Source organism: Quercus robur, chromosome 9, assembly GCF_932294415.1.
Source record: "Quercus robur chromosome 9, dhQueRobu3.1, whole genome shotgun sequence".
NCBI classification, from domain to species: Eukaryota; Viridiplantae; Streptophyta; class Magnoliopsida; order Fagales; family Fagaceae; genus Quercus; species Quercus robur.
The window spans coordinates 25,008,852-25,153,030 of NC_065542.1; the positions used below are offsets into that span (position 1 = coordinate 25,008,852).

The following is a 144,179-nucleotide window of genomic DNA, read 5'->3' on the forward strand; positions in this document are numbered from 1 at the left end:
AATTATAATGGGTAAACCCCAACCCACCAAATTACCCAATTATCAAAATTAACAAGGGCAAAGAGAACTCCAAACAAATAAAAATTCAGAAAATTGCTAATTATTTCTACTTTCAGATAAACACTTCCATTGGCACCCAAACAGAGGAAAACAAACACATAACTCTCAAAAGTGTCAAACTTCACACTTCTTTTTCCCCTCATTTTCTCAGCAACCAAACACAGCATAACAAAAAAAAAAAAAAGGAAAACAAAGAAAAAGGAGCAGCTTTGAGTTTCCACTGACCTTAGTGAGAGCATTGGAATCAGAGTTCAAAGGCTCTCGCTTAGTCCACCGCTCCCTGAGTTGAGCGATGGTGTCTCCGACGAGAGCGAACACGCTCTTAACCTCGTCAGAGAGGTTGTTATCTAGGTTGAACGCATAGGTTAGGTCGCGCTTGCTTTGAGGCAAGCGAGGTTCGCCAGGAGAAAGCGTGTAGTGAGAGACAATGTGGAAGCACGTGGAGGAGGTGTTCAATTTTCCCGAGTTCATGGTCGAGGTACCGTTGACGATGTCAGCGACGCTGCACTTGGGTCTTACGATTTGCTGTACGGTGAAATCGTTGAGCTCGCTGGTGACGTTGAGGTTGAAGTTTTTCTAGTAAGTCTCAAGAGCTGACTGGAGTGCTTCGTCGAAGTCGTCGGTGAAGTTCAACGTGTTGTTGATGTAATGTTAGCATACATTACACCCCTACATCGGAGGATTTGGTATTGGGAAGGTGGGTATCACTGATCTGTCTGCCATTGCCATTAAAACAGGACAAAGAGATAGAGATTAATTGAAATAAAGAAGAAATTAAGAAATCGAGAGAAAGGGGAGACCTTTGGGCTGAACTGATTGGTGTTGGGAAGGTGGGTACGCTTGATGACGATGCGAGCGATGAATTCTTTGACAGTATTTTAGAGAGTGCTTGATGTGGGTATGGGTTTACAAAGGAGTTTTAGATTTTATCTTGAGGTTGAAGATAAAAAGATGTATCGAGATTTTTTGAGACACTTACTCTATTTTGCTGGGAATTTTTCTGGATTTTCAAAGAGAGTATTTGAGTGCTGTTGTTTGGTTGCCAAGAAAGTGAGGGAAAAGGAAATGACAAATTTTCTTTGTGGTTTCCAAGAAAAGGCAAGAAAGGACAGGAAAATGAATGGATTTTAAAATTGAGAAATTAAATTTTTTTTTTTTTTTATGGGAAGGGCTGGGTTGAATTTGGGTGTGTTGTTTTTGGGTTAAATGAGGTTCAATGGGTTTTTAGTTAAAATCAATAATCACTGGGTCTAATTGGATTGATGCCCATTTAACCCAACTAATAATTAGGTGGGTTTGGGTTCAATTAAAGTGGGCGGGTTTGGGTGGGCAAATGGGTTTAGGCTTACTTTGACACCCCTAGTTTTTTTATTTGATTGTCATTGTAGTTGGGTATTAGTTGTTGTTGGGTGTGGGTTAAAGAGTTTGACTATTTATTTTATAGATAGTTAACATTACTTAGTTAAGATCCCAATATTGTGAATTATAGAACTTTGTTTTGTTAGTGTTAATTTTTGGAGTATTTATTTGCATGGTTTTTGTTATCAAAATTTTATTCATCATTTCTAGGCTCTTATTGTTATTATGATCTTACAAGTTTCTTGACTTTATTCATCATTGTTTTGGGTACGAAATGGGTAGTGAATGAATTGTAATGAATGGGTATGAAATGGGTATGTAATAATGCCCTTTGAATGGGTATGAAATGGGTATGTAATGAAATGGGTGACTTATGGATATAAAATGAATTGAAATGAAATGGGTATGTAATTCATGCCCTTTGAATGTGTAATGAAATGGGTTTGTAAATGTTATGGGTATGTAATTAGATAAAATGTTGTATACTTTTACATTTTGGCTTTTTTTTTTTTTTTTTTTTGTATTGGGTATGAAATGGGTAGTCTTAGCATGACGGAAAAAGGATTTGGGCATGAAATGTGTAACGAATGTGTAATGAAATTCATACCCTTTGAATGAATTGGAATTTGTACTTTGTGTAATTTGACTAGATAAAATGTTTTTTAACTAACATAGTAACTTGACTCTAACAGGTTCACAATGCCTGAAATTGATATAATCCTATACCACGGTGGTCCGCTTAAGAATGTCAATGCGAACAAGGGATTGCCATTTGAAGGGCCGGGTATAAAGACCTATTATACCCAAATTGATCGTAGGTTGAAGACCCTTGATGAATTGAAGATAATAGTTATGGAAGAATTGTGTGCGAATCCTGTTGTACACAACATACAAATTACTTATCGTATGCCACATGAAGTCCTGCAGCACCGGATTAACTACAAGTATATGGCGATAGAAATAGACAAACATGTAAAGATCATGTTTGACAAGTTCGAGAGAATACCTGCAGTAAATGGTATTGAGTTATACATACAGTTGGAGCCGCGTGCAGAAGTTGGTATCAAGGAAATCCAGCAAACAACCACAAGTTTACAGGTTACAGTTCCGGATGCTCAATATGAGTATTCTACACATGTAGAGGATGATGATGTTCATGCCGATGATGATGATGATGATGACGATGAGAGCGATGATGACGACTATGTTGAAGAGACTACTGCCATTAATGGTGAAGATTTTGTCGATAGAGATGAGTTTGAAGAGAGGACTGAACAAGGGGACTTTGGGGACTTTGAAAGGGACATTGATGACAATGAGACATTGGACGGTAGTGAACCCGATGTAGACAATGTTATTAGTGTCCAACACATATCGGACATAATCCCTGCCTACGCACCTTATGCCTTATCATTTTCTGCAAATACTTGGGAAAATATGGTTGATCCTTCACATATTGAGATACCATTTGTGTCTACTTGGAGAGAGGGGATGAATTTGTGCAAAGGGTTGACTTTTGCCAATAAAGTGGAGGTGAAGTGCGTATTAACAATTTGTGCCCTCAAGGAAAACAAATATTTTATGATCAGTAGGTCAACGACGAAAAAACTTTGTGCGAAATGTGTGGATGAGTCATGTAAGTGGTATGTCTGCGCAGTCATGAAGCCCAATCTCCACGGACTATGGATGGTTACTGTGTATGTGGGCCCTCACACGTGTATACCGATTGGGGTGCGAAATGATGGTAGAATGATGAATTATAATTTTATAGCATCAGACATCCTTAAGAAGTTATGTGAGGATCACACTACCCCAATTATGCATCTATTATACTACAATACTTTTGCAAAAATATACACCAGCACTATTGTTGTGCATTTCTTCTCAAAAAAGAACAAAGATCCTAGGCTATATAATAATATGTGACAAATTAGAAAGCGCATAATATGTGACAAATTAGAAAGCGCATAATAAAGAATGATTACACTCATACCAAGCCAGATCAACCATAGGCTGTATGATGTATCCCATGACCAGCTTGCATGACTTAGCTGGTTCTTTTTCCTCATTCATTTTATTGGGGTCAAGCAAAATGAATCAATTTTTTTGGCTAAGAGATAAATAATGCAGCCACCTACAACAACTTAACTCAATTCATTTTATTTTTATTTCTTTTTGCTTGAAAGGAAAGATTTAAGCACAAGACTAGTACTACACAAGCAAAGATTAAGAACCTCATTTGACCTTATCAACAACATCCTTTGTTCTTCTTTCACTACCTCACCTAAACTGAACCAATACCAACAGTTGCTTCATGTATCAGAAAGTCACTTTTTATTTTATTTTATAATAATTGTTATTTTTTATGTGTGTGAGAATCAGAATTACCCCACCATATCCATATCTCAAAGCTGACATGCCCATTGCCCACCCCTATCGTCAATTGTTATAAAAACCATGCCCAATTTTGTCCTTTTAAAGTCACCTTTTTTTTTTTTTATGTGACCCTTTTTTTTTATTATAAGGAAAAACTTGTCACCCTTTTTAACTCTCTGTCCCCCCCTACATTATCAATCTCCATCCAAATCCATTTCCACAGTACTCTCTCTCTCTCTCTCTCTCTCTCTCTCTCTCTCTCTCTCTCTCTCTCTTTGTGTGTCCAATGCGTGTGTGAGTGAGCATTAAAAGAATGAAAACAGAAACACAAAAACTTTGAAATGAAACATTGAAAGAGCAATTATGCGTCCTCCCTCCACATAGGTTTTTACATCTCCTTGAATCAACATAAGCCATGCTTTATTGGGAAATTTCACATACTAACTATGGTGAATATCCTCTTATTTCACCTTTTTCTTATTCCTATATGGTCATCCAACAACACACATAGCAAGGAATACCCATTAAGCTTTTTATCACTAAAGAAAATTAAAATTTGAATTTTTATTAAAAGCCCATAAACACAATCTTGATTCTTGAATGAGAAACAAAATAAAGAAAACTCCTTTATCCATTTATTCTCAATCCCACCAAAAAAAAAAAAAAAAAAAAAAAAAACGAAATTCTGATTTCAATGACATCTATGTCTACAAATATAAAGCAATTTTAAACAAAACCCAAATGGGCATGTATCAAAAGCAACTGAAAACCCAAGTAAATCCACAACCCAGAAACAAAAACAACAGCAGTAACAAGTCCTTCAATCAAAATAAGTTCTAACATTTAGATTTCTAACAATGTGTAACCCACCATGCAAAAAGCCCAAATCTATAACATAAATTCAGCAAAAGAGGAACAGAGAATTGTTACCTAGCAAGCGAGATGAAGAACGAAGACCATAAATAAAGCAGAAGAGAGCCCGTGGAGACTGAGAGAAAAGGGTAGCTGATTTGGGTATGAGAGTGAGTGATTTTGAAAGTTTAGAGTGAGTGAGTGAGTGAGTTTGAGAGCGCGGAGTGTCTAAGAGTCTAAGAGTGAGAGTGTGTAGTGTCTGAGAGTGCAAATAGGTTTTAAGTGGTCAAAAACGTGTTTCTGAAACTCGGTTTTAGAAGGAAGTTTAAAAAAAAAACGTTAAACATAAATCAAGTTTTTAAAACTCGATTTTGTAAAGCGAGTTTTATAAACTCGATATCCACGTGGAAAACTCTATCCATGTCATTATATGAAAAACCCCAAAAACAAGTTTTAAAAACTCAAGTTTTAGTTTAATCTCGAGTTTTAGAAACTTGAGATGCTAGTTTCACATTTTCTTTCAAAACCGAGCAACTAACGAAATTGTTAGTGATGATGCCGAAAAATAGCCAGTAAGCCACAAGGTCTTTACGTGCTCCTGACAAGAACCTGCACAATGCAAAAGCTGAAGACCTTAAGAGGAGTACCGGTATGGTACCGACCAAATACCCTCTGATGGTCAAGTTAGAGAAATCTCTTGTTTACAACTCTAAAGTGCTAAAGCGGGGTCAATTATGCGTACCTTCGTTTGTGAGGGTTTTGGGGTTTTTATAGTAGTGTAGGACCAAAATTCATGCCTTGATCCAGAAGTTCTTTCCTTATAGGAGAGAACCTCTTTAATCCATGTATCTTCCGGAATCCTTTCCTTATAGGAGTCTTCTTGATTAGAGGTAAGCGTGGGGCGCAAGATATTTCCTTATACACGCATGCGTGGAGACCAAGCAAGGCCACATCAGGGTCGTCAGCTTCGCCTACTACCTCGTCAGGGTCGTCAGCTTCGCCTACTCCCTCGTCAGGGTCGTCAAAGATTCATATATCCCCTTCAGCTTATTCTCTTCAGCTTACTGTCTTCAGCTTACTATCTTCAGCTTACTGTGTCCAAGATGCTGCCATCAGGTATGGGGTGGAGTTGTAGACTTTACAACAAGGTTGTCTCTCATGAGTGAAGTTGACAACCTTGTTATGTCCGTCGCCTTTTGTTTCGTCATGGGTTAATTACAAAATTACCCCTATCAGTTAGCATAGTAAAGTTATTTGGAAAGAGTGTTCCCTATTAAGATATAAAATTTTTTGTCAAAAAAAGATTTAAAATTCCTTTCCAATATATATATATATATATATATATATATATTACCTATATATTAAAAAGCGCGAATGCACTTGGTGAATGATGCTTTTTTGTTGAGCTACTTGTCTGCTATTTGTTTATTATTTCAGCACCTTTGTTTTTTTTTTTTTTTTTTTTTTTTTTTGGATTGAGTTTGTCCAGCACCTTCTTGTTTATTGTTTCTGGGTAAGCACCTTTTTCCTCTTTCTTTGTTGTTGTTTCTTTATTGTTTCTTGTTTGTTTGTTTATATCTATTACCTATTTTATTTGAGCTTATCTCTTTGTTAGCCTTTATGTCAGCCAGCACCTTCTTGTTTATTGTTTCTGGGTAAGCACATTTTTCCTCTTTCTTTACTGTTATTTCTTTATTGTTTCTTGTTTGTTGTTTATATCTATTACCTATTTTAGTTGAGCTTATCTCTTTGTTAGCCTTTATGTCAGCCACCTACTCTATTGATGGAAATTATTTTTTTGCTTGTAACTTTAGTTGTTAGAGCATCCACATTAGTGGATACAAAGTCTTACAAAATACAAAAAATCCTTCATTTTACACATTTTGACCAAAAAAACACCTACATCAGTGGGTGTAAAAATGTGCATAAATGCACAATTACTACAGTAACCGTGCATATAGGCACGGTTACTGTAGCACTTGCATTTATTATTTTATTAATTTTTTCTCTCTCTTGTCTCTGGTTGCTCTCCATTTTTCTCATTTTTTCTCTCTCTTGTCTCCGCTTCTTCTTCCTTCTCTCTTCTCCTTCTGGCTCCAACCCTCATCGTCCTCATCACCGGCCTCACCGACTTCGGCCTCACCATCCTCATCACTAGTGCCGCCGGCTTCGTTGGAACCCACGTCTCCATGGCCCTGAAGCGACGAGGCGACGAGATTTTGAATGGGTCTGTTCGCCGACTTGAATGGGTCTAGGGCCAATTGGCGTGGGTGATGACTTTGGGTCTTGAATGGGTCTGTTCGCCAACTTGAATGGCTTTAGGGCCGATCGAGGTGGGTGATGACTTTGGGTGATAAAGAATGAAACTTTGAAAAAGAGAGAGGCAATGAGGGCGAGATAGGTGATTGAATGGGTTTCGAATTAGGTCTGAGAGAGAGAGAGATGTGATGAGGGAGAAAATAATAAAAAAATTATTAAAAAATGAATATTTTATTAAATAAATGTGTAAAATAGATAAACTGACTTGAGTTTATTGTAAAAATTGATGTATAAAATAGAAAAAATAACTTTTTTTTGTACAAAATAGATGAAAAGTTTACCTCCATTGATATGGATGCTCTTAGCTACGTAAGAAGTGGGGGGCTTTTTAAAGCCGAATGCACTTGGTGAATAGTGCTTTTTTGTCGAGCTTCTTGTCTGCTATTTGTTTATTGTTTCAGCATTTTTTTTTTTTTTTTTGACCGAGTTTGTCCAGCACCTTCTTGTTTATTGTTTCTGGGTAAGCACCTTTTTCCTCTTTCTTTATTGTTGTTTCTTTATTGTTTCTTGTTTGTTGTTTATATCTATTACCTATTTTATTTGAGCTTATCTCTTTGTTAGCCTTTATGTCAGCCACCTACTCTATTGATGGAAATTACTTTTTTGCTTGTAACTTTAGTTGTTAGTAGGGGTGGCAATTCGTGTTCGTGTTTCGAGTTCATATCGTATCAATTCATGGGTATTCGACTATATAGGTGTGGGGGCTGCAGCCCAAAATAATGAGTTGGGCCTTAGGCCCGTCCGAGGAGGTAACGTGGCTCAGCGATCCACGTTTTAAGCCTTATCACGGGAGACAAAGAAAAAAGGTCCGAGAAGGAATTCCTCCTCGGACACTGAAAATCCGGAGCAAAGGTACGTCCAAGCCACTGAAGCCCATCCCCTAAATACGTGAAAAGGGTGGAAACACAAAATATCTCAGCAAAAGCTGCCACCACCACATTGAATGCACTACAACTACCTTCCTAGCCGCATTAATGTGGAGAAGACCCCTGAACAGTGTTGCCTTAGCCACCGCAACTCACAAAGGACTGAAAGAGGTGTCTGATGGGATGGGTGCTCAAGTGCAGGTTTGGATGATCAACAAGTGTAAAGCCCAGATGGTAAAGAATGGTCTATATAATGTATAGAAACCCCCAAAAGGAGAGGAGAAAAAAAAAAAAGGCAAGAATACTGTGGCATGCAAAGAAATCCTAATGTACTGGTCTGTATACATAAATATAACTTTGAATCTCCTCGGACTAGAAGATTTTTCAACGTAATGGTTTTGTTCTTGCTCATGTGTACCTTTGTCTCATGCAAGTCTCTGTCTAACTTATCTAATCTTAGTTCTTAAGCCCATACTCTACTAAATTCATTGTGTTGGGCTTTTTGGATCAAAACTTCACACGATTGGGGTTTGGGCTCCAAAAATTGTCCTCCCACAATTGAAAACTAGTGGTACTCTATCACCATTGGTCATCCCTTATATGGCATGAAGAGGAAGGCTTATCCTTTTATTGTGGGGACAATTTTTGCCTAGACCAAGTGTTGCACTTGTAGTCATTTTTGGCTTGGAGAGTCCCACATTGGAAGGAAAGCCTTCCTCTTCATGCCATATAAGGGATGACCAATGGTGATAGAGTACCACTATATGGCATGAAGAGGAAGGCTTATCCTTTTATTGTGGGGACAATTTTTGCCTAGACCAAGTGTTGCACTTGTAGTCATTTTTGGCTTGGAGAGTCCCACATTGGAAGGAAAGCCTTCCTCTTCATGCCATATAAGGGATGACCAATGGTGATAGAGTACCACTAGTTTGGTTACCAAACTAGTGGTACTCTATCACCATTGGTCATCCCTAACCAAACTAGTGGTACTTTATCACCATTGGTCATCCCTTATATAGCATGAAGAGGAAGGCTTTCCTTCCAATGTGGGACTCTCCAAGCCAAAAATGACTACAAGTGCAACACTTGGTCTAGGCAAAAATTGTCCCCACAATAGGTTAATACTAACCCAACATATTTATTAAATGGATCAAGATTCCTCAACCCTAACATGACCCATTTATTAAACGAGTCAGTCATGTCGACCTGTTTATTAGATTTTATCAAAATGAAAAAAAAAAAATTATGAAAAAAACAAACAAATAAATATTTTTAATATAAAATTCAAAACTAATGAGTAACTACATCACAAATAATCATTCAAAACTAAAGCATATCCCAATATCACAAATAATCAATCACAATATGTCAAAGAAAATAAATCACAACAACTACTAAGTTTATATACCTAGAGTTTGAAAAGTATATTGGTAAAATGTTATTTAATTAAACGGGTCAAACAGGTTCTATTTGTTCAACACTAACTTAACTTGTTTATTAAACAGGTCAGCCGTGTCAACCTGAATATGACACGAATCCGTTAAGTCTCAACCCATAGCCTACTAATTTTGTGTAGTGTCGTGTTAGGTTTGCGGGTCACGTCAAATTTTGTCACCCCTAGTTGTTAGCTACGTAAGAAGTGGGGGGGCTTTTTGGTCTTTTTATCCTCAACTCTGTGGGTAGGGTAAAATCGTAGGGGGGTATTTCTGTCTTTTCGCCTATTAACCCTAGATGCTTCTTCAATCTTCCTGTGTGTGCCTTGTCATTTTGTTCAGCTGCTAAATTTCTTCACAGCCGCAAATAGAGAATACGGTGAGATACAGAGATGAAAGAAAAAAAAAAATCAGCTGTGAGCCAATCGAGAGAGAAAAAGGAGTAAAAGAGGCAAGTGTAACTCTGTTGCAAAAACTAAAGCTATGTCTTGCATAACTCTGTTGCACACACAAAATGTGTTCACTTTCCATGGTATGCCCAAAGATTAAAACCAAAAAAGAAAAAAATGCATACATTTTGCTAGTGTAACTATATATAGAAATATTTTTGCTAGTGTAACTAATTAAACATATATACATACTAAAAATTTAATTTCTACACTGAGATAATAAGTTATGACCATACGATGTGTGATTCTCTTGGTAATACCTACGCATATGCGAGGAAATGAAATAGCTCTCTTTATTGAAACAATTTTGGTTACACCCAATTCTCTTCTCAAAATCACTGTAGGCGTATGTATGTTAGAAAAATGCTTGATGCACTAAAAGTTTAACAGAAGTCCTCATGAACTATCACTTCAGTTTGGGAAGCAGGTAAAAAAAAAAGAAACTGCAGTATAGGTTAATAGCCCATTTGGTAATGTTGTTCTAATAACGTTATTTGTATTTTTTAAAAATACGTGTAGATGAAAAAGTATGTGAAAATATGTATAATATTGTTTAAAAACTGAAAACTGTTGTTTAAGTGCATGTACCAAACAACCCCTAAATTGCTCATGACATATGGGTCAATCCTGAACAGAAACAAAGCTTCATTTGTAGCATAAATTCGTAGTATCCAGTAAAGCTTGTGTTCATTTGGGATAGTACACTGAGGAAGGAGGGACGAAAACAACACTCAAACAAAAAACAAATGAATACAGGACACCTGCAATGGTATGCCAATATAACAAACTCAAACATTGTAAATTCATATTATGGCTTTGTGGTAACATATTAATAAAATTACGAGATAATTAGTTTCTCTGTGTAAAGTGCCATGACTTTTGAGCTTCAAGTTTTGCATAAAGAACAAAAATTCAGGCAAAACTCATGGGGGCACCTCCATTGCTCAAAAAATAGAAACTTCAGCTCAAAATATCTTCAAGACCACAGTCAAATTTTTTTTTTAATAGGTAACAATATTTTATTGATAAAAGCTATGTAGTGAACAAAAAGAAGAGTAAAGACTTACAAATATCATGTATTATGTAAAAGTGTAGCAGCTCTTTATATTCAGCAATGGAACAGTAATTGGAAAAATCCCATGCAAGAGATCAATCAAATATATATATCAAAGAAGCAATGTTGTCAATTGACTCACCAAACCCTCCGTATCCTCAAAACTCAAAAGTAAGACAGTTTTGTTCCCTCCGCTATGTCCACATCAAACATAAAAAAGACTAAATGCCAAATACATGAAGAATGTCTGCCAACCTAATTCTTCTGACCAAGAAAAATATTAATAACCTTTTTCAATAACACCCATCAAATACCCAAAATTCAAAAACAAAACTCCACAAATCATAGCAAGAGTGCAGTCCGACAGCACCTGAGCACCATCCTACTAACATTTAACCTCTCTTAATTAGATCGTCATATGTAAGGACCTTCCTAGTGAAACACACGGCACATGTACCATTGCCAAAAAAAAAAAAAAGAGGGGGGGGGGCACCAAAGTCACAACTCCCTTTCAATTTAACTCATTCTATCACAACCCTCTCCTCCAAGGACATTTGAGTAAAGAAGATTTAGAAAGTAGTTCACCGATTCCAACTCCCAATTATTAAAGTATTTATGAAATCTGACTTTCCAGCTCCATCTCTTCGTCTGTATGTCTAACCAACAAAAAATAAACTGATGCGTCTCTAGCTATGGAGCATGCATACAAGTGTAGATACAACACCATCAAGGGATGATCCGCACACCAAGATTCATGCCAAAACTGGACTTGGCGACCATCCTCATCATCAAAGAGCACATAATGTATAATTGAGCTAGCCGTTCTGATGGCAAAACTACCGGGATTTTGAAACTAGACATCTGACCCCAAAACAAGTATATAAATAAACCTGTGGATGCAACTTTTGTGACATGTCAATCACAAGATTCACAACCAACCCCAAAATAAGTATACAAATAAACCTGTGGGTGCAACTTTTGTGATGTGTCTATCACAAGATTCAAAACCAATCCTCAAATAAACAAGATAAATGCACTTGATGCGTCCAAATCAACCAAAACTTGATGTTACAACATCTAAAATTAATTTAACAGTTTTACAGAGATGAAAACTCATCACAGCACTTTATAAAGCAATAAGTAGACAAAGTGATCATCCAACCCAGATTGGAGAAAAATTCCTCCAACCCATTATTTGGTGATTCAAATGACAATCTGTGTGCTTTTAATAACATGATATATTTAGATGACCATATGAGTCATATAATTAAAATCAATGTCTGTCACTGAGTTGCCACATATTGTGTTGGAGGAGATTCCTCCAAATTGGTTTGGAAGAAACTTATACATGGCTAAATTAACTTCAGATATTCGTGTAGATATAGACTTGGGAGGAAAATCAAGCGACATGTCAAATCTTTATTTTGCTAAATATTGAATACATGAAAATCTTATCAATACAGCATGATTCAGTCCAAGAAAAAACAAAATGCTAAACAAACATGAACCTTGCCATGTCATGATTATACCCTGGAGTTTCAACAATGCAGATTGTAGCGGTTCAGAATAATCACCACCAAACTCCTAGTGGTGGTGCTCCTGAACATAGCGTAGACCACAATACTTGCAGATAGCTGGCTCATTCAGGTCAAGGCATATGAACTCAATTGGATGCCCAAGTGCAGGATTGCTGTCTGCAACCAGAAACAAGTAAATCCCTAGTAAACTCACATCCAATGTGAAGTGTTGAACTGACTTGATCATGGAATTGAGAGTCCACAAATATTTAGTGGGGATTATGAAAAAGAAAGAAGTAAAATATTCAGAGAACAAAATAACCTCCTTCACAAGCAACAATCCTGCCTTCAACCTTGATGGGCGGAACTTCATTGATCAATTCCATTGGGGACTTCTTACTTGTATCCTACAAATAAAAGCAAAATATGATATACTTTTTTTTATCCAAAAAAAAAAAACAGTACTCATATACTCCTACACAGAGGATGTTTTTAAGACCTTCCTGCAAATTTCCCATTTGATAACAACTTTGAGAGAATGAAACCACAAAATCCTTGTTCATCTAAGCAACAATAAAGCAAAATCTTCAAGGAGGTTCCTTGTAGTGCCAAACGTTCTAGTTCATGTGGAGATTTTGAAGGATATCTGCTTAAGAAGATTTCTAGGACTACCATGGTAGGAAGGTAAGCAGGGTGTTTGCAAATACAGATATTACAATAGAGAGTCTAGTTGTACAAAGGTTTTGTAAATAGACTATTGTAACTGCTTTTCCCAAAGTGAATTTTCTATGGGACTAGGTCCCGGAAATGGAATGGTTTTGCCATTGGAGAGGCTCTTTTTTTATTTTCACTTCATTACCAAATCTCAAAGTTATTTTCTTTATTGCTTTATTATTACTGTGATAGATATTGCATCTATGTTTTAACTGTTTTACCTTGTGGAGTAAATAATTAATTGTGTGATCAATTAATAAATCCATTACTTCCACTTTGTATATCACATAGGGATTTAAATAGAATTTTTTTTTTCAAAAATAAATAAAACAAAAAATCATTTTATCAAATAAATAAATCAAGAAAGTTCCATTATGTTTAGAAACTAAAATACCGATCATTGAAAAATACACAGCCAAAACAGTCACTAATTAAAGTACCTATTACCCCAATTGGTACAAATACATTCCTCACCAAGAACAGCTCAATTAGAAAAGAAAACAGTTATACACTTTTTTCCCTGAGTGGAAACTTTTTTCTCTGTATGTAAGACTCTTAGGCCCTGGGCCTTGGCACTTACTCAGTCGAACATTTTATCTTATTTAGAGTGATATTTCTCTCCCTCCTTTAACTTTGTTTCTGGTAGGATTCGTTGGGATTTTCTTTGGGTTTGGGGTTACAATTCTCTTTGTCGTTCTAATGGATTCTATTCTCTCCGAATGGAATCGTTTCACTCTGTCAGATAAAGAAACTTCTCATGTCCATCTTCTAGGGAATCGGAGTAATCAAGAGTATGTTTTGGCAGCAAATTTTTTAACCAAACGTGCTTTGAATGTTGGGGCAATTGGTCGGACTTTTAAGCCACTCTAGAAATCTCGGAATGAATTCAAGATTCGGGATATTGGTAACCACATGGTTCTTTTTGTTTTCCAAACAGATACTGATGCTGAGAGAGTGTTGATGAATGAACCTTGGAGTTTTGATAAACACTTGGTTTTATTGAAACGATTGGAAAATAATTCTTCTACCCAGAATATTAATTTCTCTCATACTTTGTTCTGGATTCAATTACTTGGCTTGCCAGTGACTAAACTGAATGTTGAAATTGCAGAGGAAATTGGAAAGACGGTGGGTACAGTAGTTTCAACCCAGTTTAAGAATGATATGATGGGGGGTGACTTTATGCGTATCAGAGTTAGAGTTGATGTTTCAAAACCACTCTGTCGGGGTCGCAAAGTTATTTTCGATGATGGTAAGGAAGGATAGGTGGCATTCAAGTATGAGAAGCTTCCTAATTTTTGTTATTGGTGTGGCCTTGTCAGTCACGATGAAAAGGATTGTGAGCATTGGTTATCTAGCAAAGGAACCTTACCTATTGAATCACAGGAATTTGGGGCTTGGCTTCGAGCTTCGATTTTCAATCCTGGTAAGAAGAGTGTGGTTATTGTGGAAGGTTCTGGGGAAGAGATACATGGTGTTTCTCCACAGACATTGGTGGCCGGGGCAGTTACTGTCAGTTCTATGGATTTTGAACAAGGAACTGTTACTCCACTAAATCAGGAATTTCACAAATTTTCAAATGAGGATGTAACAACTGCCACTCAAACTGCTACTCTATTCTCTGCTGAAAAATCTCCTGATTTGGTGGGGATTAACCACTCCCTAAAAATTAGCAAGGATATTCCTTCAGATACTCAATTCCTAACACTAGAAAATTCACTTTCATCACCAAAATCTTTTGAAGCTGAAATTCTACAGATAGATGCTGAATTGAAGAAGTTTGACAAGGGGAATTCTTTCCAAACAGGTGTGGCTTATCCAAACTCTTTATTTCCCTCATCTTCAAGGACTTTATCTGTTAAGTTAGATAAGGATTGTCTAGATACCAATAGTGTGGACATGGCTAAGGGAACTAATGCTAGTACAACCTCTATTCCCGAGACTTTCTCATCTTCAAAGACCTTATCTGACAATTTGGATAGGAATGTATTAGATATCAATGCTGTAGAGAAGGCTAAGGCATCCAATGTGAATACAACTCCTATTCCCGTGACTTCCTCATCTTCAAAGACTTTAACTAACAATTTGAATAGGAATGTATTAGATAGAAATGCTCTGGAGATGGCTAAGGCATCCAATGTGAATACAACTCCTATTCCCGTGACTTCCCCATCTTCAAAGACTTTATCTGACAATTTGAATAGGAGTGTATTGGATAGCAATGCTCTGGAGATGGCTAAGGCATCCACTGTGACTACAACTCCTATTCCTGGAACACATAACTCCAATGAAGATGATATGCCTCTTAAGTCAGGGTCCTGGAAACGATTGGGCAAAAAGAAAAAACCAAGGAGTCTAGTTGTGCATAACAAGTCCTATGGGAAGAGAGCAGTGTCTGATAGTGAGGGAAATCAACTGAATTTACCTAGCAAACGTTTACAGGTTTTGAAAGTTGATGAAGCAATACCTTTCAAATTAACGGAGGCTGCTATGCAACCCCACCAAGAGCAATGAGTCTCTTAGTTTGGAACTATCGTAGGCTTGGGAACCTATGTACAGGGAAGGAGCTCGGTGAATTAGTATGGGCTAAAGATTCCTCTGTCATGTTTATAGCCGAAACATGGGCAAATGAAGCAAGGCTAAAACAAATTAAGAAGGATATTTGCTTTGACGGTTTGTTTTTTGTTCCAAGAGTGAATAGAGGAGGAGGTTTAGCTATGTTATGGTAAAACTCTATCAATCTATCAGTTGAATCATTTTCTAAGAATCATATTGACTCAACCATTGATAAGGGTTCAAATGAAGCTTGGAGATTTACGGGATTTTATGAAGAACCAGATGCACAAAAGAGGTAGGAGTCTTGGGATTTACTTTGTTTGCTGAATAGGCGTTTTGATTTACCTTGGCTCTGTGCTGGAGACTTTAATGAGATTGTTAGTAGTTCGGAAAAGTTGGGAGGAAGTTCAAGGAGTCCAGTTCAAATGCAGCTTTTTAGGGAAGCAATTGATGAGTGTGGCTTTATAGATTTGGGATTTACAGGCTCTCAATATACTTGGTAGAGGCACTTTTCCAATGGTCATTCGATTTGGGAAAGGTTGGATAGATGTTTGGCGAATAATGAATGGTTGATTAAATTTGCAGGCTCTAAAGTACATCACTTGCATTGTAGTACCTCAGATCATATTCCAATGTGGATTGTCCCTGATGGTATAGAATTTGCTAGACCATCCAAACCTTTCCGATTTGAAGAGATGTGGCTATCAGATAAAGGTTGTGACGAAACTATTGAAGCTGTTTGGACTAACATTAATCATGTGGATCCTAGAATCCGAGTTGTCAGCAAGGTTGAGAAGTGTGGACAAGCTCTAACTTCATGGAGCAGAAAGTGTTTTGGTAGTGTGAGGAGGGACTTGGAACAAGCAAGAAAAAAATTGATTCAAGCCGAGAAGGATTCTATGATTTCAGGGGTTAATAATCAAGTTCTGGAATTGAGGAGTAAAGTTAATGAGTTGCTTGATAAAGAAAACAGAATGTGGTTTCAAAGATCAAGATCTTTATGGGCTGTTCATGGAGATAGAAATTCAAAATATTTTCACAGTAAAGCTACTCAGAGGTTTAGAAGGAATAAAATTGGGGGTATTAAAATTCTGCTGGGCAATGGGTTACCAATCCTAATGATGTTGCTGACTGCCTTGTCAACTATTACAAGTCCCTTTTTACAACTTCTGGTGCTTGTCAACCCGAAGAGGCCATCAATACAATTCCAAACCTGATTACACCAGAGATGAATGAAATGCTTTCTGTAGATTTCATGCTGTGGGAAGTCCAAGCTGCTTTAAAACAAATGGCTCCTCTCAAAGCCCCTGGTCCCGATGGCATGCCTCCACTCTTCTATCAGAATTACAAGAATCTTGTAGGTACGGATATTTCAAAATCTATTTTGTCTTTCCTCAATTCAGCTTCTCTTCCCCAACATCTCAATCATACTTTCATTACTCTTGTTCCTAAGGTTAATAATCCGGAATCAGTTTCTGATTTTCGACCTATTAGTCTATGCAATGTTTTGTATAAACTATTTTCTAAGGTTTTGGCGAATAGACTCAAGAAAATTCTACCTAAGATTATCACACAATATCAGAGTGCCTTTACCAAGAATCGAAACAAATCTGACAATATTTTGGTAGCTTTTGAAACTCTTCATAGTATGCACAATCACAAATCAGCTAAGGAAGGTTTCATGGCTCTCAAACTTGACATGAGCAAAGCATATGATAGAGTTGAGTGGTCTTTTTTGGAGGCTGTAATGAGGAAGCTGGGTTTTAATGATCAATGGATTTCTTTGTTGATGCTCTATGTTAAATCAGTTTCATATTCCATCCTTGTTAATGGTGAACCGTAAGGAGTTATTCATCCTACAAGAGGTATACGTCAGGGCGATCCTCTTTCACCTTTCCTTTTTCTTTTGTGCACTGCAGCACATTAGGGTGATATACATGGTTTTTCTTTGAGTAAGCGCAGCCCGAAATTGATGCATCTTTTATTTGCAGACGATAGTTTTTTGTTTTGCAGATCAACTTCGGAGGAATGTCAAAAAATTATGGATATCCTTGGAGTATATGAGAGGTGTTCGGGTCAACAAATAAACAAGACGACTATCTTTTTTAGTAAATCAACTTCAGAAGCTAACAGAATTCAAATCAAATATGCTTTGGGGATTGTGGAAATAAAGCAATATGAAAAATATTTGGATTTTCCATCCTTTGTGGGAAGGAAAAAGAAGCAGAGTTTTGAGTTCATTAAAGAAAAGGTTTGAAAGAAATTGCAAGGGTGGGAGAAGAAACTTTTATCTCAAGCCAGCAGGGAGGTTTTGATTAAAGCTGTGCTACAAGCTATCCCTACTTATTCTATGAATTGTTTCAAATTGCCGTTGGGATTATGTAATGATCTTGAAAGTTTGATTAGAAGAATTTGGTGGGGTCAAAGGGGTGGACGAAGGAAAATTCATTGGTTGAAGTGGAGTGAGTTTTGTAAGCCAAAAAAGGAGGGAGGCATGGGTTTTAAAGACTTGGCTTTGTTTAACGATGCTCTTCTTGCTAAACAAGCTTGGCGCCTTCTTCACAATAAAGATTCACTATTCTACAAGGTGTTTAAGTCTAAATTTTTTCCTAATTGTTCAGTTTTAGATGCTAAAGATAATCCTAGTGGATCATATGCTTGGAGGAGTATCTTAAGAGATAGAGATGTGCTCAAAAAAGGCGTTCGTTGGAGGGTTGGAACAGGGGAAAATATTAAGTTATGGGCTGATCCGTGGCTGCCTTCACTTGAAAATTCAAAGCTTCAATCTCCTTTGTCTGCATATCTTACTGAAGCTCATGTTGCTGACCTTATTAATCCTATGACCAAACAATGGGATCTTTCACTCCTTGATAATTTGTTTCTTCCCCATGAGGTAAGTTCTATCAAATCTATTCCTTTGTGTAAGAATCAGGTTGCTGACAAAATTTTCTGGCCTTTAAATCAATCGGGAGTGTATACTGTTAAATCTGGTTATCAATTCTTAGTGGAAGAGCAGAAGTCTACTAATGCTGAAGGTCTGCAACTTGGTCAGGCAGTTGTGCTACCTATCGGTCAAGCTGAATGGCAGAAAATATGGAGTTTGTCAATACCAAATAAGCTGCGTAACTTTGTTTGGAGAGCTTGCAAGAATTCCATTCCCATGAAGACAAATCTGGTGAGAAGGAAGGTACTCAATGAAGATGGTTGTGATCATTGTCATCTGTCATGTGAAGATACATTGCATGCTCTTTGGAATTGTCCCTGCCTTTCTCCTATTTGGGATTCTGACTCTATGTGGACTTTTCGACATAATTCAGAGTTTAACAGTTTTGGAGAGTTGATCAAGTTTATCATCGAAGAAGGAAAGAATTTAGAACTGTTTGCAGTCATTGTGTGGACAATTTGGTCTAGGAGGAATTTACTTCGCACTTCAGATAAGCCATTCCCCATCTCTCAAGTCTTCCCTAATGCAATTGCAGCTCATGCAGATTTTATACACACTCTCCCTGCTGCTCTACCAACTCTAAATTCTCACAAATCATCTAGAGTGATGTGGTCTCCTCCTCCTCCTCCTCACCCGAAGGTTAAAGTTAGCTTTGATGGTGCTGTGTTTAAGGAGAGTAATTCAGCTGGAATAGAAGTTGTTATCCGGGATGATCTTGGACAGGTTATGGCTTCTATGTCTGAATCTGTTCATTTACCTTCCTCAGTGGATGAAATTGAAGCTTTAGCTGCTGTGAGAGCTATATATTTTGCTCAAGAAGTTGGTTTTTCTTCCATTATCCTTGAGGGAGACTCTGAGAGAGTACTAAAGTCCCTAAGGAGTGAAGAACCTTCTTTTGGTCATTTGATTGAGGATGCTAAGGTTTTAACAGAATCCTTTGTTGATTTTACTGTTTCTCATGTTAAGAGACAAGGAAATTCTGTTGCTCATAAACTTGCTAGACATGCTAGACATGTTAGTGATTTAGAGGTGTGGATGGAGGATGTTCCTTCTCATCTTAATGTTGTAATTGTTGCCGATTTGGCACCCCTTGTTTAATAATATTACAGCTGTCTGTTTCTCAAAAAAATAAACAGCATCCCAACATTGAAATTTCTTTGGTAAAATACAAAAGATCAATTACACACAAAACAAGTTATCTCTATACATTCTTACACATTACTTGTATAAATGATAAATGCTCAACCGCCACCAAATTTTTGGGGTCGGTTATTGATCCTAAGCATTTAGTTAGGGTCAACCACGTGTATTCTTTTCCACCATTCTAATCTACCCAAAATTATACTCTGTTTTTTACTACTTCTACTAATGTTATTTTCTGTGTTCCTACACCTTTATTTCATTCCCTCAACTCGAATCAACTCACTCTCGCCCGTGCATTAATCGCTCTCCTCATAACATGAACAAACCATCTCTAGTGACTCTCATTTTTTTCATCAAAAAAGAACCACCCCCATCTTTAAACCACACAAATACTTGGAGAAAAAAAAAAAAAAAAAATCTTACTGACTAAAATAACTTCCTTTCAATTTTTATAAATAAAAAATAATAATAATAAAATTCCTTTAAAAAAATATATAAAATAAAATTACCTCTGAAAAAACAAGCTCGTGAAATTAAAAATGGACATAATACAGAAAATTTTGAGTGATGAAGAATATAAAGGATAAAGAAAATAGATCTGAAGTAAAAATAGTTATAATTTGGGTACAGAAATTCTAAAAGTTTCTAGGCATTGGTAATGGGGAAATTATGCAGTACCTGCATCCATTTGGCGGTGTGTTCGCTGATTTGGCTGCCGATGAGGCTGAATCTCCTGACCGTTGATGGTGAATTTGACGATCGGATTAGTGTTTTGAACAGACTCGACGCCATTGCTCCTCCACGCACAGAGAGACTGAGAGAGAGAAAGGAACTGCAGAACAAGAAAATGTAGCTGAGAGTTGGGTGGGCTTGGATTCAGGCCAAGGCCCATTAAATATTATAAACAGGCCCAATTAAAAATTTTATATACACCCTGATATTTGGGTTTAATTTCAAACTAATCCTTTGTGTTATCAATTTCTTCTTCTTCTTTTTTCATTTTTTTTTTTTTTTTTTTTTTGAGAGAGGATTTGTATTATCAATTTCAATTAGCTCTGAGATTTAAAAATTGACCAAATTAAACATTAGAATTTTATAATTCAGAAGTTTTATTTACTCTCATTTATAAGAAGAATTGGGATTCAAATCTCCCGTTCCCCATTGTTACCATTAAACCGTCATACACACACACATATATATGTAAGTACCAATTGAGACAATAGAGTAAAAATTTTAATAGGTATAATTTTGAAATTATTTGGAGATATAACAATTTTTTTAAAATGGTATTAGCAAATATGGGTCCATTTGGTAAGAGATTTTTAATAATGTTGTTTAAGTTTTGTAGAAATACTTGTAGGAAAAAATGTATGTGAAAATACGTGTTGTGATGTTTAAACACACCATTACCAAATGTATGAGTTAGGGAAACACGTCCCCACCATTTTGAATTTTTGCTATTCGGATTTTTGCAAAACAATGATGTTAAATATATCATATTAATTTTCCTAAAAGAATCCCAAAAGTTTCACAATACGATGAAAACTATTAATAAATATTAGAAAATTTGGACGAAGAAACTGAGTTTAATAATCTTAGAACACACTATTACTTCACAAAAATCCCTGAAAGGAGAAAAACTTATCCTCTGCAGGAAAACGTGTTTAAGTTTTGTACAATCATTTACAGTGTATACTTTTCAGCACCAAATCTAAATTATTTTCCCAACTCTGCATTTGACTAATGTATTTACCTCAGCCATTTATGTTCTGGCTGCTGTAATTTAATGAACATGTTATGATCATAAGTAAAATGTCTCTCAATCACAAAAAGCTTTCAGATCAGCAGCTACTATGTGAATCTGCTTTCACTCATGCAACCGCACCACCCAGCGTCAATAAAGATATCTAATGTTGCCAAAATCTTCACTGGTACGCTTAGCACGCTCTTGCTTGTCAATTGTCACGCATTGGGCACAAGATTCGACATAAAGGATCCGTTTGGATTGAACTTATTGTTACTGAAACTGATAACTGAAAATACTGTAACAAAATAATTTTTAAATGTGTGAATAATACCGTAGAACCCATTTTTTATATTTTTTAGTGCGTAAACAGTGCTGTGAACAGTTATGAACAGTGTATAAACAGTAATATTTTCACTGTACAGTGAACCCATGTGATGTTAGTGTTCACGTGCAGGGAAAGATAAAAAAAAATCTAAAAACGCAAACGCCCACTCCAAACGACATCCCGGAGAATATTAAACAAGATCATATCTAGATATATGTCGTCATACAGCCAAAATTTCAAGACCTTGTACATAGATGAGCTCTTTGCCACCCTAGCATGAAAAGATTAGCAACACAACAGTCTTCAAGCAATGGTCATGCCACTGCTGCCAAACAACAGATTAAATTGTCATGTATTTGGCATCTCTCTCAAATTTGGGTCTAGAAATGCCAGAGCTCTTTGCAATTTGATCAAAGGGAGCTTAGCAACATGATGGTCTGAACCAAATGTCGTCTCAGCATTGTTTATAACAACTAAACGGAACTTGTTAAGCAGTAGTATTTTTCCAGTGTCAGGAATTCAGTCTATGCGGCATTTGGTCATGGTGTAGATAAACCTGTCACAGAATTAGTTCATAAATATTTTAGGGGATTTTGAGCTTCAACCCAACTCCAAGGTTTTCAAGGAATGGCATTCCAAACTGTGTAGAATTCAAAACACCACCTTCAATGTCCTTTCCTGAAAACTTTTGCTCAGCTGTACTCATGATAAACCTTTCTGCTTCTGCATACACAATACTTTCTTTGAACCAGGGGATGGCCTTCTTCCACATGGAAGTAGTCCATGTGATCTCTCAGAATGATCCAACAACATGCTAGATCAGGACTTAAACTGGTGGAGAATAGTTCCTTGTATATCCTTTCAGCTTCATGCCACCAGTTTAGGGTCCATACAACAACTAATCTCTATGCCACTTAATAATCCAAGGAGGATTAGCAAGACAAGTCCAAATCCACTGTCACTTAACTGCTGGTATGCAAACATGCCACATTTTGTCACCATATCACATGCTGAACATTTAAGTAATGAGGATCTGATATTGAACTTCTTATTCATTATAAGCAATCGATACCAACACGATAATCATCATGTGATGATGGACACCCAGCAAGATTCGCAAGTTCTACTAATTGCCCATAACATTTCATGGTCAAAGATGACTTCAAGCCACCAATTTCAAGTTTTTATATGACAGACGAGCTCCATGGCACATGATCCATTGAGGATTAGCATTACACAGTCCTACACCATCATCACAAACTGCTAACAAGCAACTGTGTTATGTGTGTTCACCACGGTCACTAAATTATATAATACAGCATCTTCCTCAAAATTTGTTCACCACTGATGTACAACTGTGACATTTATTCGTAACAAATCCCATTCCATTAACAAACACTTGGAATCCTTCTCTATCCCTTTGTTCATCTCCTTAATAATAATGATTTATTAGCATTTGTTAGGAAGTTTTGAGCTTCAATCCAACTTCAAGGTCCTTAAGGAATGGGATGCCCAAACTGTTCATGGAATCTAACAAACCTTCAGCTTTGAGTTCCATTCCTGCAGACTTGTACAAAAGTACAGCTGCACTCATAATAAACCTGTCTGACTCCACAGACTCAGAAATTCGTTCAAAAAAGTTGATACCTTCTTCTACATGTCCGTAGTCCATGTAACCTCTCAGCATAGCACGATTGCATGCAAGGTCAGGATATAAACCAGTAGTGAGCAGCTTCTTATAAACCCTTTCAGCATCCCCCATCTGACCTGCTTTTGCAAAAGCAGAGAGTAAGAGGTTAAAATGTGCACAAGAAGTGGGGATGCCTCTTTTCTGCATAGAATCAATGGTTTCATCGGCTTCTGAGTATTTCAAACTCTCAGTGTAAGCCCGAACAAGGGAAAGGTAGGTAAAGGAGTCAGGCAAGCAACCATCTCTCTGCATGGCTTGAAAAAGTTCATTTACTTCATGATAAAGTCCTGCAGTAGCATATACATTTATCATGATATTGTAGCTGACCTGCATTTCCCCAGCAAAGAAAATGAATAAGTACTTTAGTTTATATGTTCTAGTTTTATAAGTAAAAAAGATAAACATATTATTACAAAAGTGAGTTGAAGTCATGGCATTGAGGAACATTATGACATAAGTCACCCTGTCAAGTTATTTATTACCAATATGTCTCTTCTTTGTTTTCTTCTCTAAGTACCTTGGACATACTATTTAGTTATCTTTTAATCATAATCTCATATGTTTGGGCAATATAACATGTGCATACCATTCCAGGTTTTATCCCTTCTTCCAGCATCTTGGTGAATAACTGGGAAGCTTCATGCCTCTTACCTACAAAATAGAATAAATTTGTGAGGAGAATATCACAACCTTTCATTCTACTGGATATAGAAAAAGGAGAAGAAATAAATTTTATTTAAAATTAAAAAATCAAAATCAAAATAAAAAACAGCAACAACAACAACAACCAAAGGTAAATCTGCCATCCATGAACTATCAGTATAAAATTTCAATTCAAGCCATATTCAGCACTTCTTCCAGCAGTCAGAATTTTAAATGATCATATTTATCTACATTTTGAGTATCTGTGTATCTCACAAACTATGAAAAGCACAAAAGACAAATAAGCATTTTCCTATTGATGTCAACTAAGCCAAGATAACTATTGCGATTCAAGATCAATGGTGTCTTTTGGCACATTTCACTAAGAATGAGCTAGATACTTCTCCACAAAATGAAGGTAGAAGTAGAACCATACCAGCCTTCCCATAATAGCTTATCAGATTCATGTATGCCTTCTCATCCAGATACAAACCCAAGCTGCGAGCTGTGTTGAACATCTCCACAGCCCTATCCAACTTTCGACCCCGTCCATACACACTGCACACATAATTAACCAGTATGAACCACAACATGTCACCAGTAAGATGTATTTATAACTTCTTGAGTTACCCTTCCAAATGAACCCACCCTACACACACACACACACACACACACACACGCAATAGACTCTTACCTGATCATGGTGTTGTATGTCTGAATTGATGGAGAAATCCCCGAGGAAAGCATGCGATCATAGATGCTGGATGCAAAATGCAATTTGCCTGCAAAATGAAGTTTAATGATCATTCCATGTTTTCTCTGCATATGTAGCTTAAAAAAATTGAGATGGTTTATATCAACCTGCTCCTAGCATGGCCTTGATAAAGGTATTGTATGCCACAGTATCTAGCTCTGAGCTGCCTTCAAGACTTTCACAGATAATATTCTCTGCCTCTCGATGTTTCCCTGCAGATGGGCTACTGTTATTAGTAATTGAAATTGGCACAAGAATAACTGCAAACCAACCAAGCATCAAATGCTACCCATCATACTTCCTAAATTATTTATTGTCAGTGTACGTCTTTTGGTAGGATGCTTGGAATGTGATTCCAAATAAAATGGGCTGTTTGAAAAACAGAAAAGTATGATTTCCTATTCAGACACTCACTTCCAATAATTCCAGGAGAGCATTTGTTCCTGAAGAGTTGTAGATATAATTAAAGTTCTGAGGAGTTTTTTTTACCTGAAGACTTGGCCCTTCAAGTCAACAAAATGCAATTGCAAAGAGCCAGATATAAGCTTAGCTTTGCAGGAAGTCTATTTTTTGTATCTTCATAGTTTCTATATAACAGCTCACCACTTGTTTGGTAAGACCAGGTTTGTTTGAGATAAACTTTCCAGAATATCAAAATAAAAGTTATTTATTATTTTGAACGGAAATGCATAACACAAAGTAGTTTGTGAGCGTGCATCATTCATTAAACTTATAAGAGCTTTGCACGTTATTGGGGGCTCTTATTATTTGATTACCCAAAGTATAAAGAGAGAGGAACAAACTGTGTTAGTCTGCTACATTTTCCACTCATACCAATATTCGTCAAAGCATTCACAACTATGCTGATGCCAACAGCATTCACATCATGCCCTTTCTCAGCTACTTGTTTGTAAAGCGAGTATGCCTCCTCTGGTCTGCCACACTTGGCATATGCATCAATCATTGAGTTATATATTGACTTTTCACATGTAGAAGAATCTGCAACTGCTGAAAAGACTTCCTGGGCTTTTTTCAGCTTGCGTTGCTTTGCAAATAAACTAATCAAAGAAGCAACTGTAGCACCCTGAAGTCTGCAGCCTAGCTTGATCAACAGACCAGTAAGAGTTTCTGCTTTAAGTGCATCACCTGCAAAGAAATCAATCTCAACCTCGCTTCACTTTTGCCATAAATATAGATTAAAAGCATAAAACTTTTACTCATAGGAACTCATATAAAACAATTACAAATTATTATTAAAACAAAACATTAGTAAGTTTTTACCTTCTCTAATGAACTTGTTAATGACCTGACCTGCAATTGACAAGCCACCAGCAGTTTGAAGCAGCAATTTTAGTATTTCTTCTGTTTTCATGAGATTTTCATCTGCCAAATACAAATTGAGCATGAGCTCAACAGCCATAGTGTCAGGATGATCAAATGCCAAAACTTTTTTATCAAGTTGGTCATCTTCGATCTGGTTATGCATAGCCCTAAAACATGTTAAGATGAATCGATTATCCTTGAATGATTGATCAGTACCCATCTCTTCTAATAGCTGCTCAGTGTCTCTTAGCATTCCTTCTTTGCAATATACTCTCAAAACTGTCTTGTAAAGCTCCTCATCAAAATCTACTTTATCTTTCCTTATCTGAGCAATAAAATCCCTGGCCTTTTCCATCAAGCCCAGTCTAATATACAAATTGAGCAAATCATTACAGGAACCAGAATCAGGAAGTCCAGTCTTGGATAGAGCCTCAAATGTGACTTCTGCAGAGTTCAAATCTTCTTTCATAACATAACATTGCAATAAGACAATATAAGCAAACCTTGAGAACCAAATGTTTCTAGACTTCATTAGCTCAATAATTTTTACAGCTTTCTCAACATTCCCTGAATTGAGATGGACTTGTGCCATTGCCAAATAAGTTTTCTCGTCACTAAGTAGGCCCAGCTGCTCAGTCTCTTCAAATGTTTTTTGAGCATCCTCATAAAGACCAAGTTTTCCATATATTCTTATGAGCAAACCATAGATTACTTCATCGGCTGCAATTTTTTTTCTTTCCATTTCCGAAAAGAGAGAAAGGGCTTTAGAGTAATCTTCATTTTTGTAATACAAAGCTAGAAGCGAAGCACAGGTATAGTTACTTGGAACTATTTTCTGGGATCTCATGTCCTCATACAATCTTAGAGCTTCCCCTCGATTACCATTTTTGTTACTTAAATTAATAAGTAGGCTATACGTAACCTCCTCCGGAACAAATCCAAAATTTTTCATCTCAGAAAAAGTCCCAAAAGCTTCCTCAAGAAGACCTTCTTTAACGAGTGAGCTGATGACAACTGTATAAGTGAAATGATTGGGTGCAACCCCTTTATCAACCATCTGCCTCCAAATTTCTATGACCTTTCCATGGAGTGATTTCTTTTGCAAGGATGACATCATAAAATTGAAAACTGCAGCAGTGAGTATAATTCCCCTTTCTTGTACAGCAGAAAAAAATGACAACATAGCCTTATGACGTCCCCATTTGGCATATGTACAGATCATGGTACCACAAGCAACTTCATCTGGTTCACATCCTGCTTCGAGCATCTCCAAGAAGGTCTCCTCAGACATCTTAATCTTTCCAACTTGCCCATATATGCGCAGGACAATTGTGTAGACAATAACACTAGGGCGATAGCTTAACTGTGCGAGCGCAAATCTATCAATACACTAAATTAATCTTCATGCTTTGGAAGTAAACAGCATTATGAAACATCAAGTTTCAGACATTCATTGACAGTAAACCACTAATTAAGGTTATCACAGCTATTGCTAGAAAACCAATCCAAATCTAACTTAAGGATTCGCAAATAAAACCACAAAATAACAGAAATAAAACCTAGATATGAATTTAATACAAAGAAGATGAGCACAAAGCCATACCAAATTTGCTCCCTACTAAATTCAATTCTAGAAAATTCAGAAAGAAATCCAGGTAGAGCACAAAGTTGATAAAAGAAAAAAAAAATCAAAAGATAAATTGTAAATTTAGAATGTGCTATGATTGATGCTGCATCAAACTAAAAATAAAAAATAAAAACTCCAATAGTTGTTCAATATCAATTTTAACAACCCTGATGTGAGGATTACCAAATCACTATAAAAGAAATACTACCATCCATTTAATTAATCTGTGTCAAAAACCACCACCACCACCCACCCCACCCAAAAAAAAATGAATAAATAGACCTCAAATTTCCAAAGAAAAAGAAGAAGAAGAACTAACTACAATTTCAAAGACCCAATTACAAAAGAACAAAATTTAGGTACAGTTTGCAATACATAGATTACCCAATTCAATTCAAACACCTGTCTGCATTGACCAATAAAGCACAAAGTCACAAACAGTATTATCTTTCCCAATCCAGTTATATATTTGAATTGAATTGGGAACTAATGTACTACACCTAAGAAACTAAACTAAATTTTGTCCATAACAATAAACCCCTGATAAACCCACCTCCAGAAAATGAATTAAAAATAAAAACAACAAAACCCAGATGTTGCTAGGAAAAAGTTTGGCATTAAACATGTTTAGAGCTATCTTGCTCCAACCCATTATGCGAAAATTAAAGAGACCATCCATGTGTAGATTTAGTACAATGAAATTCACCAGATTCAATATCCAAAAAATCACAAAAACCCAGATGAAAAATACCAAATTCAACCACAACAACTCAAACTTTCCCAAAAATAATTCCAAAAAAGGCCAAGCAAGTAGCAAACCTGAAGTTTCATCCAAGCAAAGAAGTCCCTAGCTTGCCTCCAACCTTTCTGCTCCTTCAAAACCACACACATCTCTCTAAAACTCAGCTTCCCCACAAACGAAGCCATCTCCTCTCTCATATCATACCCACCTTCACCTCTCACAGCCAAAGCCCTCACCTGCTTTATCGCCGCCACCACGTGCCGACCGTACAGGTGGCCATTCCGATCATCCTGAAGATACTTCACCATTTGCTCCGGCGTCCTCTTAATCCACTTGGGTGTCTGCGCTCGCGAGCCCTGGTTCTTGCGCAGCTGGCTAAGGTACTGAGCCTTGGCCTTGATTATGCGCCTTGCGTTGTCGTCGGAGAGTGGGTTTTTGGAGTTTTTGGACCTGGGTTTTGGCTTGGTTGGGTCGTTGCCATCGCTGAGAGACCATGGGTCTGGCGTCACTGAAGAAGAAGAAGAAGAAGAGGAGTGGATTGTGGTTTTGGGTTTTGTTGATGAAGGTGATTTGTGAGAAGGGAAGAGTGGGATTGGGAGTGGGATGTTGGTGAGGAAGGTGGACTTGAAGTTGAGGTTTAGGGAGTCCATTTTGCTTTACAGTTTACACTGTTTTTCAGTGTTTTTGAGTAGCAACAAGATGTATCTATGGAGAGGATAATGTACTGTTAACACTATTTGTCTGGCTCTGGAGTCTGCTTCAACCTGTCTCACAATTTGAAATTTCTTCCTTCAAGATTTTTAAACTTTTTTTTATATTTATCCACAGAGAGATAACTTCACTTTATTTTTGTGACTGTGGTCAGGTTTTAATTTTTATATATATAGGAAATTTGATTCTTTTTTTTTATGAATAATGTGATATGTTTAAATAATATGTATTGATAGTTTTATATATTGTTAAGTAATTGAGTTGGAAAAAAAAAATTTTGAGAAAGGAAAAAATAGTTGTTTGAAATCAAATTTTCTTCTTTTTTTAATTCAAAGAACTAAAATATGAATAGTAAAAAAATTATCCAAAAAAAAAGATATTAATTTATATTTTATAATAATAAATTTAAACTCTTTTTTTAATTTAAAAAAAACTAATATTTTTTTCAATAGTTTTTTTTTTTTTTGTTCTTTTGTTTTTGATAATTTAATAGCTACATTGAAAAATGAGGAATTGAACTATAGATGTCTTCAATTGGAAATATTAAAATATGCTAATTAGTTGAGTTATAAGATCTTTGCTAATGATAATTAGTGTTTTCTCCTGTGCCTAGGCACCTTTACTCTTTTCTTTTTTAAAGACAAGCATGGCTACTTAGTGTGCGTTTAGATTAGGATGGAAAATTAAAATATTTTACTATTCAGTTTATTTTTGTTACTATTCATGGTCCCACTACACTTTTAGGTACTATTCATGGGCCACACTGTACTAGTTCAACTAACTTTTATCTTTATCTACAGTACTTTCAGTAATAAGTTTTCAGTTTCAGTAAAATAAGTGGTATCCAAACACACCCTTAAGATAAAAAATGTTAATACATTTTCAAGAGTCTTTATTTGATAACTAGTTCAAATTTCTCAAGTTTAAGCCTTTATGTGACCATAAATATTATGTCCACATGATGCTTGTGTTAATGATTGTAAAGTTGTGATTTACAACTATGTTTTATGTTGGTTTTATTCTATGACAAAAAGTATTGTAATTGCAATAAATTATTTCATTGTATTTAGTATTAAGTTTGTGAAAAATCAAGCATGCAATGAAGATCAGTGCAATTTCGAGATTAGCTCGTGAGAAGCTCGCGAGTAAAGGTACTCACGAAAAGGTCACGCGAGAAGCACATGCTGGAAGCTGAAGAGTCAAGTATCCAGCTGCATTTCGCGAGTACTTCGCAAGAAATGTCATCTCGCAAGGTACCCACGAAACTCTCTACCTAGAGAATTTTAAGTGTGACTTTTTTACCTTTCACCCATACTATATATACCATCATTACCCACAAAGTGAAAAGGAGATTATGCAAAAGAAAACCCTAGAAAGGTTTCTATAACACACCTACCCTTGTTAGAGAGAGCTACTCATCCTTGAGTGAGAATTGCTTAGTAGCCTCTTCTTCTTTCTCTCTCCCATTGTTATACCTTGAAAGGAGATTTGTACACAAACACAACTCACACATATTCAGAGTGTAAAGAGTGTTTTGGAACTTAGGAAGCTTTAGGGATTTGTCAAAAGAAGCCAGTGAGACTTGACGGATGCAATTAGGCGATATTGCGAGATTCGGATAACTAGTAAAGACAAGACTCCAAGAAGTCCGTTGGTAGCAAGAGCTTGGAGGGCTCAAGTATATTGGGTAAATTAGACTTGGAGGGTTTTTTTGATATTCGTGTACTCCAACTTATTTACTAGTGGATTAATTTCGACTTGGAAGGTCGTAGAGAAATTTTTCACCAAGTTCTTCGATTTCATCTTTGATAACACGTCTTGGTGTTATCTTATATTTGCATCTCTCTTCTCTTACTCCTTGTGCTTTACATTTATTATTTAATATTCATGTTTATTCATTAGAGTAGTTCCGGTTTATTATGCTTCATTTACTCTTGTTCCACACTTAAATAAGTTAAAGTAAAAGCAATTAAGCCGTGTTGATGCCTACTTTGGCAAAAAAGGCCCAATAACAAGAAGAAGTCCAATAATATAGAAGGGGTGAAGGAAGAAGAATTAGCAAAGTAAGAAAAAACCATTAAGCATGAATGGCAGGAATAATAGTCCACACGCCTATAAAATAGTAAAAAAATGCCCCAAAGAAAGCAAATGAGCCCAAGGGAGCCTAGAAAAGGAAGTAGTAAGCCCATAAAAATCATAAGAAGTAGAAAGCAAGCAAAGATAGGCCAGAGGAGCCCAAAGAAAGGAATTAGTAAATGGAGTTGGTGCAAAAGTCAACAGACCCCAAAAGTAAGGGATATGGAAATTAGGCCAGAGAAACCCGAAATATTTAGCAAAAGCCCATGGGAATGTAAGAATGAAATGGGCCAAGGATGCCCAAAGGAATAAAATGGGCTAGGGAGACCCAAGATGATATGAGAATTAACCTAGCAGAAATATTGGGTTAAGCAATACATGGCAAAACCAAAGGAGGCCCTGTAAGCATGATTAAGCAATACATGGCAGAAACAATACAATGGCGCAACAGAAGTATCAATCGACCCACGAACCAGAAGTGAAAGGAGACAGGGGTTGTATTGAAGAAGGAAGAGCCCATACCCAAGCAAAACCCAACCCAGGGGAAGAAAAAAGACGCAAAAAATGAAGACCCAGTAGCTCATCCACGCCACAAAGGGTTAAAAATAAGCAGCAAAATGCGCAGCAAGACCAGGCAAATTTGCAGGCAACCGTAAACGCATGAACTACAGACAAGCCATGGACTTACATGAGAGTGGAGCAGCACAAGGCTCAAGCACCACCCACTTATACCTAGCCAATACATGCGCAGTAGGCCATGGGTTAGAGGTAAGAGAGGGTATGGTCTGGCGGTGGGGAGAAGAGCAAAGTCTATTATGGGATTCCCGCTCAAGCTTTTTTGGGGGAAATGTCCTACTAGGATGACATATCACCCAAAAGAGGGAAGATGAACTGGAATCACTTGGTGCATGCTATAGGAGTTAGTAAGAGAGAACACCCAACCCTTATCCAGAGGGGAATGTCACGGAGAGTAAGAAAATAAAACAAAACTCTTTAGTCTAGGAATGGAACGTGGCGTAGCCAGCACAGGGTAGTGGTAATGGTTGAGCGGCCAACAGATCAATGGGTGGCCTTGTAAGGACACCCACACCAGGTCAAAAGTAGTTAAGGGGCAAAACGGTAAATCTCATCACGGCAGACAGTATAAAATGCCTTAGTTGTGCACAGTAAACAACAAGGAGGAGAACAAGGAAAAAACAATAGGAAACATAGAAATAAGAGAGAAATAGAAAGTAGAGAAAACAAAGAGGATAAGCAAAAAGAAAGAAAAGAGTAGGAAGTGAAGAGAGAAAAACAAAAGAAAGTGTGATAGGGCATGCACCGATTGGCTACTCCCTTCTCTTCCTCTTAATAGCCTACTCTCTAGCAAGTTAAAGGATTTGAGATTAAGCCACTTAGGTCCATTCTTTCAAAGTAGGTAATTTCTATGATAGGATTTCCCTATGAGATTGCCCACATTGGAGATTGGTTCCCTTCTTGGACTTAAATTTGTTAAGAAGCCAAGTTCAGCAAACTAATCTCCTTCCCCTCTTTTATCATGATTGTTTAAGCATTAACATTATTCTTTTCATTGTTGCTAACTTATTTCTGCCATACTCATATTATCGCGTTTTCCTGTTGCAAAGTTGTTTAAATATTATCTTTGGTCAGCAGTAAGCACTTTAGTTAGAATGCCTCTTTTTATTATCATGCTATATTATGTCTTTCCTACCATAACGTTTCTATGATAGCATCCCCTGCAGTGGACACGTGATCAAGATCTTAGTAAAGGGGTCCTAGCTTGCACACAAGCTAGCTTAAGGTGGGTTTCAATTGAGCCAGTCCCAACTCACCTAACCCAGAACTATTGGGCCACAGTACGGCAGGAACAGCCTAGCCCAAAATACAAAAAGGCCCACCACAAGCCGTAATTTAAAATTGGGGGTCTAAACAAACATTAGTATTGTAAGGACTCGATTTGTAACGATCCCAAATTGGTATCGGGTTCGAACGTTAAAGGCCCAAATAATAAATTTGTAGAACGTGGATGTCAAAGAATTAGGTTAACTCCAAAAGAAAAACGATTAAACTTAATGTTTATAGATGAATTAACACTAATTAACACTAATATAACGATCAATTTCTCCTTGAAACAAGTTCAGTTCTTTATTTCATAAGGTTTTCTTCTAAGTACTCCTCATTTAGAAGTTCTGATCCCCTTTTCTCAATGCATTCTTCCATGTTATATACTGCCCTCTTAGTGTCATCTTCACCACACACGTGTAGGTTGAGTTCGGGGGATCCCTTCCTGTCCCATCCAACACCTCCTGGAACCTCCAACCAGCAGCTGTAAGGCTGCCTCATCACTGTTTAGGCATCACTTCCACATTAATGCAGTCAGAGAGTTGGTTGAGAGGCAATTGATGCGAAGGCAGCTGTTGTTAAAGATATTTGTTTGCCTTTTCTTTCTTACCCTTGGTCCCATGTCCCACCTTTAGTGGTAATGTAGCTCTGAAGTGTGTTTACAACAATGTGGCGTTCAGGTCGTCCTCGGACTCATACTGCTTAGAAGGATTTTGTCCTCGGACAAATACTGAACTCACCTCACGTGATATCTACTCTCTTTTTTATTTGGTTACCCTTATAACCTGATATGAGCCTCCTCGGACAGTTTTACGTCCTCGGATGGGCCACAGGCCCAGTTAACACGATTTTAATATTTTATTGATTAATCGACCCCCACAAGTATTTTCACATTAATTGAGCTTTCAATGATAAACATACATAAATCAAAGAATATATTTTAATAATATAATTAGAATAGACATTAGACAATAATATATATATATATATATATATAGAGAGAGAGAGAGAGAGAGAGAGAGAGAGAGAGAGAGAGAGAGAGATGAGTTTAAGTGATAGTGTGGAGGACTAGTGGTATTGATATCCTTTGCATTGTCCCATATATGTGGTTCAAACTTTGAACACCCCAACTCTCTTTCCCCCATTATTTACTTATAAAAAAAAAATTTAAAACAAAAATGAATTTTAGTTATGTGATGAAAACATATCATGTAAAATCATTTTTGTTCATCAAAACATAATAATTATATAAAATTTTAAATTAATAAATTTTAAGTTAAATCCTTGATAATAATGGACATATTTTTATGTTGACTAATTAATATATATATTTTAAAAATTTTGGGTAAATTACATAATCTTATACATAATTTGGGATGGTTTCAAATTAAATCACAAATTCAGTTTTAATTAAAAATTTTAAAATTTTAAAATTCAATTTGAGACCACTATTAAATCATAGGAAAAATATAAGTTACCCAAAAATATTTAACTAATAAATGAAAGGAGTTAAAAATTTTTTAGAAATGTTACGTCCACAACATTTTCACAACAAATCATAAATGATTAGTTGTTATTAGTTTTAATTTGAATCTACTATTGAAATTACTTTTCTACTCTATCAATAACAACTTGTAACAACTTTTGCCATATAAAATTTAGGAGAAATTGCACTTTACCCACCTGTGGTTTGGCCCATTTTAACAATGCTTACCCGTGGTTTAAAAGTTGTCACTTAACCCACCTGAGGTGGCCTCCGTTAGACCCCCGTTACCCACCTCTGCCCTTTCCGTTAGAAAATCCTCTTTACTATATAAGCCAAAATTAAAACCTTAATAGAACCCTAAAAAAAAAAAAGGAACTAGCTCTCTCCCTCTCTCTACCTTAGAACCCCAAACTCATTTCCTCCATATCAACTTGATCTTCAGCCATGGACTTGGAATCTAATTATGAAATTGCCCCCACTGCTGATTTCATCTACTCCCGCAACTTCACCAGAGACACTTTACAGGTAACGCTGAATAAACACCCAAAAAAAAAAAATGAAACTTCCTAAAACCATAGAAATTACCTCTCATTTTTTAATCCTCTGTTTGGTTACCGAGAAATCCAAAAGGAAAATATAATTTTCTTTTGTGTTAATGGAATTGGAAACAATTTACTGAAAAAAAGGAAAAAAAAAAAAAAAAACAGAAGCTTTTAGAGAGATTGCAGAAATTTGGTGTCTTTATTCTCTGATTGGTTGCTGAGAAACTGAAGGAAAGGAAAATAGAAAGTTAGTGTGTGTCAGTGAGAATTTAAGTTTGATTAGTTTGCTAGTTTCGGTCGCTTTCTTCAGAGTTTCTGGGGAGATTTTGGAAATTTTATTTCCTTATTCTTTGTTTGTTTCCTGAGAAAATGAAGGAAAAGGAATAAAAGGTTACTGTGTCAGTGAAATTTAAATGTGATTAGTTTACTTGCTTCAGTTGATTTCGAAGAGATTATTGAAATTCTATTTCTTCATTCTCTGTTTGTTTGTTGAGAAACTGAAGAAAAGGAAAAGAAAAAAATTGATGTAACTGAAAGAGTGAATTTTGAATGCGATTAATTTACTAGTTTCAGTGAATTTCTTTAATTTTTCATTCAGAAATTACATTCAAATTATAGGCCGGACTTTACCTTGTTTTTGAGATCTTCTTCCATGGAGATGGTTTCGAAAGTCGAAGGATGCGTGAAAGGAACAGATCTCCACCGTCCGTTGCCTTGCTGGGGTTTTTTTTTGCAGATCTTTTTTTTTTTTTTTTTTTTACTTGCAAATCTGGGTTTTTTTTTTTAGAGAACCCAGCAAAAGAGAAGGGGTTAGAGTTTTAGAGAGAGAAAGCCTAGGGTTAAGATAAAATCCAGCAATATGTGGGTGTATGTTCACATGGATTTCTAGGTTTTGATTGTGAAGAAGAAGAAGAATGAGAGAAAAGAGGAGAGAGACATAAAATATAATGAAAAAGACACATTTACCTCTATTTTTAACGGTGAAAAGGTAGAGGTGGGTAACTGGGGTCTAATGGAGGTTACCTCAAGTGGGTTAAGTGACAACTTTTAAACCACGAGTAGACATTGTTAAATTGGGCTAAACCACATGTGGGTAAAGTGCAATTTCTTCTAAAATTTATTATAAAAATGTTGTGAAAATGTTATAAATATATCATTTCTCAAAAAGTTTAGGCATATAAAGGGCTTGGACATAAAGGACTTGGACAAAAAATGAGAGGCCCATAATATGTTTGAAGTACAATCCTATGCCAGTTTTGGCCCAAGAAATTCAAGCCCATCTTATAGAGTATTACCATTCACTGACCTCGAAAAGAGTCGGTAAAGAACATTGAGTCAACATTCAATGTAGTCATTATGGATCGTGGTTTTCCTGGTTGCCGATTGCAGTGCTTTTTTCTTTATGAAAATCCCATCGAGGTTGAAGTTTTTAGGTTAAAGTATTCAGTACCCGTTGGAAGCTGGGACCATTATCATTATGTCAATTTCTTCAGAATTCAATGGTCTTTCACAAAAATAAAGATCTTAATAATTGAAATTCCAGTTTACAAGACAACATTTGCATAGGAATCATCATGTCATATTATTTTTAGCACCTTCATGCAAATTTGGTCTGTTCACTTATTAGTAGTAATTGATAGTCGGTGAAAGATCATGGACCCCACCTCTTTTATACATGTGCTAAAAGGTGGTGAAGTTCTTGATGTCCTATGCAAAATAATTGAAAGGTAAAAACACTGTGATAGTCATGTCTCACTTTCAATATATGGTCAAGTACCAAGCTTTTGGAATCATAGTCCTTTCTTTTTTTCTCTGATCTTTACGTGATGCCGAAGCTTCCTTGAAATTAAAGGGGGTCTCTTCCTCATCTGAATTTTACTATCTTTCATGCATTTGGACCAAATATAGATGTACCTCAACTGCAAAATGGGCATTGTAACAAATTACATAATGAATGGTCCATTAGCCAGGCCTTTTGTGCTTCTCTCTCATGTTTTTAGGTTGGGTTTTTGTGCTTTTCTTTTGAATAACAAAAAAAGAAAGAATCTTAGGCTTTTTTTACCGGTTAGGCTAATTTTCCAAACATATTAATGATGTGGCTGATTTTGAAACATTTATGTTATGAGATTGCTTTTGAAGCTTGAACCTCTGGAAATTGAGTTTCAATATGAAGAGCTCAAGTTCCACTTGAAACTTAAAAAGAAAAATAGCATCTCATAATTTTGTTCAAGAACTTGAGCTCTAAAAGTGGTTACACAATAAAAATGTTTTAAAATCAGATACATCAGTTATATGTTTTGGAAATTTTAACCTAACAGGCAAAATAAAACCAGAATTTTAAGATGAAAACACGTAGTCAGAGATGGTCAGACCAAACATAAAGGTAAATATAATATGTAATTTATTCTTGTCCGGAAAAACCATTTTATCTTTATAATTACTATTTGGGAAAAGCTTTCAAAAAGAAAAAGGAAAAAAAAGCAGGTATATGGGCATCTATCTCCTTCTCTATTTTTTAATATTATCTAATTTACTATTACTTTCAAGTTTCAACTCATGAAAGCTTTTTATTTTTGTCCTCTCTCTCTCTTTGGGCTGATGATGACACTCATTTGTGAACCTGGCCACGGGTTTTCATACAGTTTGGCAGAAGTGAGACTGGTAGAGTCACATCTATATTTCTCCTCTGTCAAAATTGTTCATTTGTGGTGTAATTTCAAGGGAGGAAAAAAAAATGCAATAGATTTACAAACCACTTTTGACTCTTAAAGATGTTTGGTAGGGCTTAGCTTTATGCATTAAGATATCATATTTGCAAATGCAATTTTATATATATAGTTTGGTTCAAACAACAATGACAACAAAAAACAAGGTCACACTCTTCCAAGCATCCCAAATATAAATAGAGAGAAGAATTATTACAACTAATAAAACCACTAACATCACAAGAACATTTAGCAACAATATGTGCCACAGAGTGTAGATCCTTAATTCCTTAAGTTCAACCATAATGCGTAATGAACCTAATTGTGGTCTAGAAGTTTGGAATATGAAATTATTGATTGGGATAGGAAAGTGTATTGAAAATAAAGGATTTGATTTAGTTAGAGAGCAAGGCAATCAATAATCATCCTCCAAAATAAGAAGAAAGGGGGATTGGGAAGAGAGCCTATTAAGAGAGAAATTACTAAAATTAGCATCAATGTTCCACTAATGAGAATTGCTACATAGCTCTTGTATTTATACTACTGATCTTAAAAAGTAGTAACTATCAATGACATCTCAAGTTTGTCTTTAAACCAACTTACTAATTGTAGTACAACTTGTACAATCTAAACAAACCATACTTGGGCTTGTCTGGCTCCTTGTTCTTGATCTTAACTATGCATTCACATGCTTTGAGTCTTTGATGTCTTCACACGTGTTTAACTTAGCCGGATTATTCTACCAAAAAAAAAAAAAAAAAACTTAGCCGGATTGGGCTGGATATTGTATTCTATTCGGTCTTGGTGCATTACACAATGTCATGAACTCATGCAAAAACATGATAAGATAAGATATTTTCATAAATAATCTGTCCTGTCATATACACCACAAAGAAAGAGGATAATATATATATAAATATATATATATATATATACATATATTTATATAGTTGGCTAAAAAAAAAGAGAAGAAGTGAAAATTTCACAGTTTAATAAAACTTGAGTGATGAGTTAGTGTTTTAGGGCTTATTTGTTAGTGTTGTTTAAACTTTAAACAACATAACACATATTTCCAAAACACTTGTTCACTCACACGTATTTTCACAACATTTAAATAATGTTATTAGAACAACATTACCAAATGGACCTTTAATACCTTCTAAAAAAAAAAAATGGACCTTTAATAGAAATCGAATCAAAATTCTCATTAATTTAGTGTTTGGTGACATTGGGCTTAAGAGAGAGATGGAGAGAGAGAGGTTAAGAACCCAAGCATAGTTTCTTCTACTTTCACTAACCTAGCTATGCTTTACTGTGAAAGTTGAGATTTAGGCGTAAAACCTACAATTAAAAAAAAAAAAAATGCATCAAATGTATTCTTATAAACTTATATGCCTTCATCTAATATTCTTTTTCCTTTTCTTAAAATTTCTAGACTTTTTGGAAACCATTATCCATTTTTGTAAGCACTTTGATTGCAAAGCTTGACAATCTATTCAATGAATTTACTTTGTTTGAGGTATTAGATTCAGACTCTCATGAGCTGTGTTGACAATTTACCTCTTTTGAACAAAAGTTATTGGAATTTCCTCATGTTGGGAGAAGATCTTTAAAAAATAATGCTACTATTACAAAAACAACATCACTACATTTTCCCCTTCTCCCATTGTAATTATTAAATTATAAAAAATAAAAAACATACCATATTACTTAAGAAATTAAATCAATTAAAAAATAATAATATTTTAATATTATTCCACAAAAAAATTATTAATTTTCTGTAATTAAAATTAATTTACAAACCACCTATACATTAGTAAAATAAATATTTTTGAAATTCATATAAATACAATATATTTTTTAGGACGAGTTAATGCAAGTGATTATTTAGAATTATCAAAGTATAGTGACATAGAACCTTTTTTTTTCTAATAAAATCTTTTTTGAGAGAACTTATTCAAACAATTTGGCGGCACCCATTAACCCAATGTTGACTTTAGACTTGGTGACCATATAATCCCAACCAAGCCAAATTTCACCTTTTTTTTCAATTATTATATTTATGCCTTACTTGGTTACAAGCACACTTTACTAAATTCATGAGGTTTGAACCAAAATTATATAGTATCACTTAAAAAAAAATGCTATTATTTTTAGATTATCACTTAAATTAATAATTTTTTCAATTAATACGCTCAATGGTTTTGAGCCCTTTGACCATTTTTTGAGGGATTATTTTTTTTTAAAAAAATTAGTAATTTTTTATTTGTTATAGAGAAAAACTCACACACACACAATTGAAGGAATAATAAACTGACTTATCTTAAATTGTACTGCAAAGTATTTGTATCATCAAATTAAAAACCAAACCCTGATATTTTCCCTCTTTCCCGTGCGCTTGAACCCTGGTATTGTTCTTAACCTCTTCTTCCCACAGTTAGCTTCTTCCTTTGACCTCCATTCTTTATAGATCGCCATTTTAACAACCCCATATACCTACCACACCTTTTTTCGCTAAATCCTCAAGACCCAAAACCCACTTCACAAACCCCACTCTTTTTGCCCACACCCAAAAAAAAAAAAACACACACACACAACCTCTCTTTCTTTCACTTCTGCTCATCGCTCATACTTGTTCAATAATCAATACCCACTTCATTTCAAGGTCAGTTCTCTTCTGGGTCTCTCTCCAAAACCCACTCACACTTCACAATTTCACCATATTTTGATTTTTTTTTCCTTTTATTTTTTTAATTTATTATTTTTGCTTCAATATAGGGGTATAGTTATACTACAAAGTAACAAACACCCACATCTTTTTAAGGTCAGTTCTCATCTGGGTTTTCCTCCAAACCAATAAATTTTGAAAATTTACTGCTTAATTATTGTCTTCTTTTTTTTTGGTGGGTATAGTAGGAACTGTAACTGGAGGGAACAGCCATGGGGACAAGGAGTCAGCAATTGAGTCGAGAGGAGGAGGAGGAGGATCCACCAGGTCGAGGTGCCACCACAATTTCGGGCCAATCAGTGTCGACAAGCCGGAGTGTAGGGTCGCCGTCGAGCCGGAGCGAGCAGACCATGGCAACACCCGCCAGTGACAGCACTTTTCTTAGACTAAACCATCTTGACATCCAAGGGGACGATGCCGGATCGCAAGGCGCTGTTGCGTGAGTCCATTGTTATTATTAGTTATTTTGAGCTTGTGTGTTGGGTGAGGGTCTAAGGTTTTTATGTGAAATGTTGTTTGGGATTGAAACTTAGGTTGTTGTTTGAATATTTTACTTGTTTAACGTTGTTATTCAGAGGGTCCACGAAATAGTTATAAAGGTAATTACAGTTATTGTAGATTTATGTTGTAGAAAGATAGACTTATGTCTGACTTTTGAAATTCTTACAGTAATTCCTATATTGGTGTTTATAATTCTCATGTGAATGCACAATGTTGGATGTGAACTATTTCATGCTATAGTTCTAATAGATGATTAGTTGCTTGTTGTTCAGTGAAAACTAATATTACTTATGAAAAAGGATAAAGAAACTTTAGCTTTAATTTCTTTGAATACTTTCTTACTATGTATCCATTTTTGAACAGTAGCAAGAAGAAAAAGAGAGGGCAACGGGCTGTTGGAGGTGATAAGAGTGGAAGAGGACTCCGCCAATTCAGCATGAAAGGTGTTAGATTCATCTTCATCTCTCTATGTACTTTTTCATTGCTTTTTTCTTCGCTGATTAATTGGTAAAATCCTTGCAAGTTGTGAATTGTAGTTAAGCAAAGATTGCTTTGCATGTACCAAATGTTGAGAGGCTGAATTCCATCAGATGTTTGGGATTTTAGAGGGAAAAAGTGGAGTGGGTAGGATATTTTCTTAGGTGGAGGAAAAGATGTGGACTTCTTCTCCTCCTCTTGTCTGGGTGTTTTTATGTTTTGTTTTTAGACAATGAAAATGAAGGAAACTGTACTTTTCTTTTAAAATTGCACCCTTTCTTTTAAATTTTCCTATTATTTTGCTGTGGGTATTTTAGCGATTCTGGAAAAATAATGCTGACACTTTTTTCTTTTTTAGTAAATTTGCCTGATTCTGTGCAAAGAGCAATATAGTTAAAAGGGTTCCTAAGGTGAAATACAGTTTCCCTTTTTGAATAACATATCAAATAGCACTTCCTTCTCCTATAAGAGTAGATGGAGGATGAGGTCAAGGTTGAAAACCCACTAGGTGTATTTATAATTTATGGATAAAAAATCGGTTAGCTTTTGTTAACCTCCATTGAGGCTTCACAAATGACATTCTCCCAAGAGGTTTGTATAAATGTTACAAACAAGTTCATGCACTTTCACATTGTGGCTTTCCTAACAGAATATTTCATCTTAAAATTTTTTTCATTCCAAACTATGGACGCAATGGCACTCAACTCTTGAGGTTTGTAGATGACTGACACTCCCTCCCTTAGAGAAGTAACAGTGTGAGAGGACATGTACTTATTTGTTGCATTTATACAAAACCTCAAGTAGGAGATTTTCAATGTGTGCTTGGTTTAGCTTTTCTCTGTTAGCTTATTTGGTTATGTACAACTTTTTCAAACTTCATTTTTTCCAAGTACAAGTGTACAACTATATTTTTGCCAACTTTTAGCAAATAAGAAAACAAATATGCTTTCAACAAAAAAGTTAATCCAAACGCACACTCATTTCTTCCAGAGAGAGAGGACATGATTGATCCTTTCCCCATATCCTCTCCTTTCCCTCCAAAACTACCAATTTAACAAGCTGTGAAGTCTATCAAGTAGAAAGTATCCTTGTATTGCTTGCTCTTCTCAGCAGGCCATTTTTGCAGCTGAGTTAATGGATTTTTTATTTTATTTGTTTCCTTCTTGATGAAAAAAATAGAGTTGATGAAGACAAAATTTTGACTGATCTTATGTATAAATTTTGTTGGAATTTTTTAGTGTGCGAGAAAGTGGAAAGCAAGGGGAGAACTACTTACAATGAGGTTAGGTGATTTGTTGAAGTCATTCGTTAATTTTGTTTGTTGCATTTGGTGAAATTATAATGTTCAATTTTTTGAGTGCTTGTCTCTGTGTTATTAAATGACCTTCATATGTGATCAAGATGTTATGTTAATGCTTTTATTTATAGTTCTATTATTTGAGTGTGTTTATTGATATCTATGTACTAAGGATGGAGTTATTTGGGCGTTGCCAATATCCTCCTTGTTAAAGTACGACATAGATGGAAAGATTGAAGTGGATGTAAATCATAGGATGAGAGCAAGGTGGATGAAGTATAGAAGCACAATCTCATTTTATAAGATTGCTATAAGACCAACAGTGCTGTATGGTACTGAATGTTGGGCTATTTAAAAGTTGTTAAGAAGTAACATATTGATAAAATGAGTGTAATTGAAATGAGAATGTTAAGATGGATAAGTGGAAAAAAAATGAAAAATAGGATTAGAAATGAGAAAATTTGCTTAAAGATGTGAGTGACCCCTATTGATGAAAAGATGAGGGAGAGTTGCTTGAGATGGTTTGGTCATGTTTAGTAGAGAGCGATTAATGCACCTATGAGAAGAAAGAGTGTTAATTCAAGATGAGGGAATAAGAAAATGGTAGAATAAGACCAAAAATTACATTATAAGACCAATCCTGTTCTATGGTTCTGAATGTTGGGCTAAAATTTTTGGTTGTTAAGAAGCAAGATTTTTATAAAATGAATATAGCTCAAATGAGAGTGTAGGATGGGTAGGTGGGAATAAAAGGGAAGATACGATTGAAACGAGGAAATTCGGGTGACCATTATTGATAAAAAGATGAGGGAGAGTCACTTGAGATGGTCTGGTCATGTTTAAAGGAGAGCTATAAATGTACAAATGAGAAGGAGTGAGTTGAAATCAAGTGGAGGAAATGAAAAAAAAGGTAGAGGAAGACCAAATATCACATTAATATAAATGGTAAAAAGGGACATGCCAAGGACGGTTGTTTCTCTTCTTTTTGCATGGGAGAATTTTCTAGGGTTACACTATTCTTCGGTCTGGAATATGGCGCCAGCCTTTTTGATTTGGATGATTTGGAAGGACCCACATTTTTGAGGATGATGAGAAATTTGCTGATTTTTTGAAGTCTTTGCTAGTTGGGACTTTGTTTGGGTGGTCTCGTATTTGGGGTTTTACACAATGTATTTCCGTTTTTGATTTCATGCTATCTGTTTTTGTTTCTGTTTGATTTGTTTGTATTTGTTCCTTGTACTTTGTTGATCATCGTGAACATGTTGTACTTTTTTTAATGAAAATATCTATTACCTATCAATAAAAAAAAATAAATAAAAAAGGGAAATAATAGAGTATACAATATTAGAAAAGAATACTTATGGCCAACCTTGATTAGTCTATTGAGGATCTATAGCTGATGCCGATCCTGAAATTTTGGGACTAAGGCTTTGTTTTTATTGAAGTATGGTAGAAAAATTAGTGAATGTTTATTTTGGGTCAACAGAATTCATCAGGATTTCATGGACATGTCTACTTGTAATAGATCATATATTTGCATATTTGAGTGATTGAAACATTTTCTCATTGTACCCTTCAATTCTTTATTAAAATTTTCTTGTCAGCTATAAGTATAAAGCATATGGACTTTTGGCCCAATATAATTACTCTTCCAGTGGGTTATCATGACTTTGTCTTCCCATTAATCACACACACATGTAATGAACTTTTCTGTTGTTGGAATTCTTTGTTTTCAATGTTACTTCATTTGTATCTTCCTTCATCTCCTTTCCTTGAGGAGTAGCATATTTTGACTTTCATTTTTCTTCCATTTTAACTTCTGTTGCATCAATTGAACCTCACAATGCATAGAAATTTTGATTGTACCTGTATAACAATTTTGAGTGAATAACGTGGTTCTATTAAGCTGACAAACCTTTGCTAGAGCATATAATTATATATTTTATCAATGTAACTTTTGTTATATGTAGCCAAGAGCCTTATAGCTCAACTGACACTTTTTGGTGCTTTCAATGAAAACGCCTAGGTTCAATTCTCCTCTCCTCCATTAAAACTAACGAATTATTTTTTTTTAAAAGTAAATTTTGTTAAATTAATGATTTGAGATATAGCTAGTTGTGTTCTCTATCTCATGCACGCTAATACTTCTCTGCCTTCAAGTTGTCTCTACTTTGTTTTAGTTGATGAAATAATTCTTTTGATGCATTTCAGAATTTTTACACTTAAAACATTGAACTATTTATTGGAAATGCATTAGTTATGTATATAAATTTAAGTTCTACTGCACAATCAGGAGCTGAGGATTTGGATTTTTCTACCTTCTGTTACTTCAATGGATTATGATTGACACTTAAACTTTCTGCCAGAAGGATTGCAGTTAGATAATGAGTTTACAGACATTCAAATTTTGGAATGCCCTGCTTAATGAAGTTGGATTAGCTTCCCTCTCTGTCCTTCACAAAACATTTTCTTCATTTGGTCTTCAAAAGGACAGTGGCAGTGTTTTAAGAAGCATTCTAGTGGAGTAATCAGTGGTTTTCTGCAAGTCTTCACTTACATTCATATAGATCCATCAATTTGATTAGAACTGGGAACATGTGAATTTACAAATCAATTGTTTGGATGAGTTATTAATCTCCAAATTTCTTTGACTTGGGATTGAGCATATTAATGTGTAATGTGGCATGTTTATTTTATCTCTCTGCAAGCTGTATTCAGCAGCCATGCAAAATTGTGGATGATCATAGTTTATGATCTTTGGGAATCTTCCTCAAATATTCATTAAGAGCATTTATTCTAATTTTTTGAAGCTCCGCATCTAGAAATCCATTTCTCCGGACAACATTTAGACAATTTTCATTATTACTCCCTGGTCTTTGCAATGGCTGTTGTTTCCATTTTCCATGTATTGACCAATGATCTTGTAATCCATATATAATTCTGAGAATTTAAAGTAATATCCAGGTAGCGGATGAACTTGTTGCAGAGTTTGCTGATCCAAGCAATAGTGTAACGTCTCCAGATCAGGTTTGCTATTTTTTAACCTTGGAGATAGATATGTTATGCATCTGTGCAATTATATCTGCAATCTCATGGGTAGCGTGGAACTTACTGATATAACTCCCCCCCCCCTCCCTTGAACTTCTATTTGACAGCAACAATATGATGAGAAAAACATCCGGCGGAGGGTGTATGATGCCCTGAATGTTCTCATGGCGATGGATATTATATCTAAGGATAAAAAGGAGATACAATGGAAAGGTCTGCCTCGAACTAGCCTGAACGATATTGAAGAACTAAAGGTTGGAATGCAACTTTTGTTTTTTATGTCTTGCAGTTATTGGATGGATTTTTCTGTAATCAGAATCCTAGATTTAATTAGAGCTTAAACAACTCCTTAAATTTAATGAATGCAGACAGAGCGCCTCGGACTCAGAAATAGAATTGAAAAGAAAGCTGCGTATTTGCAAGAACTGGAGGAACAAGTATGGCTTTCTATTTGTTACCTATATATGATTACTTTGGCTTGAATTCGTTCTTTGCTATGCTTAGGTTGAGAATTTTTTTTTCAATGATCTGCCTTAAAATGAGAAGAATAATAAAGAAACTCAGAACCTGATACTAGGTACTCTGTCATGTCTGTTCACTCTAACTTCCTATCTCCTTTCGTCAAGTTCGTAGGTCTCCAGAACCTGATACAACGAAATGAGCAATTGTACAGCTCTGGAAATGCTCCCAGCGGAGGTGTGGCTTTACCTTTCATTCTGGTTCAGGTAGATTTCTTCTCGCTATTTCCCTTTCTATCAAAGCTTCATCCATTCTGTGAATAAATTAGAAAGGTGCTATGACCCAAGAATGGCTTCCCAAAATTTGTAGAATAAATCCTACTTAAGGTTTAAGTGTAATTTGGCCAATCCTACCTAAGGTTAGGTGTAATTTGGTCAATAAGATCTTGCTCAAAGGCACTTCCTCCCCCCATAAGAATGGGGTGTGGGTGATGTCGTGAGCATTAGGTGTATGTGTGACTTCCCAATCAGAAAAAAAAGGTTTAGGTGTAATTTGGTTGGTGCCTGCCCTGTGGCAGTCAGTGTTTCCTTGGAGTCATAAATGTTTTGTTTGATGCTTTCTGGTTTCAACTCTCTGTATTTTTTTGTGTCTTAATAATTTTCTCATTGGTGCTTCAAGAGATTTAAATTATGGGGTTATGATATAAACTTTTCACTCTTTCTTTGTGGTAATTTGTTAATTGCAAAATAAATCGATGAAAGAACATGCTGTTGTTATCATGAGGGAAGCTCAATGATTAGCAAAATTCCCTCTTATACATTTTTAAAGGGTTGTTGAACCAATCATCTTGTCTTTCTCTAGAAATATATAGTACAGATACATGTAACTTGCGGAAGTGCAAGAACAAAGACATTGTAAGGAAGATTGTTGTCTGCATTACCACTTCTAGTCATTTTTAGAAACAAGGATTTATCCTATTGAAAAGTGATATCGGAAGCAGCTTCCTCAACTCAACCGCTGATAGTTTGATTCCTTAAAAATTTTCTGCATATTGTTCTCTTCATATCTACCGCATAAGACAAAGGGCCCGAATTTTAGATGGGACTGCCGTCATGTTTACCAAAGTGCCTTCCCCAACAAGTTAGCATTTCCACTGCCGTTTGGGCATGGCCCACATTATTCCAAAAAGAGTAAGGGCAAGAGAATGAAGTTCCTTAGCTTTAAGGATCCCCAAAAAAATAGCAAGAGAGAGAAAGAAAGAAAGAGAAAAAAGAGGGAGAGATGGTCACCACTAGCTTTACACATGCAACACCAGTCTATTATAAACTTCTTTTGCTAGATTGCGTTATCAACCATTAATATCTCAAAAAAAGGTCGTTTCTAGTGCACAAGGATCCCATTTTTGCAGGGTCTAGGAGTGGTCATGGTAGGCAACCTTACCCCCAATTTTTTTAGAGAGGTTGATTCCCGGACTCCAACCCGCAACCTATTGCTTTTGGCAGAAGGCACTCACCATTGACCAAAACTAGCCACCATCTGTGGTACGTGTACCTGCCACATGTTTTTTCATGCATGAGAAACTGCAATCCAATCCCCCTTAGTGCTAAACATGTGGCTGGACTAATTGCATGTGGACACTGACTCTAGTGATATCATAGAAAAAGTTAAACCCTTAGTATGCCCAAGGGTTTGCTTATCATGTGTCATCAGCTTGATGTATAGGGGATGTTTAAGGATTGGTTGGTTTTGAAACGTCATTATATTTAACATGGAAAAAGCACATAGGGGATGTTTAAGGATTGGTTTTGAAATATCATTATCTTTAACATGGAAAAAGCACGAAAGTTTGTGTTGTCCATCACCCCCAATGGTCCTTAATGGCATATGAGGAGAATCTGGAGAAAGGGTTCTTAGATTGTCTAACTAGCCTGTTCACTTGTGGTACAATTGGTGAGGAATGACCAAGGATTAATGTTGAGTGATATACCTGTTGTCTATTCACAGCTAATTTAATATAATTTGATCACAATAATATGAAGTCTCCTTATTCATATATTTGATGCAGAATTTTGTTGATATTTTTTTGGGGGTAATTTATTGCTGGGTCATGATTTTTTATTTTTTTGTGGAAGGGGTGGGTGGGGGTAAGTTGCATACAAATCTCTTAGTTTCTTTCATAGTCCTCACCAATGAACTCTAGCTCAAATGATAGGTGGAGGGTTAGGTCGTGGGCTTAAGACCCATAAGGTGAAACACCAATAAAAGAAAAGTTTCGTTCATAGTCCTCTCTAAGAACTTATTTAAACATTTTCCTTCTCTCTACTTGATACACAGGTTTGATCCCCAATAGGAGTTCCCCTGAATTACTTGATACACGGTTTTGGCGACTGAGGTTGTGTATTTGTGGATTACTCCCCAGGGGTGGGTCCAAAGTGTCCCGCCTTGGTGAGGCTCCATGTCATTAAAAAAAAAAAAAAATTACAATAGAAGTTTATAACATATGAACGTCATTGGACCAATTAAATCATATATTTGGTTCCTATTAACTTGACCAAACTTAGAATGTCATAAAACATGGAAACAACAAACAAAGACTTAGTCCCAAAATTTTGGGGTCGGATATGGATCCTCAACATATTAGTTAGGGTTGACCATATGTATTTTTTGCCTCCATTCTACCCTATCTAAAGTCATGTTCTTTGTTACTCCCTTAATTGACATGTCCCTTTTTATTACTTTTAACTAGTATGGTTTTTATTCTTCCTATCTTTTTTTGTTCCCTCAACTTGGATAAACTCGCTCATTTTTACTGGTGCATTAGTCACTCTCCTTTGCATATATCACCAAACCATCTTAAGTAACTTTCCTTCATCTTTTCATCAATAGGGGCTAATCCTATCTTTTGTCGAATTTCCTCATTTTGAATCCTACCTTTCCGTGTATTTTCATTTATCCATTTTAGCATTCTCATTTCAGCTACTCATTTTATGAATATGTTGCTTCTTAACATCCTAACCTTGTACTTGGGCCACTCAATCCTATTCAATTATTTAGTTCAACTGTACATTGCTCATCGTAACATGTATAAAGGGAAAAATGTGTATAAATTTAATTTCTGTAACATAATTATATTTTGGTCAATTGATTCAAATTGATTTCATTTGGAGCTAATGACATTAAATTAATAGGACTGAGTTTGGGTTTTGGCTTAATCAAGTTTTGGGTATGTATGGCTAATCTGAAATAAATGGAATGTTCACCCCAAGATATGTCTAGTGCTCAAGTCTAGTTGAAATTGTCTAATTGATGATCACACTATAAATTTAGTTCTAACTTTGAATAGTTTGCATAGTCATATACTGTCCTAAAAAATAAAATTTTGGATATTTACGTTACAACTTTAGCAATATCAAGCGAGATTGTGATAGTAGGATCACGGATCACCTGTATACGATTCTCACCTTCATTTTTTTTTTTTCTATATGGGATTCCAGCCTGTTAACATAGAATATTGACCAGCTTTTGCCTTTGTAATATAGTTCTTTTTTGAAGAGGTTGAAAATGATGTTTCATCAGTGTAAAGAGTTAGCCCTCCTAGCATGAAGGGAGTGAGGGTCTGTGGAGATAATCCTTTGTTTATAAAAATAGCCAAAGGTTAATTAATAAGAAAGTTTGAGATGATACAGATTGAAGGTGCTGGGTGTTGCTAATGTTATTAGGACTGTGTGGATCATCAAGAAAGCTGGTCCCCCCTCACCCCCCACACCCCCCCCCCCCCCCCCCCCCCCCCCCGCGCTCCTCAGGTCCCATCCAGCTTTTGTGCATTACATCAATCTAGATTTGAAGGCATCCTACATTGTACATTGCTCCTATCAAACCTGCATTGTTTTTGAGCCAAATGATTTTTTTTCCCCTTGAATTCCAATCTATTTACATGCTGTGAGATACTGGAAAGTTGTCACCTCTTTTATTTGATTTGTTCCCCCTTCCATTCCTTATGCATGCCATGAATTAGACAAGCAAAGTGATGGCAGTTTTCTATGTCCATTTAGATTTGAAATGAAAGGTGGAAAAGTCAGTTAAAAAAGATTGGTGTGAGCAGAGATGTTCAAATTGATCTGTTATTTTAACCCAGGCTATCTTTTTGTAATACAAGTACTCACAAATGTTTACTGGTTTGTATTTGCCATTTTTAATCTTTTTGTTATTTGTATGTTCTAAATTTGTTCACATTACCTTTGCGATGTGCCTTTTCATTTTGAAAATTTTAAATGTTTTTAGATATTCCAGTTGCTTTCACATGCCTCATCTCTTTTTTCCTGACATTTGAAACTGTAGACACGGCCGCATGCAACTGTTGAGGTGGAAATATCAGAAGATATGCAGCTGGTGCATTTTGACTTCAACAGGTAAACAAGCTTTTGAGCATGCTATATTTCTCAAACTTCAGCTCCCGATAATCGACTGATCTTCTTCAAACATCTATACACCATTTTGTAGAGGGGATGTTGAATGCTAAGACAATCCCCACTAGCGTGGTATTGATATAGTCAGAAATACTATGTCGTCCCCTGCTTTAGTGACTCCTAAAATTGCTACAAGAAAAGCAGAGGGAACCAACCAAGCATCTTCTAGACTTTGATTTTTTATTTATTTATTATTATTATTATTATTATTTTCAAATATTTGATTTATTGTACTTAAGGGTCACTAACTATCATTTTATTTGGTCCTATTTGCAGCACCCCGTTTGAGCTCCATGATGACAACTATGTTCTGAAGGCAATGAAATTTTGTGAAAGACCACAGGTTGATGATATGGCACACAATTTTACTGCAGATGGAGGTGAAGGTTCTAGCATGTCAAATATGTATCAAACGCAGATACCTCTTCCTCCAATGTCAAACACAACAATTAGGCCTCCCACCTCACCGCCTCTCCCTGGAATACTAAAAGCACGTGTCAAGCATGAGCATTGATCAACAACAAGAAGTTTCAACATCTCTCCATGAACAATACTCTCAGCATGTCTGTATATTTTTGTAAAGTAATTTGCCAGACGTTGGTTAGGCCCCTAATGATCATCCTTACCTCACTAGATTGCCGTCTTTAGAAACTTCTTGGGGTTGTGCTTCTGGCAAGTTGCATGTCCATTATTCACTATTGTAATCACTTGTCATATTCTTTTGCTGCTTTTTGGCCTCCAAATGTAGTAGAAATGACTCTAGAGGATTGTCCAGCTCCATAGGAAATTATAAAATCAGTTCTACAATTGGGCTTGTATTGTATATTGCATTTTATGTCTCCACTTGTTCAATTATGTTATTGTCAATTAGCCCTGCTACCATGAGAAAGTTTCTAGGGATACAACTTGATCCGTAATTTACTGAAGTGGTAGGTTGTAAATGATGTAAAATTAAAAGTGATGTTACTGACGAGTTCTCGCGAAAATTATTGATTACCACTTACAATTTGTCATCTCAACAAAGGCATGATAAAAGTTGTGGAACAATTTGTGATCAAAACAAAGATGTACAACCATAAATCACAATTTCAACAAGGAAGCTAAAAAGAGAAGACAAGTAATAGAAACTGATCATTTCAACTGTTGCTTTAAAACCTTTGAAGTTTTACTTCTTGCAATGGCAATGGAAAAGCCTAACCCTACAATTTGAAAAGGCTCCTGTTCCTTAAATTGATATAAGTGTTTCTTGTATTTTTTTTTTTTTTTTTGAGGGTGAAGTGTTTCTTGTTTTAAAACCTTAGAAGTTCCACTTCTTGCAGTGGCAATGGAAAAGCCTACTTTTGGGTCAAATAGTGTATAGTTGCCGAAAATAAACTAATCTTGAGTCAAATTTATTTTATTCTACTATACTCTTTCTCAATCCAAATGAACTATACAATTTGAAAAGACTCATGTTTCTTGCATAAAAAAAGAAGATATAAAGTGTTTCTTAGCAGTCATTTGGCCAAGAAAATAAATATTTTTTAGCAATTAATTGTAATAAAAAAAGTGATATTTACTATGTTAGTAATGGTTCTATATTATAATAGAAATGTTATATCCACCACATTTTTACAACAAATTTACATAACACTCTTGCATTACAATGATATTGTACTAATCACATCCAATCTTCTTAAATGTTGTAAAATAAAGTTATTACAACGATGTCGTACTAATCACAATCTGCCATCTTAGATGTTTTAAAAATAAAGTTATGAATTTTTGCTGGATAGATAACATAACATTATTTTTTGTTTTGGATGATATTAAACTTTTTATTTTTTATGTGGAATATTAAACTTTGTTATCCTTGCCTCTAGTCTAGTAATAAATCTTTTGTGATTTTGGGTCTAAGGAAAACAAATTAGAGTTACAAACTCCTTCCATCAATGGCCACCTCAACCGGTTCCTCCAATCCATCTCCGGCTCCACTCCCTCCTAAAATCTTGCTGGCAAAGCCGGGACTCGTCACGGGCGGCCCAGTCACCGGTAAGTTCGGCCGTGGCGATGACGATACGGCGTCGCATCGGTCCCGCCTCCCTCCAATTGGATCGCTCAACCTCCTCTCCGATTCATGGGACTTCCACATCGATCGCTTTCTCCCGGTACTCTCTCTCTCTCTCTCTCTCTGCAACCAAACAAAACAAAGCCCCAAAAGTAAAGGTACCTAGCTACTAATGGTGTTTAGGGTTTTAATAAAATGCAGTTTCTAACAGAGAATACAGATTTTACTGTGGTGGGAGTGATTGGTCCACCTGGGGTTGGCAAGTCCACCATTATGAACGAGCTTTATGGTTTTGATGCTTCTTCACCTGGTTAGTATATATACTAATGCTTCCAATTCTTTCGTTTTTTTTTTTTTTAGTTGAAATTTGTGGTTGTTGGGATAGTAATAAGATAGGGTTTTTTGTTTTGTTTACTTGCAATGCAAGGAATGCTACCGCCATTTGCGATAGAGACAGAAGAAAGTAGAGCAATGGCAAGACATTGTAGTGTGGGCATTGAACCTAGGATTTCTTCTGAACGCATTATACTTCTCGATACCCAGGTAAAGGTTTTTTTTATGTTTGTTGCTCTTTTGTTTGAAGTACATATTCTTTGTTTCAATTAAAAATTCAAATGCAAAAAGCCACTAAAAAAAAATTAATAGTAAAGAAAAATTGAAAATGTAGAAGCTATACACATAGACACAAACATAATGTAATTTCCACTTCAGTCAAAGTGCTCCATCATTTTCTTGAATGCAATGTGAAAGTATTCTATTTTTCTTACTAGCTCTTCCCTCGTTTTCTCAGTACCCAAACAGGAAAGAACAAAAATAAAATAAAATAAAAAAGAAAGAAAAGAAAAGAGAGAGGGTGATAATTCATAAAGAGGCCATCTGGGTCGCCCCGCCTGAGAAAATGGACCCTTTTAACTATACCTGAAAGGCTGAAACTTCCCAACTCTTAATATAAGAAGAAGAAGAAGAAGAAGAAGAAAAAAAAAAAAACCATTGTCACAACCTCTTCTTAAATGTCCACAGAGAGAGAGAGAGAGACTAACGTGTTCTTTTGTAAGTTTTCTTTGTCTACTCCAATAGTAATGGTCAAAATGTTAATTAATTTTGTCAAGAATATGTCTGTATCATGTATTCCTCTGTGCTATTGAATTTCACACATTAAGTCACGAGTTGAGAATCATAGAGATCTTCTAGAGTTGAAGCAAGTTTGGGAAGCAAAAACTTGGGAGTTGGGAAGAATGAAATAAATCTTTATGTGACTAATTACTTGTCAAAGAAGAAAGGATGCTTTATGTGGCTAAATGACTAATGGGACAGTAAGGTACTTTGTGTGTACATGTTTCACTTCATAATTTTTCATGCGCCTTTCTATTGACAATGGTGACTGTGTTATATATTTAACATCTGTCATGCCATACAAATAATCTTTAATCATGAATTTAATATTCCCAAGTGATTTGTCTTTAATAAATACTATATAAAGACATTTGTAAGTAAATATTTGTCATGGTTTTCATGGACAAGTATAAGAAACTGGTGAATACTTAATTGAGGGTAACTTAATTATTTATATCTGTATCCTTCGTGGAGGGTGGGGAGTTCGGTTGGCAAGAGTTCTGGTTAGTGTTTTCTTCTTGACAAGTTAGCTTTTACAGCTTGCTTTCTTTTATGTGTTTGAAGAGGCATGGGTATCATCATAAATATCTTTCTGCTTTTCACTCTCTCAGTGGAAAACAAGTCAACACTCATGGTATCAGTAGCATGTCTGATACATTACATGAGGATTTGAAAGTTACTCCCCTTTTTCTGTGTTTGTGGTTTCAATGTTTTCAGGCATTCTCTATATCTTGAGGTATCTTTATTCATTTTTAATATATTCTTCTTGAATTGCAGCCCGTATTTAGTCCTTCTGTTTTAGCAGAGATTATGAGACCTGATGGCTCATCCACAATATCAGTTCTAAGTGGTGAGTCTCTATCTGCTGAATTGGCTCATGAACTTATGAGTATTCAGGTAAACTTTAAGACTAAGTGTGTTTATTAATTTATTTGTTTTCTTAAGATAAAAGACAGTCTTCTAAATACATTTCATGTTTCCTGATTTTCGCTTTTATCATTGATTTATCAATTATCTTTAGTGTTGTGCAATTGAGCACACATTTACAACTGTTGAAGTTTGAAGGTCTTATGAACTTGTCTTTTTCTGTCATGCTGCAAGGAATCCTTCTAGCTTGGTGTTCTCCTGGCATCTATTTGTCACGTATTGCTTGTGGTATCAGATGGAGTTCATGATAACAACATGTGGCGTTTGATGTTGACTGTAAGATTCTCTTCTTGATTACTGCTTGTCATATGTTTTATATCAGTAACTTAGCCAATAAAGTCTTGCTCGAATTGCTTTTTCTCCTCCTACACTAATGGATTCATCATTCAAGACCCGCTTATTGTGTGTGCAACTTACTAATAAAAAAACTTAAGAGTAACTTATGTACAAGCACATCGTATCTCCTTTTATTTATTTTTTATTTATTTATTTGTTATATGCTTAAGATTTCTATTGAAATTAATGTTTCAAAATTCTTTTCCTTACATGTTTGAATGTGCTTCTTGCGTTCAATTGTGGTTCTAGGGCTTATATGATGAGAGATTTTAGGGTAGTTGTAACTATCTACCCAAAACTATGAGGTCGTGTTTTATAACTTTCCCTTACATGTTTGAATGTGGTTCTGGCATTCAGATGTGGCTCTCAAGCTTATCTGATATTAGATTGTAGGGAAGTTGGGAAGCAGCTAAATTTTAAACATTTACTTATATTATACTGATTAAAAAAAATTGTAGGGTAGTTGTGCATTCAATCTATGATCTCCACCTTAAACTACAAATTTCTACAATACACTCCAATTTGAGATTAATGTTAAAAATAACAAATTAGTAAGCTGATTGGAATGGATATAGTAAATTAATGGGAACTAATCCATTAATTTGACATAATACTGAACCCTATCACCTGACTAACCCACTAATTCAATAATTGTGACATATTAGTGAACCCAATCAACCCTCCAGCCTACTAATTTAATAACGTTGACAATAATTTTGGATGGTGGAGTGGACATTGAAATTCAGAGTGTTGATTCGTTTTTTCCCCTTTAATATTTTTCTGCAGCTTCTGCTAAACCTTTCTGTATTTGCAATTGTTGATATAGCTCCTATTCTCTGACAGTAGCGACCATGAATTGCCTTTAATGGGCAACGCATGCAGTGCGTTGGTGCACAAAAATTTGGTGGTCAAAGTGGTCGTTCTCAATTAGAACTCCATTTCCAAGTGTTTCTCGCATTTCAGATTGTCACAGCTGATGTAATCTGCACATTTCATTTTATAATTTTAATTTTTAACATGCCTATTCTCCGTTGAAAGTTTAAACATGTTGGTGTTATGGACCTTATGGTTTTGTAACAACTAACAAGACTGATCATTACATGGAAAATTAAAGTTGGACTGAAGTTATAACTATTGCATATCACCAGACTCTCTCTCTCTCTCTCTTCCCAATATTAAGTATTTAAGGTTCCTGTTAAGTAGTTTGGTTAAAATCACATCTTCTTTGTATTTGTAAATGAGAACTTCTCTGTAGATTTTGGATTTGCATTAACTTCTTTAAATTTTAATGGGGGAATGTTGTTTTCTTTGCCATACTTCTTACATGTGATCTCTTGCATGATATCTCCGTGCAGGTGGACTTGTTGAAACATGGCATATCTGACCCATCTTCACTAATCCCTGCTCATTCCCTGAGCTCAAATTTGGGGCCTGAAAAGGAAAACAAAGATAAAGTTCATGAAAGTGAAGAGTATATGGCTGCTCCAGTTTTTGTCCATACAAAGTGAGTGATATTTTCACACATGTTTTTCACCATCATAAATGGAGATATAATTATGGTTTGCTTGACAAAAGGTTAGAAGTTAGAAGAAATGATTAAAACATGACAAGGGCAAAAGGATTGAATATGCCTTGATCCACCTTTTGTGATATCACTTATGTTCTATTCATGTCCAGATTCATTTGTTTCTATGTGATGTCATCTGTGTTTCATTTCTGTATACATCTGCAAATCACAAATTGCAATATGTATAGTTCATTCTTTTCTTTGATTTCTTAGATATCATTTCAAGAAGTTGTGCAACCTTGCTGTTCAATATGTTGTTCTGTACAGAAGGTTAGAGCAACAAAAGCAACTAATCTCTTTGTTGTTCTTTCACTGTTTGCAGACTGCATGATCAAGATCTCACTCCACATAATATTGTCCAATTGAGGAAGGCCATTTTACAATATTTTGGCATGTCTTCCTTCATGAGAGACAAATCTGGAAATATGACCAAAGATCAACCATTTTCTTCTGTGGCTTCTGGTGCTCAGAGTATTGATCCCGATTCTGTGTGGCCAAATTTGTTTGTAATCCCTCTGAAGAACAAGGATGAATCTCCAAGAGGTCAATATGAAAGTTACAATACCTCACTACGGAAAATGCGGGATCAGGTCTCTCTCTCATGCGCGCGCGCACACACACACACACATGTATACATTAAAATCTTGATATAATCCGGTATACATCAATTCTTGAAAATCTAGGATATGATATGGGGGCTGTATATTTATGAACTAATATATGTACTTAAAAGTGATTTCTCTTACAGGTTCTATCCATGAAGTGCCCTTCATTTGCAAGGACTGTTTCCGAACGTGATTGGTTGAAGAATGTGGCCAAGATTTGGGAACTTGTGAAGAGCTCGCCGATAATTGCAGAGTACAGCAAAACACTTCAAAGTTCTGGCCTGTTTAGGAGGTAGCCAGCCCAAGAAGGAAAACAGAAAAACACTTCAAGGTACCCATGTTTAGGAGGTAGCCAGCCCATGTATTTCATTTGTCTTTGCAAAATCATACAATGGGCGGTTTATTGATTATTTTCCCTAGTTAGCTTCTTTTGATGTCTTATATATGTACACGAGCATGTGCTTGGTTTCCTTGTTGGGTCAAATGCTTGGCTCGTGAAGATGATGGGCTGATGACAAATGAAATCCCCGTTTTCCTTTTTATTTATTTAGTTTTTGATGGGAAGAAATGGGAACTTCTAAGCTAAGGAGTAGTGGCTTAGTTAATTTCTTATTCTCTTAAGCAAATATGAAGGGTGGTTCGACTAAGCAATTGACTGTTCGAGATATGCCTCTGCCAACAGAAAATGGATGTAGATGTGCTCTTTAATTTGGTCTTTCAAATGTTATGGATTTGCATATACATTTCTTTTTCCTCTTCTTCCACCCCTCCCCCTCCTCTTGGTGGTGTGGGGTGGCCCGACTACGACATCTCAGATCTAGCCCAAGCTGTGAGGTTTTCATTGTGCTAGCATGTATTCTCCTGCACATTTGATAAATAGGTCTTTCGCAGTGCATTTCCTCACTAGCCGTTAGGCACAAGCAAAACGTGTGCATAAGCAATCAAGATGTATTATAATTCATGAACCTCATCAAATTCCCAATGAGAAAATCTTATATTGTAAAACATGGCATGCGTTCTTGCAAGGAAGATTAATTCAAAAAGAAAAACATGAAAGAGAAATGAACCTTGAGAGAGTTATTGGCCAAAATGGAAAAAGAAAATGATAAATGGCAACTTGTAAAACTATGATTAAAATGGTAAATCCTGAAGTCAATCTTGATGCATCCCTATAGGTATTAATTGGGTGAGAATGTTTTCATTAAATTTTGAGAAGATTTGGTCTCTTAATCTTATTGAATCTTACTAGAGGAAAAAACAGTCAATTACCTTTTTTGTCTGTAACACAGCCATGCAATAAAGAGTAATGTTATGTGAGCTATAAAATTTCTCCTTCTTCTTCTTCTTTTTTTTTTTTTTTTTTTTTTTTTGAGTTAGTACTATATAATTTCGTTAAAATTGAAAACTGATTTATAATTTTTTTTTTTTTTTTTTTTTTTTTTGAGGACCTGATTTATAAACTTTTTTTTTTTTGAGAGGAATTAAAGCGACAGTTTACAATTTATGTAAAGTTTATGTATAACTCGCTTCTACCATTTTGCCAACATATATGATATATGGCTACAATATTCTAAGAATAGATTGACCAAAGAAAATCATACCACCGGCTAACAATGGTTTAATATATTATAACAATAATGTTTCCTCTACCATAAAATGTTCATGGGATAGGTAACACGACTAAGGTGTAACTAGTTGTCTTGTTCATGGAAATTTGTAGATAAGATTGAGGTAACAAATGCATAATAATGACTTTCTTATTCGAAAGCTCCTTACAAATTCAAATGGTCAAACATTCTAGTACAATAATAAGTACCACTAAAAATCGCAACACATAAATTAGGCAGCCCAATAAAAGAGAAAAAACTTACAAGCATGCCAATCATTTATTAATATTATATAATGAAGTATTTGGTAGTGTCCAATATCTACTTTTCCCTCACTCCAAAGGATGACACAATCTACTACTTCGGATCTCCCTTTCAAGTCAAGACCTCACTTATTATATAAGAATAAGGTTCCCGCTTTCCAATTCTTCAATATTGAAGCCTCTCTCGAGCGTTCCTTAGTAAAGCTGGATCTTGCTGATTTTGCTGCAATTATGCTCTTGCGTTTTTCTTGAAGTGCCAAGATATCTCTATCGATTTTATCAAGAGCATCGTCTTCTTCTTTTTCAACATGAAGACCAAGGTAAGCCTGCACAACTCTTCTTAAATGGTCAAAAGCAAATTGAATTTTGAATTCTGCTAATTGTAATATCCTCAACCTTGTCCACCAATTGAGAAGCAAATCCTCTGTGACATCCACAATCTTGGTGTTTATCATGCTATATATACTCTCACATAACATGTTAAATAAATACATTTTTACCTTTGGCCTTAACGTGGACATAGCACTAATATCCCCGTGTTTGGAAAGCAAGTGCTCAAGGATGGGAGCCAACCTTCGGATAATCATGTAATCCCCAACACTAGCTACCTCTTCTTTAGGAGCCCACTGAACATTCTCTACACTCATAAATGGTGCAATACGATCAATAACCTTCGTGAGTTGTGTGTAATTCTTATCAGAATGAAGGAAAGCTTCGAATTCACTATCTTCATCATTGTCATCCTCTTTAGCAATAACTTTTTTCATTTCAACCCTCAAAACACTATTCAATTGCTCAATCTCATCTCTACTCCAAGATTTCAAATTGTCATAAAAGGTCAAAGTTGTCTTGACATGTTCTTTCTTTTGCACCATCTCCTTTGCCTTGTTTTTGCAAATCAACTTACCAGAATGTCCAAGAGTACTCCTCAATTCTACGTCTCCATAGTCTCCATTTAGCGATGATATTATCTAGAAACCAACCAGAGATTAAGTCAAGAGTACGAATCAAAAGTAAAATGTTAGACAAAGGAAGCCATCATGCTTTAAATAATCTAATAAGTTTTGCCTTATGACACTTTCTACACCATGTCATATATTTTGTAAAGTCTGCGCTACGCACGGGATGAGATTTCTATAATAAATTCTGTTCATATAAACCCTTTAATAGGACTTCATAATTGCATTAAACTTCGCAATTAATGTTTTAGGATAAGAACTAACTTCTATGACACTTCTGCCCATCAGATAAGAGATAAGAGGAAGATAAAGATGTGTGGAGATGACAAATGGGAGAAGTAAAAAAATAAGTTATGGTTAAATCACTTAACATGAAATTAAGGTTGTGGGTTTAAGTTTTTAAAATTCATGCAAGAGTACTCCTCAATTCTACGTCTCCATAGTCTCCATTTAGCGATGATATTATCTAGAAACCAACCAGAGATTAAGTCAAGAGTACGAATCAAAAGTAAAATGTTAGACAAAGGAAGCCATCATGCTTTAAATAATCTAATAAGTTTTGCCTTATGACACTTTCTACACCATGTCATATATTTTGTAAAGTCTGCGCTACGCACGGGATGAGATTTCTATAATAAATTCTGTTCATATAAACCCTTTAATAGGACTTCATAATTGCATTAAACTTCGCAATTAATGTTTTAGGATAAGAACTAACTTCTATGACACTTCTGCCCATCAGATAAGAGATAAGAGGAAGATAAAGATGTGTGGAGATGACAAATGGGAGAAGTAAAAAAATAAGTTATGGTTAAATCACTTAACATGAAATTAAGGTTGTGGGTTTAAGTTTTTAAAATTCATGCAAGCGGTACTTGCATGCACACACACACCTCTCTCTCTCTCTCTCTCTCTCTCTCAATAAAGATCGTTGGGCCTAAACACCCCCCCCCCCCCCCCTCCCCAAAAAAAATTTGTATACTGTGTTGGGTATAGCCCACAATGGGAGATCCCAAGAGAAGGTTATTATTATTATTATGGATGGCATTGATAATCGGTTATAAGGCGGTTTATTATTTAAAAATTTTGCTACCTGAGGATGATCTCAAACAATAGAGGTGTCTCTATGGCGTCTTGAGCTGGATCACCTTTCTGAAGTGGTGATTGATAAGTCCTCTCTCTCTCGTGTTTTCTCTCCCCTCCCGAAATGTTCCAACCCATAAATCTAATCCCTTTCCTCTTTTTATACCATCTTCGTAGTGGACCCATAATGATGAAGGAATATTTCACTGGTATGCAGGCACCTCCACTCATGGTGTCCAGGTGGCCTCCTAGGTCTAGGCTACTGTTCAATCACATCCAATCTTGTGTTAGAGAGTGGGATTTGTCACTTTGTTGTTGGAATGATTCCCTAGTAACTTGAACCTGACGCCAAATTTCGTGCTCGGCTAGTGGACTTCCCCAAGGCACCATTTCTCTTCCTTGGGAGGTAGGGTGAGGTTTGCTCGGATGCCATTGTTGAGGGTATGATGACTTATGTGTGTCCTCGCTTAGTACTTATCACATTTGGGCTGAACTACGAGATAATGGTCTTTAGCCTGGGCCTAACTTTGGACCGGACTATGAGTTATCAAACCTTGGCCTGGGCTCAACTTGGGCCGATCTTGATCCACCCACAATGTGTGTGTATATATATGTATGTATGTATGTATGTATATAGGTTTAAGTTACACTTGGTGTAACTTTGTAAGAGTTGCACCTTTTTTCAACGGTCCATTACTATTAGATCTAACAATGTAAAATCACTTTATATTTGTCATAAATAAAGCCAAATCTTTTTTCTATTCCCAAAACTCTCTCTCTCTCTCTCTCTCTCAAACTATTTTACAATATTTTTATAATCTGTTAATATGGCAAATTCTTACTAGTTTTCGTTTGGGCCCACCATTAATATTACTTTTTTCCTTATCAATTACTACTCACCACATCCATAGTTTGTAAAATAGTTCATAGTTTTAGCATTTTCCCTTCTCTATTTTCTCCCTAGGAGTTCAGGTCTCCCCTACAACTCTCTTAGATGCAGAGAGAAAGACAAAAAAAAAAAAAAAAAAAAAATAAATAAATAAATCTCTGCAACATGTTTCCATCTCTCTTCTCTACGACTCTCTATCTTTTGCTCTATTCTCATTTTCAATTAATAATATTTAGCAGGAGTCCAAAACCAACCAATTAACAACAATAACAATCTGGATGAAAATAACATATCAACATCACAGCCCACATATTGACATCACATCCCATTTTAAAAAATATATATCACAAGATGAAGAAATTCAATATATATCTTTGTTGAAAGGTTTATTTTTTAAATGATTTATATAGTCAAGTGTACCCATTCAAAATTTCATTCCAATCAAATGATTCTTGCCTTATATCATTATTCTTCCTCCAATCCTTCCTCTCTCTTTTTTCACTCCTATATTCTCCATATTTTCTATGAATTTGGTATTACTTACTCCTATGCACCTCTCTCCCATTCAATTTATTTTATGCACATACAAAATGTGATTACTCTTTCTCTATCTCTCTTTTTTCTTCTTCTTTTTTTTGGTGGATTTTTTAATTTTTTTTTATTGCATCTCTACTTTGGGTTAATGAGTTTTTGTGTTTTTGGAAACTCTACTTTGGCTTTATGGGTTTAATTTTTGGTTTAATTTTGATTTAGTTTAATATTTAATTGTTTTAGAAGTGAGATAATTAAGTTTGAACATGGAGATGATGATCTTTGTGAGATGAGAAATTTGAAATGGCTCAAAATAATAAATTTGAAATTTAAGAAAGCTTAGTTGTATGGAAGAAAATCCAAGAGAACATAGTTCACTATTTGGCTAAGTGTACTTTAGAAAGTCCTAATCTATATATTACTAAAAGTTAAAGCGTGACATTTATTCTGTTGAACTCCTCTCGCGTCACCTCATCGTCATGTCATTCGCCACATAATTATTATTTATTATTTATTCCCATTTTTTTACAAATATATATATATATATATAAATAGATTATTAACTTTATATATTCATTTTGTCGGTTTTAACATCTATATATATTTCTTTTTTATTTCCAATTTTCCTATAACTTTTTTTACATTCACTTATTTTTAAAATTTTTACACTTTCTTCAACCTTTCTTCTTCTATTAACTTTTCATCTCCCCACTATATTGCTATTCATCTATTCCTTCATCTTCCTTTATTTCTCTTCTTATCCCTTCTTTCTTACTATAAATTTGTCACTCTTTTCCATTCTTTACATAGTTTTCCCTCACAAAAAGGTTCTCTCTCTCTCTCTCTCAATGTTTTGGTGGATTTTTATTTTTTATTGCATCTCTGCTTTAGATTGATAAATTTTTGTGTTTTTAAGAACTCTAATTTAGGTTGATACGATTTAGTTTCGTGTTTTAAGTTATTATTATTATTATTATTTTGCTATTTGATTGTTAAATTTTATCTGATTACATTATAAAAAATTAAAGATAGTAGATAAAAATAAAATAGTATTCAATTACATACCATAATTTGGATAATTTAGTATTTGTTGTTATATCTTTTAATTTTTCTTATTTTTTTCTTCTTTTCTATTTTACTCAATATTGAAATTCAATCACATCCTCCTTATCATTAAATTATTTATATTTTCTCTCTCTTTTTGTTTTGTTTTTTTTTAAAAAATGTAATTTTTACTGTGCTCATCAAATTGTACTCATTTTTTTTTAACATTTACACTTTCTCCAACTTTTCTCCTTCTCTTTACCTTTTCATCTCCCCAAACATTCTACCTTGGTATCACTTTTCCTCTTTCCTTTTATCTTCCTTTATTTTGGTTCTTTTTATTATCATCCTCTTAGTATAAATTTGTCATTCACTCTTCCATTCTTTACATAATTTTCTCTTACAAAAATGTGGTTATTTCCCACTCTTTCTCCCTCAATTTTTTGGTGGATTTTTATTTTTATTTTCCTTGCATCTCTATTTTAGCTTGATAAAGTTTTGTATTCTTTAGAACTCTATTTTGGTTGATGGGATTTAGTTTTGTGTTTTAAGTTTTTTTATTTTATTTTTATTTTATGACTTTGATTGTTATATATTATCATATTGCATTATAAATAATTAAAAATAGTATATAAGAATGTACTATTATTATATTACATAGAATTATTTGGGTGAGTTAGTGTTTATTGTTATGTATTTTTTTTTTCTCATATCATTTTATTTAACATTTAAATTTAGCCACATCCCCCATTAAAAAAAAAAAAAAACCTTTGACATACCACTAACATAACTACATCTATAACTATTTAAGCCATTCATGATATCTATTTCTTATTAATAACCATAAAATTTACAACTAGTAAGGGAACATATAAAGTAATAAAGAATAAATGAAGGAAGAAAAAAAGAAATGAAATCAAATGTCAATTAATAATTGTTATTTGGAAAATAAAATGATGGTAAAGAGGAGTAAGAAATAAAATAGAGATGGCTATACAGAGGACATTAAAAACTATATAGTGCAATCAAATCAACAATTGAATATAATTAAAAAAAAAATCTTTATATAGTCTAGGGACTAAAATAGTATTTTATTTAAAAAATAATCACGTGTAATGCGCGGGTCTACAACTAGTATATATATATAATGTTCAACAAATTTCAGAAAACAAATTACACATTAAACCAAATTACAAATAATTTTATATTCTTGTGCATTGCACATGTTTGCAACTAGTAAAATAATAACAATGAAGTTTTTACTTTATTTATTTATTATTATTATTATTAGCAATGAGTTTTTTACTCTAGTAATTGGATAATTGAATAAAATATTTAAAGCAAGGGCTTGTAGATAAATCTCTTTTACGCTTGAACCTACGTTTAATAAACCATCTACACATCCGCTCTAATGTTGTCATGTTGGAAAATGATTAAAAGATTAGTTTTTGAAAATGTACTTGACATTAACAAGCGTCAATGCTATGCAATCGTTATCATTAAAATGGTTACAAAACATGCAATCTAGAATTCTTTCCCTGAGATGACTTCCTTTTTTGTCCAAGTCATAAAAAGAGTGTAAGTGATACGATTCGGAAATAACTTACAGTGATTTCAATTCTGGAATAAAAAGGTCTAAAGATTGTATATCAGGTTACCTGAGAGAAGACGCATTTGATTTCAACAACAAAATAGCATTCTGCACAATAATAAACGGGTAATTGTGGATCTCTTTCTTCCTCACAAGCATGACAATAGAATTCTTCTGTCTCATCTTCCACTTCCTCTTGGACCGGTGAATTTGCAAGGAAGAGGGGATGTGTATTATGATCTTCGTGTTTAATGATATATGGTAAGGGACCACAGGTGAGATGGAGATTGAGATCACAATAGAGACAAGTGAAGGCATATGATTCACAAATATTGGATTTGCAAGCGCTGCACATAAGTTTAGTATTCTCTACATTGTTGTCCCAGTCCCGGAATCTTAAAAGGTGATCGTGCCCTTGGTATGTTATGGCAGGCACCATCACAGTACTGCATTCAGCGTGCAAGAGAAATCTGCAATTGTGACTCTCACAAATGTAGTTGAAGATTTGGGACATAGGATTAGAAGAATTGCGACAGGCATTGCAGCTTCCATTAGAATTGCTCTGATCCAGCAGGGTGAGAAGATGGTATGGATGGAAGGGATGGCAGATCTGTTGCTGAAACTGAAGGCATGATTCATGAAAGTGGATTTTCTTACAGTAGTCAGAAGAACGTCTGCCACAAACATAGGTAGTACCTGTACAGCTTTTCATACATACTCGGCACGATGCAACTTGTTGATCGTTGATGTCCTTGTAATGAAGTGACAAAGGATGTCCGTGGAGGAAATGCTGAATTTGACTTGCAGTTTCAGATTTGATAGTGGCGCAAGCAATATCCATCACAAAATCTTGGCATTGTTTACAGCTATAACACCAATGAATTTCCCCAGCCGATTTGTGACAAGCTTTGCAAGTAAAAGTTAGAGGTGATGGTGTAGTGGATTTTGGAGGTGATGATGTTGTAGGGAGGGTCAATTCTGGATATCTTGTAGCTGTTTGAGGTGATGGTGTCAATGTTCGATGTGATGTAATAGAGAAGGTGAGAGGATGGGGATGATAGTAGTGTTGGATCTCTAGTGGAAACTTCCTCTCATCAAAACATGATTTATGGAGAAATAAGAGACATTGCAAGCAACCATAGGTTGGAAGAGGATCTGAGCAGTATCCTAGACATACCGCGCAGTTATAACGCTTGTTGGGCACGTTCTCAAAGAGTTCCAATTGATGTTCGTGGTGAGGATGTGTTAGCGTTTGCATTTTGTTTGTTTCCAACAACACGCATATACGATCAAGCTCGAACTGGCAATAATTGCAGCAGTAGCCGAAGCCTTTGAATTCCAAATTACAACCCCGGCAGAGAAACTGTGTGGTATATTGAGGTCGCTTCAGGGTAATTGGGTGTCGAGGATGAAAGGGGCTTTCCACCTCTTTCGGAAGCTCCGCACATGATATATGCACGCCGTATGGACATCCATCACTGCAAATGTAGTGATCACCTGACCAAAGCCATTCTCCGCATACCTGGCAATTGATCCGACTGTTTCTCGTGTCAATCAGCGTCGGCGATAGCAGGTGATGAGGGTGATCAAAATATCCAACAATCCCATTCCCACTTAATCGTTTCTCATTTAATCGTTTCTCTCCCCTTATTGCTCTCATCGATGATAAAACTCCCATTTCCTTCTCTCTATTATTAGTTCTTAACAATATATTCACTAACTCTTGTTTTCCTCCTGTTATTTATCTCATCTGTTTTGCTACATCCGCAAAGATAGCTCTCTTAACCCTCGACCTCTGCATATTCATTTATGTCTCTCTTCCTTCTCTCTAGCATATTTTACTCCCAAATCACCAAATATCACTATGAGCTTTTAATTATATTATATTGTTTATTTTATATAATATATTAAAAAGAAGAATGGAGTAAAGTGCTAAGAAGGAGGATTCGCTACCCTCCCACCATAGTCAGCTTTTGATTCCTTCCTTCCTTGTGTCTGTTTCTTTTACCACAAACTCCTTTAGATACGATCCAGTTAAAACTAACATACTATTTAAGAAAAGCTGAATTTATACGACAATCGTCGTATAGATACTGTGTTGTATACTACAAGTAGTTTTATCTAAGTTTATTGGTCTACGGTGATTCTGATACAAACAACCCAACGAGGCCAACCCAAATCCCATATAACCCATCACTAATATCGACCAAGCAACTCTGAACAAAACAGCTCATCGACATCAAGCCAGCACCATGACTTGCTAACCATCTAGCTTATCCATGCTCTTCACTCACTCACTCACTCACACACTCTATCTCAATCTTTCAAAATCTAGTTTGTGATTAAAAGAATAGTTCTAATTTAGATTGTGGGCTTTTGGTAATTTGAGAAGAGGTAGAGGTCTTTGTTTCATTGTTTGGTTGGTGAAAAACGGCATAAAAGTGAAAGAAAATGAATTTTTGTTTTCTTTGTTCTTGAGAACCACAGCCACCATATCCATAGAGGGCAGTTTATCTATTGATTTGGGTTTACCTTGCTGCCCTCTATATATGACAGTTTATTAATTGATTCAAGTCTCAAACCACTCATTCACTGACCAAAGCTCAAAATTACTCATTCACTAAACAAAGCTGAACACTGGCGAAGATAGCCTTCTAGTTTACAACGCCTTTGTAATATGTTAAGCAACTTCTAAAATTACATAACTATGCACTCGCAATTAAAAAGGTCGTAGCTTCATCATCATCAATTATGTCAACGTTGCAAACAGATTTGGTGGGCTACACTATTGCAATTTGCATTTTTCTTTTTCTTCAGAAATTGTAAAATTATTGAGCAAATAAACAGAAGGCAATAAAAAGTGCGTTACCATGTTACAAGCATATTGAGTTTGAAAGGGAACCATTTTAATCTACGAAAAATTATCTCTATACTGTGTCCTCTCAAAAATAGTACCAGGATTGAATTACTTGAGCTGTGCTATCTCATCATTTTATTCTACCATTGCATCCACAGAAGCTTCAGTAGCTGGCATAGAAGATTTTCTTTTGTTCTTACCTGAAACATACGCATCTAATATGAGTTGAGAATTTACTAAAATCTGGTCCATATCAAATGATAAATGATCAAATAACTAGGCATGGCAGCAAGGACACAGCATTTATATCAGAAGATCTTACCTTTACTCTTTAATTGTTTAAGTTTTAGAGTCTTCTTCATGTGAAATGTTGTTGGCATTTTGTCAGTGTCTTGGAATGACATACATATTGCAACAATGTTCTAAGAGGCACATAGATGCAGAACGCAAGTTTACTGCATTTCCCAAGCAGTTATCTATACATATGGGGAGTTGGTCTGTGGTCATTATATGCTTGATAACAATTCAATGAAAAATCAAAAGACATCTCAAATACTAACAAGTACTTAAACCAAGTAGTTAAACCTAGTTCGATCACTTGCTGGTTCATCCACCAAAGTTGGGTCTCATAAATTTCCTTAAACAAACTCAGCAGCCAAATGGAAAACACGTGATCAACATAGTGACATTTCTTCCTCGAAATACTAGTTTGCCTGCCTTATGCTCTGCACAATACTAAAGATCTGATTAACGTCCAGGGGCAATCCAAAAAACAATGCAAAATTAAAATTAAAATATAGCTCATGATTAGAACAATATAATTTCAAGTAAGCAGAAAATCAAAACAGATTGGTAACAATATCAACCTCCAACATAAATTCTAAGAAATTTCTCAACACCCTTCAGCCATGACCCAATTCAAGCATAATTGATTATGTTCCCCACTTTATTCAATCAAGTCACCAATTGCCACTTACTAAGGCAACATCTTTGTATGTTCTGTATTCAACAGTATCAGAAACATAAAGTCACTGCTTAGTATAGGAGTATAGGACTACACCATTTGGATGCAGAATATAATGACTACATTAATATACTTTGAATCTCTCCCATAGTAATACTAAACAACCGCTCCCCCCACCCCACAAAAAAAAAAAAAAAATCTCTTACTAGTCTCGAAACAAGTGCAAAATACAGACACAGGCATGGGCATTGTAACTGCTTTTGCAAATAATTATGCAGCTACTCCTAAGGGTCTATTTAGATACCGCTTATTTTGCTGAAAATTGAAAACTTATTACTGAAAACACTGTAGTAAAATAATTTTTAAATGTGTGAATAGTACTGTGGGATCTATTTTTAATGAAAATTTTGTTGAAAAAAGAGGCTTGCAGATCCTGTGAACAGTGCATGGGACCCACTAGAAAAGCAAAAAAAGCCAGTGCACGTTCCCAACAAAAAAAAAAAAAAAGGAAACACCAAAATGCAGACTCTGGGTCTGTTTCAGCTATACCTAAACGGGTATTTAGCATGCATTTGTGTACCAATGTTTCTGCATTTGAGTTTTTTTTTGGCTGGTCCCATGGCATCGTTCATGGACCAGCCAACACCTGAAAAATGCGTGAAGAGTGTTTTACCTTTTAAAAAAAATATTTTGCTACAGTGTTTTAAGTAAAAAGTTTTTAGTTTTCAATAAAATAAATGGTATCCAAACACTTGAAAAACGTGTGAACAGTGTTTTACCATTTAAAAAATATTTTGCTACAGTGTTTTCAGTAATAAGTTTTCAATTTTCAGCAAAATAAGCGGTATCTAAATAGACCCTTAGGAGTAGCTGCATAATTATTTGCAAAAGCAGTTACAGGATTATATACTAGAGCAGCTGCAGGATTATATTGAGAATCAGTAGGAACAGCTGCAAAACTATATGCAGGAGCAACTGCAGGATTATACGCACGGCAGTTGCATAAATATATGCAAGAGTAGTTGCAGGATTATATGCTGGACCATAATTATATACATGAGCAGCTACAGGATTATATGCAGGAGCAGCTGCAGGATTGTATGCAGAATCATCAATTGCAGGATTATTAGTCTACTCCATATCTCTCTCCTCCTCTAGCGTATTTTTCCTCCCAAATCACCAAATAGATGATGAAGTTGATTCAAGAACTTAATCTCCTCCATATCTCTCTCTTCCTTCTCTTTAATATATTTTACTCCCAAATCACCAAATATCACTAAGAGCTTTTACTTATATCATATTATATTGTTGTAAGATTTTAAGAAAACTTTATGTGGCCCACATTTAAGTGATAAATGAAAATTCATGTCTTAAAGATTTTATTTGTGAAAGACGTTATGGTGAATAACAATTTTTAAGTAACTCTCATTTGGTATAACTCATTTAGTTAATAAACACCTTGAAGTTACTAGTTTTAAACTCCTTGATGGAAGGAGGGTTATGAAACAAATCTTAATTTAAAAGGGTCCCTAGTCTAGCCTATGTATATAGCTTGTCTCCATAAAAAAGATATATGAAAGTTAAAGGCCATAGACTAGAGGACCCTTTTATATACACTATCATCATATAGTGAGTCTTCTTTCCTTCATAAACTTAAACAATTATGGCTGGAGGTATGTGTATTTTATTCCGCAACTTTAAATTTATCTTACAATTGTATTATATTATATTATATTCTACATATATAAAAAGAAGAATGGAGTAAAGTACTAATTGGAGGGCTCCCTTCCCTCCCACCATAATCACTAATCAACTTTGATTCATTCCTTCCTTCAGTGTTTGTTTTTTAATATCTCGCTTGTAATTGGAGTAAAGTTAGTTTTAAAAAATTTAATCAGTTTCGCTTTTATGCATGCGCACACAAACAAAAGAGAAGGAATCACGCTATAAACTCGTAACTTTTAAGGAGGTTTTCTTAAGCAATGTAGGACAATTACTTTTTTTTTTTTTTACATTCACACTCACAAAATAAAGAAGGAACGAGCCTCTTAACACGAAACATACTACAAACTGTACTAAAAAACTATGATTTACCTTATTACTATGATTTATCGTATTTGTAAAGGGCAAACCATGGTTTACCTTATTTGTTTGAGCAAATTGGGCCAACTTACTTGTGCCCAGCTTTCACGTTAAGTGTCAGACAAAAAGTGAATTTAATATATAATTATCAGCGAAAAAAAGATCTTATGTATTTATGCAAATTTCAGTTACTAGTAGCTGACATTTATATGTGCACCATTGAATTAGTATTTTATTAATCAATCTAATCAAAACCCACAATGACTTATTTAATGATGCTCGGTTTCATTCTACTTTATGCTATTTAGGAAATCACCCTCTTGCATTAGAAGTTAGAACCCAGACCATCTTTATTTATTTATTCATTATTATTATTGATTTTCTTTGTGATTTGTGGACTAAGATTTTTATACAGACTTGAATTTATGTACAAATTTGAGTTACTAGAATCTGATATCCATATCTGCACTATTGAATTTGTATTCTAGTAATCAATCAAATCGAACCCTTAATTACTTATTTAATTTGAGTTACTAGAAACTTGATTACTTATATGCACTATTAGATTAGTGGTGGGTTTGTGTTTAACTTTGGGAGAAACTTGCATCAGATTCTGTAATTTCGAATGAGGAGCAGAGGTCGAGGTTGTATGATAAGATGGAGAGGGATTTGGATGAGAACGGGCCTGCTTTTCTTAAACAAGGCGAAACATCTCAGTCATTGTCACTTTCGGATATTTTCACTTTGAAGGGTGGATATGTAACAGCCATACTTAAGGTCTGAATCGAACAAATCAGCTTTTTTTTGGATCACATGGTACTACATTGTTAATTCTTGTTTCAATTGAGTGAGCAAATGATGGATTGCCTCTTTTGTGTGTGTGTGTGTGTGTGTGACGCTATAAGTACTTGTTGCCAAGTCCAAGCAACCTATATGCCATTGTAGATTCTATTCTTCTAATTTCACCATTTAATTTTGATTCCAAGCAACTATCCTTAATACGATCCATTTTGCTTTATTCATCTTTTTATTTCCTAAACACAAGCCCTTTTTTTTAGTTATTTTTATTTTTTTATTTTTATAGAAAAGAAAGATTTATTAAGCTGGTAGGTCTTCTACCAAAACAACATTGTCAGCGTATAAAACTGCTATTCTAGGGAGTGGGCAAGTTAGTCACCCTGCCTTCATACATGGTTAAAACTAGAGCTCCTTAGAGACTATTAAGTACCGAATTTCCTCAATGACATGGCCAAATATAGTTCGTGAAACCTCATGGTTGTTGATACTTGATAGCAGTGATTATTCCTTGACAGTCTTCCACAAATCCACCTGGAAGATACTCAATTCCTTTGCAAGAAAGATGGCTCGATGGGCTGCCAACGCTTCCCCAAATTCCGCAAGAATGTGGGACTTTACTTTTTGGCCAAGGGCAGCAATGATGAAACAATAAATTATTATTGTCCACATCGTACTATTATGATATTATAACTTAAAGACCCAAATATTGAAGTCATATATATTCCTTTCTTCTTAAAAAAAAAAAAAAAAAAAAAAAAAAACTACATTTGTTTGTTTTGATGAAAAAATTTATGTGAAAATAGTTTTTTTTTTTTTTTTTTTTTTTTTTTAGTGTTTAGCAGTATCTAAAAAAATGAATCAAAAGAAAAATATCTTTGGTCAACAGAAAAAATATGATTTATTTTTTAGAGATATTTTTCCTCTAAATTTTGTTGGAAAACAAGTCTATCTCATGACAAGTTAATGTAGATCTTTTTTCAACTCATTTAAGGTTGCTACAAAAAAGAAGTAGATAAATTTATAGAAAATACTATTTGAAAAATAACTCATTTTTTAAAAACAACTAATGTCAAAACTAGTTTTCCTAAAAGAAACAAATAAATTGGGTTTTCATATGCCCAACAACATAAAAAAAAATATCAGTTGATGTTTGCTTGAACCATAGTAGCAACCTAGTGTCGGTCTATAGTAGATGCAGTTGATGCGGTTGCCTAAGGCCCCAAGTAGAAAAAAAGGCCCCTAAATTTTAACTAATAGGATTATTTTTTTTAATTAATTAAGCCCAAATATTAGTTGACAAATAAAATATTTTTTTATCAAATGAAAGGTAAAAAAAAAAAAAAAAAAAAGAGAGAAAAAAATGCTACGTTCACAATATTTTTTACAACATTTTTACAAAAAATCCTAAGTAGCAAGTTGTTACAGGCCATTATCGATGACAAAAAAATAATTCTAGTAATAGGTTCAAATTAGAATCAGTAACAATACATTTAACACCTAGGATTTATTATAAAAAATATTATGAATGTAGCACTTCTCAAGAAAAGAAAAGAAAAGAAAAAGCAATACACAAAAAAAAAGTTCACAACATTTTTCACAATAGTTGAGTTGACAAACTTTTACTAGTTCTCACTTAAGTCCACCACTAATATCATTGTTTTACTTACCACTATTACATCTACTAGATCAGTAAGTGTGAAAAGTTTTCTCAAATTTTTTGTACCTATAAACTTTCTAAAAAAAAAAAAAATTTGGTTCATGTTAATTAGTAATAATTTTTCATATAAAACAAGATAATAGAATTTAGGTAATATTTAATTTTTTTAAATCAAATATATATGTGTGTGTGTGTGTGTGTGTAAGGCTTTAATATTAGTTTTCGCTTTAAGCCCCTAAATGCATAAAGCCGCCCTTGTAGCAACCTTGCATGACAACATGTAATTAACCAACTGTTAAGCAAGAAGATAGAACATGAACATCTATAATAATATAACTGTAAATAAACCACACTTAGGTTCAATTAGAGAAAATGTTTACACTTGGATATTTAGCAAACAAGTCAAACTCAAGTTGAATATTAGGTTTAACTATTGAACGAGCTAAGTTAAAAAAAATAATGTGTTCGTGAAGAAACTCATGAATATGATGCTTGATTTTAATATATATATATATATATATATAATATTATGTGTCTATACATATATAGGTAAACAAAAAAAAAAAAAAACTTATATAAACTTGCAATTGTATTATATGTGTTTGTTAATAAGTTTATAAGACATCTGTAAAGTTGTAATTTACAACTATTTTGTGTTGGCTTTAATTCTGTGCCAAATTTGATTGTAATTTCTTCAATCATATTTCCTTGTATGTATGTGGGATTAATTGTAAGGGATGAGTGTGAGAGAATGTGAAGACTCAAGCTTAAAAGGATGAATAAGTGGATTTCACGAGTGTCTCGTGAAAAGGCTACCTGCGAAAGAGCCACGTGTAGAGCACATGACTAGAAGATGAAGAGTCATGCTAGCTTGGAGGTTTTCGCGAGCGTCTCGCAGGAAAGGCCATCCCACGAAGTACTCGCGAAACTTTCTGTTTGGCAAAAAGTTATGTTTGCTTTACGAAGTCTTTACCCACAAGAAGATCGACATCTGTAGTCACATCTACCACCTCTTCACCAAATGCATCACAAAGAGAAATATAAGGCTCATTCTACCATTTCCTAGCCTTATCATGTCTCTTATCACAAGGGCAAGGGTGAAGATTCCGAGTGGACTTCAAGTGATGCAAAGAGATTATCCAATCAGTGCACAAACCATGACCCGAAGCAAAGCTCATATCCCCAAACCATCAGTTGGTGTCTCCCAAATTCCAAGAGATGAAGAAGGAGGAGACATTGAAGAAGAAATTGAGCATTTCACATCCATTCCAGAGGACATTACACAACCCTCTTCCCAAGTGCGTGCACGGGCACCCAATCGTCTTGATCATCTAATCGGATGAGTTAAAGAGTTGCATGGAATGCTAGCTTCCCACATCAATCACTCCACATCTCAATTCACCTACCTTAAAGGATAGATCACTGCTCTCTTGTCTCAAATTGATGACATGATGAGGGACCAGTAGTAGCAGGCATTAGACTCGGAGTTCGATGCATTCTAGTCTCTTTGGCTATTCCAGTAAAAAAGGGGGAGTAGTTTTTGAGGGTGAGTATACCTTGAGGGGGAGTATAGTTTAGCACATTTTAGTTACATTGGTTTATTTTGGTGGTCTCTAGTTTACTTTAATTTTTTATAACTTTTGGATATTTACAATGCTTTCGTTTGAAGTTTTTAAGTACTTTAGTTTAAAACTTATTTATCTTTAGTACTCTTTTGTATCTTGGTTTTCATAGCCATTTTGATGCTTATTGCTTTCTAATGCTTTTAGCTTTAGTTTCCTTAATGCATCATGCTTGTTGGACATGTAGTTGATTTTAACATTGCTCTTAATTGCATTGCATGTTCGGATGATCATTTATTGGATAAATGTTTATTGTAGTCATTTCTTGATGACTGTTCATGTTTGATCAAGTTATTCTTCATAGTTTATATTTCTGTTGGTATCTTGATTGCATTTTACTTGTTCCTATACGTACCTTGTGTTCTACTTGTCATGAGCTTAATGAAAGTTTGTTGCATGTGCGAGTGTTTCAGGATACAGGTGTATAAGGTGCAAGTGCTTCATAGCTTCTAGAATTAGGTGTGAGTGAGTTTTGCCTATGTTCCCAAACTCACGTTTAACTCTAGAGTCTATTTAAGAGTTTTGTCATGAAATAGCCAAAGGGGGAGATTGTAAAGTTGTAATTTATAACTATTTTGTGCTGGCTTTAATTCTATGCCAAATTTGATTCTAATTTCTTAAATCATATTTCCCTGTATGTATGTGGGATTAATTGTAAGGGATGAGTGTGAAAGAATGTGAAGACTCAAGCTTAAAAGGATGAACAAGTGGATTTCACGAGTGTCTCGCGAGAAGCCTACCCGCAAAAGAGCCACTTGTAGAGCATATGACTAGAAGATGAAGAGTGATGCCAGCCTGGAGGTTTTCGTGAATGTCTCACGAGAAAGGCCATCTCGTGAAGTACTTACGAAACTTTTTGTTTGGTAAAAAGTTATGTTTGCTTTACCAAGTCTTTATTCACACTATATATACACCTATTACCCACAAATTGCAAGGAGTGCTTTTCAAAGAGAAAAACCTAGAAAATACACCTGGGAGTTAGAGATTGTTATACCCATAATCTTCTACACATTTTCTTGTGGTTTTCCTTAACTCCTACCTCTCAATCTCCATATCCTTCAGAGGTTGGTAGCGCAAATACTTACCACACCCATCTTGGGTGTAAAGTGAGAGTTTGGTGCTATTGGGAAGCATTGGAAGGAGCCATTCATTGGTGGATGCAATCGGGCTGAATTGCGGGATTCGAAAAGCTAGGGAAGATAAGATTCCGAGAAGTTAGTTGGTAGCAGGAGCTTGGAGGGCTCAAGTACACAGGATAGACTAGGCTTGGGGGGACTTTTGTTATTCATGTACTCCAACTTTATTCTTTAGTGGATCAATTTCCACTTAGAGGGTCACGGAGAGGTTTTTCGCTGAGTACTTTGGTCTCATCTTCAATAACATGTCTCAATGTTATCTTGTATTTGCATCTCTCTTCCCTACTCTTTAAGCTTTCCTTTTATTGTTGATAATGGATGAATATGGCTTAGGGTAGTGTTATCGGTTATTTGCGTTCTTTTACTCTTGTTCTGCACTTAGCATAAATTAGAATAAAAGCTATCTAGCCGTAATTTTAATTTGGGGGTCCGAACAAGCTCTTGTGTTTTTACACAAATTCAAGCTTTCAACATCAAATTATTATTTGTAATTTAGATACTTAATTTCATGCTAAAAATTATATGTAACTTGTAGCAGTGCAACATTGATAAATCAAATTTTTATAAATTCATAAACAAAAATCATTCTAACTAACTAGAATAATACAATCTCAAATATAATTTAATTATTAATTGTTAGCATAAATTTTTGAAGGGTAGAAAGTTTTAGTTGTGACATTTACTATAGATGTAAGAATAAGTTGATCAAGTAAGTCATGTTGTTTATAAAATAATGTGACGCTTTTTTCTCATTCTCATTCTTTCTTACCACTATACACCCAATCAAACTAACATATTATTATTTGATGATAAAGATCACAATCATCGGAAGCAGATACTATGGATTGAAATTCTATAAAAAATATACTATTGAAGAAAAGCTTTATACAACAATTGTTGTATAGATACGGTGTTGTAAACTATGTGAGGGCCTTTTATGCCTTTGGACTGAGGCTATTTGTTGAGGGTAAGAGAGTTGGACTTGACTCTTTTTTAGCAGAATTTGTCCAAAACTAGTCTATGCACAAGACAAGACACTCTAAAAAGGAAACAAGCAATATATATAAGTGTGTGTGATGAGTTTTTTTTTTTTGGGTCTAGTGTCATATTTTTCCATTCATCTCAATTTTTAGATTATGACAAAACTCAAAAATTAAATAAAAGAAACCAGTGAGTCTTGATAAAGTTTTTAAAGTTTTTTTTGAAGACATGGATTAGTAGCAGAGTGTCCTATTTTGTAAGCATTTTAAGTAGAGTTGAAGATATATTTTTACCAGGTTGTCCTCTAGTTTTGTCCCTATGAAATGTAGGGTCTAGCCTAGGCGTTTTTCTAAACCACAAAAAAGTCTAGACCAAAGAGGAGAATTCTGTTTATACACACACACACACATACATACTAGCCTCATCACACGCACTTTGCGAGTGCAATGAGCCTTTTTTTGGTCTAGTGTCATAATTTTCCTTTAAAAAAAAAAAGAAACAGATAAGTTTGTTTTGAAGACACGGATTAGTAGGAGGGTTTCCTATTTTGAAGGTATTTTAATTGGAGTTGAAAATATATTTTTACTGGGTTGTCCTCAAGTTTTTTTCTTGTTGAACGTAAAGTTTAGGAGTATTTCTGAATAACAAAAAAAGTTCAATTCAAAGAGGGGAATCCTCTTATATAGTATAGATGTATAAAAAATAAAATAAACATATATCTCTTTTTGAAACCAAATAAACATATATCTTTAATATTATCTTCATGTAGCTTTAAAAATGAAAAAAGAAAAAAAAGCTAAATGTAAATATTATACTTGCTGTTTTTAGTAAAGCAATACATGTGAGAACTGAGAATCAACCTTTTAAATTAAAATATCAGTGAGATTTTCGTATTTCACAAAAATAAAGATGCTCATTAATTAGAATTAGAAATCAAAAAGATTTTGTCAAGCGAAAGATCAAATTTTCGAGAAATTATAAGATCCATATGGTGGATCATCCACATGGTGGACAAGTGATGTGGTCCACCATTCCACTAAAAAACCTCCACATGTTTAAAATTATTAGTTAGAAAATTTTTTTAAACAGAAATTAATTACTGACTCAGCAATTTTAAACAAGTGGAAGTTTTTTAGTGGAATGGTGGACAAGTGACGTGGTCCATCAGAAGACTCTATAATTTCTCCAAACTTTCACAAATTCCCGAGATTGGTAATTCTCATCCAAAATTCCTTTGGTAATTCTCATCCAAAATTCCTACTTAATGGCTATTAAAAACAATATTTGTACCCAAGTTAAAATCTTTATTCGTTCTAAAAAAAAAAAGTTAAAATTTTTATTAAAAAAAATCAATATGAGATTTTATTTATATTAAAAATACATATGAAAAGAAGAATAAATGCTAAGTTGAGGCTTGAGGGTTCCCTCCCAACACGGTCAAGTTGTATTCCTTCGTTCCTTCCTGGTGTCTCTTTCTTTTATCTTATGGTTTTTTTATTGACAAGATCGCCTTTTATGATTCTTTGGTTCGTTTCATTATCTCATGCTTCTCTTTGAGTCCAAATAACCTATATGCTGATTCCGGATAAAATGGATTTTAAGCAATTAGCCAGCTTTCCACTAGGTGTCAGACAAAATGTGAATTTAACAAATAACGTAAATTATTTAAGATATGTGATATTGATTCTTAGGATGGTATTACCATCTCATGCTTGTTGCTGAGTCCAAGCAATCTATAATTCTATGTGCTGATTCTAGATTCTAATTTCACCAGTTAATTTTGATTCCAAACAACTACTTAGATACGATCCATTTTGCTTTCTTCATCTTTTTATTTCCGAAACACAAATACACCCCTTTGTAGAGTTTGTTGGGACAAAATGGGCTTTTGCCCTTTTCGGAAAAATTAATTAGCTTTATATCCCCCTTTCTTAAACTAAGTAGGGAAATGTCCCTCTTTTAAAACTCGATTTATGATAAATCGAGTTAGAAAAAAAGAAAATTCTAAAGCCCTATAGTGGTGTTTTAATGAGCCTATAGTGACGTTTTTAAGGCCTATAGTGACGTTTTTTTAACTCGACTTCAATGAAATCGGGTTATAGGCAATTTTTTTTTACTTATAACTCGATTTTATTGAGGTCGAGTTAAAAAAGGTCATTATAGGCTCCTTAAAATGCCACTATAGGGCCTAACTTGATTGATCATAAATCGAATTTTAAAAGAAGGGCATTTCCCTACTTAGTTTGGGAAAGAGGGTATAAAGCTAATTAATTTGCCCGAAAAGGGAAAAAGCCCATTTTGTCCGAGTTTATTATCCCACATCATACTGCTATCAATTGAAGGCTCAAATATTTGAGTCATTTGATTTTCCCCCCTTCTTTTTCAAAATTTTAATAGTTAAGCAATAAACTACTTTTTCTAAGCAAAACTAAAGAAAAAAGAAATGGTTTTCATGAGGCCGTCAATATGAAAAATACAAACCGGTATTTGGGCAAAAGCAATATAAAATGAAATTAACCAATAATTAAGTGGTAAGAGATACTATGAATGTCTAATCATAGATTTGTAAATAAACCAATCGGTTTATCAACAACTTTACATCTCATGTTCAACTAGAGAAAATGTTTACGCTAATTTACATAGTAAACATATTAAACTCAAGTCCAAATTTATACTTGACTATTGAATGAACTTGAGAGTATAAAGACTTCCCCCATACTAACAACATACTTGGTCTAATGGGATGGTATGTGATCCAAACAACCCAATAACAAGGCCGACCCAAATCCCAAATAACTCATCGTTGATGTCCAAGCAACCAGACAAAATGGGCTTTTGCCCTTTTCGGGCAAATTAATTAGCTTTATACCCACTTTCCCAAACTAAGTAGGGAAATGCCCCTCTTTTAAAACTTGATTTATGATAAATCGAGTTAGAAAAAAAAAAATTTCTGAAACCCTACAGTGACGTTTTAAGGAGCCTATAGTGATGTTTTTAAGACCTATAGTGACGTTTTTTCACTCGACTTCAATGAAATTGAGTTATAGGCAATTTTTTTACCTATAACTCAATTTCATTGAGGTTGAATTAAAAAATGTCATTATAGGTCTTAAAAAACGTCACTATAGGCTCCTTAAAACGCTACTATAGGGCCTAACTCAATTTATCATAAATCGAGTTTTAAAAGAGGGACATTTCCCTACTTAGTTTGGGAAAGTGGGTATAAAACTAATTAATTTTCCTGAAAAAGGCAAAAGCCCATTTTTTCCCCAAGCAACCTATCAGCAACAACATCAAACTAAACAGCTCATCAACAACTTTAACCTAACATCAAGACTTGTTAACCATGGAGCTTATCCATGCTCTTCACACTATCTCTCTTTCTCTCTCTCTCTCTCTCTCTCTAAAATCTAGTTTATGATTAAAAAAATAGTTTTAATTTAGATCTTGAGCTTTTGGTACTTTGAGGAGAGGGAAGGTCTTTGTTTGGTTATTGAAAATGTACATGAAAGTTCATTTTGTTCTGATTTGGTAACTGTTTGGGTAGAGTAAATGTTTTCATGAGTTAGTGAGAAAATGCATAAAGATTCTTTGTTTGAATGTTTGATCGGAGAAATTACTTTGAAAGTGAAAGATATTATTATTATGTTTCTTATAATTATGTGCTAGGATGACTTGTGAAAATAAATTTTAATGTTCAATTCTTCTTTGTTTAATTGTTTTCTTCTAGCCAAACACATTTTTTGTTTTAATTTTATTTTGAGAAATTTTTTTTATTAACCAATTTTATTATATTGGACTTATCCTTTGTTGAGGACAAATTTTTCATGCTACATGGCTTTATTTCATTGACGACCTGCACCACGTCAACATTATCATGGATTTTGGGAAAACCTTTTTTAAAGCCCAAAAGAGCCCATATTTACACAAAAAGGCATTAAAGCCCATGGTTCAAGCTCATGGCACATCATCTCATTTTTGGCTCATGATCCATGCTCATGAGTCTCATTAGGGGAATTTTGGGAGTCGTGGTTTGGAGGGTCAAGAAGTATGTTCAATAAAGCTCCAGTGATTCAAAGTTGATAAAGGAAAGCATGTTGCTTGGTGTGTCTTCCCCAATTCCCTAAACTCTGACAGGTCATTGTGCAATAGGTAACATTTGGGTAAGCCTCTCATATCACATAACACAACTAAAATGATAAAACTCCCCATGCTCTTTACATAAAAATTAATATTCATTATATAATATAAGTTTAAAGATGTAATTATAGTATTTCATATCAATTATATTATTATCATCTAAATCAATTCCAAGCACATGGCTAAATATATATTAATATCTCCTATTTAGCACAAGGTTTTGAAACCCGAACTAGAGCATATGGTCTGACCGGGAAAACCGTGAGCCTCTCACAATCACGGTTCTTTTAAGCTTAAGAACTGGTCTAGTGCAAAAAGGTAGGGAACTGTTAGAATCATGGTTCAACCGTACAGTTTTGAGAACCGTGATCAGACCGCTTCTAACGATTCCCTTTGAATCTGAACCTAAAAAAAAAAAAAAAACACAGAAAAACAAAAGAAAAAGAAACACAACTGCTGGGATCAAAAAATGTCTCTTTGCTTCACTCTCAAAAAACGTCTCATATAATCCAAACACAAAACACAAAATAAAATCCAATTCTTACAATAAAGTTGAATCAGAACAAGCATATATGGAAATAAATAAATAAATAAGAAGAACAAGCCGATCTGACCCAGTCTGGTGGTGGGGAGGAGGATGAACGGTGGTAGGGCAGCAGCGGACATGGTGAACACCGATCTCCACAAGTTTGTCCTTTCGGCGATCTGACTCAGTCTAGTGGTGGGGAGGAGGATGAATGGTGTTGGGGCAGCAACGGACATGGTGAACGCCGATCTCCACCGGTTTGTCCTTTCAAGTAAATAAAAGAAGGGGGATAGAGATCACTGGACAGTGGACACATGTGTGGAGGAGAATGAAATGAGAGAAAGAGAAATAATATAAAGAATAAAAAATCTTAATTAAGAAATACTACTACAATATTTCACAATAAATTTTAAGTAATAGATTGTTATTAGCTAATATTGGTGAGTAAAAAAATAATTCCAGTGGTGGATTCAAATTAGAATTAGTAACAACTTTCCATATAAGATTTTGATGTGATTCTTGTAAAAATATTGCGAAAAATATTGTGAATATAACATCACAATTCTTTCTTCGTATGCTTTTGTTTGTATTGTTTTTTTTATCTCTTCCTTTAATTTCATTCACTTTTGTTTCTAGTGCTTTTTTAGGTTTTTGAATGTGAGCTAGACAGCTGGTCACGTGAGCATTGGAAAGTGGAACTTGGAAAGACAATTTGATGCTTTTAATTTTCTTTTTATAAAAAAATGATTATTATTATTATTGGATGGATATTTCATATTTGGGCTATAGATGGATATATTAGACATAGTTAAAATATGGATTTATAGTTTTAATTGGACTATTTTAGTTAATTTTTCTATTTTTTATGAATTTAATATATATATATATATATTTAAAATAATTATTAAATTAATTATGACATTATCACAGTTCGACCTCAAAAACCTTGAACCTCCCCCTTTTATGGTTCAATGAATGGTCCTGGTTTGAAAACCTTGATCTAGCATTAAAATGCTCTCCTTACTCTCCAAGATTTGGTTAAGATACAAAAAGACCATGATTACATCTTTAAAATTTCACCAAATATATTTTCCAAAAGAGAAAGCTTAGTCGAAAACACCAAAAACGGCTCCAGCAGAAGCTGCAACAGCTTCTGTAGAAGCTGAAACAGCTCCAGCGGAAGCTGCAAACAGCTTCTGCAGAAGTTGTAACAGCTCCAACTAAGCTACAAACAGCTTTAGCAGAAGCAGAAACACCTTCTGCAGAAGCTGAAACAATTCCAGCACATTTTGCAATAGCTCCAGCTGTCGTACCAGAAAAATCTCATAAAGCTTATCTCACCATCTTTAGTCAAATCATGAATTTAATGTCATATACTTTCCTCCAGCCAAATGATGTCATTCGAATGACATCATCCAACTGTAACAGCTGTGATTGACAGCTGTTACAGCTATAACTTCAGCCATTAAGTCTTAAACTTTCTTCTTTTGGCCAAAAAAACGAAAGACCACTTACTTTGTCAAAGTTTTTTCTTGATTTGCTAAGTTTCCCTTAAACTAGTTTTGATCTAGTTACATAGCTTGGCTCTATAAAAAGAGGACCACCACACACCAAGGGGCCCTCTCTTTGCTCTTTTTCTCTAGCCCTCCTTTCTGATTTCTGCTCTCTGATCTCCCTCTTTGATCCTCTCTCTTAGATTCACCCCTCACTCACTCTCTTATGCAGAAACTTCACTCATTTTGCTGCAAAATACACATTTTCACACTTCCCCATCTCTCTTACAAAGTCCCTTTTCATAGATAACAACACAACACACATTTAACAAAAAACCATTATTCATTACCCATCTTTCCTGCACTCCATTATTCAGAAACTTCATCATCTTTGCTGCCCAAAACACATCTCCATCTCATTCTTTATTTCTTATACAAAATCCCCCTTCTTAGAAAGCAACATAACCAATGTCATAATACAAAAAACAATCCTAGCCACAGCCTTTACTACATTTAACCTTCATTTATCTATCTCATACTTCCATTTATTTTACAAAACACATTCCTCACAAAATGCCCATACATACTTCTCATATGTCTCTAAGCTCCATGTCTCACAAATTATACATATACAAGATCCATGTCCAACAAAGTATCTACATATAATTCCCATACATATTACAAACACCATATCTCACAATATATACATATTCCTTACCATCTCCACACATCTTAAAACAAATCAAACACTCTTCCAAGAACTTATTACTAAAAGCCCTTTCTTATGAAAGACAAAAACTTATAAAATCAAAAACCCTTCTTATGGAAGACAATATCACTCATATTTGACTAAAAACTAAAAGAGTATTACATGGGGAGAGTCATTTAAGTGTATGATGAAAGCGGATAAACTTAACCAACCTATGCACACGGCTGGACATACTCTCTCTCCCTCTAGTTGCACCCATTTTTCCCCTTCAATCATGAAGTCGCCATGGAAGGACCCATAATATCATATTTGTACCACTGGACTCATTCCATCATGTTGCTGAAATGTCTAAGTCCACTGCTGTTCTACGGTTGGAGCTCCAAACTATAAAGATAAGTCATTATATTTTACCTTCAAACTTATATTATCAAGTATATTTCATTCATTATTATTATACCACTCAACTAATGTCATTATACTGTTGGAAGCTTATTAGCTCATTAACACTATAAGGCTAGAGCCACAAACTATGAAGCGCACCAACATTATACAGCTGGAGCCACAAATCACATGAAGAACGAAGTGATGCTACACGGCTGGAGTCAGAAACATAAAAGATAAGTCAATGTTTTCTCCATCTTTGAAATTACATTATTGAGTATATGTTAACTCATTATCATTTTACCATTATCTCACCATTTAATAAACATGGTCTCACTAATAATAAACATACATATTAATAAATTGATATACCACCAATGGACATATATTACTTGGACATAAACTATTGTTGGACTTGTATCATTTGGACATATACCACCAATGGACATATATTACTTGGACATAAACCATTGCCGGACATACCTTGTTATGGTGAACATGAACCATGAACTGCAACTAGACATAGACTATTGGACTCATCTCATTGTTGGACATTTGATACCTAATTAATTATTTTCTAATATTGGACATCACTTAATATACATAATAATAATGTATCAACTCACCATTCAATCAAAGCTTGTAAGGTTGAATTTAATCAACCATCTTATTGGCTTTATTCCGTGCCAAATTTGCTTGTATTTCAGCATTTAGTAACCCTGTATTTAGGTGGGTTTTGTTGTAAGGGTAGTGAGTGAGATAGAGTGTTGATTGCTCAAGAGTGTGCAAGAAGACAGAGACTCGCAGCTTGATCTCGCGGGTGGCTTGCGGCTGCAAGCCGCCAGACGCAGCACACGTGCCAAGCATGCTAGAAGGTGAACAGTCATGCTAGCTAGAGCACTACAGGACAAAATAGGACAACTGGCCATACGGTTATCTCGCGACTGGATCTCGCGACTCAGTCAAGTCGCGAGGCCAAGCCGCGAGCCACCCCTGTTTTGAAAAACCTGATGTTTCACATTCTCCTCTCACCTCAGTATAAATACCCCTTATACCCACAAATGAAAGAGAGCTTCCAGAGAGAATTTTGAGAGAGAAACCCTAGAGAAAAATAAGATTGATTCACTTACAATCTATACATTAAAGTCTCTTTAAATTCCTCAACTCTCTTCCTCTCCATTGTCAAATCCTTGAGAGGCATTTTACCACAACCTTGTTCTCACCATATTCATCACTGTGAGAGGGCTGTTTGGTATTCTGGGAAGCAGTTAGGAAGGAACCAACCTACATTGGTTGATGCTATGGTCTAGTAGCGGAATCCGGGAAGCTAGAAAAGAAAAAAGTTCGGTGCAACCTCGTTGGAGCAAGAAGCTTGGAAGGCTTAGGTGCACTGGGTAGATTAGGCTTAGAGGGTCTATTGTTGTCCATGTATCCCAACTACATTTTCTAGTGGATTGTTTACCGCTTGGAGGGCGGCAGAGAGGTTTTACGCCGAGGGCTTCGGTTTCCTCTTCGATAACACATCGCGTGTTGTCTTTGTGTTTGCATCTTCCTTCCCTTTTATCTTTGCCTTTTATTATCTGTTGTGGGTTGTGATTTTAACTTGGCTTAGTTAGTTTTTCCAATTCTCTGTTATAGCTTTTGTTCATTTTCCGCACACTAGTTGTTTGACATAAAGCTTGAATTGGTTAATTTGTAAATTGGAGGTCTAAACGTTCAAAGGTGTTTTTACACTATTTGAACTTTCAAAGCTATTATGTTAAACCACCGCACACCCTTGGTGTGATGGTCACTCCACAAGTATAAGTGCTTGTGAAGTATGGGGGGCAAGGGTTAAGGTTCAAGTCTCCAGGAGGGAGCTTCACACACATATACACTCAGATTAGGTTAGAGTAGAATTCTATCTTGTATATAAAAAAAAAAAAAAAAGCTATTATGCTAAACATATTATTTATTTATTTCAACCATTATTATAATTCTAAGACTTTATGTTTTATCTATTTTGTAGGCTTAAAAATACACCGGTAGCCATTGGTTTATGCGGCCCAATGTCGAGTTCTGGGTTGACCTCCCCAAAACAAATCCGGGCTTAGCAAAGTCACACCTCCAAAGGCACATAGCTAAGCGCAAAAAGCCGCCCCCGACACCCTTTTATTTGTATACAATTTTAAGCTCAGATAAAATTTAAATGATTTAATTAAATTTTAAATAAATATAACATTAAATTTTATATGAAAACAAATCCTGGCCACTGCAAGACTAACCCGTAAACTGTGGATTGGCATGAAATTTAAATTTGGACATTATAAAATTTGAAAATAATAATAATAATAATAATAATAATAATAATAATAATAATAATAATAATAATAAGGCTAAGAAACTATGGATTGGCATCAAAATTGAGGGTATGGGATTGGAGTTCCTTCATTGAACTTAAGTCTAAGAAACTCAAAATGCTAATTTATTAAAATGTTTTAAAAAACATGCCAACTAATAAAAATAGATGCTAAAATCATGCTAAATGGCAAAAGAAAAAAAAAAAAAAAACCATCCAAATTCTTGCACCTAAGTGGTAGTGGAAAAGCCTAACCCTACCCTAAAATTTGAAGACTCTTGTTCCTTACATTGATTCTTGGAACTAAAGCATTTCATAATGGTCATTTGGCCATGAAAATAAAGACTTTCTTAGCAGTTAGTTGTGATTGATGTACAAGAAAAGTGATATTTTTACTTAAGAGCATTCACAACAAGGTTGCTAAAAAATATAGTTTTTAGCAATTCAAAATACAACTTTATCTATTTTAATACCTCACTTTATAATACACCCAACATTAAAAGTTTTATTTTAGCATTCAACACATTAAATAAATACTACGTGTGTGATGAAAATATCATTCCACCCACAAACGCATAATACTCATCACGCCCCTAGATTTTTTTTTTTTGATTAAAAAATGTAGTAATTTGAAATTATAATGGATGTAAATTATTAGCCTTTAAGCAAAAAATAGAATAGCTTTTGAGCATGTGCTCAAAGGCTAATTTTTATAATTAACTTGAATCCTTGCACTTTTTTTATGCATTACTAAAATTAATATTTACCTTTAACCCATGCGAACTTAATATAAATCATTACCAATTTTTACTTTGCATAGTTGTGCTAGTGCATTACTAAAATTAATATGTACCTTTAACCATGAAAGCTTAACAAAAATCATTACCATTTTTTCTATTCTTCATGTTCTTCTTGTGTTCTTTGTTTACATAGATTTGTAGAGAAATTTCTTCTCCACTTCAGAGACTTAAATCCATAGAACTTCATTGATTGGAGTCTTTTAAAGTTTTCAGAGACCTTTTGAGCTTGATTCTAGTATAACTATTAGATTTAGATGAATGATTTGAATGATTATTCTTTGAATTTTCTTCTTATTTGAAAGTTTGCATATGATGAAACTTTGAAGTTAAAGTTCTTGGAGGCTTTGGAGCTTGATTTGAGCAAAACTTCGAGACTTTTGAATGTCCTCCTATGAGACTGAGGAGAGCCTCTGTTTATAAGAGTCTTGAGGAGGTTTAATAACACACAATCGGTTTTAATTGGCAATATGTGTCATAATTTGAATGGTTAAGTCTTGTTCTCCATGAGACACACAACATCATTTTGTTTACCAAAATGTCTTAATTTAAAGTAACACATAGAAATATTTAATTTGATTGCTTGTGTCACATTAAATTAAAACCTCAACACATGTCAATTTGTGATTGGCCATTGAATATTCTTTGTATTTTCTATCTAATGACGCTTGGCAAATTTACATTAGTCTCGGGATAAAAATAGTAGAACCCATTAAATAACACGTAATACCTTGCACTTGACCATTTCGAACATTCCACAGGCTTGGTTGTGTGACGTTGCAATTACCAATTGGTTGGAAATTGCACTCTACAAATATCTCCTCAAGACTTGTTCACTTACACGGTTTTAAGTGTGGAGAGTGGGTGAGTCTCCATAATTTTTAATTTTTTTAAGGAGTAAGTTTAGTGCCACAAACTTTTTTAGAACTTTGCCATAACTTTGCTATATGTCAATTTGTGAGTGGTGAAAATAAAATAGTGAGTTCATGTGGGTTCATGATTTCACTATTCATAAGTCGCCACGTAGCAAAATTGTGACAAAATTGTGGAAAAATTTATAGCACTAGAGTTATTGTTTTTTAAGTTGCCATGCCACTTTGGTACTTTTTTAGATGAGGGGCACAGCAATAGTGTGGCTTGGACCACACCGAATCCTAACTTTATATAAGAAGTTAGGAGATGCGGCACAATTTATTTTATTTTTTATTTTAAGATCAATTTAATCTATATATATATATTGATAATAGCTTAATTTTGCATATTATATCATTATTAGAACGCGTTATCATACTTATTTTGAGTTAATTCATGCATTTTATAGTTAGTTTTGGAATAATGTTGAATAATTAATTTTGTGCTTAATTGAATTTTAATACGTGAATGTCTTTTATAGGATAATGAAATTAAATAAGTGGATTTGTGTAAAGAAGAAAGCTAATGGACTTTACTTTTACAGGGGCTATGATGAAGTCAAAGAAGGCCAACCCAATTAAATTTGAGTCCAAGTGGAGCAAGGAATCAAAAGAAATTTGCACCAAATCCAAGTCCAATTCGGATTAGGATTCCAGCCTACACACCATTTAGTATTTCGAGCATAACTTGCGTGATTCAAGTTGGGCTGGAAAGTTAACTTAAAGGGCTACAACTTTGTAGTTTACCAGAAGTCCAAATTATGAATTGAAATGGGCCGAAAACATCAGTTAATTGAAGCTTAAAAACCTAGGATTTTCTCCAAACATGAATTCAACTTGTAATAGGATTCTTTAACCTATTTAAAGGCTCTTTAGGGAAAAATTCAGGAGAGGGCTGCCGTAGAATATAATTTAGGTTTTCTTAAAGTTTCTTTTTAGAATTTTATTTGTGTTATGGCTTGCTAGAAGCCTTGCAAAGGCAAGGGGTGAAACCTAACTGTTTGTTGGTATGTTCTTAACAATTATTTATTGGTTTTAATGTTTATGTTTTTATGTTTTTTTTTTATTGTTTTACTCATCTAGAAAAGTGTTTAGTTCTGTATAATTCTTTGATTTATCATAGACTCCAGGCACGTTAAATGCTTAGTATTCCCTGCGAACTAATTCACTGGTTTTGTTTTGCCTAAAATCAATCAATTTCATAAAACTACCTTAGACAATTAATTCTTGAGTTTTTATTGTTAAATCATCCAACTAAGATCATCCTTCGTATGAATTTTAGTTGAGTTATAAAGAAAATATTGTTAAGACTACTAATAGATGTATTGTGTGTGGATCCCTAAACCTTAGTGCTTTAATATATTGTTATTTTTTTTTCAATTTAAATTAACTTTACTAAACCATAAAAAATATCTTCAATAAAACTTTATTATTTTAGTTTTATTCTTTTGTGGTTTGCTAATCAATTCCCATTTCCCTATGGATTCGACCTCGAACTTACCAAGTTATTACTTTGTGACAATCTTGCACTTGGAATCATTATTTAAGTCGCAGCTTATATATATATATATATATATATATTTAAAGCATGTGTCCTACTAGGGCATACAATGATTATAAAAAGAAATGATCACCAATCAGGGATGAATTTGGGCCCCTTAACTCAAAGAAAAAAAAAAAAATTTACTAGGTTCTTTTCATTTTTATAGTTTAGCCCCCTCCCCTCCAAGGTTATCCAGTCCACTAGCCCATATTTCTAACTCATAATATTATAACTAATATTTTTAAATTAGATAAATATATAAATTGAGATTGCATATGTAAGGACGCAATTTGGATCCCTAGCCCAAGTGATGGATGAACTTAGACCTAAAAAGCCTAATACAATGAATTTGTAGAGAGTGGGTTGGAAAACTGGGCTTTAATGAGTTGGACAACAAGTAAAGTGGATTTAGATGACAAGAAGAGGAAGATAAACTAATTTAAACTAAAGGAAATTGTCCTTGGCGAAGTCCGAGGAGATTAGTTCTTATATATTGAAAGTTCAAATAGTGTATAAAACACCCTTGAACGTTTGGACCCCCAATAACAAAAATACCAATTCAAGCTTTATGACAAACAATAAGTGTGCGGAAAATGAACACAAGCTATAAACAAAATTGGTAAACAATCTAAACCAATTAAAATCACATCCACAACAGAAAATAAAAGGCAAAGATTAAGGGAAGAGAGATGCAAATACAAGGACAACACAACAATGTGTTATCAAAGAGGAAACCGAAGCCCTCGGCATAAAACCTCTCCACCACCCTCCAAGCGGTAAGTAATCCATTAGAAAATGTAGTTAGGATACATGAACAGTAATAGATCCTCCAAGCCTAATCTACCTAGTGTACCTAAGCCCTCCAAGCTTCTTGCTCCAACAAGGTTACGCCAAACCTATTTCTTTTCTAGCTTCCCGAATTCCGCTACTTGACCATAGTATCAACCAATGTGAAATTGGTTCCTTCCTAACTACTTCCCAAAAACACCAAACAACCCTCTCATAGTAATGGATATGGTGAGAAAAGGTTTTGGTAAAAAGCCTCTCAAGGATTTAACAATGGAGAGGAAGAGAGTTGAGGAATTTAAAGAGTCTTTTATAAGAAGATTGTGGATGGATCAATCTTATTTTTCTCTAGGGTTTCTCTCTCAAAATTCTCTTTAGAAGCTCTCATTCTTTCGTGGATATAAGGGCTATTTATACTAGGGTGAGAATGGAATGTGAAGAGTCAGGTTTTTCAAAACAGGGCTAGCTCACGGCTTGGCCCCGCAGCTTGACTGAGTCTCAAGATCCAGCCACGAGATAATTGAACGGTCAGTTATCCAATTTTTTCCTGTAGTGCTCTAGCTAGCATGATGTTTCAACTTCTGGCGGCTTGCAGCCGTGAGTCACCTGCGAGATCCAGTCACGAGTCTCTGTTTTTCTTGTACATTCTTGAGCATTTCTTCACACTATCTCACTCACTACCCTTACAAGAATCCCACCTAAATACAGGGTTACTAATTGCTGAAATACAAGCAAATTTGGCACGAAATAAAGCCAACAAGATGGTTGATTAAATTCAACCTTACAATCTCCCCCTTTGGCTATTCCGTGACAAAACCCTAAAACAAACTCTAGACTTAACATGTGAGTTGGGAACAGTTGAACATAACTCACTCACACCTAACTCTAGAAACTATGAAGCACTTGAATGATATGAACATGAATCTCCTGAAACACAACAATACACTATGATCATTGTATGCAGAAAAGCATGAAATGCATATGAAGTAGGCATGATGTGATCAAGCAAAGATGGAGTAAAGAAACAAACTATGGCTTGATCAAACAAGCAATCACTACAGGGTAGTGACCACAATCCTCATTCACACTTGGAATGAACACTTGGACATACAAGCTAATAAGATCAATGCAAATCACTTGCATGCCCAACACTCAACCAATGCATAATACACTAAGTATATGCATCTAGGAACAATCCTACAAGGGCATAAGAGTGACAGTACTCAAAAGAAAATGCATGACATTTAGTTAGAAGTACTGATTTAACAAAGCATAAAGGCTGCATAAAGCATGGTACAAACCATAAAGCCTACATACTATGATAGCAAACCCTAAAAGCTTACAAAAGCAACATGGGTACAAACAACATTGTATACTAAAAAAAAAAAAAAAAAAAACATCATCAATATATAAAAAGTATCAAAGTTTCAACCAAACATAAACCATAACCACAGTGTATCAAACCCATAATAACAACAATTATCCAAAACATAATCCTAAAACTTAAAAAGTAAGACCAAATCAAAAGTATGTGTGGTGCAACTCCCCCTATTACTATGCACACTTTCCTTTGAACTTTCTCCCCCTTACTGTATGCTCTCCCCCTTTTTGGCACAAATAGCTAAAGGCTGTCTTCTAACTTTTGTTGAATAGCTTGTAGCTGATTCTCCATGGTCTCGAGTCGCATTTGGACATGGTTGTTGGTGGAGTAGAGAAGTGTCACCATTCCCTTAATGCGCTTCTGAATACTTTCAAGCAAACTACCCAATCTATCAGTTTGAGGATCAGACAGTACTTGCAGAGTGCTAATTTGTTGTAATTTAGGGATGACATGCAAAGAGGGTGTGGTATGTACATGTCTCTGACTCAAGAGCAGACGGAGTAGCAGGAGAAATGTGTGCACTCTTTGGTGTTTTAGAGGAATGACTTTTGCTGGCTTGTAAAGTGAACATGGAAATTGGACGAAGACAGGTCATCATTTTTCCATCTGAGGGAGGATTAATACCTTCACAAAGAATGAACTTCATGATGAGACTACAAAATGGAATACATCCTCGTGCTGCTAATCGAGCCACGGTCTTTCTTATGGTTTGAAAGATGTGGGCACAGATATCAATGGGGGCTCCTGTAATAAGATCATAGAGGAATTGAGCTCTTCCAAGATTGATGAAAGTCATGTTGGACAGCGGGTAAAGATTGGAGAACATAATCAGCTTTAGTATAGTCAACTTAGGTGCAAACTTGGCAGTGCTTATGGATGTGCTTGTAATAGAGACTTTATGGTCAAGTCCAAGAACTTGTAGAATGTCTTGAGTCTCTGGAGTTCGATCATCATATGTAGTTAGATCCACATTCTTAGGTCTAGTGGTGTGGAGAATTTTGACTATGGAGTTCGGGGTGATGATAAATTCCTTTCCTCTTATCCAGCAAATTAGCTCAACTCCAAGGTCACTTGTATTAGAGTAACATTCCTTAACCAGTTCATCCATTGGGTCTTCAAAATTCCTGAATAAGTTTGCCTAATTTCTTGACTCAAAGATCTGAGGGACAAAAATGGTCCCCAAGGTGTCAAACTCAACCACATGTTCCACTATAAGAGATGCCCTATCAAAGATATTTGAGTAGATGTGTGAGGTAAGCAGGGTTCTAAACCTTTCACAATTGGAGTCTTTAGATGACTGAGATGAGAGTCGAGTCCGTTTAGCAACCGGGGTTGATGGATCATCAGTTACAACGTCTTTGCCTTTAGAGGATTGATGAGACATCTGCAAGAGAGCAGACACACAACAAAGAATCAAAAACAACACCACAAAGGACAGATATCAACTTGATTAGATTCAGATAAAAATGTGAACTAGAGATATCTCACATAATCACAAACATGAGTCAAGTCAATACCAAACAAAATCATAAGCAACACTGAAGTATTGAATGAGGCAGGTGCACTAAAATGGTGATTGTTCAAAAGAACACTTGTAAGGTTGAATTTATTCAACCATCTAATTGGCTTTATTCCGTGCCAAATTTGCTTGTAATTCAGCATTTAGTAACCCTGTATTTAGGTGGGATTGTTGTAAGGGTAGTGAGTGAGATAGTGTGAAGATTGCTCAAGAGTGTGCAAGAAAACAGAGAGTCGCGGCTGGGACTCGCGGCTGGGACTCGCGGCTTCAACCCGCCAGAATCTGCACACGTGCCAAGCATGCTGGAAGATGAACAGTCATGCTAGCTGGAGCACTACAGGACAAAACAGGACAACTGGCCATACGGTTAACTCGCGACTGGAACTCGCGACTTAGTCAAGCCGCGAGGTCAAGCCGCGAGCCACCCCTGTTTTGGAAAAACCTGACGTTTCGCATTCCACTCCTCTTCAGTATAAATACCCTTTTAACCCACGATTGAAAGAGAGCTTCCAGAGAGAATTTTGAGAGAGAAACCCTAAAGAAAAACCAGATTGTTTTACCCACAATCTCTACCTTAGAGTCTCATCAAAATCCCTCACTCTCTTCCTCTCCATTGTCAAATCCTTGAGAGGCCTTTATACCAAACCTGGTTCTCACCATTATCATCTCTGTGAGACAGACGTTTGGAGTTCTGGGAAGCAGTTAGGAAGGAGCCAATATTCATTGGTTGATGCTACGGTGTAGTAGCGGAATCCGGAAAGCTAGAAAAGAAAAAGGTTCGGCGCAACCTCGTTGGAGCAAGAAGCTTGGAGGGCTTAGGTGCATTGGGTAGATTAGGCTTGGAGGGTCTATTGCTGTCCTTGTATCCCAACTGTATTTTCTAGTGGATTGATTACCGCTTGGAGGGCGGCGGAGAGGTTTTTCGCCGAGGTCTTCGGTTTCCTCTTCGATAACATATCTGGTGTTATCGCTGTGTTTGCATCTTCCTTCCTCTCTATCTCTGCCTTTACATTATCTGCTGTGGTTTATTTTGTTGTGGCTTAGATAGTTGTTTAATCAATACCATGTTATAGCATATGTTAAGTTTCCGCACACTATTGTTTAACATATTGCGTGTGTTGATTAAATTGGTTTTTGGGGGTCTAAACGTTCAAAAGTGTTTTTGTACACGTTTTTGAACTTTCATTTGGTATCAGAGCGGGTACACAGCTGTTTGGTGTCATTACCATTTGTGTGATCCTAGACCCCTGTGTTGTGGTTGCTGTTCTTGTTTATACCATGTTGAATTGTAGCTCAAGTGTTTGTGAAAATGTCTCTATGCACATGACTGAAAGGTGTCTTACTGATGACCTTGTAGAGTTATTAAAAACTAAGAAACATGCTAGAGTTTTTGTTCACATGCTGAAATTTCTTGAGAATCAGAATCTTGTCTTACACAGTAGCATATCTGAATCAAAATCATTGATTAAGAAATATAAAAGAAAGAATAGAATGTTGTGTGAAATGATTGAGAATCTGAAAATGAAAAATCAATCTAAAAGTAGCATGAAACCTGATGATGAGTTTGTGTTTGAAGGTCAAGAGTGTCTGTCACATGTGAACCTATTTGTGCATACCTCTTTAAAGGTGTTTAATGCTTGTCTGTGGTATCTTGATAGTGGGTGTTCTCGCCATATGACAGGGGATAAGTCACTGTTTAAGTCACTCAAAGAAAAGGTGGGTGACTATGTGACCTTTGGGGATGGAAGCCATGCTCAAGTCCTAGGCAAAGGAACCATTGAGATACCCGGTTTGCCTCTGTTGAAAGATGTGTTGTTCATAAAGGGGCTGAAGGCAAATTTGCTGAGCATCACTCAAATTTGTGATGACAACTTTCTGGTACAATTCTCCAAGAAAGGATGTTTGATCATCAATAAAGAGGGGATTCAGGTTTTGGAAGGAAATCGGACTACGGATAATTGTTATGGAATAGTTCCCACGGCACCAATATCATGTAGAAGTGCTCGGGTAGATATGTTGGAGCTGTGGCATCACAGATTTGGGCATGCCAACTTCAAACAAGTCGCCAAAGTCTCCAAACTTGAAGCAGTTGAGGGACTTCCTAAGTTTGGAAAAGTAGAGAAGACCATTTGTGGTGCATGTCAAATGGGGAAGCAAACTAAGGCAAGCCATCACAAGGTAAATGTGATAGCCACCTCTCGTTGCTTGGAGCTACTTCATGTTGATCTGATGGGGCCCACCAGAACTGAAAGCCTAGGGGGAAAAAGATATATCATGGTCATTGTGGACGACTACTCAAGATACACTTGGGTTGAATTCCTTAGAGAAAAGTCAGAAGCTTGTGAGAGGCTAGAGATTCTGTGCAAGAAACTACAAAATGAAAAGGGGATTCCAATAGCCAAGATTAGAAGTGATCATGGGAGAGAATTTGAGAATGCAAGATTCGAGTCCTTCTGTGAGAAGAGTGGTATTAAAAGAGAGTTTTCAGCTCCCAAAACTCCACAACAAAATGGAGTGGTAGAGAGAAAAAATCGTGTGATTCAGGAGATGGCAAGAGTCATGTTGCTTAATAAGCAAATACCTCAAAACTTTTGGGGAGAAGCTGTCAACACCTCGTGTCACATTGGCAATAGGATTTTCTTTCGAGCTGGTACAAAGAAGACTGCATATGAGATATGGAATGAGAAGAAGCCTAAAGTGAAGTATTTCCGGGTATTTGGAAGTAAATGTTATATCTTAAATGATCGAGAGAATCTTGGGAAGTTTGATGCAAGAAGTGATGAGGGTACTTTTCTTGGCTACTCTACTACAAGTCGAGCATATAGAGTGTTCAACAAGAGAACAAAGACTGTGATGGAATCCATAAATGTCAAGATTGATGATGCCTTACCTAAGGTGGAAATGATTGATGATGTAGAAGGGCCGAGCACCGAAGAGCCTGATGTTGAGGTAGAAGCTTTGGATATAGAAGGTGAAGAACCTATACCAGAAGTAGAATCAACTCCCATCAACCCAAGAAGGGAAACGAGATCGATGTCTAGAACTTCAAGTCCTCTTACTCCACCAGAAGTTCATCCTCCTATCTCTCGTAGTGATGAAGTTTCCACTTCAAAAAGGCCTTCCTCAAGAATTCTCAAGAATCATCCGGAAAGTAATATCATAGGATCACTTGATGACGGTCTTCGCCTCAGGAAAGGAAATATTCTGCTAGCCAATCATGTAACATATCACTGTTATCTTGCACAGTTTGAACCAAAGAGGGTTGAAGAGGCTCTTCTAGATGAGAATTGGGTTGAATCAATGCATGACGAGCTGAATCAGTTTGTGAGAAATGACGTGTGGGAACTTGCTCCACGGCCTGAGAACGTTCATGTTATAGGCACAAAGTGGATTTTTAAAAACAAAACTGATGAAGATGGGGAGATAATTCGAAACAAGTCTCGATTGGTGGCTCAAGGCTACACACAAGTAGAAGGGGTGGATTTTGATGAATCATTTGCTCCGGTGGCAAGACTCGAATCCATTCGAATCCTCATGTCCATTGCGTGCACCTTGAAGTTCAAACTTTATCAAATGGATGTTAAGTGTGCGTTTCTGAATGGATATCTAAATGAAGAGGTTTTTGTTGAGCAACCAAAAGGATTTGAGGATCCTCATTTTCCAGATCATGTATTAAGATTAAAGAAAGCACTATATGGTTTAAAACAAGCGCCTAGAGCCTGGTACGACCGTCTTACACATTATCTTCTAGATAGAGGTTTCAAGAGAGGGTATGCTGATCGAACTCTATTTGTCAAAAATGATGAAGATTATCTCCTTGTGGCACAAGTCTATGTTGATGACATAGTGTTTGGAGCAACTATCGAAGATCGTGCTACTGAATTTTCTGAGGAGATGAAGAAGGAGTTTGAGATGAGCATGGTGGGGGAGCTCACATTCTTTTTGGGTCTTTAAGTCAAACAACAGAAGGAGGGTATATTTGTATCTCAAGAGAAGTATGCCAGAAATATTGTCAAGAAGTTTGGCCTAGACTCCAAAAAACATGCCTCCACTCCCATGAGCTCTGCCACTAAACTGAATGTGGATTCATCAGGAGTTGAAGTAAGTCCCACGTTGTATAGGAGCATCATTGGAAGTTTGCTCTACCTTACAGCAAGTAGACCGGACATTGCTTTCAGTGTGGGCGTTTGTGCCAGGTACCAAGCTAATCCGAAGGAATCTCATCTGACTGCTGCTAAGCGAATCATTCGATATGTGAGTGGTACTGCAAACTATGGTCTGTGGTATTCAAAAGACTCAAATGCGTGTCTTGCTGGGTATTCGGATGCTGACTGGGCTGGAAGTGTAGACGATCGGAAAAGCACTTCAGGTGGCTGTTTTTATCTTGGTAACAATCTTGTTTCGTGGATGAGCAAGAAGCAGAATTCAGTGTCTCTATCTACTGCAGAAGCAGAGTACATCGCTGCTGGAAGTTGCTGCACTCAGCTTCTTTGGATGAAGAAATTACTTCATGACTATGGAATTCCTCAAGAAACGATGTGTGTCTTCTGTGACAACACCAGTGCCATCAATCTTTCCAAAAATCCTGTTCAGCATTCAAAATCCAAACACATAGAGATACGTTACCATTTCATTCGGGATTTGGTAGAGGAAAGAGTTGTGTGTCTTGAGTTCATACACACTGACAATCAAAAGGCGGATATCTTCACCAAGCCTTTCGATGGTCCACGGTTTGAATCCCTCCGTAAGACCATTGGTGTCGGTACAATTCCTTGACTCTCTTGTGTGTTGTGTGCTTCACTGTTTATATATCTGTCTGTGTTGGAGCACACATTTTTTTTGCAACTTGTTTCTTGCTTGCTTGTTCTTTTGTGTTTGCTGCTGGTTTTGTTTGTGTTTGATTCATTCTTTTTGTTTCTTGAGTCAAAAATCCAAAAATCACATAAAGAATTTGAAAATCAAAACACTTGATTGACTTTGTTGAGTGTTTGTCTTAAAACTCGTTTTGCCTTGTACCTTTGTGCTAATGGCTTTGTGCATTGTCGAGCATTGCTTGTTTTCATGCATTCATATCACTTTGGGAAAAATCTTGAAATCTATGTGATTGTTGTAAATAGATCTTCAAACTTGTCATGAATGATTAGTGAATGGTTATGTTGATCTTGAAACTTGCATAGACTTGTGTCTATATCTCTTCCCATTTTTTATTTTTTTTGCTAAAAAGAGCTCCCTAAATGTAAATCTCCAAATGAAAAGAGATATTGAGCTGCAAAAGCCTGTCGCACATTCTAGTATTTGACTAGGAAAAAGGGTAAGCGACTTTATATTTAAAGTGAAATTTCTTTCAAAAAGGCCAAAGGCCTATTCTTCTAAGAAAAATGTTATATATCCCTCTCACAATGAGAGATGATTGCCTCAAAAGATCAAATGTTATGGCTGAAAGTGGAGTCAAATGAAAGGCTCCAAGTTATGTTATCAAGTTGTGTGGGAAGTCATATATTCATATTTCTATAATTGAGATTGGTCACATGATCTAGTGCTAATTGTGTATGCCTTGGTTGAATTGATCATTGAAGTTTCACATTAGACAAAAGACTATTTCATTGTTGATATCCACACACAACACACAAGTTTATGTTTGATAAATGCCATATTAATTTGTGTGATTGTACTTGATAAAATGTGTTTTCACATACTCAATCTTTGTTAATTCAAGCACAAAAAGATTTTTGAGTGTTTTAGGTGTTTTTGGAAAGTGTTTTGCTGAAAAATCTGAAAATTTCAAAAATACAGTTTTGCCCTGTTTTGGCGGCTCAGTCGCGGGTGTGTCAAGTCGCGAGCCTCAGTCGCATCTTCGCTGGTCAGTTTTGGCGACTTGTTCGCGAGTGGAAGGTCCAGTCGCGAGATTCACTCAGAGATTTTCGCGGCTCAGATCGCGACTCACTCGCGGGTAGACCTTCCAGTCGCGAAAAACACTTAGAAAATTTTTTTCAAAATTTTCATCTTGAGTGCTTTGGCGGCTTGAGCTGGCGACTGTGTGGCGACTTGAACCAGTCGCGAAAATCGCGTGTTTTGGTCTTACAGGGGCAGTTTTTAAAATTTTCTGTTTTCCCTCGATCTTTTTGTGACTGTTCATTGTCTTTTTCTTCTGCACTTTCCCTTTCTCACCGTGCCTTCATTGTCGATCTCCATTGTTTGCTTCTTCTCCGCTAAAAATCGTCGACTCACAGGTATGGTTCCTTGTCTTGCACTCTATTTGTCCTGTTGTTATGGTTTTCCCTCTGGATTATTCACTTCTGAGTGTGGGTTTTGTGTTGGGCTTTGATGTCATCGTTGTCCTTTCTTAGCTTATGATAACCTGTGCTTCTGGTTTTGAGCTCATTTATTTTGTTGGCTGTGTTCTTCATCATATGCTTAGCTAGGGTTAGCTAATTTTTGTCTGATCTGTTGTTGCTATCATATTTCACTTTGATCTTGTGTGGTATCTTGTTAATGTGGTGTTGATTTTGGTCCCTTTACAGCTGTTTTTGTGGGCATATTTGATCTCTCTACTGTGTAGTTCTAAGTTGGGCCTTTGGTGTCCCTCATTGTTATTTTCTGACCATACTCATCCAGCTGTTAGGGTTTCTTAATTGTTCCTACATTTTCACTAACCCACTGCTGATATAGTCTGTTGGATTGTGTTTTTGTCATTTCCCTTGTTTATAATACAGACTGGTCATGTCTCCATTCAAAAAGGCTGCTGTGAAAGGAGGTTCTTCCAAAGGGAAGGAACCCGTAATTGATGTTGATGAAGACACACCTCTCCCGAAAGTGACTCGCTCTTCATCACAGCGATTCGATCCCAATAAGTTCAGATCCTATTCAGCATATCAGTCATATGAGAACTTCTTTCTTCATGCCACTCCACTACTAGAGAGAGCAGTGGATCTGCCTTCACTTCATAACACTGACATCCCGATATGCTTTGCTCACAAGGATTGGAATTACCTTCTCTCGGATCCGGATATCGTGTATGAAGAGTTGGTTAAAGAATTTTATGCTAATGCAATTGTGGAGGGAGATGAACTTAAGTGCTGGGTTCGGCAAAAGAGCTTTTCTGTCTCTCCTACATACCTGGCAGAAATTCTTCACATCAACAGACCAATTTTTCGTCATTCACCGGTCTATGATGATCTATGTCCTGATGAGGAGCTTCTAAAACAAAGTCTTGGTCAAGACTTGGAATTCTCGCCAAATGGAAAATCCATCAGTGTTTCCTCCCTTTCTCCGAAACTGCGAGTGCTTACAATTGTGATGTTTCACAATTTGTACCCTTTGTCCAGTACTGGGTATATGAATCTCGGACGAGCTTTGTTTCTTCATGATCTGGTTTCTGATGAAGAAATTGACATTTGTGCTCACATCTTTCATGTTCTGCGCAAAACAGTTCTTCGCAGTGAGTCTCGGATCTGCATTCCTTTCTGCAGTCTCATTTCACGGATCTTGAAGCTCAAGGGGATCTATCCATCGACTGATGAGTCTCCTATCCCCAAACCGAGTCCGATCAACATGCGTACATACAATGCAAGTGTTGGACATAGTCGGAAGAGAGCCAAACCAGAAACTTCTGCATCTCACAGTGACTCTCAGTTCAGCAATCTCTCCCTCGATGAGAAACTTGATCGCATTGTTTCCTCTGTCCACGAGGTGAATACAAAGATGTCTGGACTCACTGCTTCTCTACACCATCAAAGCAACCGATGGGACATGAAGTTTACTTCTCTTCAGACTCAGTTGGATCAGATTCAGAGAAAACTAGAAGAGGATGACTAGCCTATTCCATGACAAAAAGGGGGAGTGATAGGCATAATCAGAGGGGGAGGATATTACCCTAAGGGGGAGTGTCACTATCTAAGGGGGAGTGTCTTTATTTTTTTGTTTCCTTCTTCTCTTTAAGTTGATATATTATGTTTTGTAAAACTGTTATTCAGGTAATTGTTGGTTTGTACCCATATGCTTTTGTAAGCTTTGAGGGTTTATGTTTTATGCATAGTTTGTAGGCCTTGTGGTATGTACCATGCTTAAGTGCAGCCTTTATGCTATGTGAAATCAGTATTTTAAATCTAAATGTTCTGCATTGTGGTTTATGTACTGTCACTCTTGTGCCCTTGTAGGATTGTTCCTAGATGCATATGCCATGGGTGCTATGCATTGGTTGAGTGTTGAGCATACAAGTGTCTTGCCTTGTGCTTGTTAACTTGTATGTCTTTGTGTTCATTCCAAGTGTGAATGAACACTGTGATCACTACTTTGTGGTGTTCACTTGGCTGATCAAGCCATAGTTTGTTCATTAACTCCATCTTATGCTTGATCTCTTTTTGCCTGTTTCATATGCATTAATAATTTTCTGCTTACAATGATCATGGTGTATTGTTGTGTTTCAGGAGTTTATGTCCATATGATTCAAGTGCTTCACAGCTTCTAGAATTAGGTGTGAGTGAGTTTTGATCAACTGTTCCCAACTCACATGTTAAGTCTAGAGTCTGTTTTGGGGTTTTGTCACGGAATAGCCAAAGGGGGAGATTGTAAGGTTGAATTTATTCAACCATCTAATTGGCTTTATTCCGTGCCAAATTTGCTTGTAATTCAGCATTTAGTAACCCTGTATTTAGGTGGGATTGTTGTAAGGGTAGTGAGTGAGATAGTGTGAAGATTGCTCAAGAGTGTGCAAGAAAACAGAGAGTCGCGGCTGGGACTCGCGGCTGGGACTCGCGGCTTCAACCCGCCAGAATCTGCACACGTGCCAAGCATGCTGGAAGATGAACAGTCATGCTAGCTGGAGCACTACAGGACAAAACAGGACAACTGGCCATACGGTTAACTCGCGACTGGAACTCGCGACTTAGTCAAGCCGCGAGGTCAAGCCGCGAGCCACCCCTGTTTTGGAAAAACCTGACGTTTCGCATTCCACTCCTCTTCAGTATAAATACCCTTTTAACCCACGATTGAAAGAGAGCTTCCAGAGAGAATTTTGAGAGAGAAACCCTAAAGAAAAACCAGATTGTTTTACCCACAATCTCTACCTTAGAGTCTCATCAAAATCCCTCACTCTCTTCCTCTCCATTGTCAAATCCTTGAGAGGCCTTTATACCAAACCTGGTTCTCACCATTATCATCTCTGTGAGACAGACGTTTGGAGTTCTGGGAAGCAGTTAGGAAGGAGCCAATATTCATTGGTTGATGCTACGGTGTAGTAGCGGAATCCGGAAAGCTAGAAAAGAAAAAGGTTCGGCGCAACCTCGTTGGAGCAAGAAGCTTGGAGGGCTTAGGTGCATTGGGTAGATTAGGCTTGGAGGGTCTATTGCTGTCCTTGTATCCCAACTGTATTTTCTAGTGGATTGATTACCGCTTGGAGGGCGGCGGAGAGGTTTTTCGCCGAGGTCTTCGGTTTCCTCTTCGATAACATATCTGGTGTTATCGCTGTGTTTGCATCTTCCTTCCTCTCTATCTCTGCCTTTACATTATCTGCTGTGGTTTATTTTGTTGTGGCTTAGATAGTTGTTTAATCAATACCATGTTATAGCATATGTTAAGTTTCCGCACACTATTGTTTAACATATTGCGTGTGTTGATTAAATTGGTTTTTGGGGGTCTAAACGTTCAAAAGTGTTTTTGTACACGTTTTTGAACTTTCAACACTGAATAACACAAAGTTACAAATAACTGTCATTGAGACAATCTACCATGAGCATGATATGCATAGATCAAGCACACTAGAGAACTAAGGAAGGATAGCTCAAATTAGACCACAGTAAGACAGGAACAGGTATAAAATAGCAATATGTAAGAACAGTGGAAACCACATACATGCAAAATAGAGCATATGTCAATGAGGCATAACTTACTGAAAATGGAATGTTTTAAAAAAAAATACCCTCAACACAGAAGCACACACACGTTATGGCAACATAAAAACACAGTATTATAAGATAAACAATCCAAAGCCTTAGACATTCTTAAACACCTAAACACACATACGGAGTAAAACACAGAAAACTCCAAACCCATATATCTAATGAGTATGAATACCAACAGAAGCCAAAGCACAGAACACAGATTAGCACAATGAGACTCAATAATGGTAGCAAATGAACTCAACAACAAAAGTAACCAACCCAAAACAACCAAAACCAGCAATCTAAGTAAAAACATGTTCAAACATAGTATATCTCAAATCACAGTGACAACTCAAAAAGCAAAAAAATAATACACAAAACAAGAAATATGAAGTAGGGAAGAGAAGACCCATACCTTTTTCTTGAAGATTTGAGAAGAAATGATGCAAAAATGGATTTTGTAGAGAGTGACACGGAGTGTTTGGGTTAGTTTCAGTAGAGAGAAAGTGAATAGTCATAAAAAGTTTAAGGGAAAACTGAACAAAAGTTTTAAAAACTACCCTTACAGTGCAAAACATGCATTTTTCGCGACTAAGGTAAGTCGCCAGAAAGTCGCCAGTTTCACCCGCCAAAACACTTCAAGCCAAAAGTTTTGAAAAATTTGCTAAGTGTTTTTCGCGACTGGAAGTCTCACTCGCGAGGGAGTCGTGAGTTGAGTCGCGAAAATCTCTGTGTACCCCTCATGACTGGACTTTCCACTCGCGAACAAGTCGCCAAAACTGACCCGCGAGCTCGCGATTGTGGCATGCGACTTATCTAACCCGTGATTGAGTCGCTAAAATAGGGCAACACTATTTTTTAAATTTTCAGTTTTTGTAAAAACAAAATAGTTTCTAAAAACAACTAAAACACTCAAAAATCTTTTGTGTTTGAATCAACAAAGATTGAGCATATGAAAACACATTTTATCAAGTAAAATCACACAAATGAATATGACATTCATTGAACATAAACTTGTGTATTGTGTGTGGATATTAACAATGAGATAGTCCTTAGTCTAATGTGAAGCCTTCAATGATCAATTCAATCAAGGCATACATAATTAGCACTAGATCATGTGACCCATCTCAATTATAGAAGTATGCATATATGACCTCCCACAAGACTTGATTACATTACTTGGAGCTTTATATTTGGCTTTAGTTTCAATCATAACATTTGATCTTTTAGATCATTTTGAAACAATCACCTCTCATTGTGAGAATGATATTTGATATTTCACCTTGATGAGATAGCCTTTGGCTTTTTGAAAAATCATACACTTTATTTATGGTCGCTTTTCCTTTTTCCTAGTCAAATACTAGTATGTATGCCAGGCTTTTGCAGCTCAATATCTCTTTACATTTAGAGATTTACATTTGGTGAGCTCTTTTTAGCAAAAACAAAAAAATAAAGAGTGGGAAGATAAATAGCCACAAGTCTATGCATGTCTCAAGATCAACATAACCATTCACTAATCATTCATGACAAGTTTGAAGATCTATTTACAATAGTCACATAGATTTCAAGATTTCTTCCATAGTGATAATAGTGCGAAGGAACAAGCAACGCTCGTAAATGCACAAAGCCATTGGCACAAAGATACAAGGCAAAACAAGTTTTGAGACAAAGCTCAACAATGTCAATCAAACTTTTTGATTTTCTACTTTTTATGTGGTTTTTAGATTTTTGACACATAAGAAGGAAAAAGATTGAACAGAAGCAACACAAAAAAAATATGAACGAAAGTGTGTAAAAACAGACAAACAAATTTCAACCCACACAATCAATAAGCAAACAACCAAACAAAGTCACAAAGCATAGGAAGTATTGATGCATGGACATGTTGTAATGCTTATGCATGAGTACCCTTTTTCACCCATATGTCACTTGCGTTTGGGGTGATTTCCTTATAGAATTGGGTACGAGAGTTAGGGCTTTCAAATCTTCGTGTTAAGCTTTCCAAGTAGTTGGTGAAAGCACCAATCATCTTCATCACATCCATCATTCCGGGATCACCATTTCGATCTCTTGATGGTTCACTAACCCAATTTCTCCTGTCATTTCTAGGTCCTCGTGACCTTGGAGCAGTTGCATTATTCATTGCTGTCAGCTTTTGACAATTTGGTCGAGTATGCCTTTGAAGTCCATAGTGATGACAAACATAGTTCGATCTAGGACCTCTTTGTGGTCGTGGATGAGACTTGGCTTCGGATTTAGACCTGCCCACAGATTGATTACGGGGGTTGTTCAACATCTGTTGGTCCTCCACATTCCTCTTCTCCTCTATCTTGGGCTTTACAGCAGTAGGGCCAACTTCAACTGACTCTTTGGCCTTTATAAACTTCACTTCTTTGGTGATATTGCCCGATGAGCTATTCCTTCCGGTATATCCCAACCTAGATTTTTCTGAAAAATGTTTTTGAGATGAAATAACATCATCTAGCTTCTTGTTGGAGACCCTCTTTATCTTGGCATTTGTTTGCACAACCTCTTGCTCAAGAAATCTCACTTTTGTGTAGACTTCTGACAGTTCACAATTTAGTGTTTCTATCTCACATTTGGCCTCTTTGTAGCGAATTAGGAGACTTTTATAGTCCTCCTCTGCCTTCTTCATCTTTCTCACAGCTGCCTTGGCCACCCTTGTATACTCACCCGACTTCTCCAGGAGTGAGTTATAATTCTCTTGAATATTGGTTGCGAATTCATCTTCTTCTGCATCTGATTCTTTAACAACTCCCAATGATTCTTCATCACTATGTTCTCCAAGCTCTTGTACAAGCAAATTCAACTCATCTGAAGACTCAACATGGGCAATAGTCATAAATGCAGAATAATTCCCTTCTTCGTCATAGCTTTCCTCAGAATCAGAGTTGGATGAATCTGAGTCACTCAATGTTATGGCATACACCTTGCCTTTCGATTTCAAATAATTCGGACATTCTTTCTTAAAGTGTCCATGCCCATTGCATTCAAAACAAGTGACACCTTGTGTAGATTAGGATTCTTTTCCATCTTTCTTTTTGAATTCCCTTTTCTCCCTTCCTGAACTTTGGAATTTCCCTTTATCACCAAATTTACCATTATTCTTGAATTTCAAGAATTTCCAGAAAATTTTCACAAGATATGCAACATCTTTGTCAACCACATCCTCATCCGATGAGTCATGGACTTCCAACCTTTCATTAATGGTCTTAAGAGCAAGAGATTTGCTCTTCCGTTGAGTGGGCAGTGAGATTTCATAAGTCTGAAGGGAACCAATCAGCTCTTGGACTTTGATGTCATCAAGGTCCTGGCTCTCTTCAATCGCTGTCACTTTGGCACGAAAGCTTTCTGGCAATGACCGAAGGATCTTCCTTACTATTTTAGAATCCTTCGTTTTCTCCCCCAAATTGAACTTGCTGACAACCACCTCATTTAGCTTGCTATAGAAAGAGTCAAAGGACTTATCCTCACTCATTTTTAGCTCCTTAAACCAAGTGGTCAGCATCTGCAGCTTGGTGTCTTTCACTTTCTTCGTGCCTTTGTAGGTGGTCTCCAATATCTCCCATGCCTCTTTGGCAATGGTAATGTGAGAAATCTTGTGAAACTCATCTGGAGACACACCACAGAAAATTGCGTTAAGTGCTTTACTGTTAGCATTAGATGCGGCGAGTGCTGCCTTATCCCATTTGGATTTGGCTTCCTTAGGCCTGGTCCAACCTATATCAACAGCATCCCAGATAGATTCATCAATGGAATATAAAAATGCTCTCATGTGAACCTTCCAAAATGCATAATTACTACCATCAAAATATGGAGGTGCATTTAGGGATTGAGACCGGTCCACCTCAATATGGGGTTAAGGATCACACTATGGTAATGAAATTAATAAAAATGTACCCGCTCTAATACCAATTGAAAGTTCAAATAGTGTACAAAACACCCTTGAACGTTTGGACCCCCAATAACAAAAATACCTATTCAAGCTTTATGACAAACAATAAGTGTGTGAAAAATGAACACAAGTTATAAACAGAATTGGTAAAAAATCTAAGCCAATTAAAACCACATCGACAGCAGAAAATAAAAGGCAAAGATTAAGGGAAGAGAGATGCAAACACAGGGACAACACAACGATATGTTATCAAAGAGGAAACCGAAGCCATCGGCATAAAAACTCTCCGCTGCCTTCCAAGTGGTAAGTAATCCACTAGAAAATGTAATTGGGATACATGAACAGCAATAGACCCTCCAAGCCTAATCTACCCAATGTACCTAAGCCCTCCAAACTTCTTGCTCCAACGAGGTTGCATCGAACCTATTTCTTTTCTAACTTTCCAGATTCCGCTACTTGACTATAACATCAACCAATGTGAAATTGGTTCCTTCCTAATTGCTTCCCCAAAACACCAAACAGCCTTCTCACAGTAATGGATATGGTGAGAAAAGGTTTTGGTAAAAAGCCTCTCAAGGATTTAACAATGGAGAGGAAGAGAGTTGAGGAATTTGAAGAGTCTTTTATGATAAGATTGTGGATGAATCAATCTTGTTTTTCTCTAAGGTTTCTCTCTCAAAATTCTCTCTAGAAGCTCTCATTCTTTCGTGGGTATAAGGGGTATTTATATTAGGGTGAGAATGGAATGTGAAGAGTCAGGTTTTTCAAAATAGGGCTGGCTCGCAGCTTGGTCTCGCGGCTTGACTGAGTCGCGAGATAACTGAACGACCAATTATCCTATTTTGTCCAGTAGTGCTCCAGGTAGCATGACACTTCAACTTCTGGCATGTCATGCACGTTTGCAGCTTCTGGCGGCTTGTAGCTGCGAGTCACCTGCGTGATCCAGTCGCGAGTCTCTATTTTTCTTGCACATTCTTGAGCATTTCTTCACACTATCTCACTCACTACCCTTACAAGAATCCCACCTAAATACAGGGTTACTAATTGCTGAAATACAAGCAAATTTGGCATGGAATAAAGCCAACAAGATGGTTGATTAAATTCAACCTTACATATATTTCTCTCATATTTGATTACAAATTCAGTTCTTGATTGCTATAGTGTTTTTCTCTTAATTTCTCAACCTTTCTTCCATGAAGGGTCTCTCACATTATATAGCTTCCTTTAGATGGTCCTAGCTCTCCATTTGTTGATCGTCCAAATCATTACTTGAGTGTTTGTCTCATCAGACACCCTTTCTGGTTCTCTATGAGTTGGGGTAGCCAAGGCAGCACTGTTTAGGGGTCTTCTCCACATAAATGCAGTCAGAAAGTTAGCTGCAGAGTATTTAATGCGGTGGTAGTAGCTTTCCCTTGAGATATTTCATGACTCTCCTCTGTCCTATTCCTTCCTGATACTTATTCTCATTCATGGAATGATCCAGAATGTTACTCTTGATGGCAGATGACACCCTCTGACCTCAGCTCTGCTCAGCCGAGGAGGGATTCTTCCTCAGACTACTCTTCTAGATGACCTTAACTGGATCTCACTTCTTCAATTACTAACACGGATCCTTATGAAAGTGTTTACTTGTCCTCGGATTGTTTAACATCCTTGGATTGGGCCCTTGGCCTAGTATATACATAAATATGGGCTCGTGGGCCTATCACCTCTATAATAGCCCCTTGAGATTCTTCTTTCTGGCTCCTTGAGAAGAAAGGAGGATTTCGATGTAATGATAGTTCTTCCGCACCCATTTTACATCACCTTTTACGGTACAGATGCCCTTTTTAACTGCCCAAGCCCACTCCTGAAGCTTCGGCATTCGAGACTCTCCATCATTAAATTTTTACAGCTCCATGTTCCCCACCTTCTACAGTGCGATGTGGATCTAATGGCTTAGGATTTTGTTGGAACCCGGGTGGGAATTTTCTTGCTCGTAGCTTTCTTTCTTGATATAAATACTGCCCGAATCAATCACTCATCTCATTTTAGCATTCATTTGACTTTAGTGCTCATACACTGAACCTGCAAACTTACCCAACTCACTTATGCCCTCACAAATACGAAGCGCCTGTTCAAGGAGAATTTTCTTCTTCCTATAAGTCTTCATAAACCTTTTCACTTTGTTTTTCCATATACTTTTCTTTTCTTTGTACTTTTCTTCTCCTCGGCTCCACTTTCTTCTTTCAATCTTCTTAGCACTTTCAAACCTTTCCTAAGAATGGGTAGATTTGCCTGTTTGGTAGACTCTACGAAGAATATGGAGGATTTTAGGGCCCAATATAGGATTCTGTTCTAAGTGTCACTTAGGTATTGTAAGGAAGGGGAGTGGCATGAGAGAAAGCAAGAGGGAGAGGTGGTGATCCCAATGATTGCCTTTGTAGAGGGAGGGATGAGAATTCCTATGGGCATTGTCTCTAGGGATTATCTTAAGGCCCACTGGTTAGCCCCCACCTGATATGCCTTGAACATGTTTAGGATCCTAACATGTATAGATGCCCTTAATGAAAAAATGGGCTTAGAGCTTACCCACCATGATGTTAAGGGGTTTACTACCTCCACCATTTAAAGGGGCAGGGATATTACCTAAAGTCTAGGTACCCTGAGGTTAGGCTTATCCAATGACTCTTCGACTCCAACAAAGGGCTAAATAAGGATTTCTTGATCATTTCAGGGGAATGGCACGATGGCCTCCCTTGCCCGATGAAAGAGGAGAAACTAGTTGGGGCTTTAGGTTTAGGTTGATTATTTCCAAATCATCCCCTTTGCTTTTTCTTTTGCTTGTATTTATATATAAGTTTTCCTTTGGTTTGCTCTATTTTTTTTTGCTAACGATTTTTTTTTCTGTTTTTCCCATGGTTTTACAAATAAGAATGCTGCTGTGCCTAACTTCAACCTTGTCAATCAATAAAGCCTAGATAAAATACTAAAGGCCGAAATGTTCATCCATAGTGACGGCCAGCTTAGAGCAGCACACCTCATCCTTGGCTACACTCCGATCTCCAAAAGCTTCCTTATCACCGGCCCCATCCTAGAAGGCATGCTCACCACCAATCCCATACCAGAAGGCATTCCAAAGGTAGCCCTACCCTCCCAATGCTTTGCTGAGGAGGCAACCTCGTCTCAACCTTCAGCCAAGGGAGAGGAAAAGATCATTGAAATCTCAGACTTTAAAGAATCTGAAGACGACTTCGAAGTCTTCAATCCATTGGGTAATCTCGGCCACCCCTTTCTCGCTCAAACAAGCCAGACTTGAGGAGGCTCCACCCCTACCAGAAGACATGGGGATATAGTGCAAGCCAAGGTCCACCCTCCAAGAGTTGCTGGAGTCCTAATTGGGGAGAGACGCGTCTAGGGTAGCCCAGACTAAGCTTGCCACTCCTCCACCTACCTAGCCTCTCTGACATGAACCTGTCGACCATAAAAGGAAAAGGGAGCAGAAAGGTAAGGAGGTGGTGGAAGGAGGACAAACCCGCCCCTTCCAAGATGATGAGGCCCAAAGAGGAGCCAAACAAGTGAGGGTGGGGAAAATGGTGCCGACTAGAGAAGTGATTCTCAGATCGCACCTTCATCCTAGACCCCCACCCTAATGCTAGATGGGGCTCCTCTGCTCGATAATGCCTTCATCAGGGACTTTCGAGGAGGGACAGCCAGTTATGTGGCTGATGCGATGGAGCAGGCATTGCTACTCCCTGAAGATATGGTTGATCTAAGGTCCCTGAGGAGGCATGAGGGATCCTTAGTCTGAAAAGGGATCTCGCGATGGTAAGTCTCTCCATTCGCTCTTTTTTCTTTTCTTTTTACAAGTTTCCTCCCCTTTCTTCCTCTTACTATCTCTGTTCATTCATGTTTACCATGTTTCTTTCCTCAGCAGGCCGTTCATGCCACGTTCCGGGCAGAGGAGATAACAAACTACTACCATCGCCAAATGAAAGAAGAATAGGGGAGGCGCAATGCCACTATGGAGGCCTTCAACTTGACCAAAAAAAGAATGAATGAAATGAAAAATAAATTTTTCGAGGTGGAAAGGGACAAAAAGAGAACTGAGGTCACCTTGGATAGTGCTGAGGGGCAAGTGGAAGGCCAACGGGTGCTCCTTTACAATGCTAAGGATCAACTGGCTGCCGCCAAATGATAAATTGCCACCTTGAAGAAAAAATTGGAGGGGGATGAGAAGGCAAGGGACAAAGCCGAGCAAGAAGGCTATGACGTGGGGATAGCAGAGACCGAGGAGGCTCTCAGTGTTAAGGTCTTAGGGGTATTTAGAAACTACTACCTCCAAGTGTGGAATGAGGCCCTTAACCAGGCCAAGTTTGAGGCCTCTTCTGCACTTAGGAGAGCAGAGAGTGTACACTACCCTCTTGCTATCCGCGCATCAGGCTCAGTCAGTTCCAAGGTTGACACCTCCTCTAAGGTGGCAGAACTTGGAAAGGGCAACCCTGCCAAGGCCCTTCCTATTTCTGGCAGCATGTTCGAGGAGGCCTAACAGCAGGGGGTTGCTGAGAAAGAAGCTAATGCTGACAAGAGAGTGGCCCCTGATGCTACCAAGCCCCCAACTGTTCCTGAAGGTCCATCTAAAGAGAAAGAGGTTCCTTCCACAATGGAGATAGTCCTAGCAACTCTCCCATTGCCTACCCAGGGTGACCTCAAGAGCAAAGATTTAGAATCTTCGGAGGCAGCGCCCGCCCAAACTACTAAAGGTCCTCCAAAAGAGAAAATTGTAATAAAGAAGAAGTAGTTTTAGAGTAATAGTTTTTAGTTAGTTAGGTGATTTTTTTTCTAGAAGTTGTAATTTAGTTTGATCTTTTGTAAACAATTGGCCTTTTTCTAAGGCTCAGATTAATGATAAATTACAAGTTTTTTCTTTATATTTGTGATATTGATGTTGATTCTAACATAGTTTATGTTTTATCTAACACTTAATTAACATGGCAATGAGATAAAGCTCCATTTAGTTTTCTGCATAAATGGTAGCATAGATATCCCACCTTATATGATTAGCAGCAAGATAAGTTAAACCTACTAAGTCCATAATCCCAGCAAAGTGTAACCTTAATCTCAAAAACATACATAATTGTAGAGTATCTGTTCACATCAAGCCCCACTCATTGTTCCACTTATCAATAAGCCTAAGGAATTGGGGATGATAATCAATTTTCAAACTAAATCATGGACATACTTTCAAATGCTTTAAGTGATGCTCATGAGTGTATATTTAATCATGTTATTATAACAAAGAGTTTTGCTACTTAGCATGGTTGGTTTTACTTGATACTTAGATAAATAACAAAAAGTATAAACTTGCCCAATGTACGTGGTCTGAGGAACCAAGTATAACTAGGGTTCTATTTGATACTTAGGTGAACAGCTTGAAATATCAATTTACCCAAGGTATGTGGTCCGAGGAGCCAGACAGGACTAAGGTTCTGTTTGATACTTAGGAAAATAATAGGAAGTATCAATTTACCTAAAGTATGTGGTCCGAGGAGCTAGGCATAGCTAAGGTTCTGTTTAACACTTAGATATATGTTAGGAAGTATTAATTTACCCAAAGCATGTGGTCTGAGGAGCCAGGTGTAGCTAAGGTTCTGTTTAATACTTAGAAAAACGATTTTCCATATCAATTTACCCAAGGTATGTGGTATGAGGAGCCAAGCATGACCAAGGTTTTGTTTGATACTTAGGTAAACAATATGAGGTATTAATTGACCCAAAGCATGTGGTCTAAGGAGCTAGGTATAGCTAAGGTTCTGTTTAACACTTAGATAGATGTCAAGAAGTATTAATTACCCAAAGCATTTGGTCCAATGAGCAAGGCATAGCTAAGGTTCTATTTAATACTTAGAAAAATGATTTTTCATATCAATTTACCCAAGGTATGTGGTCTGAGGAACCAGGCATGACTAAGGTTCTATTTGATACTCGAATAACTAGTAGAAAACACGGAGCACAATATAATAAACCCAAATATGGAAAAGAAGACTTTTATTAATAATAATACATTCTTAGGTTGTTTACATTCCAGGGGCGTGGTACAACCTTTTCATCTAGATCTTCAAGATAGTACACACTTATTCCAGCCACTGATGTGATATGATATGACCCTCCCCAGTTGGGTCCCAATTTTCCCCATGTTGGGTTCTTTGCAGTTTCTAAAACCTTTCTTAAGACCAAGTCCCTAGGTGCTAGTAGCCTTAACTTTACATTTGAGTCATACCTTTGCTTAAGCTTGTGTTGATAGTATGCCAGTTGAACCATAGTGTTTTCTCTTCGCTCTTCAATCAAATCTAAACTTTCCTCCAAGAGTCCATCATTGCTGCTCGGAGTAAAAGAACTTGTTCTTAGCGTTGGAAATCCAATTTCTAGAGAAATCACAGTCTCGGCCCCATAAGTCATTGAAAAGGGCATCTCCCCAGTGGACTTATGAGGTGTAGTCTGATATGACCAAAGGATGTGTGGCAATTCTTCCACCTACTTTCCCTTTGCGTCATCCAACTTCTTTTTCAACCCACTCACTATGACCTTATTGACACCCTCAGCCTGTCCATTCCTTTGTGGATATGTTAGGGTGGAATATCTATTTGTTATGCCCAGGTCATAGCAATACCTCCTGAAGGCCTTGGTATCAAACTGAAGACCGTTGTCCGAGATGAGGGTACGAGGAATTCCAAACCGAGTGACAATATTTTTCCAAACAAATCTCTTGACATCCACATCCCTAATATTTGCCAATGGTTTAGCTTTAACCCATTTGATGAAGTAATCTGAGCCGATCAATAAATATCTCTTATTCCCTACTGCTTTAGGGAAAGGCCCTATAATATCCAAGCCTCATTGAGCAAAAGGCCAAGGACTGGACAAAGGATTAAGGACCCCTCCAAGTTGGTGAATGTTTGGAGCAAATCTTTGGCATTGATCTCACTTCTTCACGTACTCTTGTGCTTCCCTCTGCATATTTGGCCACCAATATCCTTGAGTGAGGGCCCTATGAGACAGATCTGCCCCCTGTGTGGTTTCCACAAATCCCTTCATGTAATTCTTCTAGAATTAGCTCAACTGCTTCAGGTTGTATGCATAGTAGATATGGTCCAGAAAAAGAGCATTTATACAACTTTTGGTCCTTGGACAACCAAAATCGAGAAGCCTTCCTCCGTACTTTGTCGGCCTCGGACTTACTCTTGGGTAAGACATCTTCCTTGAGGAATAGCATAATAAAGTCCATCCATTTAGGACCCACCCTTGTTTGATGAACATGAGCCTCATCTCCCCCTACCTTAGTAGGTTTACACATGTCTTCCACAAGGATCACCCGAGGTAAATTTTGTGCCAAGGAGGTTGCCAGCGTGGTAAGAGAGTTAGCATGTGTATTTCTACTTCTAGGGATTTGTGACAAATTAAAAGACTCAAATCTAGACTGTAAGTGTCTAACCTAGTTCAAATGTTCCTACATTTTGAGATCTCTGGCTTCCAACTCTCCTTGAACTTGGCTCACAACCAGCCTTGAATCAGAGAATATTTCCAGTACTTTTCCACTCATTTTATGAACCATGGTCATCCCTACCAATAAAACTTCATACTCAGCTTCATTGTTTGTGGCTAAGAAGCTCAATCTCAAGGATTTCTCAGTTGTGATCCTCTCGAGAGATATGAGAACTATCCCCACTCCAGATCCTCTATGGTTCGCTGCACCATCAACATATACCTCCAGGACAAAGGTTCTTGTAAGGAGATTGCACAAACTGATTTTCCATCCATGTTTTGCTTCTCTACTCTCTATTCTAATGGGGTTTCAGCAAACTCAGCCATCAGATTGGTGAGGACCTGACCCTTAACTGAGGTGCAAGGCATGTACTTAATATCAAAAGCCCTTAGGATATTACCCTATTTGGCAATCTTCCCTGTGTAATCAGCATTCCGTAGCAGAGACCTAAGCGGGAGCTGGGTTAGGACAACAACTGTGTATGATTGGTAATAATAGGAGAGCTTACGTGTAGCATGCACCACTACCAAAATGGCCTTCTCCAGTGGTAGTTAACGGACCTCAACCTCATGTAGTGACTTGCTCACATAATAAACTAGCCTCTGTACACCACTATCAACCCGTACCAATACTAAGCTCACCGCATGGGAGGCCACTGCAATGTAAGCAAACAAAACCTCATCCACCTCAGTCCTGGACATAATGGGAGGACGAGATAGATACTCCTTTAATTGCTAGAAGGCCATGACACATTCTTCGGTCCATTCAAATCCCTTCCATTTGTTTAGCAACTAGAAGAAAGGTCTATACCTGTTTGCTGACTGAGAGATGAATCAGTTCAAGGCAGCAGTCATTCCTGTCAACTTCTAGGCTTCTTTGGGGTTCCGAGGTGGTTGCAAATTGTTAATTACTCTAATTTGGTTAGGATTGACCTTAATTCCACAATGGGTAACCATGTAGCCCAAGAATTTCCTCGACCCGACACCAAAAGAGCATTTAGAAGCGTTAAGTCACAACTTATGGCTCCTCAAGATCTCAAAGATATTCCTGAGGTCGTTAACATGCTTAGATTCCAACTTGCTCTTGACTACCATGTCGTCTATATAAATCTCAATGTTTTTCCCCAGTTGTGGCTCAAACATTCTGGTCATCAACCTTTGATAGGTAAACCCTGCATTCTTTAGACCAAAGGGTATCACCTTGTAGTGGTAATTCCCAGTAAGAGTGACAAAAGCAGTTTTCTCTTGATCATCCAAGGCTAAAGGTATCTGATGGTACCCTTGAAAGGCATCCAAAAAGCTCATCCGAGGATGGCCTACAGTTGCATCCATTAGCTGATCAATCTGAGGCATGGGGAAAGGGTCCTTTGGACAGGCTTTATTCAAGTCTGTGAAGTCTGTACATACCCGCCACTTCCCATTATTCTTCTTTACTACCATTATATTAGCCAACCATTCAAGGTAGAACACTTCTTTAATAGCTATAACTTGCTTAAGCTTGTTCACCTCTTCCTTGACAGCATCAGAATGCTCTTTGGATGAGCTCTGAGGTAGTTGCTTTCTAGGAAGGATAGTTGGGTTAACATTCAAATGATGGAAAATGAATTCTGGATCTACCCAAGGAGCTTCATAGGCATTCCAGGTGAACACATCAATATTCCTCCTAAGAAACACTAATAGTTCTTCCTTCTCTTGAGAAGGCAACTGAGCTCCGACTTGAAAAAACTTCTTTGGATCACCATCTATAGCAATTTCCTCCAACCACTCACACTTTGCCTCTTCCGACACTGCATCCATAAATAGGACTGGAATCCTTGATTGCTATGAGCTCCCTTCAACAGATGCCGAGGACTCAGTTGTAGGCTGATGCATAATTCCAGCCACCACAATAAAGTCTAACTCTACCACCTCTAATCCTGCCTACACTGGCAATCTAATCTGTCCCCTTGGGATGACAATTTTTCCATCAAAACTTACCAAAGGTGAATCATAGGTTGTGAGATCCTCAGGCTTTAAGTTCAGCCATCTGTACAAGTTATGGTACATAATCTCTACACCACTGCCCTGGTCTACCATCACCCTCTTTACATTATATCTCCTATCTGGAGGGTGACTACCAAAGCATCATCATATGGCTAGATGGTTCCAATCTTGTCCTCGTCCGAAAAACTCAGCGCTAGTTGGATCTCCACTCTAGCCTTCTTTGGCTTAGAATTAGAGTCCTCGGCGGGTAGCCGAACTATAGACATCACCTTGGAAGGATGAGAACCAGTTCTCCCAAGCACAGTAAAGATGACATTAATTGTGCCCAAATGTGGCCTCAAAGAAGCATTCCCTTGAGCCCCGACCTTGCTTAATCTCCTTGGCCGTTGGGCCAATACAAAAACTGCTGTAACCTTCCCTTTCTGACCAATTGCTCCAGATGGTTCCACAGAGTTCTACAGTCCTCGGTGGTATGCTCTCGCTCTTGGTGGTATTGGCAATGAAGGCTTTGGTTGTGCCTCATGGGGTCTCCTCCTATCTTGTTCGGCCATTTGAAGTATGGCTCATTCTTGATCTTTTTCAAGACTTGATGCACTGGTTCTCGGAACATTGTGTTAACCACTTAAGGAGCCGTAGATCCAAATTGTCCAACAAAATCCCTTCGGGGTCTGTTATTATTGTATCTATCTGACTTGAAATCCCTTCTCTCCTGCCTTCCCTTTGCCTTGTTGTTGGTCTTCCTCGACCCTCTTATATTCATCAATGCAGTCCATAAGCCGATGCACATTTCTTACCGGTTTCTTGGTTAAGGATTTTCTCAAATCATGCTTGGTGGGCAGGCCGACCATGAAGGTCTTTATAGCCACATCATCAAAATCCTCATCAATCTCATTAAATATCTCCCAATATCTGTCCGAGTACATTTTCAGGGTCTCCCCTTCTCACATGGACATGGATAATAGGGAATCCTAGGGTCGAGGAACTCTACTGCACGTGATAAAACGAGATCCAAACACCTATGTGAGCTTATTGAAGGAATCGATGGAACCTGCACCTAGGCCATCAAACCATCTTATGGCCACAGGCCCTAAACTAGAGGAGAACGCCTTGCACATCAAAGCTTCATTCTTGGAGTGCACAACCATTCTCTGGTTGAAGTGGCTCATGTGCTCCATAGGATCTATTTGACCATTGTACATAGTGAATGTGGGCTGGGTGAACCACCGAGGAAGTCTTCCTCCCTCGATTCTGCGCGTGAAGGGTGACTTGGAAATTTGGTTAAGTGTTCTACTCATAGCATCATTCCCCAAGCCTTTGGAAGATGAATTTCTATTTTTGCTCTCATGATGGTAGTCCTCATCATATGAGAAAGACTTACTAGGAGGAGTCCTTGATCTGCGTTTATAAGTAACATCCTCTTCACCGTCTGAAGAGAAGTTAGAATGGGAGGGATTTTGCCTTCACCGTTCATGGTGCAACTTCCTCTTTAAATGATGAATCTTCTGCTGCATGTTCTTAGCATTCTACTCATGAGAAATGTGGCTCTCACCCCGAGATTGGCTCTTAGTATGGGTAGTGTACACACTTCACTCCCGGTCCTTTCTTTGTTCAAGGGCACAGAAGTGATCTTACCATTGAGATCCCATAGATTCTTCCTGGTTTGGACTTAAACCTCCTATTGTTGAATGTTAGACTCACTATAACACTAGGATTTCCCACAGACGACACCAATTGTAAGGACGCAATTTGGGTCCCTAGCCTAAGTGATGGATGAACTTAGGCTCCAAAAGCCCAATACAATGAATTTGTAGAGAGTGAGTTGGAAAACTGGGCTATTAATGAGTTAGACAACAAATAAAGTGGATTCAGATGACAAGAAGAGAAAGATAAACTAATATAAACTAAAGGAAATCGTCCTCAGTGAAGTCCGAGGAGATCAGTTCTTATATATTTCTCTTAGGTTTGATTACAAATTCAGTTCTTGATTGCTACAGTGTTTTTCTCATAATTTCTCGATTCCTCTTCCATGGAGGGTCTCTTACATTATATAGCTCCCTTTAGATGATCCTAAACCTCCATTTGTTGATTGTCTAGGTCATTACTTGAGTGTTTGTCCTATCAGACACCCTTTCGAACCCTCTGTGAGTTGGGGTAGCCAAGGCAGCACTGTTCAGGGGTCTTCTCCACATAAATGTAGCCAGAAAGTTAGCTGCAGAGCTTTAATGCGGTGATAGCAATTTTCCTTTGAGATATTTCAAGACTCTTCTCTATCTTATTCCTTCCTGATACTTATCCTCATTCATGGAATGATCCAGAACGTTACTCTTGATGGCAAACCCACACCCTCTGACCTCGGCTTTACTCAGTCGAGGAGGGATTCTTCCTAAGAGCACTCTTCTGGATGACCTTAATTGGATCTCACTTCTTCACTTACTAACACAAATCCTTATAAAAGTGTTTACCTATCCTTAGATTGTTTAACGTCCTCGGATTGGGCCCCCTGCCCAATATATACATAAATATGGGCTTCTGGGCCTATCACCCCTACAGCATAGATGATTGCACTATAATGTATAAAAAATACAATAGTATTTTGTGATTTTTGTTTTTATTGGTAAATGATTGCATCTAAATATATTAAGAAACAATGATTTTGTGTATTTATATTAATTGATATTTGCTAACACTATATAAATGCTTATTTGGATTTTTTTTTACTTGTACTCTGGCCCCCTAGCTTGAAATCCTTAGTATGTTCTCATCATCAAGCCTCTTTGTCTCCTTTGCTACAACCTGTAAGTAACATTTTGCCAACATATATCTATACTCTATATAAAAAAGGAGGTGAAAATGGCCAAATACCACCATTTTCAGAAATTTGTAACAAAAAAGCACTGTTTCGAAACTTATTAGGGAAATACCACTTTTAGTACTCGAGTTTGGAAAAATCGAGTACCATTTGGAAGTCGAGTTTCTTAAACTTGAGTTCCTAGAAGTTTTGCCATCGTGGCACTGTTGAGGTGGAAATTGGGCAATTAAAAAAAATAATGTGGTACTCGAGCTTGGTATACTTAAGTACCATGCAACACAATACTCGAGTATACCCGACTTGAGTACCTTTTATAAATAAAATGTTGTTTATTTTATTTCTACAGTACTCGAGCTCCCAAGCTCGAGTACCTTGTAATTTTTTTTTTTTGGGATTATCAACAAATAAACATGAACATAAAATGCAGTTTATTTTATTTCTACAGTACTCGAGCTCACTAAGCTCGACTACCTTGTAACTTTTTTTTTTTTTTTTTTTGGTTTTGGGATTATTGACAAATAAACATAAACATACAAATAAGTAACTTTTTTTATGTTTTTATTTGTTTAAATAGAAGCATTGTAAAATATAGATATTTTAATTTTAAAATATGAATTTAATTTCTACATTAAGTAAAACTGTTCACTGTTTTGTCATAAAAATTGTTCACTGTTTTCTGCATAAACTATTTTTAGCATTCTGCGTAAAATTATTTTCTATTCAGCATTATTTAAAAAATTGTTCCATCTCTTTTTTGCTTAAATTATTTTCTTTTTACTATTTAAAAAATTGTTCCCTATTTTCTCATAAAACACCTAGTGAAATCGTGTTTTCTAAATTTAAACACCAAATTTGAATGCTTTTTCATGTTTGAATTTCACAATAATCATATCTATTTTTTTGCATTGATAAAATCTGTTTTTACATTAATAAAATTTGCACTCTACACATCATGTTTACTGTATGTTCGAATCTGCTTACTGCATTCATAAAATCTGTTTTTTGCATTTAGTAAAACTGTTCACTATTTTGTCATAAAAATTATTCACTGTTTTTTGCATAAACTATTTCTAGCATTCTGCATAAAATTATTTTCTACCCAACATTATTTAAAAAACTGTTCACTATCTTTTCTGCGTAAATTATTTTCTGTTCACTATTTAAAAAATTGTTCCCTGTTTTCTCGAAAAAAACCTAGTGAAATCATGTTTTCTAAATTTAAACGCCAAATTTGAATGCTTTTTCATATTTAAATTTCACAATGAATGAATTTGTTTTTTTACATTGATAAAATCTATTTCTATATTAATAAAATTTGCTCTTTGCACATCATGTTTACTTTATATTCAAATCTACTTACTGCATTCATAAAATCTATTTTTTGTATTAAGTAAAACTGTTCACTGTTTTCTCATAAAAATTGTTTACTATTTTCTGCATAAACTATTTCTAGCATTCTACATAAAATTATTTTCTGTTCAGCATTATTTAAAAAATTGTTCCTTGTTTTCTCATAAAACACCTAGTGAAATCGTGTTTTCTAAATTTAAAAGCCAAATCTGAATGCTTTTTCATGTTTAAATTTCACAATAATCGAATTTGTTTTTCTACATTGATAAAATCTACTTTTAGCCATACAGTCCAACGGTGGCATGAGTAGTTTTTTGAAGACACATCACCAGCCTACTGCTGTAGCACCAACTATAGTCATACGAACCACATGCACCAACAGATGCCACTGTTTCACACGTGCTGCTCAACAGCTTGGCACGATTTCACACATTGTCCAGTCATATCATCCACATTCATGAGAATACTTAAATATATGAATAATCGTACCCTGGTGCCAGGGACATAGCACTGTGTCAATTAAATATGATGCTTTGTTCAAGAACATTGCAACTACCGCCCACATCTTCAAATCTCACTGTGACATTGGGAACATTTAAAATCTTGTTCATGTAGTGTTTTTTCAGCCTATATTGACATTACAAGCCCTAATAACCGAAATTATAATGCTTGGAATGTGAAATAAGGTTATAAATGCACCACAATAATGATCTTATTTCTACCCCCACTAACTTCGTAGATTGACTAAGCTATGAGTCGTAACACCTCAACATCAAATCGTACAATGAGAAACAAGTTTGGATCTACTTCAACAAATGGATTATCACAAGTTCCAGCAGATTAACAACTATAGACATACACAGACCACTGTGGAGGGAAATGGGTTGGAAAGAAGAGAGATTTCCTTAATATGCCAATATACACATACAAGAATCTTGGAAGCGTCAGGCACATCATAGTCAACAAACCTACAAAACTAAGTACAGATACCGCTACAATAGAGTTCATTGTAGCATAAACACCATGGTCAACCCTGTACGAGAAGAGGTGTGAGTTGGAGGTGTATTGTCGATGGCATGGGTTATGAGTTCCTAAGGCATGCTCTGCCGAGTTACCTAGAGATGAACCTGCCAACATACTTTCTTGTCTTGAACAAGAGATCAATCAAATGCAAAGGTGAGTAGACCATTTTCATGCAATCCAAAAAGCTAGGAAGCATCTAAAGGGGAAGGCACAAGAGTGAGCCATCAAGTCTATTAATAAAGTTACTGCGTTAGATGATGAAAGAGATATTTCAAAATTCTCAGATTCAAGTAATGATGATTTCTAAAAATTAGACATTGTTGTTAATGTCTACATGTTCTGTGCAATACAAAATGTTGTTGTTAATGTCTGACAACTGATGATTATGTACATTCAACTTTTGCAAATCTAAAGATTAACTGTTTATTAGTTTTGGCTAAGTTTATATGAAATCACTTGCTCATTTTTTCCCTACTGTTCTTTGTTGCTACATATGATTCTTGTGCTTTGATTGGACAATGTCCTTTGTTTTGTAATGTAGGAAACACCTTAGGAAGTGAAATGCCTTTAGTTAGATATGTTGATGTTTCCAATATTCTGTTTGTGTAATTTGAAATGTTACACACATAACACTTATCACCCAAATTAGATTTATTGTACATTACTTGTTAAGCCCTGACCAGAAGTACCCATGTGCTATTACTTCTAACCAGTAGTCACAGATTATGGGAAGAGCGTTTCGACAAGCATCCTTGAAAATGACCAAAGATAGTAAATAGTTCTACATGTGCTGCTCAACAGCTCAGCATTGTTGAGCCTTGACCAGAAGTACCCATCCACACTCACGTGAATACACAGATATGCAACCCTTTGTAATGCACCATTTTCAAGGATGTAGAGCATCCCTGGAAAGTTTATGCATCAATTTTGGGGGTGAGCTATCCACCATTGCTACACTCATGTTCACAGTGCTGCATGTGCTGCTCAACGATTTAGAACGTTCTTTGATTTTCCATTGAGTTTACATGATTTTGTTCATTCAACAATTTTGAAATTTTCATCAAATCAGGATGATTAGTACATTAGTACACAGTTTTAAATTGAATTTTCACAATTTTGTACATTTGACGACTTCAAATTTGGAAACAAATTTGGACGATCTATACATCTAATGTAATTAATTTTCCCTTGAGTTTACTCAATTTGGTATGTTCTTCAATTTTCATTTGAATTTTCACGATTTTACACACTCAACGAATTTGAATTTTTCAACAAATTCGTACTATTTGTACATCTAACGTACACTATTTTTCCTTGAGTTTTCACGGTTTTGTACATTCAATGAATTCAAAATTTTAAACAAATTCATATGATCTGTACATCTAATGTACATACTTTTCCATTGAATTTTCATTATTTTGTACTTTTAACGAAGTCAAATTTCTCAACAAGTCTAGACTATCTATACATCTTATGTACACCTTCACGATTTGGTACGTTCATTGATTTTCCATTGATTTTTCCCGAATTTCTACATTCAACTAATTTGAACTTTATTACAAATTAAAATTATTCGAGGCATTTACCATTAGGTGATTTATACGAATCATTCATTTTTCTTTCATGGAGTTTGTCCATTATTCACATGGTTACATATTTAAAAAAAAAAACACAGAAACCATTTAAGTGCAATAACTGCGCCAATGCTAAAAACTGTTTATGCAAAAAACAATGAACAATTTTTATGAGAAAACAGTAAACAGTTTTAATTAATGCAAAAAATAGATTTTACGAATGCAGTAAGCAAATTCGAATATACAGTAAACATGATGTGTAGAGAGCAAATTTTATTAATGTAGATATAGATTTTATCAATGTAGAAAAACAAATTCATTCATTGTAAAATTTAAACATGAAAAAGCATTCAGATTTGGCTTTTAAATTTAGAAAACACGATTTCACTAGGTGTTTTATGAGAAAACAGAGAACAATTTTTTAAATAGTGAATAGAAAATAGTTTACGCAGAAAAGAGAGTGAACAATTTTTTAAATAATGCTGAACAAAAATTTTTTTATGCAGAATGCTAGAAATAATTTATGTAGAAAACAGTGAACAATTTTTATGAGAAAACAGTGAACAGTTTTACTTAATGCAAAAAATAGATTTTATGAATGCAATAAACAGATTTGAATATACAGTAAACTTGATGTACAGGGAGCAAATTTTATTAATGTAGAAATAGACTTTATCAATGTAGAAAAACAAATTTGTTCATTGTGAAATTTAAACATGAAAAAGCATTCAGATTTGGCTTTTAAATTTAGAAAACACGATTTCACTAGTTGTATTATGAGAAAATAGGGAACAATTTTTTAAATAGTGAACACAAAATAATTTACGCAGATTAGAGAGTGAACAATTTTTTAAATAATGCTGAACAGAAAATAATTTTATGCAGAATGCTAGAAATAGTTTATGCAAAAAACAGTGAATAATTTTTATGATAAAATAGTGAACAGTTTTACTTAATACAAAAAGCATATTTTATGAATGCAGTATGCAGATTCGAATATATAGTAAACATAATGTGCAGAGTGCAAATTTTATTAATGTAGAAACAGATTTTATCAATGCAGAAAAATAGATTCGATTATTGTGAAATTCAAACATGAAAAAGCAGTTAGATTTGGCGTTTAAATTTAGAAAACATGATTTCATTAGGTATTTTATGAGAAAACAGTGAACAATTTTTTAAATAGTGAACAGAAAATAATTTACGTAGAAAAGAGAGTGAACAATTTTTTAAATAATGCTGAACAGAAAATAATTTTATGCAGAATGCTAGAAATACTTTATGCAGAAAATAGTGAATAATTTTTATGAGAAAACAGTGAACAATTTTACTTACTGTAGAAATTAAATTCATATTTTGAAATTAAAATCTCTATATTTTACAATGCTTCTATTTAAATAAATAAAACATAAAAAAACTACTTATTTTTATGTTTATATTTATTTGTTGATAATCCCAAAAAAAAAAAAAAAAAAAAAGTTACAAGGTACTCGAGTTTGGTGAGCTCGAGTACTTTAGAAATAAAATAAACAGCATTTTATGTTTATATTTATTTGTCGATAATCCAAAAAAGAAGAAGAAGGTTACAAGGTACTCGAGCTTGGTGAGCTCGAGTACTGTAGAAATAAAATAAACAACATTTTATGTTTATGTTTATTTGTCGATAATCCAAAAAAAAAAAAAAAAAGTTACAAGGTACTCAAGCTCACCATGCTTGAGTACTGTAGAAATAAAATAAACAGCATTTTATTAATAAAAGGTACTCGATCCTAGTATACTCGAGTATTGTGTTGCGTGGTACTTGAGTATACCAAGCTCGAGTACCACATTATTTTTTTTTAATCGCCCAATTTCCACCTCAGCAGTGCCATGGTGGCAAAACTTCTAGGAACTCGAGTGTCTTAAACTTGAGTTCCAAATGGTACTCGAGTTTGCCAAACTCGAGTACCATAAAAGTGGTATTTCCCTCATAAGTTCCAAAACAGTGTTTTTTTGCTACAAATTTCTAAAAATTGTGGTATTTGGCCATTTTCACCTAAAAATGGGAGCTACTTGTGTTTGGAAAAACAACATAGGAAAGGCTTAAACGGCAGCCTCTCTTTATAGATGTGAAATTACTTTGTTGTTCCTAAGTGTGTTTGTGAGTTAAAATAAAAGTTGACCCTTTTTGGTCTATTCATTTTGACTCTATCTTATCTCTGCTAATAGGGACAAACGTAGGACATTATGAAATCGAACACCCTTTCCAAATAATAATAATATTTTAACAATATCGTTAGTTGTCCCGTTTTGAAAGAATGTGTGAAACTAGCATCTCGAGTTTCTAAAACTCAAGATTTAATTGGAACTCGAGTTTCTAAAGCTCTTTCCCAGTGTTTTTGTGCTACCCTTAACTGGACAAAATTGCCACATGGAGCCACGTAGAAATCAAGTTTATAAGAAACAAATCCACAGTTTCAAATGGCTCATTACAAAATCCTCAAAGTTCAAACACTCACTCACTTGGACACCGTTTCGCACTGCCCTTTGAAACTCACTCACTCCCTCATAAAGAAAATCTGTAGCCCAATTCTGAAGCAATTCGTTGCCCACTGTCACGAAGGTAGTCTTTCAAGCAATCAGAGCTCATTGTCGCGGTTCATAGCCCACCTTGCTGAAGGTACTCTCTCTTTCTTCTCAATACTTTGTCGTTTTTGCTCCTTAGATTCCTCTGTCTCTCTTTCTCCAATTTTAGATTTTGGAATTCCACCGTGACCTAGGGTTTTTTGGATCTTTTTGGGTTGTTTTTTTTGTGTGTTTTTTTTTGTTGGTGTTCTGAGAATATGGTTATGTTTTGGCAATGACATTAGTTTTTATGTGATTGTTAGAATTGGAAAAAAAAAAAAAAATTCAAATGTGGTATTTCAAGAAAACCCAAGTACCCATTTTTGGATTTGATTCAAAGATGGCATTTTGGAACTTTGATTCACTTTTGAGGCAAATAATTTGCTGAAATATTGTTTACTAAGCTTATTGGGTGTGGATTACTTTGCTGAAATACTTTGCTGGAATTGATCTTACTAAAAGAAAATTTTCATTAATTTGATTGATAGCTTCATGAGTTTGCTCTGGCAGTAATGTGTATATGGCTAGGCTCAATGGACAAGAGTTCCTCTGCCTCCCAGTGACCAAAAAAATTGTTACTTCTTGCACAGGATACAAAACACCCAGTTTAATAGCTAGTTATACATGAATTCTTTTAACTATTTGTTTTCAACCTGGTTCTTTGAAAATCTGTATTATCTTATCTTCACAAGAAAAATGAATTATCTGAAAGTTGGAATTTGAAACTCTGGATGATAAAATGGGGTATATCCAATTTTGTCTCCTAACAATGGACTTTGTTGATTCTGAACTTTATGCATTTTAGTAGAATATCTTTCAATGGAATTTCAATTATTGTCATAGTTTCATTTCGAGGTTGAAGATATTTTTGTTCTTTTTCATAGTAAAACATATTATGAAGTGAGAATAATGGCATAATATTAGAATACATAAATGTCTATTCTTGTGGCCCGTTTGGTTGCTTAGAAAGTATGGGTTAAGATAAAAATATTTTTGATAATTTTTCTTTAGTATATTATTGTGTTTCTTAGGACTCCCTCTAGGCAGCAATTCCTTTCTGTTTTGGGTTCTTGAAATTTTGGGTTTTTGTAGCTCAGTTTAGTGGCTGAATTGAACTTTGTCTTTTGTGTTTTTGTTTGGGTTTTGGGAATTAATGGCTGAATTGAATTTGTGGTGATGGGTTGCTTTCTGGGTTGTTAAATTTAGTAGCTGAATATGCCTTGGTGATTTCCTTTTTAGGCTTCTTCAATTGTGGTGGTTGCTATATGGGTGTATTAATGGCTGAATTTGTTTTTGATTTTGGCTTTTGTTTGTGATTTTTGAATTTGGAGTCTTGTTCTTGGATTTAGTAACTGAACTAAGGATGACTGTCCAAAAATATGTTGGATTCTTGTTCAATAGTTGAGATTTTTAAAATCACAAAAATATGTTATGGGGATATGCTTGTGTGTTTGAGCAAGTGCACATTGTACACAGAAAAGGAAGGAAAGTGGGAAGATTATGAGCTGCCAACATCCACAACCTGTAGTATCCAGACGGAAAAAGGTCAAGAAACATAAACTAAATAGTGGTAGATAAATCAAACTAAATTTTCCATCCATTTGCACTAATGCTTGGCTAATAAAGACTTAACAGAAACTAAATGCACATGCTAAGGTTTGGCCAGATGTTCCCACAATCCAATTAGTGCACTTCATTGCAAGCATGTCTTAGGGTGTAACATTTTTCTCATTAGATAAAGAAATTGGTCTTAAGGTATATCTCATAAAACCATTAAAAAAATAGTGATAGTGTGACAAAAGCCATGTATACATCACATGATTAAATCTGTTAGCCTTAATAGAAAATACTGACAAAAGGTTTGTGTGTCACATACCCAATGTCTAGAGACTTAATCGTTCAAATTGAAAGTCCAAGTACCAATTTGACTTTCACATCATAGTCCAGGGGGAATATTTATAAAAACCCCTAAATTGACACATAAACCCTCAGAAATTATGAATGATAATTTAACTATAAACGTCCATATTGAGAGCTTAAAACCCAAATTCAGTACAAGTTGTTAGGTTCTAAAGTTTAGGATTCTATGTATTTAGAACTCTAATTTGTATTGTTGGCAAACCATGATCAAAACAATGTGTTTAGAAGTATTTAAAGCTAGCTCAAAGTTGTATGTCAATGTAAAGTTGGAATCGAGTTTAAAGTAGGAAGCACTGTGGCTTTCGGCCTGGCTCGATCGATCGAAGCTTAGGCTTGACCGATCGAAGCTCGGGCAGATTGCTTTTCTACAGATTCGTCCAACTCAGCCCTATTTTTTTAAAATCATTTTTAGGGTTTCTTATTTGTCCTAAGTATAAAGGCAAACCCTAGCCACGTTTTAGTGTTGCTCATATTGCGGTTTGTGTAAATCTCTTGTGAGATCTAGAGGAGCTTTCCTTTACACAAACTTAGGGTTTTCAAGGAGAAGATATTTTTTACACCTTGATGATCATTCCAGTTGCTGCCATTAAAGCTTAAAGACTACACAAGCGGGTGTGCTTGTATCTGGTGGTGAATCCAAGAAAGAAGGAGTCCGTGGATTCGGAGTTTGCACGTGGTCGTGTCAGTAAGTTCTACTGGTTAGTAGCATTAGGAAGTCAAGCGGGGGTGCTTGTAAGTCCTTTTGTATGAACTTCGATTCTTTCAAGATAGTGGATTCAAGTTTACCTTGAGGATAGTTAGGTCAAATCCTCCCCAGGTTTTTACCGGTTTGGTTTCCTGGGTGATCATATCATTGTCTTATTTATTTTCCACTGCTATGCATGATATGATTGTTTGATTGTGATAACCTAGACTTGGAATTTGGACTAAGTAACAACTTGGTTAATTAACTAGGTTAATCCAATTGTGTTGTAAGGGGTCTAAAAACTGTCACAAGTGCTTGACATAGGTGTAAGACAAGCCACAAGCCATGAGGTACACTCTCAGTGAACCTCACACAAGTCACTGAAAATATTTCGGCCTAGTTTAAACTTAGACCCTAAGGAGTCCAACCACAAGGAGCATTCCTTTTGAAATACAAACTAGGAAAATACTACACAAAAATAAAAAAGTGAAAATATTAAAATCAAAACAATATAGATGGACAGCTTACATATATCCTTCTATCATGACCAGCTATCATCAAACGAGAGGAATCAAAACTAAAAACCATTGAATGGCCAAACGGTATTCCTGGAGGAAGTTGCTTTTTTTTAACAGTCCATGTACTTTTTCCAACTTCATGCATCTTCAATTCAAATAGGCTGGGTCTCACATGATCGGAATATGCAAAAAAAGCCCCTGAATTAGAAATAGAACTGCAAATAATCTTCCACAAAATGGAGGTCTATTTTGTAAGTTCCAGTTCCTAAAGAAAAAGCATAACAAGTAAGAGACATAGGAGAAAGGCGTGCAGTCATGTATAGTTCAGGATTAGCCATAGTGAGTTTGGAGGAATTTCCCAAAATATAAATGTCCGTTTGTTTGTTATCATCCATGAAGTGACCAGTGCTGCTAAATGCCCAATTTCCTCTCTTAAGGAATTTTGAAGCTCCACCTGGCTCTGTATCGTCATCATACATAGTATTTCCATCTATAGTTACTTCTGGTCCGCCACAATTTATCTGGAGGTAGTAGACAACTGGGGAAATAGGAAAAATGGATTAGTAACAGCTGAACATTTTAGACATATTTAAATTAATATTAATGCAAATTATATAAGAAAAATATTTTTTTCCCTTTTTTTTGTGTGGGGGGGGGGGTGGGGGGGGGGGGGGGGGGGGTGTGGGTGCGGTATGGGGGAGAAGTGTGTGATGAGACAGAGTTTCATTTGGTGCAGAATCAAGCCAAATGAGACGGTCATTCAAGGACACTGCTCATTCTTGTGTTTAGTACCATAAGGAGGGTGCCCTTATGTGTTACTATATCCAATGAGACTTATGCCACTGTTAGATAAGATAGCCAGATAACTACATAAAGGCTATAAATGGATCCTAACAACAGAAGTTCAATCCCCGTGCATTAGCATTATTCTGCAGACTTCAGAAAGACAAAATTTTGGAAGATTTATTAAAAATAAAAATGTTTAGTAAGACATAATAAGATGAGAAAGATTCATAAATTTGAAAGCATTTACAATAAATTTCCAATCTTGGGGGCCACAAGCAAGGGAGGGGCCCTCAATTCCAAACACAAAAAATTAAAACATGGTTAGTGCCTAGTCACATTAAAGACTGCAAGTCTGTAAGAAAGACTTGAAACTGTAAAATGATTTAGCAACTGCAAAATTGTGTAGCATAGAAGAATTTTAAAAAATAGATGTAAAGTAGGATCTCTTAAAACAGATTCATTATTCAGTATGGTTACAAGCGTGAGAGAAAACCCTTCAGGATATACTTAAGGAACTGGTACTGATCTGAACCAAAGCAATAATGAGCATAACAATCTTGAAGATTCTTTTTTTAATTTTTTGATAGGTAAATCTTGAAGAATTTATACTAAATCATTTATAATAGCCCAAACAAGAACTTACTTTTTGGACAAGAAGAGCTTCTCAGACACGAAATATTTCCATTGATAAGGCAATCCAGGTACCAAAGCAAGTCAGCAATATTTCATTGTGATTAAATATATGTTACATGACTCAAGACAATATTAAATTGAAGATTATAAAGTAAAAAAATGAATCAAGACAATATACCAGAAAGTTAATATCGAAAAACCTTTGTAATACATGATTTGAAAGGTGAACTTAAAAAACTTATGTGTCACTCCCCTTTGAAGAGTTTGTAAACAAGTTCCTACATCAAATATCACCAAGTCCAAAGCTTAGCTAGTAAATTAAAGATCGCACTCACACACAGACAAAAGCATTCTTACAAGCTTTGGTGATCACCAAGTCTTATGGCCTATGAATGTTTAGTGGCAACCAATGTAGAGACTGAAAGGAGTTAGGAAATGCACAAAAGAAAGAATAATGTTAAAAAATATAATCTTATTTACTTACAAAAATAAGTTTAGAATAGGAATGTAGAAGGCCTAAAAATTTTCTGTTAAGGGCCATCCTCTTGCATGGTCAATTGGTCACATTTTGCTGATGCTCTTGAAGCTTGAATGTTTCTATAACTCTTTCTTTTCACTTCAAATTTATGGTTCCAACAAGTGTAATCTTTTATTTACCTACATGTTCTTATCTAGTTTGTATGCACTTGTAATGTTTAACTATCATTTTAATCCTGTATATGATGGAATGAAAATATACGTAGTCTTATCAGACATTGGCATAGAAAAATTGGGGTTTTCATAACCTTTTTAATTGTCTATACTCTTTGCAGTATGGAGCCTCAGATCGATGAGGAGCTAGAGATCGTTGACCCTGGTCCCCAAAATCAGTCATTGTTGCCGCAAGAACGATATCATCGATCAGAGGACATTTGGAATGGCGAGGTGAAATATCTTCTAACAACCGCTTTCATTTTTACGTTGTCTTTGACTTTTAGTTAGCAAGTTCTTTCAGAGTTGTATATCTAGTTCTAACAACTGCGATAATTTTGTATTGATTTTGCAGGAACTGGGCCCACTTACGTGCTGTGGTCGCACTAAGAAGATGGCACAAATTCATATTCAAGATAATCGGTTGATTAACATTATCAAGTTGGTATGGCTAGAAGGATTGTTTAGGGCCCCTTCCAGAGAGATAGATCATTGCCTAATATCAGCCCTAGTTGAGCGATGGCAACCGGAGACTCATACGTTCCATCTTCCACATAGTGAGATGTCAATCACCCTACAAGATGTGGAAGTCATTTTCGGACTTCCTATAGATGGTGAGGTCTTGGTTGGGCTGACTGCTGTGGTGGATGGGGATTGGAGGCAACTGTGCTTGGAGTTGCTTGGTTTTACTCTGGCGAATGACAACAAAACTTTGGTGGGGCAAAGAATTCTTATCAGCTGCCTTGTTGATGCCATTGCAGCACCACTGCCTCATGATGTAACGGAGATTCAGATACACCAATATGCCAGGTGCTATATTTTAGCACTACTAGGGGATAAGCTTTTCATGGACAAGTTGGGAGATAGGATGCATCTGATGTTCTTGGAGTTCCTGTGGAACCTTCGTGATCCACCACAGTATAATTAAGGTAGTGGTTACCTGGCTTGGTTGTACAGAGAGTTGTGTCCAGCAAGTGAGAAAGGGGCATCGTAGATTGGTGGGGTGTGCAACTTGGTCCAGTATTGGGCATGGGCAAGGTTGCCATTCTTGTGCCTGAGGATAGAGCCCCTACCTGGATGTGATTATGGCCCATGGCCATATGCTCCACTTGCATTTAAGTAAGTCTTTTCCTGATATTTGGTGTGTTATGCAATGTATTCTTCTTAGTAACTAAATTGTATTATGGTATCTTATGTTATTCGCTCGTAACTGTAGGTGGGTGCGGGTGCCAAGCCCGAAGAGTAGGCCATCCAGCATGGCCTTGATCCACTATCACAAGCAATTAGTTACAATGCAGCCGGACCAAGTAATAATATTCAAAAATTCTATTTGGTTATGTTAATTTTCCTTAAAAATATGATTGCTTCATCCTTTAACGTATCTTTTGTTTTAATTTTTGTTTTTCCCTTTATCTATGTATTCTTCCTTGTTTCACATTTTAAGATGCTATGATAATTGTTTTTTGTTTCTATTGTAGATTGTGTGGCAGCCATACGAGGCAGACTTTAGCCACCTTCCTGAGTTCTGCGTTGCAGGGAGGGATACGTGGATAGCAAGGGTGCTGCTTGTGTGTTTTTACATAGTAGAGAGACACCACCCGGACCGTGTCGTTCGACAGTTTGGGTTGGCGCAAGAGCCGCTTAACGATGTTGTGTACAATGATAGATTGCATAGAATAGACTTACGTGGGAAGGTGGAAAATAATCGGAGGGAGGAGCATGGACTGTATATCATTTCATGGGATATGAGATGACAACAACTTTGTCATGCACCTCCTCAGATTGGTGATATGCCCCGCGATCATGCCTATTACCATTGGTACCATCTAGTCACTCGAAAGTATGTTGACCGCAATAGCGCTAAATTAGATATAATGGTAATGTGTTCTAATTAGATTTTATTGCTTGCTTCGTTTTTCTTGAGTACATGTATGAATGTAGAATCAATTGATTTCTTTTTTCAGTAAATCTGGTTTGATTTGACTGACATCCAATTAAAGACTTTCTGTTACATATAGTATTCTAATAAAACTGTTAGTTCTTAGTTGAGTATTTGAGTAGATTAATAAGTACCATATTATCCATTCATTAATTGATACATAAATGTCTCAAATCTGATTGTACTGGTTCTTTCTCTGTTTCAGATTCAAAACTATTTAGCGCTGTTGGAGATGCTTCCTGAAGGCAACTGAGCTCACAACCATGTCCGGCGCATCTTAAATAATGTGGCTAGGCTTGGTGGTGGTCCTGCAGCAGATGGCCAGGCAAACAATGGGCATGACACTGAATCAGCAGCTACTGCAACCCCAAACACAAGCGCAGCACCCGTAAGTACACTGACCCATGGTCTGTGTGCTACTGCAAGTCCAAGTACAAGCGCCGGTAGGGGCCGTGGTTGGCCTGCTATAGCAAGCCCAAGCACAGGTGCACCCTAGGGGCCATGGTCGGCCTGGTATAGCAAGCCTAAGCACAACTGCACCTAGGGGCCGTGGTCGGCCTACTACAGCAAGCCCAAGCACAAGTGTAGCTACGGGCCATGGTTCGCATGCAACAACCTCTCGGTTTGTAACTACTCCTTCTTTACCTGCACCCATCTCGCATGCATCTCCTCAGCTCGAGGTCCATCCACCCATCCCAGATGCATCTCCACACATGGTCGATGCATTTCCTCAGCCCGAGGTCCCTTCACCCACCTCACCTTTGCAGCCCAGTTTCGATCTTGGTATTAATTTTCATTTGACCCTTCCTATACACCCCGAGACACCCTTATACCCACCCACTTGCTCTAGTGCACCCACTATGCCCATAGACCCACCTACCTCATCCTCATCTGACCCTCTAGGACCTCCGGTTGGGATTGACACTGTACAATCAGCTGCTGATGTACCGGACGAGCATCGCCCTCCTCAGCCCTCACCCCCACAAGGTAGACCGCAATGTGTTAGAAGAGCACCCAATTCTGGGACAGGTGGACACAAAATAGGATGTGCAGGCAGCTCTATGGTATGATATCATTAATTACAATGTAATGATATATTTTGTAGTTCACTTTATTCTTATCATTACACTGAATATTGATTCTATGCATCTAATATCTTTGCAGCCTAAGGATGATGCCCCGCAGCCTCCTCCCCCGCCCAAACATTATAGGAGGGTTAAAAACGCAAAATTGGTGAACCTTGAAAAAGAGGTTTGTTAACTTTTGCCGAAGCTCTTTAACTTTTGTTTTTGTTGCTGTTGTTGTTGTTATTCTTTTGGGAAAATAAGTTTTTGATTTGATCTATCAAATCCCATACCAAAAATAATAATAACATGTTTGGAAACTTAATTTTAGCAGGGTGATTATGTGGAAGAAAAAATAACACTCTTTCTCTCATCAAGTTGTTGATGCTTCTAAACTTGAAGGGGAAGAAATAAAAAAAAAAAAAAAAAATGGGGGGGGGGGGGGGGGGGAAGGGTTGGGTTTAAAGAGTTGTGGTGAGAGGAAGCATGAAGTGAGGGAAAGCAAAATTTAGGTGGCTAGGATTTGAATTTCAAACGAAAGAAATGTGTGAGGAGGATTGAGGCAGAGTGATAGAAGAGATCTGAAGAAAATGGGAATGTGAAGAAGGGACAAGGTTAAAGGGATTTGATAACATGAGGGTGGGTTTACAAAAGGTTAGTAGGTGCATACAAGAAATATATTTAAACAAATATATTTGACTTGTTCTCACTGTGTGAATTCTTGGCACTGAGACTGACTGAAACACTGAATTGTTTAAAAAATTGGAACTAATACTGATGGCCGACAAACTGAAACTGGCTGAATTGACTTTTTGGGTCTGTTCTGGTTGGTCGGATCAGTTTTTCAGTGGTTTTTTACAATCCTAATCATAGCAAATGCATGCACACATACATTCATTTATGCTTATTTATAAGATAGAGATGCATTTGTAAATTGTTATATCTTAAAAAATAAATGTATATTGGTATCTTTTATTGTTGTGTCTGTATCAGTATGTTTTTGTTTTGCACTGCCTGCAGTTTGGTTTCTGAGAAAATAGAGGAAATTGAAGAAAAGCTACACACTGCTAGTCTGCCCATTCCCCCAAAATTCTGAGTAGGATTTGAATTTCAATATCTTGTTTTGAAATAAAAAAGTAACTGCAATTGAATTTACATAGTGATATAACTTTACAGAGCCTATGAATTCATTTTTTTTTCTTATTTATATGATTGACAATTTGAGTTTTTGGAATTTGAATTCTCGTTCCTATAATCATGTTCTACTTTGTTCATTAATCGTTACTTTTATATCGTTGGATTCCATAGTTTCAATGCTGTAAAATTCAAAATGCCGTAAAGTGCAAGTTTTGTGGAGAAGAACAATCGCTTGGGCCATGTTTGAATTGCATGAAAATGCTTCATTGTATTGTGTGTGTGCATGTGCATGCTGTTGCACGTTCTAATTCATTGTCATGAAGGGTCTATGGAACCCTGCATCATGGATGTTGAAAAAAAATTACAAATTCTAGTGATTTTTTTCTTTTGGGCGATAAAATCCTTCTTTTATGAGAGATTGTTAGCTTGAATTGCTAATGGAATAATGCTAGTACCAAAATAAAACCGTTAGCTTTGCCATAACTTGTTCACGAACCCACCACTCACAACTTCCCATGTAGACAAGTGGTGGAAAAAGTTGTGGGTTTTGTTGTGGCCATTCAGTTTTTTCATGAGTAATAGATAAACTGCCAATGCCCCTTTGTTGTTTGTTTTGATTCTGTTTACAATTTTTTTTTTTTTTGGCTGAATCTACTGATTTGGAATTTCACCATTGTGTTAGATTCGGATTGGGTCTAGTGGGTTAAGAAGGAAAAGAGAGATACTCATCAATTTAGTAAATGATTTGCAGGTTAGTATAGTTAGTGTTGGGTATTCACAGTCGGAACTTCTTCAAAAAGAAGTATTCTTGGTAGAATTGGTAGATTCCATTTACAAATCAAAAGAACCAATGTCACATCTTAAAGCGGTTTACTTCCTTCGTCCCACGTCAGAGAATATCCGGCATTTGTGGCAACAGCTAGCTAGTCCTAGATTTGGAGCACCACCTATGTAAGTTTTGTTAATAATTTGAGAGGAGCAACCATGTTATCTTGCCACTGAAATTATACTTAAATGTGATCGTTTCAAAATTTTCATTGGTGATTATTGGCTTTTGATTTGAAGCTTCTTTGCGTGTATTTGAATTTAGTACAGTTTTCTCCAACATATTGAAGGATACTCAGATTCATAATTTAGCTGACGCAGATGAACACGAAGTCGTCCAGCAAATTCAGTGTTAGAGATATATTAGCCCATTAGCATAAACCCAAGCCTAATTCTACTTTGTGTGCAAGCCAAGTCTCTTACTTGTACTAAAAGTCTATCACTACAAAAAAAAAGACCTATTGCGGCGGGCCAAAAAAGGCCGCTAAAGCCCTAAAAACCACCACTAAAGGTACATTCGACCTTTAGTGGCGGGTGATCTTGCCACCCTTGCGGTGCCGCTATAGGTCTATAGCGGCGGTAAAAAAAGCGCTGCTATAGATACAACTTTTAGCGGCGGTTTTGGTTTATTGCGGCGGGCATAAAACCGCCGCCATATGACATTCAAATTCGTATAAATTGACTTTAAGCGGCGGGATATGTCCGCCGCTATTGTGTCCACCTTTAGCGGCAGGATATATCCGCCGCTGTAGGCAATTCAGTAAAATGGGCTAATTGTCCCTTTAGCGGCGGGCTTTAAGCGTCGCTATAGGGTTTATTTAAACCGTAAAATGTGAACTATTGTGGCGCTTTTTGACCCTATTGCGGCGCTTTTTGATCGCCGCTATAGGCTTTTTTTTTCAGTGGGCTTTAAAACTACCATTTTCACCAAAAATATTGTTTAAACCTGTGACAAATATATTGTTCAGAGCTATTTAAAACCTGTAATAGTTTTAGCTCTACTAACACAATACCACAAATGTAATTAATTAGCAACACTACAAATGTCTCCAAATTAACGTAATATTAATATAGAAATATCGATTATCAAATACATAATGTTATCTATAACCACCATCATAAGCTTAACAAAAAAGGATGTGGTCCTTTGAATAAAACAACCGCTCAAATTAAGCTAATACTATAATCACAGTTCTAAAGTGTTTAACAATATCCAACACTTGCAAAAAATGCGGTTGTTCTTCCGTAGTTCTTTGTACACAAAAAAGTTCTTGAACACCAAGATAAAACTTATAAGCTGCTTGGTTGATAGGATGCGGCTGACGATTTTTGGAGAGCTGGAGATTGTTGAGCCAAAGGAACATCCTACATACAAAATATGATAACTCAATAAGTGTACATAAATGAAATAGGATGACAAGAAAATATTACCAAGGCAAAAAATGGGAATAAGTTAAATGAAGACATTTATATGCACTCACAACAACAACAAAGTGCTTACAAAGAGAAAACATTGACTAAGTCTTTGTTAATATACCTGATTGCATTGGGAAGAACTTTGTTGCATTTGTTGAAACATGCGAGCCATTCTTTGCTCCATTTCTTCGAATTGACTAAGTCTTTCCTTCATTTCGTCAAAACTTACAAGTTTATCCTCCATAGTAGCCAAGGAAGCCTTCAGTTGTGCAACTTCATTGTCCCTTGCTTGACTTGAGTGTATTTCAATGTCTGTGAGAGCACTCTTGCTACTTTGACCACTTGGGCTTGGACCAAATCCTACCCCACAAATACGACCTTTGCGCTCCTTACCCATCACTTTGGCAAACACATCCTCTGTTGACCATACAATACTACCAGTTGCGTCAGATGACTACAAATGATTCGAAGAATCATCCAACAAATCCTTCATTTTGTCCTGATATTTGAATTTGAACAAAACAGAAAAAGTTAGAAATCATATAGTTAAAATGACCCCACAACATATATATACATATATATATGATGAGACAAGCAACTACCAATATAAGAAAGATTATCCATACTGCCGGCAAGGAAATTGGTTCTGAGTTTAATCAACAAATTGTGAGTTTCAAATTTTCACTTTGCTGCAGGAATTGGAAATGGGAAATGGAGTGGATCAGTTGGTGGCATTTTAGGTGCACCCATTGACAAAGTGTGGACCATGGTTTCTCAAACTAAAAAGCTACCTGAATGGATGCAAATGGTTGAATGTTAGCCCTGACTTAGTTGGGGAAGAAGGCATGCCCGGCTATGTTAGGTTGGTGTCTGGTTTCATGTTCCCTTAGCAGGATGAAGAAAGGTCATGGATTAAGGAGAGGCTGGTCACCATAGACTCATCATCACATAGTTATGTTTATAGAATGGAAGCAAGCAATATTGGCTTAGATGGGTCTCTAAATTCATTAAAACTTGTAGATTATGGTGATGATTCAACATTGATTAACTGGTCTTTTGAGATAAACCCTATAGAAGGCACATGCAAGGACAGCATTATTGATTATCTAGGATTTCTGTATAAATCTAGCATTAACAAAATTGAAGTGCTATTGAAGCAGCATTCAAACAAGGTTGAGAAGTGTGATTTGTGTGGCCATCTCACCTATGTAATGAATTCCACATGTATATGTGTATGTTATGGAAAAATGTCAACTTCACAAATGTTTTGTCACCTGATGGAAACATTGGAATTACATCTTGTTATTTTGTATCTGGTTCTTCAAGAAATGTCTAGGCAATTCAAACCTAATCAGTCGGAGGGAGTTACACCTTTCATGAAATCATTCTTTAAAAGAAAAAAAAGGAGGGTGTCATATTAATCCCATCATTTCAATCATGAAAGTGAAACATTGATAATAGTATATACTTACCCTTCTTTAATTCAATGACAAAAGAAGGTTATTTATAATGGTACAGTAAAAACACATCTAGCAATAGCCATGGCATAATTAGCTTTGAGCTTACTTCTCTCTTTATAATTCCAAAGCTAGGCATAAACTACTGGTCTACACTACTAAGAACCATCAAATTTTACCATCAATCATTAACAACAATTATCATTGAATTCCTATTTTGTTTACCCCCAACTACAATGGAGAAATTACTCACCATTTTTGCTTTCACTACAGGATTAACTGTAGATCCATCTTTACGAGTATGTAGTATCGGATATAATATTGCACGCTCTACAGGATGTCCAACCGTTTTTGCCTACATTATGAACAACATATTTATGTAGTAATAAATATCGGTTCCACATAAACTTTAGGAGAAGTCAAAATCATTTAAAAAATAGTATTAATACTTATTACCTTTTTTGCAGCGTGCACAACAAACCTACAAGAACCAGCAGTATGTAAGTCATCCTGTTTAGAACAACGCTCCTTATTCTTATCTGACTCTAACTACATTCAACAAAATTATATGTTTATATACAGTATGCTTTGAGTATCTAAAGCTACTTTTAGCTAAAACCAAAATGCAAACAATATTTACAGTATTTTACTAATTTATCAGAGTTGCACATGAAAAAATGCAATGTATTGAACACAAGCTACACAAAAAGGTCAGTATAAAATTACCATAAATAAAAACTTTTTGCGCATCTATCTATACATTGTACATTAAAAGTGGCAGGAAATATGAAATTTGCTTGATAAATAAGATTACTCAAAGTTGACATATGCTTAGCACAAAAAGGTCACTCATTTATAAAGTCATATGCTTGGGTTAATGATAATACAAAGATTTATCATAATCATGAGTTTCTCACATAAAATAAAAATTAAGTATCATTCATTAAATTCCAATATGTCATTTCAACTTTGCATAACATAGAAAAATGAATAAAACAATAAATCTCTAGCCTACCTTTCATGTGCATAAAATATGATCTTCACACACTACATTGTCAAGCTTCTTCATCACAAAGCAAGCATGGCAAACAAAATTAAATGCTCAATCATTTTTGTAAATACACTAAAACCAAACTGCAAATCTTCGAAAATATAACAATGGTGAAGCCACAAAAGGAGTTTAGCATAAAACAACTACAAGCCATCTAATTCAGTACTAACAAACTATACACCATCAAAGAGCTTTGTTGAATTTTTTCTTATGAAATATGAAACACAACTTCTCATATATACTAGTTTCATCAAATTTAGGTCTGGGGGAAATGTAAGGGTCTATTGCGGCGGTTCATTGACCGCTGCTATATCCAACTTTGGGCTGCTAAAACATGCCTATTACGGCGGGCCAAACGCCGCAATAGATCTCATGTGCAGTGGTAGGCCCAAAAATCGCCGCAATAGGTGACATGTAGCGGCAGGTTTCGCACCCACCACAGTAGGTCCGCCGCAATAGGTCAGTTTTTTTTGTAGTGTATTAGTTTAGGGTTTAGTCTACTATATATACACATGTTATGATTCATTGTAATACAGGATTTGTTCTACACTCTAATATATTATTGATGTAGCCCTTTTAGGGTTTCCTCCGTAGATGTGGGTCATTTGGTTGAACCATGTAACCCTCGTGTATTATTATGTTTTATATTTTATGCTTTCGCTTCCACATCCATACTAGCATGTTGAACATGGTGTATCAATGCTAATATTTAACATGGTAATAGAGCAACCTTTCTTTGGCCATGGTTTTCTGTCCTTACTGTATATTTAAGAGTAATCTTTGTCTTCCTCGGTGTTTTTTTTTTTTTTTTTTTTTTTTTTTTTTTTTTTTTTTTTCCGTTGCGTTCATCTTCTTTGGCTTCCTACTGTTGCCGTCAAAACTCTCCGTTATAGTCAAGCCACCGTTAGAAATCGCATCAACACTGCAAGACCATTGCCTTCCTCAAACTACCGTCACAGAGCCAAACTTCATTCAAGGAATCTTCTCAACCTTATCAAATCTCAAAATTTTATCAAGCTTCCATCTTGAGTTTGAGAGGGGGTGTTAGAGATATATTAGCCCATTAGCATAAGCCCAAGCCTAATTCTACTTTGTGTGCGAGCCAAGTCTCTTACTTGTACTAGAAGTCTATTAGTTTAGGGTTTAGTCTACTATATACACACATGTTATGTTTCATTGTAATATAGGATTTGTACTACACTCTAATATATTATTGATGTAGCCCTTTTAGGGTTTCCTCCATGGATGTAGGCCATTTGGTTGAACCACGTAAACCTCGTGTATTATTATGTTTTATACTTTATGCTTTCGCTTCTGCATCCATACAAGCATGTTGAATATGGTGTATCAATGCTAATATTTAACATGGTGTATTAATGCGCATCTGACTCCATCAGGGGGGAAATCGTTGTCTGATCCCTCTCTTTACAGACACTTGGTTGGCAGCCTAGTTTATTTCATTGTCACTCGTCCAGACATTTCCTGTGCTGTTCACCAGGTGAGTCAGTATCTGTCTACTCCACGATCGACTCACTATGTTGTTGTTCTGCGCATTCTTCGATACCTAAAGGGTACTCTCTTCCATGGTCTTTTCTACCTTGCTCAGTCTCCTCTTGTTTTTCGTGCATTTTCTGATGCTGATTGGGCAGGAGATCCCATTGATCGCAGGTGCACCACTGGTTATTGCTTTCTTCTTAGTTCTTCTCTGATTTCTTAGCGAAGTAAGAAACAAACTCATGTGGCCCGCTCTAGTACTGAAGCAGAATATCGTGCCCTTGCTGATACCACATCTAAGCTCCTTTGGCTACGGTGGCTTCTCAAAGACTTAGGTGTATTCACATCCTCCGCTACTCCTCTTTATTGTGACAACCAGAGTGCCATTCATATTGCTCACAATGATGTCTTCCATGAATGGACTAAACACATCGAGATCGATTGTCCTTTTATCCGTTATCATCTTGTCCATGGTGCTCTCAAGCTGATCTCAGTTTCTTCTAAAGATCAATTTGCAGATATCTTCACCAAGTCACGTCCTAAGGGACGTCTTCACACTTTGGTTGACAACCTCAAGTTGGTCTCACATCCACCTTGAGTTTGAGGGGGGCTGTTAACGTGTATTAGGGTATGTGGACTTTAGGCCCACCTTGTTTATTTGTATAGCATACTTACTTGTACTGCACACTCTACCTCCTATATAAAGACACTTATATATATTCTATTACTTGAGAAATACAATACAATCATTCAGTATTTCTAATATTCAGGTAACTCTTTCACCGACTAAAAACTGTTTTGCATTACTAAAAAATTTTTGGTTGATATCTTATTTACTATTTTTCATTTTAGCTACTCTGAAAAATCATATTCAACTCAACTTAGTGAATCTATCATAATTGAAAACGGGAAGAAAAATTGGGAAAAAAGGGTAAGCTTATAGTATCTTTAGCATGTCATTGTTACAGGCTTGCATTTATGGGGTTGCTTAAACATGGTCTGAAACTCCGAATTTTGTTCTGATGCATGAGTAGATGTTATCTTATTAGAACTTGTTGTTATGCCACCTCATATTAACTGTAAAGTTAGATATAATTATTATCTCTATCTTGCAGGAATTTTATGCGGATTTTGTAGCAATTGATCCTTACCATTTCACTTTGAATATGCCGTCAAATCACATTTATATGCTCCCAGCAGTTGTAGATCCTTCAAATTCACAGCACTTCTGTGACCGAGTTGTTGATGGTATTGCATCCATTTTTTTGGCCTTAAAAAGAAGACCTATTGTTAGATATCAAAGGAATTCTGATATTGCTAAGAGGATTGCACAGGAAACAGCTGTAAGTGAAGCACTGGAGTGTATAGTGTAAATATTACTTGTTCATGATATATGTATTACTGAGTTTCATATGAATTTTGTGCTTTCTGTTCTCAGAATTTAATACACACACATGTAGATGTTACTTGTTCATGATATATGTATCACTGAGTTTCATATTAATTTTAAAGCATTTTGTTTTCAGAATTTTTTTTTAATGTGTAATTTATTTATTTATTTTGTTTTTATAATTTGACAGTTACAATAGGGGAGGGGGGATTTGAATCCTGGATGTTATAGACATACCGGGAGATCTGTTTTTAGAATTTCATACACACACATGTATATTTTTTCCCCTAGAAACTGATTGATGATATGTGTATTCATGATATTTCATATCATTGTTAATTTTACTGGATGCAGTTTCTCCTTTGAATTTTACTATTTTAGGTTCATAGAAATCTGACTTTAATACTTTTTTGGGATGTATCAGAAGCTGATGTACCAGCAGGAAAGTGGGCTTTTTGATTTCAGACGAATGGAAGTTTCCCCATTGTTGCTGGTAATTGATA

At 36.1% G+C, this 144,179-nt stretch overlaps 7 protein-coding genes and 1 pseudogene across 12 annotated transcripts; 4 read left to right on the forward strand and 4 right to left on the reverse strand.

Moving 5' to 3' along the window:
- Nucleotides 1-12,162: 12,162 nt before the first annotated feature.
- Nucleotides 12,163-20,515, reverse strand: LOC126700009 (NADH dehydrogenase [ubiquinone] iron-sulfur protein 6, mitochondrial). Its single transcript, XM_050397983.1, has 3 exons — nucleotides 20,321-20,515; nucleotides 12,608-12,692; nucleotides 12,163-12,462 (listed from the first exon to the last, which is right to left on the reverse strand). The coding sequence occupies exons 1-3, from the start codon at nucleotides 20,432-20,434 to the stop codon at nucleotides 12,353-12,355; spliced, it is 309 nt and encodes a 102-aa protein (XP_050253940.1). The 5' UTR covers nucleotides 20,435-20,515; the 3' UTR covers nucleotides 12,163-12,352.
- Nucleotides 20,516-21,902: 1,387 nt separating this feature from the next.
- Nucleotides 21,903-29,275, reverse strand: LOC126700010 (pentatricopeptide repeat-containing protein At5g27270). Of its 2 annotated transcripts, none has more exons than XM_050397984.1 (8): nucleotides 28,570-29,275; nucleotides 26,082-27,486; nucleotides 25,635-25,946; nucleotides 24,908-25,012; nucleotides 24,741-24,828; nucleotides 24,483-24,604; nucleotides 23,991-24,055; nucleotides 21,903-23,731 (listed from the first exon to the last, which is right to left on the reverse strand). In XM_050397984.1, the coding sequence occupies exons 1-8, from the start codon at nucleotides 29,140-29,142 to the stop codon at nucleotides 23,174-23,176; spliced, it is 3,228 nt and encodes a 1,075-aa protein (XP_050253941.1). In that variant the 5' UTR covers nucleotides 29,143-29,275; the 3' UTR covers nucleotides 21,903-23,173. The 2 variants fall into 2 exon arrangements, with proteins under 2 accessions (XP_050253941.1, XP_050253942.1); XM_050397985.1 differs by having other exon boundaries at nucleotides 26,082-27,502; nucleotides 28,570-28,717.
- A 10,918-nt stretch (nucleotides 29,276-40,193) lies between these two features.
- Nucleotides 40,194-51,709, forward strand: LOC126700012 (transcription factor-like protein DPB). Of its 3 annotated transcripts, none has more exons than XM_050397986.1 (11): nucleotides 40,194-40,519; nucleotides 40,633-40,678; nucleotides 40,768-41,021; nucleotides 41,447-41,526; nucleotides 42,799-42,842; nucleotides 45,822-45,884; nucleotides 46,013-46,159; nucleotides 46,274-46,342; nucleotides 46,532-46,630; nucleotides 50,703-50,773; nucleotides 51,107-51,709. In XM_050397986.1, exons 3-11 carry the CDS (start codon nucleotides 40,795-40,797, stop codon nucleotides 51,342-51,344), a joined length of 1,038 nt encoding a protein of 345 aa, XP_050253943.1. In that variant the 5' UTR covers nucleotides 40,194-40,519; nucleotides 40,633-40,678; nucleotides 40,768-40,794; the 3' UTR covers nucleotides 51,345-51,709. The 3 variants fall into 3 exon arrangements, with proteins under 3 accessions (XP_050253943.1, XP_050253944.1, XP_050253945.1); XM_050397987.1 differs by having other exon boundaries at nucleotides 40,771-41,021; XM_050397988.1 differs by lacking the exon at nucleotides 40,633-40,678.
- A 973-nt stretch (nucleotides 51,710-52,682) lies between these two features.
- On the forward strand, nucleotides 52,683-57,967 carry LOC126700013 (uncharacterized). 3 transcript variants are annotated; one of them, XM_050397992.1, is made up of 8 exons: nucleotides 52,683-52,977; nucleotides 53,079-53,187; nucleotides 53,305-53,420; nucleotides 54,768-54,887; nucleotides 55,104-55,193; nucleotides 56,609-56,757; nucleotides 57,143-57,410; nucleotides 57,554-57,702. In XM_050397992.1, exons 1-8 carry the CDS (start codon nucleotides 52,762-52,764, stop codon nucleotides 57,554-57,556), a joined length of 1,071 nt encoding a protein of 356 aa, XP_050253949.1. In that variant the 5' UTR covers nucleotides 52,683-52,761; the 3' UTR covers nucleotides 57,557-57,702. The 3 variants fall into 3 exon arrangements, with proteins under 3 accessions (XP_050253949.1, XP_050253946.1, XP_050253950.1); XM_050397989.1 differs by having other exon boundaries at nucleotides 52,687-52,977; nucleotides 57,569-57,967; XM_050397993.1 differs by having other exon boundaries at nucleotides 52,792-52,977; nucleotides 53,089-53,187; nucleotides 57,569-57,967.
- A 1,160-nt stretch (nucleotides 57,968-59,127) lies between these two features.
- On the reverse strand, nucleotides 59,128-66,759 carry LOC126700014 (uncharacterized). Its single transcript, XM_050397994.1, has 2 exons — nucleotides 65,460-66,759; nucleotides 59,128-60,266 (listed from the first exon to the last, which is right to left on the reverse strand). The coding sequence occupies exons 1-2, from the start codon at nucleotides 66,648-66,650 to the stop codon at nucleotides 59,421-59,423; spliced, it is 2,037 nt and encodes a 678-aa protein (XP_050253951.1). The 5' UTR covers nucleotides 66,651-66,759; the 3' UTR covers nucleotides 59,128-59,420.
- Nucleotides 66,760-132,026: 65,267 nt separating this feature from the next.
- On the forward strand, nucleotides 132,027-132,831 carry LOC126700875 (protein MAIN-LIKE 1-like). The gene is made up of 2 exons (XM_050399052.1): nucleotides 132,027-132,137; nucleotides 132,259-132,831. Exons 1-2 carry the CDS (start codon nucleotides 132,027-132,029, stop codon nucleotides 132,829-132,831), a joined length of 684 nt encoding a protein of 227 aa, XP_050255009.1.
- Nucleotides 132,832-137,912: 5,081 nt separating this feature from the next.
- On the reverse strand, nucleotides 137,913-138,779 carry LOC126700022 (uncharacterized). Its single transcript, XM_050398003.1, has 2 exons — nucleotides 138,406-138,779; nucleotides 137,913-138,233 (listed from the first exon to the last, which is right to left on the reverse strand). The coding sequence occupies exons 1-2, from the start codon at nucleotides 138,679-138,681 to the stop codon at nucleotides 138,159-138,161; spliced, it is 351 nt and encodes a 116-aa protein (XP_050253960.1). The 5' UTR covers nucleotides 138,682-138,779; the 3' UTR covers nucleotides 137,913-138,158.
- Nucleotides 138,780-138,869: 90 nt separating this feature from the next.
- LOC126700877 (vacuolar protein sorting-associated protein 45 homolog) overlaps nucleotides 138,870-144,179 on the forward strand; it is a 6,114-nt pseudogene continuing 804 nt past the window's right edge.

Excerpts from the sequence above, each read along its gene's own strand:
- LOC126700875 (XM_050399052.1), top strand. The coding sequence starts at position 132,027 with ATGGAGCCTCAGATCGATGAGGAGCTAGAGATCGTTGACCCTGGTCCC. Across the intron at positions 132,138-132,258 it reads AGGACATTTGGAATGGCGAG|GAACTGGGCCCACTTACGTG; the intron begins GTGAAATATCTT and ends TTGATTTTGCAG.
- LOC126700010 (XM_050397984.1), bottom strand. The coding sequence starts at position 29,142 with ATGGACTCCCTAAACCTCAACTTCAAGTCCACCTTCCTCACCAACATC. Across the intron at positions 24,829-24,907 it reads CAAGGCCATGCTAGGAGCAG|GCAAATTGCATTTTGCATCC; the intron begins GTTGATATAAAC and ends TTCATTTTGCAG. Across the intron at positions 24,605-24,740 it reads ACATACAACACCATGATCAG|TGTGTATGGACGGGGTCGAA; the intron begins GTAAGAGTCTAT and ends TTATGTGTGCAG.
- LOC126700009 (XM_050397983.1), bottom strand. The coding sequence starts at position 20,434 with ATGGCGTCGAGTCTGTTCAAAACACTAATCCGATCGTCAAATTCACCA. Across the intron at positions 12,693-20,320 it reads ACACCGCCAAATGGATGCAG|GATACAAGTAAGAAGTCCCC; the intron begins GTACTGCATAAT and ends TTTTATTTGTAG. Across the intron at positions 12,463-12,607 it reads GATTGTTGCTTGTGAAGGAG|ACAGCAATCCTGCACTTGGG; the intron begins GTTATTTTGTTC and ends TTCTGGTTGCAG.
- LOC126700012 (XM_050397986.1), top strand. The coding sequence starts at position 40,795 with ATGGGGACAAGGAGTCAGCAATTGAGTCGAGAGGAGGAGGAGGAGGAT. Across the intron at positions 41,527-42,798 it reads CCGCCAATTCAGCATGAAAG|TGTGCGAGAAAGTGGAAAGC; the intron begins GTGTTAGATTCA and ends GGAATTTTTTAG. Across the intron at positions 46,343-46,531 it reads TGCAAGAACTGGAGGAACAA|TTCGTAGGTCTCCAGAACCT; the intron begins GTATGGCTTTCT and ends CCTTTCGTCAAG.
- LOC126700022 (XM_050398003.1), bottom strand. The coding sequence starts at position 138,681 with ATGGGTAAGGAGCGCAAAGGTCGTATTTGTGGGGTAGGATTTGGTCCA. Across the intron at positions 138,234-138,405 it reads GTTCTTCCCAATGCAATCAG|GATGTTCCTTTGGCTCAACA; the intron begins GTATATTAACAA and ends TTTTGTATGTAG.
- LOC126700014 (XM_050397994.1), bottom strand. The coding sequence starts at position 66,650 with ATGCAAACGCTAACACATCCTCACCACGAACATCAATTGGAACTCTTT. Across the intron at positions 60,267-65,459 it reads TCAAATGCGTCTTCTCTCAG|ATAATATCATCGCTAAATGG; the intron begins GTAACCTGATAT and ends GTTGGTTTCTAG.
- LOC126700013 (XM_050397989.1), top strand. The coding sequence starts at position 52,762 with ATGGCCACCTCAACCGGTTCCTCCAATCCATCTCCGGCTCCACTCCCT. Across the intron at positions 55,194-56,608 it reads TGTGGCGTTTGATGTTGACT|GTGGACTTGTTGAAACATGG; the intron begins GTAAGATTCTCT and ends ATCTCCGTGCAG. Across the intron at positions 56,758-57,142 it reads CCAGTTTTTGTCCATACAAA|ACTGCATGATCAAGATCTCA; the intron begins GTGAGTGATATT and ends CACTGTTTGCAG.